At 43.0% G+C, this 144,179-nt stretch overlaps 6 protein-coding genes and 2 pseudogenes across 12 annotated transcripts; 2 read left to right on the top strand and 6 right to left on the bottom strand.

The window, feature by feature from the left end:
- Positions 1 to 9,450: 9,450 nt before the first annotated feature.
- Positions 9,451 to 13,080, bottom strand: cx43 (connexin 43). The gene is given in 2 exon segments (NM_001124563.1): positions 9,451 to 10,670; positions 13,016 to 13,080. A coding segment is annotated over 1 exon segment (1,152 nt). The 5' UTR covers positions 10,658 to 10,670; positions 13,016 to 13,080; the 3' UTR covers positions 9,451 to 9,505.
- Positions 13,081 to 13,289: 209 nt separating this feature from the next.
- Positions 13,290 to 15,476, bottom strand: LOC110522201 (annotated as a pseudogene).
- Positions 15,477 to 18,749: 3,273 nt separating this feature from the next.
- On the top strand, positions 18,750 to 20,502 carry LOC110520973 (annotated as a pseudogene).
- Positions 20,503 to 24,805: 4,303 nt separating this feature from the next.
- Positions 24,806 to 27,758, bottom strand: LOC110522204 (gap junction Cx32.2 protein-like). The gene is made up of 2 exons (XM_021600402.2): positions 27,576 to 27,758; positions 24,806 to 26,051 (listed from the first exon to the last, which is right to left on the bottom strand). The coding sequence occupies exon 2, from the start codon at positions 26,036 to 26,038 to the stop codon at positions 25,295 to 25,297; it is 744 nt and encodes a 247-aa protein (XP_021456077.2). The 5' UTR covers positions 26,039 to 26,051; positions 27,576 to 27,758; the 3' UTR covers positions 24,806 to 25,294.
- Positions 27,759 to 28,644: 886 nt separating this feature from the next.
- gja13.2 (gap junction protein alpha 13.2) lies at positions 28,645 to 30,815 on the bottom strand. Its single transcript, XM_021600400.2, has 2 exons — positions 30,701 to 30,815; positions 28,645 to 30,114 (listed from the first exon to the last, which is right to left on the bottom strand). Exon 2 carries the CDS (start codon positions 30,089 to 30,091, stop codon positions 29,216 to 29,218), a length of 876 nt encoding a protein of 291 aa, XP_021456075.1. The 5' UTR covers positions 30,092 to 30,114; positions 30,701 to 30,815; the 3' UTR covers positions 28,645 to 29,215.
- A 257-nt stretch (positions 30,816 to 31,072) lies between these two features.
- On the bottom strand, positions 31,073 to 33,219 carry gja11 (gap junction protein, alpha 11). Its single transcript, XM_021600399.2, has 2 exons — positions 33,151 to 33,219; positions 31,073 to 32,317 (listed from the first exon to the last, which is right to left on the bottom strand). The coding sequence occupies exon 2, from the start codon at positions 32,294 to 32,296 to the stop codon at positions 31,400 to 31,402; it is 897 nt and encodes a 298-aa protein (XP_021456074.1). The 5' UTR covers positions 32,297 to 32,317; positions 33,151 to 33,219; the 3' UTR covers positions 31,073 to 31,399.
- A 584-nt stretch (positions 33,220 to 33,803) lies between these two features.
- On the bottom strand, positions 33,804 to 35,947 carry hsdl1 (hydroxysteroid dehydrogenase like 1). Its single transcript, XM_021600407.2, has 4 exons — positions 35,465 to 35,947; positions 34,916 to 35,361; positions 34,559 to 34,768; positions 33,804 to 34,434 (listed from the first exon to the last, which is right to left on the bottom strand). Exons 1-4 carry the CDS (start codon positions 35,682 to 35,684, stop codon positions 34,363 to 34,365), a joined length of 948 nt encoding a protein of 315 aa, XP_021456082.1. The 5' UTR covers positions 35,685 to 35,947; the 3' UTR covers positions 33,804 to 34,362.
- Positions 35,948 to 36,139: 192 nt separating this feature from the next.
- tbc1d32 (TBC1 domain family, member 32) lies at positions 36,140 to 78,701 on the top strand. Of its 7 annotated transcripts, none has more exons than XR_005051474.1 (35): positions 36,140 to 36,231; positions 36,641 to 36,843; positions 36,946 to 37,107; positions 37,322 to 37,499; positions 37,952 to 38,023; positions 38,148 to 38,273; positions 38,777 to 38,855; positions 38,958 to 39,061; positions 39,154 to 39,215; positions 39,301 to 39,451; positions 39,555 to 39,614; positions 39,960 to 40,062; positions 46,409 to 46,546; positions 46,707 to 46,796; positions 47,640 to 47,782; positions 48,281 to 48,408; positions 48,642 to 48,843; positions 53,925 to 54,004; positions 54,168 to 54,306; positions 57,997 to 58,084; positions 58,166 to 58,284; positions 59,119 to 59,238; positions 59,875 to 59,963; positions 62,799 to 62,921; positions 63,232 to 63,340; positions 63,831 to 63,924; positions 64,264 to 64,389; positions 65,389 to 65,472; positions 71,039 to 71,108; positions 71,504 to 71,619; positions 72,144 to 72,298; positions 73,340 to 73,480; positions 75,836 to 76,024; positions 77,679 to 77,859; positions 78,449 to 78,701. XR_005051474.1 is itself a non-coding variant. In XM_021600403.2 (33 exons), exons 1-33 carry the CDS (start codon positions 36,689 to 36,691, stop codon positions 77,796 to 77,798), a joined length of 3,915 nt encoding a protein of 1,304 aa, XP_021456078.1. In that variant the 5' UTR covers positions 36,190 to 36,688; the 3' UTR covers positions 77,799 to 78,701. The 7 variants fall into 7 exon arrangements, 1 of the variants encoding a protein (XP_021456078.1); XR_005051476.1 differs by having other exon boundaries at positions 36,186 to 36,231; positions 36,664 to 36,843; XR_005051477.1 differs by having other exon boundaries at positions 36,201 to 36,311; positions 36,664 to 36,843.
- The last annotated feature ends 65,478 nt before the right edge of the window (positions 78,702 to 144,179 follow it).

The raw sequence follows: 144,179 nt of genomic DNA on the forward strand, positions 1-144,179 counted from the left end.
CATTGACATGCACGACTCAGGCCTTTAGTCTACACAGACCGGTGCCCTAGAACCAATCAGAGCCGGATATGCAAATAGACCATTGCCATATATGGATTTGTGCCATTCACTTTGAACTGGACTGTTTTACAGCATGACCTGTTGTGATTAGATGCATTTGTTTTGAGATCAAAGGTAGAACTACATGTAGCCGCATGTGCACATTTGTTCATATCCTTTGCTAGTTAGTGAGTTATTAGCCCAGTTATAGCGAATTTGTAGTCAGCAATGTGGGAGTGATTGCTCTACAAAACCACAAAATGTACATTTCTAGCCATCTTTTTAAAGCGAGTCAGGTAAAGATGATTTTTTTCTTAAAAGGGCAGTGGTGTATTTTGAGACAGGTTTGAATAAGCTAAGTAGCAAATAGGCAGAGGGTAGCATAATTTGTCAGATTTTCTGTAATAATGGTATGGGAATAATAATGAATTGTATTTTGTAAAGTGGTTTCTTGCATCAAACAACACAACAACATGTTCAGTCACCTCATTGTCGGAAGGACAAGTGGATAAACAGGTTAATGTCAAGACCTGCATGTTTAAAAAAAAAAATCTCAAGTAATTAGACTTACATTGAACACCACATATGGTAGGCCTACATTATGATCAAATAGCCACAGTAGCCTTCTTGGCCACAGTTAAAACACAAAATAAAAAATGCACAGAAGTTTGCGCTCAGCAGACCTGATATGTTCTCAGTGCCCGAAAGTTTTTAGGTGAACATTACAGGTCGGTAGCCTTTGGTAAGATGGAGTGGGGAGAGGTGGGTCTCTCTGTTAAAAAAAAAAGCTGGTGCGCGATCTATAATGTTAAGTCTCAAGTTTTTGCTTGCCTGAGTTAGAATACCTCATGATACGATGCAGACCATACTATTTACCAAGAGAGTTTTCCTCTATATTTTCCATAGCTGTCTATCACAAACTGATGTTGGCACTAAGACTGCACTTAATGAGCTGCATAGGGCCATAAGCAAACAGGAACAAGCACGTCCAGAGGCGGCGCTTTTCGTGATCAATAATTCATACAAGGCTTGCTCTCACCCTTCCTGACGGGCCACCCCCAGGTGGTAAGGGTAGGCAACAACACATCTGCCACACTGACCCTCAACACTTTGTCCCCTCCTGTACTCCCTGTTCACCCACGACTGCGTGGCCGTGCACGACTCCAACACCATCGTTAAGTTTGCCGATAACACAACGGTGGTAGACCTGATCACCGACGACGATGTGACAGACTAAAGACAAGATGTCAGTGACCAGGCAGCGTGGTGCCAGGACAACACCCTCTCCCTCACGTCAGCAAGAGAAAGCTGATCGTGGACTACAGGAACAGGATGGCGGAGCATGCCCCATCCACATCAACAGGGCTGCAGTGGAATGGGTACAGAGCTTTAAGTTCTTCGGGTTCTACATCACTAAGGAATGAACATGGTCCACACACACCAACACAGTTGTGAAGGCACAACAATGTTGCTTCCCCCTCAGGAGGCTGAACAGATTTGGCATGGGCCCTCAGATCCTCAAAATGTTCTACAGCTGCACCATTGAGAGCATCCTGTCTGGCTGCATCACCACTTGGTATGGCAACTGCTTGGCCTCCGACCGCAAGGCGCTACAGAGGGTAGTGCGAACGGCCCAGTACATCACTGGAGCCGAGCTTCTTGCCATCCTGGACCTCTATACCAGGCGGTGTCAGAGGAAGGCCTTAAAAACTGTCAAAGACAACAAGCCACCCAAGTTATAGACTGTTCTCTCAGCTACCGCACTGCGAGCGGTACCGATGCACTAAGTCTGTAACCAACAGGACCCTGACCAGCTTCTACACCCAAGCCATAAGACTGCTAAACAGTTAACCAAATAGCTACCTGGACCATCTGCATTGATCCTTTTTGCACACTTTTGTGTAAGGACAGACGCTAGGAGATGAGAAGCAAGTACAGGGACTGAACATTTCATAAACAGGACATGAAACAGAACACGGACAGTGTCTGGACAGGGGAAACAAAACAACATTGATGCAGACACGGGAAGAAACTGAGGAAGTGACAGATATAGGGGAGGCAATCAATAAAATAATAGAGTCCAGGTGAGTCCCATGAAGCGCTGATGCGATGGTGACAAGTATGCGTAATGATGGGCCTCCTGGCGCCCTCGAGCGCCAGGGAGGGGGAGCGGGAGCAGGCGTGACACTTTTGACTTATCACATAAGCTGCTGTTACTGTTTATTATCTATCCTGTTGTCTAGTAATTTTACCCCTACTTATATGTACATGTCTATCTCAATTACCTTGTACCCCTGCACATCGACTTGGTACTGGTACCCTGTGTATATAACTCAGTTATCGTTACTCATTGTGTATTTATTTCTCATGTTATTACTTTTCTTTACTTCTCTATGCATTGTTTGGAAGGGCCTGTAAGCATTTCACGGATAGTCCACACTTCTTGGTAAAGCATGTGACAAATAAAATTAGATTGGATTTGATTTTGATTTGATTCCAGCTACCTGAGAGACCCTGTTTTTGTGCTCAGTGCTTCTTCTCTGCATCTCTCTCTGTCTTAGGCTCAAGTTGTGTGGGACAAGGAAGCTCATTAACCATATACCTCATATGCTGCTCACAGACTTCAAAAGCAAAAATGTCTGGGACACAGCTTAGCTTTCTGCAATCTGTGGTTTATGTGCCTTGAAATAAAGGCATAATAAAAATATGAATGTGTTGTTCTCTCTCTGTGTGTGTGTGTGTGTGTGTGTGTGTGTGTGTGTGTGTGTGTGTGTGTGTGTGTGTGTGTGTGTGTGTGCGTGCGTGTGTGTGTGCGTGTGAAATGTTAATAAAAAAAGAATGCATTAAGTTTAATGAAGTGATGTCTTATGGCTGATATTGTGGTAAGAACCCCTAAGAATGCTTTTAGCTTTCAGTGTCTGGTAACTTTTCAACAATTATTCAACTCTTCTATTTAAGTCAGTTCATTAAAAAATGAACTAATACAAAACACATAGTTCAGATACAGAACTGTTTAACTTTTTGTGTCCTTTTCCGTGGGAGGAAACCCTGGGGGCACATGCTCCTATGCTCTGGGACACCACATTTCAGCACATACATCCTGCTATGGCTCCGCTTATGGTGGACACTTCCAGGGCAGATCCCCAATAGAATGGGCATGGTGTTGTGTGCTTGTCTAACTGACAGTAAAAGTGCATTAGCACAAACCTACTTTGACTCAGTGCATTTCCTCGTGTTCATTAGACATGTTTGGAGCAGCTTTCCCGTGTTTAATAAAACCACAGTGCTCTGTTTGGGGGCCTCCGTCCGGCAGAGGAAAGATTTGAAGAAAATGTATTGGGTATAAATCCAATTTGTAACCACAAAGAAAGCTGAGACCATTTGAGATCTGCTACTCTTGCCATTTAGAATTGGAAGCATCCTATTGTTTTCCTTTCCTTATGCTTATATAAACAGTTAGGAGTTTGTAGACAGCTCAGGAAACATCACTCACGGTGGATCTACCAATTAAAGAAGATCTGCGATTACAGTACACAGGTAGCACATACAGTGACTATGATATCTCCCACATTTTCTCACATACATGTGGATTGGTTGGGTTTTATCCAGCCTGGGTTTATGCTCTCCGTGCTCGGTTTGAGTCTGATGAAAGACCTGCTTGAAGGGATGAAACATGATGTTCTGTTTCACCTATAATCCCTGCAACTGCCAGCCAGCAGCAGGTGGGATGTTTCCACGCTGTGATTTTGAAAGAACTGCATGTCGAAGTTTGTTAGCTGACCCAATAATGGTGACTGTAAAGTAAATAGGGTCAAGTCTGTGTTGTGTCCACAGCTTTGTCCTAACAAGAGATGGGAAACTGAGGGCATGTAAAAAAACAAAATACAAACATAGGTCAGTTAAAAAATGAATGTTATACTGTCTAGTCAGGTCCATAATTATTGGCACCCCGTTTTCTCTACTCCAGAACCCTCTCCTTTGCCTTTTTCGAAAATGTTTTATGAGATTGGATAACGCGTTGCAAGGGATCTTAAAACCATAACCCTACAGTATCAGTCCCGAGACCCCAGCAAATATGGTATTTTCATTTATCTGACTTTCATTTATCTGCATGTCCAGCTCTTCTCTTTAGCCTCACAATGAAGTGTTTTACCATTTTATTTTCAGGACAACCAGGGCTACAAGTAGAATATAAAACAACTTGACATAAACAATAAAATAATGTCTGCCAAAGCAAAAACCTGATAAAAAAAATGAGTTTCTATGTATGCTGTAAGTACAGAAATGGTTTGATCAGTGGGTAAATTAATATACAACTAGTCAATGACAACTGTGTGGAGTTTGGAGTTTGTGACAACAACTATGTGAGATTAATACAGTATTATAGGGATTTCCCATGACGATCTTCGATGTAGAAGAATCATTTATCTTCTAACGACTCTTGTGTAGCTTGGAAACAGAGGGAAACATACAGTACGTGTATTCGTGGGATTCTCAGCTTTTCATAGATAGCTTTTAATAGTTTGTAGCTCAAACCATTCAAACTCTACAGATGATTTCGTAAAAAGACCCTGACACAGGCCCCTTTGGGATACGTCCTTATCTCGCAAACACCGCTTTAGTTATGCCCCCATTAATCACACAGACTAATGCAGAGGCAACCAGGTTTTTGGCCAAAAAAAATGTCCTAGCACTGGGTAGAGTTCATGATGCCCTTGACCTTAACAAGGGCCCCAGGACCAGTGGAAGCAAAATATCCCCATAACGTCAAACATTCATCACCGTATTTTACCGTAGGTATGGGGTACTTTTCTACATATGCTTCTGGTTTTTACCGCCTCTGGTGTGCGTGGCCAAAGAGCTCTATTTTCATGTCGTCTGATCATAGCACAGGTTCCGATCTAAGTGGTGGGTTTGGCGTAGAAAAACAGAAGCATATGCAGAAAAGTACCTCATACCCAGGGTAAAAAATGGTGGTGGATCTTTGATGTTATGGGAATATTTTGCTTGCAATATGCAACATAGCTCAGTATTTGTATTATATATTTCATACAGGTTGCCAATAAATATAGACCTGGCTATATCTACCATATACAGTACAGTAGATAGTTTATCTCACTTTTGATGTGTTGTGCTACCCATTCATCTGTAGTTTTGCAAGCTGTCTTTCCTTTAGAGGACAAGGGAATGGCTAATCTGTCAAAGATGCCTAATAAAACTCATTTCCACCCTACTGACATGATAAAAGGAACAAATAACTTTTAAAAGCTTACTTTGTGACGTGAAATATCACGTGAGGTCTACACCAGGCACCAGCTGTTTCTACTAGCTTTACTACAAGTATGTATTGGTAGCACCGCCCTGGCCTTGTGGTCTGAACGGTTGAACAGGCGGTGGAAATGTAACTCAGACATTGAGGTTTACAGTAGTCTGTGAAGAAAATAAAGCTTAAAGCGCTGTAAAGCTGTTCTCATTTGAATCCTTGTTGTCTAAAAAGAAGCAATGAAACATACATAAACACAGTCAAATTTTGTGCAGTTACAATCCCAGGACTTTATTTGACATTTATCAAGTGTGCATGTGGTTAGCATCTGCACCAGAGAGTCAGAAGTTGTAGTACTATAGTGTTCCATCACCTTCTGAATGCTTTCAAATGTGCTAGGACTACTGTTTGAAATGTGAAAATGTGCTAGGACTACTGTTTGAAATGTGAAAATGTGCTAGGACTACTGTTTGAAATGTGAAAATGTGCTAGGACTACTGTTTGAAATGTGAAAATGTGCTAGGACTACTGTTTGAAATGTGAAAATGTGCTAGGACTACTGTTTGAAATGTGAAAATGTGCTAGGACTACTGTTTGAAATGTGAAAATGTGCTAGGACTACTGTTTGAAATGTGAAAATGTGCTAGGACTACTGTTTGAAATGTGAAAATGTGCTAGGACTACTGTTTGAAATGCTTTCAAATGTGCTAGGACTACTGTTTGAAATGTGAAAATGTGCTAGGACTACTGTTTGAAATGTGAAAATGTGCTAGGACTACTGTTTGAAATGTGAAAATGTGCTAGGACTACTGTTTGAAATGTGAAAATGTGCTAGGACTACTGTTTGAAATGTGAAAATGTGCTAGGACTACTGTTTGAAATGTGAAAATGTGCTAGGACTACTGTTTGAAATGCTTTCAAATGTGCTAGGACTACTGTTTGAAATGTGAAAATGTGCTAGGACTACTGTTTGAAATGCTTTCAAATGTGCTAGGACTACTGTTTGAAATGTGAAAATGTGCTAGGACTACTGTTTGAAATGTGAAAATGTGCTAGGACTACTGTTTGAAATGCTTTCAAATGTGCTAGGACTACTGTTTGAAATGTGAAAATGTGCTAGGACTACTGTTTGAAATGCTTTCAAATGTGCTAGGACTACTGTTTGAAATGTGAAAATGTGCTAGGACTACTGTTTGAAATGTGAAAATGTGCTAGGACTACTGTTTGAAATGTGAAAATGTGCTAGGACTACTGTTTGAAATGCTTTCAAATGTGCTAGGACTACTGTTTGAAATGTGAAAATGTGCTAGGACTACTGTTTGAAATGTGAAAATGTGCTAGGACTACTGTTTGAAATGTGAAAATGTGCTAGGACTACTGTTTGAAATGTGAAAATGTGCTAGGACTACTGTTTGAAATGTGAAAATGTGCTAGGACTACTGTTTGAAATGTGAAAATGTGCTAGGACTACTGTTTGGGAATGTGAAAATGTGCTAGGACTACTGTTTGAAATGTGAAAATGTGCTAGGACTACTGTTTGAAATGTGAAAATGTGCTAGGACTACTGTTTGAAATGTGAAAATGTGCTAGGACTACTGTTTGAAATGTGAAAATGTGCTAGGACTACTGTTTGAAATGTGAAAATGTGCTAGGACTACTGTTTGAAATGTGAAAATGTGCTAGGACTACTGTTTGGGAATGTGAAAATGTGCTAGGACTACTGTTTGAAATGTGAAAATGTGCTAGGACTACTGTTTGAAATGTGAAAATGCTGTGATTTAGTTTTGCTCATTTTGTTTTACGTTTGAACTATTTCTGCCATTTAGTACTCAACAGTAATGTATTTGCTTTTAAACAGAGAATACAGATGGTTGAAACACATTTAAGATAACTTTATCTTAATTGAGTAAACTGCTGCTCTGTTACTTTTCAAACTCTGGCAACAGTTCTTAATTGGTATCTACTGTTATGTAAATACGTTATGTAATAAATATTTTTATTTTAAATGGTGTGTTTCAACTGTTTTTGTGTCTTACAGTGACATCTTGTTTAAAAGTCCTGATAAAAAGTCATTGTTAAATTAAAAATGTAGATTAATTAGCATTGGATCAAAGTCGAGCTTTTCTATTCGGCTCCAGCCACATGTGGTCTACAGACTGGATCCAAACATGTGGTTTTATTTAGCTTTGTGGAAAGGTTAAATAGGAAACTTGGATAACAGAAAAAAGTGCTGAGTCTTTGCATATTGTGAAGTTTTCAAAGTCTCCAAGGCATTTTCACAACATATACTATATAGTACTTATCATTCTCTTAATATCGAGCAGGGGATCATATATGATTATTTGGGGGGGGGGGGGGGGGGGGGTGTTGTTACCTATGATAGAAGAAAGGCTACTGTTGTCTCAACACATGACAAATGTATCTTTTAACCATGATATCTATTTAATACCTATTTTTAAGGCACTTAGGTTCTGGTGGCCCAATGAGTCTGGACTATAGACATAGACTGAATCAAGAAGAGGAAAGGCAGAATGAGGTTCATATGATGACAGACTTGTAAAGAAAGAAAAAATCTTTATTGGTTAAAATTGCCTTTCACAGATATAATTAATGAGTTTTTTGTTTCTTGCTCTCATGCACTTACACACTGTACAACAGTGGATTTCCATGGAATGACATTATCTGACCCCATTATTAAACAATTGTACACCGAAGTGTGTCTTGTATTCTGAATGGAGGCCCTTTGCTTTAGCCTTTTGAGATCATTGAAACCAGCGGTCACAAAAACAAGCCCTGTCCGAATGTATGTACTGTAGTGATTTCTGCCTGGTGTAGTAACATGAATTAGTAATTTACATATCAGAAAACACTTGCCCCTTTTTTTTCCCTCATATTACACTGTAGTCAATATCTCAGTGCAAACACCATCGTAGCTGAATAACCCATGAAACTCTCTGTTGACGTACCGAAATACCATGATGCAGAATTGGGAGAGAAGAAAAAAACACAGAAAACATGAAAATGTCCAATTGAAATCCCATCTACAAGTGTTTGGTAGTTGAGGAGCTACATTGGCATATACCTTTTAATATATTTGACTAAATATTAGTCTAGCTCTATAAGCAGTCTTCTAAAAACTCACATTGGTGAAACAGTTAGCTTGAATTACAGTACTAAAAATCTATCTCTCAAGCAGCAATGATTACATTGAGTTAAAAAAAAGGTAAAAGACAAATAATCATTCTACTGCCCTCCTCTACCATCCTACAGGAAAGAAAAGAAAAAGCAGACGTACACTTTAAAATGAGAACAAAAATAAAGGCTTTCTTTCAAAGATGCTTCGAGACCCAAATGTAGCAATACGAAACTGTTGCTCTGTATTTCTCTTACAACAACTTGAGTCCACAGTCTGAAAGCAACCTCTTACCCACAAAACCCAAAACAACAAGTATCAAATAAAACAACCGACACCACATAAATTCAAAGTTTATCAGGAAATGACAGTCCACGATAATAAAAGCAACCTCTTATTTGTTGAGAAAATTGTATTCTATTAATCATTTTTTATTATTATCAATAAATATGCAGGTGGGTGTAGTGACTTTAAATCATTTATATGGATATGACCTTGGATAGTAGTACATTTTTATCTAGTGGTGGATGTACTGTTACTAATAAATAAATATTAATTCATGAAACTGAGCATCCTTCTTACAATCCTGTTTCACAAGACCGACTTGGAAGTCATACAGAAGACGAGTGTGACGGAGACATACAAGCCAAATGTTTTCAAACTACTTGCAAAGCATGGAAAAAGACACATTGCTATTATACTGAAGTGCAATCTTTCTAAATGGAATGTAACTGTGTGAGGCCATATAATGAAACCTACAGGTAAAAACGTGATAACTAATACATCGCAAAGGCATATTCTTCTAAAGTGAAACGTGGGCACAGTTATCGGAACAGGGTCACATGCCCACTAGATGTTTTTGTTGTTAAAGCTCGTTAGCTCCACTAGTTTCAAAGTCATCAATAAATGTATAGTACCTCCAACAGTGTAAGTATTTTAACGTCTCTTTATTGACTCTCTAGTTAGGACAGTGAATGGGCTATGCCCCGCCCTGCCCTGCCCCGCCCCGCCCCCCTTGTACTCTCTGTTCTCTGGCACCAAGGCCACCGACAGGGGGGGCTGGGGAGGGGCTAGACATCTAGATCGTCTGGCCTTGGCCGACTGCTCATGCGACTGCTGGCTCGACTGCAGGGCCTGGGGTCCATCAGGGCCAATGGCTGCAGCTCGTGCCCTGGGGTCAGTTTCTTACTCTCCTGGGTGTCGTCAGGGAAGTCAAAGGCCTGTGCATGGGAGTTGGAGATGGTGCTGCCATTATGGCCCAGGCGGTTCTGCTCCGTGCTGTAGTTGGCCCAGTTTTGCTCGTTGGCTTGCTTGTTGTAGTTGCGAACAGAGTTGGTTCTCTCCCCAGTGGCCAGCTTGTACCCCGGGGGTGACATGGGTGACAAGGGGGCAGTGGGAGAGGAACAGCCATTATAGTAGGCATACTTAGTGGTGGACAGATCCTTGGGAGTGGGGCTTAATGTCCCAGTGCCAGGGTAGTGGACGGGCGGTTGTTTCCCCTTCACGCGGTCTTTGATCCTCTTGAACGTCACGTAGAAGAGCTCAATGACATTCAGAACCAGGGAGACCAGAGAGACCACCAGCATGAAGATGATGAAGACGGTTTTCTCAGTGGGTCTGGAGAGGAAACAGTCTACTCTGTGGGGGCAGGGGGACCTCTCACAGGTGTAGACAGCGGCCAAGCTGAAGCCGTAAATGTACCACTGTATGACCAGGAAGCCCACCTCAAAGATGGACTTAAAGAAAATGCTGACGATGTAGGTTCTCAAGAGGGCTCCCTTCATCTTAACCTTCCCATGCTCCTCCAGCCCATGCTTGAGCTTTTTTAACTCAATCTTCTTCAGAGGTACGTCCACATCGCCTCCGTCGTTCTGGATGGTTTTTAGCCCTTCCTCTTTGCGGTTAATCTTCTGCTCTATTCGCAACAGGTAGAACACATGGGCAAGGTAGAGAAGAGTCGGCGTCGAGACAAAGATAATCTGTAGCACCCAGAACCGTACATGTGATATAGGAAAGGATTTGTCGTAACACACATTCTCACAACCAGGTTGCTGGGTGTTGCACTTGAAGGCGGACTGCTCGTCCCCCCAGGCAGACTCCACAGCGGTTCCCAGCACCAGGATCCTGAAGATGAAGAGGACAGAGAGCCACACCTTCCCTCCAGCCGTGGAGTAAGCCTGAACCTTGTCCAGTAGCCTCCCCAAAGCACTCCAGTCACCCATGATGGAGTTTTAGCTGCAATTAGACAGAAAAGAATGAATATACTGTAAGTGTTCAAACATATTCCTATATACAGTAAACATGGTTATATAGCACTATATCTCAAGTTACATTTGTGAATCGGATCAAATCAAATTGTGTTTGTCACATGCTCCGAATACAGTGAAATGCTTACTTACAAGCCCTTAACCAGTTTTAAGAAAATACCTAAAAAAAAATTAAACGTTTTTAAAAAAGTAAGAGATAAGAAAAACAAAGAATTAAAAAGCAGCAGTAAATAACAACAGCGGGGCTATATACAGGGGGTACCGGTACAGAGTCAATGTGTCAAATAAATCTCAATGTTTGAGGAAAATGTGTAACAACTAGGAGTCTTGTGATGGCTGTAGTGACGCACAGAACAAATCCAATTACCGGAAAAGACCTGAACAAGACCAATGTCAACGACCACCTTTCACTATGCTTAATGAATCATCAATCCAGAAAGCCAATTTAAAGGCTATTGTCTTCCTATTGGAAGTAATGAGAGGAGAATCACATTGTGTGGTCCTGCCAGTGTTGATGGAACTTCTTAAAATACTGAGTAAGTGAACAGTGTAATCGTAGATGATAGGGCCCAGATTGGTGAAACACAAGCGCAGACATTTGTTTCCCCTTCATCCGCAGGGTATGAAAACATGCGCCGGGGACCTGTTTCTCAGCAAACCATCGTTTGTTAACAACTGTAATAAACATGAAACAACGTAGAAATAAGAGACGCCGACCAAATGAAAATATGTCAAATAGCGTGTATGTCAGCATTTGTCCATGTTAAATTGTGCCGTACTGTGTAATCTAAGGATTGCTATGCAAATACCCCCCAGTCTCAAAGAAATGTATGGCACATGTTCCGCACATAACACATGCATTTACTAGTCAGCGGAGAAAAGAACTACACGATCTTCATAATAGATGTGTCATTTTTATCCTCATTAACTATCATCCTCAGTAGATATCATTCCCAAAATCTGGTAGAAACTCTACCTGTGCAGCCTATGAAGGAAGTGGACAGTGTACTAAGGCATGATACTGTAGCTCTCTGCTCTCAGTGCAAGCCTAAGACTGGGGACCAACAGCTCTCCTGCTGGAGAGTGTTTGGAACACGCTCTCTCTGAGCCTCGGAGTCTAGAGCACAAGGCCCCAGTTCATTGTATGCATATTAGTGACCTGCCTAGCTTGGCTATAAAGACCCAATTCTTAATGATACTAATGACACTGCACGTCAGATGGGAATCAAGTTCGTAAACGTGAGTGAGTACCATCCGAATAAAGATTCTGAAAGATGTCAGTAAACAAATGAAGTCCCTGGAAGGACTGCACAATAAACAACCATGGATGAGGAGAAGCCATCTGTTGAAGGGTGTACCAACAGCATGGCTTCACTTAGCTAATACTGTACTGCATACTGTGCAAGATGCCTACAGTATAGTGGAAAATAACCAAGGACTGCTTCTTACTCAACAATGATGGTACCATGATAAAAATAAAAATAAACATTAAAAAAATGTTTCACTGAGTCGTTTATAGGCCTATTTAATATCACAGTACCATTTGGAAACTTGAATAATAATAAAAAACAGGTCCATGTAGACATTGCTGGTCTACAGTAAGAACCCCACTGATGCCATCATCCCCCTGAGATCTCTGATCTTGAATTTATGTTATTACGGCAATGTAACGAGAAGTTGGGCGCATAAAGAAATGTGTAAGGTTGTAAGCACATCAGCTCAACTTCAAGATTCCCTTAGATTGGAACTGTGCTCTCGAGATGCAAGGAAGACCTTTAAAGATCTGAGTTGCCCAACTTGATCACACTTCACGAGGATATTCTATAAGGCCAAGGGGAAAATATCAATGAAGCATGTCAATATGCTTGGTTACGATGTAGCTGGTTTTAAAACAAATCAATCCCCAGTTTACAGTTTATAAGCTGTTCAGTTAAAGTCCTCTATAAAGCTTGTAAAAAAATAATAATAATTCCATGCTGCTTTGAGTAACTTGCCTCGGGTTACTCGTTTATCTTAAAAGCACTAAACAGACGAAATTGGTAAAAATAAAACAGCAAAAGAAACAGATGGATCATTTAAACTTTTCATTGTTAAACACAGAAACAATTAAATGTTTTATAAAGGATATATTATGGACCATACTATAGCAGATAGCCTATAGAAATACAATGCGTCTGAATTGGCACAGTGTGTCTGGATTCTGAGCGCAAATGAGTTTCTCCGCATAACTTCTGACAGTGACAAAAATATATATAGATACGAATTTTTACCTCTTCGTGTCAATAATAGCAGTTGATATAGCGCAAAGCTTACCTGGAAAGTTACTGAGAAGTCAGAAGAGAGCCCTTAGGGACTTTCTCCGTCACTTCTTGAAAACAGTCACCGCTATCTTGAAATCCAAGTTTGGGACCACGGAGAATCTGAGACTGACTTGTCAAACTTTCCTTGCTTATAACAGTCCACATACGGGCTGGGGGAGAGAGAAAAAAAATAAACGATGGAGAGAAAAGTTTGGAGTCAGTCACCTGACCCCTACGTCAAGACTTAGACATCCCTACGCTCGGTTTCTGTACTTTTCTTCTACCGAAATGTAATTGTGCAATAGAAAAATGAACCTTTTTTTTTTTTAACAAAGATAAATAGCACCTTTTTCAGACCAGTATGAGTTTACCAAGATCAAGTCTACAGCCTATACTAAAGCGTTCTATATTAGGTCCTGTGGGCAAACCTGTAAACGAGTAGCCTAGTTGTGGAATAGGCTATGTTTTAATGGGTTAAAATAATTCATATTAATCGCATGTAGATCAAAACATGTTTGATAATCTTGTTTTTCATAATTTCTTATGCCATGCTATGTTGTTGTCCTAGGTCTCCCTTTATGTAGTGTTGTGTTGTCTCTCTTACGTTTTGTCCTATATTTATATTTAATGTATTTCTAATCCCAGCCCCCCCATTCTGGCAGGAGGCCTTTTGCCTTTTGGTAGGCCTTAATTGTAAATAATAATTTGTTCTTAACTGACTTGCCTTGTTAAATAAAGGTTCAATAAAAAAATGACGGACCAAAAGTGTCATGAAAGGTAATTTGTGTTGCGTGTGCTTATGTACAAAGACCTAGACCTATAGATAAGACTATAACATATAGCCTATACTGCAGATCAGCAGTGCTGTTCACGTCATCTCAATCACCAAGTTTATGCTGCCATCTAGTGTATGCTCTGGGAATGAGTGGCTGTGTGGTGTTTTTCTCATTTCCGTTTACAGCATACATAGCTTGCCAAACATTTGTCATCACACTGTCAGCATAGAAATGAACTGCAATATGAACAAACACATACTCAATTCACTGGAATGTAACTTTACACTTTTCATATTTCTTGTAGGCCACTCATTACAGTATGCCACTTCACAGAGCAGAATACCATCAAGTGAATCTATTGGAAGCCTAACAACTGTTTTTCTCTTCCTCCAACAGTTCAGCTTCGCTCTGGACTCTGTGTAGTAATGAGTGAGTGCTCTTTATGTCCATCCATGTTACCGTGCCATGCTGATTCAGGATTGTAGAGGGTGGCTGTGTTCTCAGATGAGTTGATATGCAGTGGGCACTGTTTCTTGGCTCCACATTTTACTCTGGTGAAAATCAAATAAAACACCTCGACCACATTCAAAAGCAGAGACACACTGGCCACAACAAGCATGAATATTATGAAAATGGTCTTCTCTGTAGGACGGGACATGAAGCATTCAGCACCCAGTTTGGAACAGGGCTCTTGTTGACATTGGAAGAAGGATTTCATTTCAAACCCGTATTAGTACTGTCCCACAATAAAAGCGAGCTCTAACGCTATCTTAAAGAGCAATTGGGTCATGTAGCTACGCAGCAGTATTCCCTTGATTTAGATTTTCCCCCTGTCATCTGTGTATTTGGGCTTCTTCAATGTGCCATTATCTTCTTGGCTGTGCAGTATGGCTCTCAGCTTGTTCTCCTGGCTGATGACATGCATGGCATGGCCCAGGTACAGAAGAGTTGGAGTGGAGATGAAGATGATCTGCATGACACAGAAACGGATGTGTAATATGGGGAAGATCCAGTCATAGCAGACATTTTTACAACCAGGTTCTTCGTTGTTGCAGTAGAAATCAGACTGTTCGTCGCCCCACACACTGTCGGCTCCAGCACCCAGAACCAGGATCCTGAAGCTAAACAGGACACTTATCCATATCTTCCCAATCACTGTTGAGTGGGACTGCACCTTGTCCAGTAATTTAAAAGATATGACCAGTCCCCCATTGTGGCTTATTAGTATCTATGGAATAAGAAAAGGAGTAGTCTAATTACATTTTATTCAGGAATCCCTTCATAGAGAAATAGTGAAATCCTACTAAGATTATACTTCGACTTTGATAGTAGACTAGTGAGCTGTCAACCCGACTGGAGAAGTACATTAGTTTCATAGGACTATTTTAAAATTAAGTTAAAATAATTTCTAATCAAAATCTATGATAGTTGACTGTATATTTCTATTGATATCTACATTTACATGAGATACTGTATTATCCTCAGTTTGTACAAAACTGATTTACTCACCAGTTTTGTTGCTCAGGTCAGAAATACATTTTCATCAACAAGCCGGAGGCGAGGAATAATGTTTGTGGCCATGGATTAGGATATTGAAAGACTGAAAGGGTAGGCCATTCTTATAAACCTGATGGGTTTGGTCAGCCTGACTCACAGTCACACTGCATGCTTGTTGTCACACTTTGTCACGACTTCCGCCGAAGTCGGTCCCTCTCCTTGTCGACGTCACCGGTCTTCTAGCCATCGCCAATCTACCTTTCATTTTCATTTTGTTTTGTCTTGTTTTCCCACACACCTGGTATTCATTCCCTCAGTACATGTTGTGTATTTAACCCTCTGTTCCCGTAATGTCTGTGTGTGTAATTGTTTATTGTCAGGTTGGCACTCTTCCGGCTGGTTTGCGCCAGGTTCTATTTTAAACCCGTGCTTTTGACAGCCTGTACTTTGTACCTTGTTATTTTTGTACTTAGTGCTGCCTCACCAGTTCTGAGGGCATTTGTTTTTGTGACGCGGTTACGTTCTATTGATATATTGCCTCAGTAAAGTGTCTTGTACACTCATCTCTGCTCTCCTGTGCCTGACTTCTAATGCACCAGCTACACCCACACTGTGACAGAATTACACACCCTTAAGATGGAGTCAGCAGGAGCAGGTGCCTCTGGTATAGGGGTCGAGGAGCACGTCCTGAGCACACAGCGATTATTCACCGCCTCGGCGCCGCCATGGACCACGTCGTCCAGACGATGGACCACTGGGAGAGACAGAGAGTCCCTCCAGCGCCCTCCCCAGCATCACCGGGGTCTCCACTACTCACCCCTTCCACACCCCGGTCCAGTGGGATTCGTCTCGCACTTCCCAGGGAATATGGACGGAACGGCTGCACGCTGCCAGGGTTTCCTGTTACAGCTGGACCTTTACCTGGCAACCATCCACCCGGATCCTTCGGGCCATGAGAAGGTGTCCGCCCTCATCTCATGCCTCTCGGGGAAGGCCCTGGAGTGGGCCAATGCCGTGTGGGGAGAAGGAGATATGGCGTTGGACTATTTCGAGGATTTCACCCGCCGCTTCGACCATCCGCCCGAGGGTGAACGTCTTTTTCATCTGAGGCAGGGGACGAGGAGCGCCCAGGAGTTCGCTATGGACTTTCGAATCCTGGCCTATGGCGCGGGATGGAACGACAGGTCCCTGATCGACCACTATCGCTGCAGTTTGCTCGGGGAGGTGTTTAGGGGTTTCCGTTGGTGCTACTACAGTGGAAAGTCCAGACCAGGTCTCCAGACCGCATTCCCCCCGAATATGCCGATTTGGCTCTCGCCTTCTCCAAAAAGAAGGCGACTCAATTACCAGCCCATCGACGGGGGTATTGTGCAATAAATCTCCTGGTAGACGCTGCACTTCCCAGGAGTCACGTGTATCCCCTGTCACAGGCGGAGACGGTGGTTATGGAAACATATGTCTCCGAATCCCTGCGTCAGGGGTACATTCGGGCCCCCACTTCACCAGCCTCTTCGAGTTTTGTTTTTGTGAAGAAGAAGGAGGGAGGTCTGCGCCCGTGTATTGACTATCGAGGCCTAAATCAGATCACGGTGAGGTACAGTTATCTGCTACCTCTTATCGCCACAGTGATTGTGTCAATGCACGGGGCGCGCTTCTTCACCAAACTAGATCTCAGGAGCGCTTACAACCTGGTGCATATCTGGGAGTGAGACGAGTGGAAGAAGGCGTTCAGTACCACCTCATGGCATTATGAGTACCTCGTCATGCTGTACGGGTTGATGAATGCTCCATCAGTCTTCCAAGCCTTTGTAGACGAGATTATCAGGGACCTGCACGGGCAGGGTGTAGTGGTGTATATCGATGACATTCTGATATACTCCGCTACACGCGCCTAGCATGTGTCCCTGGTACGCAGGGTGCTGGGTCGACTGTTGGAGCATGACCTGTATGTCAAGGCTGAGAAATGCCTGTTCTTCCAACAGTCTGTCTCCTTCCTCGGGTACCGCATTTCCACCTCAGAGGTGGAAATGGTCACCTGAGGGCTCTGTTTACCTCGGCTCCCGTGCTGGCCCATCCGGATCCCTCTTTGGCATTCATGGTGGAGGTGGACGAGTCCGAGGCTGTGCTCTCTCAGCGCTCGGGTACACCATCGAAGCGCCGCCCCTGTGCCTTCTTCTCGAGCAAGCTCAGCCCGGCGGAGCGAAACTATGACGTGGGGGACCGGAAGCTGTTGGCTGTTGTCAAGGCTTTGAAGGTGTGGAGACATTGACTTGAGGGGGCTAAACACCTTTTTCTCATCTGGACTGACCACTGCAATCTGGAGTACATCCGGGCAGCGAGGAGACAGAACCCTCGCCAGGCAATGTGGGCCATGTTTTTCACCGTTTTGTTTTCACCCTTTCTTACAGACCAGGTTCCCAGAACGTGAAGGCAGACGCACTGTCCCGGTTGTATGACACAGAGGAGCGGCCCATGGATCCCACCCCCATAATCCCGACCTCCTCCTGCCTGGTGGCGCAGGTAGTGTGGGAGCTGGACACGGACATTGAGCAGGCGCTAAGTGCAGAGTCCACTCCTGGGCATCTGTACGTTCCGTCCACTGTCTGTGACTGGCTGATCTATTGGGCCCACACGTCACCCTCCTCTGGTCATCCAGGCATCGGTCGGACGGTGCGCTGTCTGAGTGGGAAGTACTGGTGGCCCACTTTGGCTAAGGACGTGAGGGTTTCTGTTTCCTCCTGCTCGGTGTGCGCCCAGTGTAAGGATCCTAGTTACCTGCCCAAGCTACACCCCTTATCCGTTCCACAACGGCCTTGGTCGCACCGGTCGGTGGATTTCCTTACAGATCTTCCTCCCTCACAGGGTAACACCACGATCCTTCAGTGCCAGATCAGACCATCACCGAAGTGAGGCCCCGGTTTTGCACTGGGGGACTGGGTCTGGCTCTCGACCTGAAACCTGCCCCTCCGCCTGCCCTGCTGGAAGCTGGGTCCGCGGTTTGTGTGGCCATTTAAAGTCCTGAGGAGACTGAACGTGACGCGGTTGTGTTCTATTAATATATTGCCTCAGTAAAGTGTCTTGTCCACTCATCTCTGCTCTCCTTCGCCTGACTTCCAACGCACCAGCTACACCCACACCTTGACACACTTTTACACCAATCAGACTTCACTTACGGATTTGACCCATGCAACAATGGACACCTTGAAAAGTGGATGATGCTCCACCCTCACCTCATGTTAACTTCAGCACAAAGAAGAACTAAACATGTGAGATCCAAACACACTCTGTGGAGTCATTCAACCCTCTCTGACTGTGCTGTCTGCAGAAAGTTAATGATTCTTACCGGATGTTTGTCTTATCTGAATGTTTGTGTCAGTACTTGAAATGATTGTACACAGCTGAGATCCTCCATGAGCAAACGCATCTGTTGATGTTAGGCATCTTTGAAAAGTACAGTTGCCTACTCTCTACAGTAGGTAAGAACCAAATACCATGGATCGTGTGAAAACCATGAATCCGCCCTGGCCTTTTGGATTTACAGACATTTGATTACTTCACAGGGATGAGACATTGGGTGTTGACTGACCAATGATGACATATTTAGTTGAAAAGGCAGTTCTGAGGAAGAGCATGAGTTCCGCCTTCCTTGGTTTAAACATTTGTAAAGAGGAATGAAAGTCGTGCAGGGTGTCAGTGAGTATGGGGGTGGACGGTGTTGACATCATAATGATACAAACAGATGTCAAACTGTAAGAGGAGAGAATCCAATTCATCTAGAGAGTTCAGTAGACAATAACTGGTGTGAGGAGACGGTGCTCACCTCTGAGGTGAGAAAGCTGCTTTGGTTTAGCAGTTGTATTCAGCGGGTACTGTATCCTTTAGTTTACATAGAACTTCGGCTGACTACTTTATCTACATTTGTAATAACACAATTATTATCACGTTTTCATGTGTTTTTTTATCTTCCCTTTGACCATTTAGCCAAACTTCAATCATGGAGGACTGGTCCTTTCTTGCCTCCCTGTTGGACAAAGTACAATCCCACTCTACGGTTCTCGGGAAGGTTTGACTGACTGTCCTGTTTGTGTTTAGACTGCTGGTACGGGTGGCAGGGATCGACAAAGTATGGGGAAATGAACAATCCTATATGGTCTGCAAAACACTTTCATCGGGCTGTAAGAGTTTGTGCTAAGACTGGGCATTCCCCATCTCCCACATCTGCTTCTGGGTCCTTCAGATCGTCTTCATCTCCAGCACCACTCGGGTTTACCTGGCTCATGTCAGACACGTCATCCGCATGGAGAACAAACTAAGATACCAACAATCAAAAGGAAATAAATGAAGTGTGAAGTCACCACGAATTACACTAACGACAAGGGGAAAGTTCACATACGTAAAGGGGGCCTTGCTCGTCAGTAACATGTCCCATGTGTTTTTTTAAGATTCTATTTGAGGTTGGATTCATAGTGGGTCAGTGTTCCCTGTATGGCTTCGTGTTGCCCAGTAAGATTAAATACAGTGGATACCCATGTAAGGGAGACCGTGTAGAGTGCTTCATGTCACGGCCCACTGAGAACGCTGTCTTTATCATCTTCCTGCAGGTGATGGCTTGTGTCTCTTTGCCCCTCAATGTGGTCGAGATGTTCCAGCTGATTGGGTCAAAGGTTAGGCAGGGGCGTATGACAAACACAGTTTGATAAAGATGCATTTTGCCAGATGTCCGGTTGAATCACTGTCTGTCTTCGTAATTTGTATAGACATCCATGCTGATGAAAGCCATGCAGTGTAGACCTCACAACTATAACAGTGATCTCTGACTCTGTTGTGTAACACTGATTGAATGTGTTGCATAGATTTTTGTGTTACATTTGTGTTACACCCTTTTATGCGTATGCAGGCAACACTGGGATGTTGTAATGAATAATGAGAAATTGCTGAGTTGTGACTTAAATATCTCATATGTCTAGGAATGTTAGAGGAGATTAGATGCATAGGCTACCGACATCTGGGTTAACAGCGGCAGGTAGCCTAGTGGTTAATAGCGTTGGGCAAGTAACTGAAAGGTCACTGGTTTGAATCCCTTAGTCGACTAGGTGAAAAATCTGCCTATGTGCATTTGAGCAAGGCACTTAACCCTAAATGCTCCTTTAATTTGCTTTGGATAAGACCGTCTGCTAAATTATTAAAATGTGACTGAATTCATTTTTTGTTGTTGTGCGTTTCTTGATTGTTCTGTGAATCATATAATAGTGCTGTGCATTTGCTAAAAAAATGTGCCTTTTCAACAAATACATCTGCCAATTTCTCTGGACCCATGTGTGGCAGTGCGCAAGGGGAGGGGTTACAGGTACCCTCGCGGGTACTAAGATGATGCAGCATGCCAAACTTGAGCCTGCATGCAACAGAGAGGTATGGTTCTCGGAGGGAGTGAGCAGCAGGTTTGTTGAGAGGAGGTCGAGAAAGTGTGCATTCAGAGCCCAATCTACCGATCAAGTAAATGTTAACATGGGCTAATTGACTGACTCTCAGGGAGTGACATATAACAATGGGAAAACTGTTGATGCACTACCAAGTTTAGACATTGCACCGGTGTTCTACTGTTTCAACTCTCAACAGCAAGTTGAGACCGCGATTGATTTTTGCTGGAGGGGGATTGCAGAGATCCAGACATCGGTGTCCTCATATGTAGCTACGGCCCTGGCAGCAACTGAGGCCACAGCAAAGGTAAAAGTGATCTACCGTACAAAATCAAATGTTGGAAGATCTTTAGTGGGCGACCCTCTAGCAATGTAATAACTCATGAGTGGGTCGAGGATGTAAAAGGTGTTTGCGTTATATCACAGCTACCCAGTCGGGGGATTTCTTTTGATTTGTTTTATTTGGAAGGGTGACAGGTAGCCTAGTGGTTAGAGTATTGGGCCAGTAACTGAAAGGTTGCTGGATTAAATCCCTGAGGTGACAAGGTAAAAATATTATCGTTCTGCCCATGAACAAGGCTGTTAACCCACTGTTCCCCGGTAGGCAGTCTTTGTGAAATAAGAATTTGTTCTTAACTGGCTTGCCTAGTTAAATAAACAAGAGATAAAATACAGACCTTCTAGTGTTTGTTCTAACCCAGAGAGTAGGTTGGAGGTTAGCTGGCTGTGATCTCAAGACCTTTGAAGATGAGTATAATACACTCAGAAATGTATTTCCTGAAAATGTCAAAGATAAAGCATTATGTAGACTTAAAGAAAATGATTAGACCAAGTCCTAACCCATCTTCCCTAGATGTACAGCCCTTCACTGGGTTGATAAGGGAACTTCTCAGGGAAAATCTAAATCACATCATGAGGTGCAGGATCCAGTTGATTGTGAAACCACATTGGTTATGAATCAGACAGACCCAATACTAGTACAGCTACTTGAAGCTGTTCAAACTCATCATAAAACACTTGTGGATGACGTGGCTAAACAACCAATTTGTTTAAAATGTTAATGTTCTAGCCACATAGCCAGGTGTTGTAACCAGAATGTGAACCCCAACCTAGCAAGGGGGCAGGAGCCAAACCATGCCAGCTCGGCCGAGGGCCGCGTGTCGATTGTGGAAAACCGACACGGTTTAAGATACAAACTGTTTGATTGATACAGGTTCCACGGGGTTCATTATCACAGAAAGTTTCTTTAAAGAAACCTACACCTTGAAGCTGATAGTGTAGGTCTGCTGTCAGATTGTAGTTGGCTTGTGCTGAGGCAGAAAAGGGTCTAGACATTCCTTATGTAGTCAACCTAGAGTTGGATGTAGTGTAGCCGCACTGCTTCTTGACACACTGCTCACTTAACCCGGAAGCCAGCTGCGCCAACGTGTCGGAAGAAACACTATACAACTGGCGACCGTGTCAGCATACATGTGCCTGGCCCGCCACAAGGAGTTGCTAGAGCGCAATGGGACAAGGACATCCCAGGCGGCCAACCCCTCCCCTAAACCGGACAAACCTGGGCCAATTGTACTCCGCATTATGGGTCTCCCGGTCGCGGCCGGCTGCAACATCGAACCCGGGTCTGTAGTGACGCCTCAAACACTGCAATACAATGCCTTAGACTGCTACCCATTTCGGGAGGCTGAAACAGGGAATTCTGTCATGCCTGCTCCCACTCTTCCCCCCCCCCCCGGACGCACGAGGGCGCCGGGCTCCCCGGTATTACGCACTCCTGCCACCATCATTACGCACACCTGCTTCCCTCGTCACGAGCATCAGCGATTTATTGGATTCACCTGGACTCAATCACCTGTTTATTACCTCCCCTATATTTGTCAGTTCCCCAGCTCTGTTCCCCTCTGCTGCATTGATTGCCGTCTGTCTTTGTATATCCGTGTGCTGATGCTGTTCCTGTCTTGATCCATGTCTGCTCCTAATTAAATGTTGACTCCCCGTACCTGCTTCTCGACTCCAGCGTTGGTCCTTATAGAATTCTAGTGGTCAAGGACTCCATGGACCCAGATACCAGGGAGAGAAAAGGGGAGGTTCCAGGACTAGTGGGAATGAATGTAATTCAAAATGATTATATTATCAGCATTCTCAAGCAGCATCATGGTCCAAAGTACTGCCAGATACCAGTGTGAAGCCACATTTAGGCAGGCCTTAGAGGTATGTTGAGCCTAGGACAAACAGGACAACAAGTTTGTAAATCTTCTCTCCCCTGCACACCTTTTAATCCCACTATGAAGTTGGTCTCAGCCACTGGCTGCCAGGTTGGGCTGAGCCCAGGGGCACCAGTACTATTAGAACCTTTGACACTAGAGGAAGGTGACTTACCAGCGGGTATCTTAATCACCAGTGCCTTTATAGTTTAAGAAACAGGCCAGTTAATAATGGCAGTTATGGATGTGGGGGTAGAGAATGTGTATCTGGAACCAGGTATGCATTTAGCTTCCACCCAGTCAGCAGAGGTGGTGTTTAGCAGTTCAGAAACAGAGGTTATGTTTACAGATATTCCTGATGAGAGTAGGTCTACTGTATTCATAGATTATCAGGGAGACTTGCAGTCCGTATTCCTCACCTATAGTCATTGTTATGAGGAAGGGTGGCTCAATAAAGATGTGGATGGATTACAGGAGAATGAATGCTACAACGAGATGAGATGCTTACCCACTCCCAAGAATTGAACAATCCTGGATGCACTGAGTGGCACCTGCTGGTTCCCCACGCTGGAGCTGGTGAGTGGCTTCAACCATGTGGAGGTGGCAGAGAAAGACAAACACAAAACTGCTTTTTTCCCCGGATGCCTGCGACACGGGACTAGGGGCCCAGGTACACGATAGAGAGGAGCAAAAAATTAAATAACAAACTTAAAAAAACATCAACAATATGACCATACATATTTGTGTGCGTCACATTAAGCGACTGAGCTTGAGCGGGAGGTTTGTTGAGAGGCAGCCTCATGTACAGGCCGGCGGGTTTATTTAAAGTGTGCATTCAGAGCCTCAGATCCTATCACGGTTTTAATTTATTCCCAGTATTTATTGACATCTATTCCTGTATCATGGTATGACCCAGTAGCTTATTTGCATCATAGTCTTATATCCTAGTAGCACCCTCAAGTTCAACACTATGTGCCCTGTCTTTGTATCGCTCATTCTTTTTGTTAACAATTATGAATTATTGTGTAATTCAGAGTTTGAGTAGATTTACCCATGCAGCACGTCAGGTGTAAAAGATTCATCTGGAGTTCATTGTGCTTTATGCAGCTAGCTCTCACAGTCTCACGTTAGAATTAAAAGTTCGTCCATGTTTCTCAAATGTAAAATATTGAAGTTGTTGAAAATGTAACATTTCTAAGTGTTTAATGTTAAGGTTAGGCATTAACGCCGAATGGTTAAGGTAAGTGTTAAGGTTTGGGATAGGCTTAAAACAAAAATCTCAAAAACATCTTTCTATCGCTGGCTTTCAACTTGCAACCTTTGGAATCAGAAGCAGATGTGTACACCGATCCACCATCCCCAATGCCCTTGCAAATCCGAAATCTACTTGAAGGTAACAGCGCTCACTGTTGCCCCTAGTGGCCAGTTTCCACATCATCTCCCGACTCTCAAGCAAACTTTCACTGAATAGTACAGACAGTAGATGATTCACTTGTATTTCAAATCTAACAGATGAGGTACTTATACTGGCGTCTTATAAAATTAAACCATAATTGACTTGTAATATACTGTACATTCCTGCAGATATACATATAGCGTGTAGTCTACAGCCTCATTGCACACACATTTGCTACAGTCCATTATCACCATGAAGATTTTGTTGCACCTCTTGACCGAAGAAGACTATGCTATATTTACAGCTTACATTTTGGTCTGAGTCAATCAAATCAGTGATACAGTATACACATCATAGTCTAGTTTTGCTGCACAATTTACTTTTTTATGTGCTGTACATACAGTATATTGTCAGGAGAAAATATTATGGTATAAAACATCACACCAGACACCTGTTTATAGTTATTTAAATGTTTTCCTCACCTTATAACATAAAATACACTCTAGGCAAAGCTCACATTTTTTGAATTTTATTTACAACCACATAAAATAAATACAAAAATCAAACTGACATATTTACAAATATTGAAAGTCACAAATATTTTCTGGATTTTGTTTTGGTCACTTCGGTCAGTGTGGTTTCAATAACCCAAACAATGTATGATGAATCACATTATATTAAGATGATCACATGATCACAAAAAGCCAATTCAGGACCATCTCACTGAGGAGCGACAAGACTGCTGAAAATTAGGTTGCGTTGCATTTGATTTCCTTCTAGTGCACACCATGAACAAATACAACATGTTGGCTTGGTTTACCAGAGGACAATAAATCAAGCTCAAAGTTTCAGTCCTGTTACACCTACTGCATCATATTAACCCATACTTATAGAATCAAGCCAAGCCTAACAATATTTTTTAGACACTGCATTATTTTAGGACGGAACAGTTTCAGTGTCATCCTTTCTCTGCCACTGAGTAGCTGAGTGGTGATCAATCAATCAGGCAGTACTGCCCCCATCCAGATAGCTGTGCATTGCGATGGCTGGGACTTCTTGGGCTCGTCTTCTTGAGCCAGAGCCACACTTAGAGCATATCAGATAAAATATCTCCACCACATTCAGCAGCAGAGATACACAAGCCACCACCAGCATGAAGATGATGAAGATGGTCTTCTCTGTTGGTCGTGACATGAAGCATTCTACAGTGAACGGACAGGGAGCTCTGCTGCATTCAATTTTGGGGTCCAGAATAAACCCATACAAGTAATACTGACCCACTATAAACGCTATCTCAAGCAGAATCCTGAAGAATATATTGACTGTGTAACTAGCCAGCAATTCACCTTTGATTTTGACATGACCCTTCTCATCAGAATACTTAGGCATTTTCCCCATCTCATTGCCTGCCTGACTCAGCCATTGCCTCAGTTTGTTCTCCTTGTGGATGACGTGCATGACATGTCCCAGGTACACCAACGTTGGGGTGGAGACGAAGATGATCTGAAGGACCCAGAAGCGGATGTGGGAGATGGGGAAGGCATGGTCGTAGCACACGTTCTTACAACCAGGCTGTTTGGTATTGCAAATCATATTGGACTGCTCATCGCCCCACACCTTCTCCGCCCCTGCTCCGAGGACCATGATCCTGAAGATAAACAGGACGGTCATCCAAACCTTTCCAATGACCGTGAAGTGCGACTGCACCTTGTCCAGCAGCGACGACAGGAATCCCCACTCTCCCATTTTTTTGCTCTGGCTAGAAAGACGTAGGAAAAAAACATAAATGTATACGTTTGGGAAAACAAAGCGAAAGGTTCAGTTACACTATTGGCGACATTCTGACAAATGATTGGAAATCTATGATGAGAATGAATGAAAAAAAATACCAGAGAAGATGAACAGAGAGCAGACTGTGTTACGGAGAGAAGAACACCAGCGCTTTATGGGATGGTAAGGCTATTTCTTTGAGTAAAGTAAGCTATAAAACACATGGCCTAAATGGAGAGATTCCACTGTCTGTTATCAAGAGATTAAGTATATCAGTCAAAATCTGATGTATAATATTTTAGCATCAGACATTATAATTCAGTTTTTCAATAGGAAAATATATAACTTTTTTTATTTTTTATATGTGCAGTGCATTACAGTCAGACCCAACATTATTGGTATCCTTGATAAATGCACACTCTATAAAATAAATAATACAAATGCTAAGCTACAGTATATTGTAATATTATTTTATACTAATAGAATTGCTCAGAGATTTTGTTAAACAAGTTAAAAAATCTAATGTTAAAAAATCTAATAAAAGATACTGGTCAAAATGACTGGCAACCCTGTTTTCAATAGCTTTCAATACCTCACCTTGCGAGGATGATGGCACTAAACATGTCCTGGTACTTGGTAAAGGGCCCAAGGACCAGTGAGAGGCAAAATAGCCCCATAACATCAAAGATCCACCACCAACATATTTGATGTTATGGGGCTATTTCACTTCCACTGGTCCTGGGGCCATTGTTAATAAGGTCATACGCATCATGAACTTTACCCAGTACCAGGACATTTTAGACCTGGTTGCCTCTGCAAGGAGGCTAAAAGGGACAAAAAGTGCATCTTCCAGCAAGACAATAACCCCAAGCAAACATCAAAATCCACAAAGAAATGGTTCCTTGACAACAAAATCATCTCAGCCTCCGGACTTGAACCCCGTTGAAAACCTGTGGTTTGAATTGAAGAGGGGATCCCAAAAGCACAGACGAAGGATATCAAGGATCTGGATTCTGTATGGAGGAATGGTCTAAGATACCTCCCAATGTGATCTCTAATCTAAATCTCTAAACTACTGTATATCTCTTTCTCTGAGCAATTGTCATAGAATAAAATAATTTCTATATTTGTTTGAGAATTACAATATAGCTCAGTATTTCATACTCCCTTTTCTTGCTCATCTTTATCAAGGGTGCCAATAATGATGGGCCCGACTGTACATTCTGTTTTGAGTATAATTTTTTTTTTTTACAAATTATTTCGATTTATTTGTATGATATGCCCAAAGTATGTAAGTGTAAAATGTCCCAAATACCACAAAATCATTATTTCAATAAAAACTCAAACTTTTGTTTCTAGGTTAATTAAAGATATGTTTAAGCCTAGGTTATCCCTCTTACAATGGTTCAAGCGTATCCAGAAATCATTTTGCTTTTGGTGATATTAGATTAGCATTCTTATGTGTTTTCATGTAAAGGGAAAACAACAAAATAGTTCATAAAATATGTCTTACCTTTATACAGACACCTGGGCAGAACACAATATCCACCAGTTGTAAGTGGCAAATGTTCAAACGCTATGTACTGCTACTAGTTTACCTTGAACTTCAGTTCTGTCGAATTACACAATTGTCTTGTCGTGCGAGCTGACACGTTGTGCTTGGAAATGATACATCTTCTGTTTAGAATTATGTGTTCCTGGGAATGACTGTACAAGTTAATAAATGGCAAAACAATGATAAGGTACATTTTAATGTTGAGTCATTTTGTATTTCCAAATGAGCCAGTAATAACCATGAAATTGCATTGTAATCTAAGCCATAGCCTTTGCTAATGATTCTCATTGACAATGTGGGTGGTCCAGGTCTAGGTAGGCAAAGGGTAATATAAGTTCATGAAATCTTAAATCAATATTTTGGGGGAGGAGGGGGTTTTCTTTGGATAGTTTTCAGAGTATACCGTATGAAATTGTATTTGTGTTGTTGACAATGCTCTCTCAGAATATGTGCCATGATTGACATTAATAGAGTTCTGGCAAAAATAAGGATACTTATTTTATTATACTATAGCTATAAGCCCCTTTATTGTGAGGGTTGGAGGATGTGCCATTCTTCATTTTCAAGTTGTGCCTATAGCAATATTTTCATATGCAGTCTTGCACTCCTAGAACATTTATCTGGATTGGTATTTTGGCAAAGTTCTGGTATGATAACAAGCCACTTTATTTTGAGGGTTGGGAGACATACAGATGTAGGATCTTAATTTGAGCCAGTTTACTACAGCAGGAAAATAATCCTGCAGCAACAGGAAATGTGAATTATTAGGTGGATTATAATTAATGGATTTTTTTGTAGGGGTTGATAAACCTTAAATACACTACAGCAAGAAAATAGTGATCAAATTAAATCTTGTTCTTCAGTGATGTTCATTTAAAAGCAATATTTCCATAAATGCTGTCCTAAGAGACTCAACTATTCATGTGTATTATTGTAACATGTTTCAGTGATTGTTTGATGAGTTTTCAGTCTCTAAGGTTCATGCAACCACCATTAATACAAACATTTAAAACATTATTTTTTTTACAATATATTTTATTTATTCCTTCAAAAAAAATAAACACTGCATATCTAGATTGTATTTTAGTTGTTAACATTCATCAGGCAATATACAAATAATTTCAAGACCCCAGGTGGTAGGGATTTTGGCAATGAGGCCCTTTATCAACTTCTCCATGCTAGCAGATACCCATAGACTTCCAGTCATTGTGCTAACGCTAGTTAGCATGGGCTCACTAAACCTCTAACTTCCTTCATACTGGACATGGAGACATAGAAATAGTATCCACAAATTCATCTGTCTGGGGAAATAGATTTACAAAATCCCAAAGCTTCCTACAACAGAAAATGTTACATAGAACATACCATTGGGATATAATAACTGAATTGCACTTCTATTCAAGGTGTATTGCATTGAACAGTAAACATTCACAATTGAACAGTAAACATTCAACATCAATACATAAAATACACTAACTACTAGTGCACTGTGTTTAAATCAATAAACATAAGAAAGCAAAACAGGTAGTGTATTCATTCAGATTTTCAACAATACAAAAGATCAAGATACAATCATGGCTAATTAACTTTCAAGTGTCTTAGTGGTCACCTAGCAACCTTTTCTCTTGTGTGGCTCCGTCCAGACTACCCCCTAAACTCTGCCCACTCTCAAACCCCAGGTTCATCTTGTTCTGTCTCAGTGGGTCCATCTCAGTATCCACGCGACCAGACCACCCAGAGGAGTGGAGGGTGGCGGGGTTCGCTGCTGACGTAGTGTGATGAGTGCGCCCCTTGGAGCCGCCACATCTCACTCTTGTGTAAAGCAGATAGAACACCTCAATCACATTCAGAGCCAGAGACACACAGGCCACCACCAGCATGAAGATGATGAAGATGGTCTTCTCTGTGGGACGAGACATGTAGCATTCTACAGTATAGGGACAGGGAGATTTGGAGCAAGGGAACATGGGAACCATGACAAACCCATACAGGTAGTACTGGCCAACAATAAAAGCGATCTCTAGAATGATCTTAAAGAATAGCTGGGTCATGTAACTGCCCAACAAATCTCCCCTAATTCTGACCTTCCCTGCTTCATCTGTGTATTTGGGCTTCTTCAACGTGCCATTATCTTCTTGGCTGTGCAGTATGACTCTCAGCTTGTTCTCCTGGCTGATGACATGCATGGCATGGCCCAGGTACAGAAGAGTTGGAGTGGAGATGAAGATGATCTGCATGACCCAGAAACGGATGTGTGATATGGGGAAGATCCAGTCGTAGCAGACATTTTCACAACCAGGTTGTTGCGTATTGCATATGAAACCAGATTGTTCATCGCCCCACACGCTCTCCGCTCCAGCACCCAGAACCATGATTCTGAACAGGAACAGGACACTCATCCATATCTTTCCAATGACCGTTGAGTGGGACTGCACCTTGTCCAGTAACGTGGAAAGAAAACCCCAGTCTCCCATGTTTGCTGATGTTCAATGGCTTTCTGAAGAGGAGAAGAAAATAACCAGTTAATTAATTTGACAGGAGAAGGCCCATCTTATTAATGAGTCAGGTTGTCAATGTTTTCCACTTCTCTTGTTATCCTTAATCATTCATTTGATTTTTGGGGCATGCACACAATGGCATCAAGACCAAGTTCCTAAAACTGATATCCCTCTATCATTATATATATATATATATATATTACAACATTGTATGTAATAACCCTTCTGTATTGAAAGATAACCCTCATTCAAAAACAAACTTAAAATGTAAGCTGTTAGTCACATAATGAAAAGCAACAAAAACGCACATGACAGGCTAGATCATAGTTCATGTCTAGTATGTATTGATTATGAGGAAAAGTTGATGTATGCCTTATTTACTATTAATAATATGTTCAGATTTTATGATATTGCATGGTAATCAGTACACCCCAAACACCTTACGTACTGAACAGTCTACCACTATCATAACTTAAATAAAAATGAATTAGATCCAAAAGAATTACAGAACAAACTACTACTTGTTTTTCTTAAAAATGACTCAAAGGATAGGAAAATGTGAAGTGAAAAAAGTTGCCACCCTACCTGGTCCTGACTCTATGGAGAATATACCTCTTAGACCAACTGATCACTAACATGAGTTGAACCTTGAGTTTTGGAGGATGGTGGTAAGGATTGCGTCAGGTTCCCTGTCACGTTGTCATAATCATCTAATTCAATTTTAAAAGTTAACCTGTAAAGGACTAACAGGAAGAGCCATATATGATGACTGACAGAAAGATACACACCCACAACAATAAGAAGCATGCACTCAACAGACTTAACAGGAACACATCTAAAGAAATTATATTGTATTGTAATGAATTGATAACACAGAGCCCGGAGTTGTTCCTAAAATAGGCATCATGGTGTCCGAAACATTCAAACCAAACACAATACGAGCCAGAATAATTTCCTTATAAAATAATAATTTATTAAATCAAGATTACAGTGTTATGTGAATGACATCTACATATACATGCAATGTCACAACCAATAATACAAATCCCAAAGAAATATTTAGAAAATTAAGAAATGCATCTAATATAAAGAAACATATTTATATTAGACAATATATTCCCCGTGGTACAAGCTCAAACATGAATCCTTTATCACATAAAAACACGATGAATATGTTACTTAATGTTTAGGAGAAATATATATGGCTGTAGACTGGCATGCAAATCATTGAGTCAACATTACAAGCAGGTTTTGTGAAAAAGAATGTGTACAAAAGCTGACACCTTAGATGTGGACTTCCCCCATGTTAGCAGTGTTTTCCTCAGAAGCCACACTTTTCGTCACCCCACTGCCCAGCTTCCTCCCCTGCAGCTCCAACTCCAGATTGACCCAGTTCTGGATCATCTGGTCTTTGTTCTCAAAGGCCTTCCTCTCCAGGACAGGGGTGACCGGGGTCACCGTGTAGTCCTGCCGCCTGTCCAGACACTCTTTGACCGATTTGACAAACAGGTAAAAGAGCTCAATGAGGTTGAGGAGTAGAGACACACAGGCTACCACCAGCATAAACCAGATGAAGACGGTTTTCTCTGTGGGTCTGGACAGGAAGCAGTCCACCTTGTGAGGGCAGGGGAAGCGAGCACAGATAAAGCGGGCCTGGAGGGTGAAGCCATACAGGTAGTACTGTCCCACGATGAACCCCACTTCTAGAAGGATCTTCACCAGTACGTGCAGTACGTAACTGCGTAACAGACGGCCACGCAGGTTAATCTTTCCATTGTCGTTGCTGTACTTGGGGACTTTGTAGCCCTTCTTCAGGAAGTTATTGGCCTGCTCATCCTGTGCTTGCTTCTTCATCTTCTCCCGGACTTTCTTCTCTACGTGGATGATGTGGAGGACATGGCCCAGATACACCAGGGTTGGGGTGGAAACGGAGATGATCTGAAGTACCCAGAAACGGACGTGTGAGATGGGGAAGGCGTGGTCATAACAGACGTTCTCACATCCCGGCTGGTCTGTGTTACAGACGAAGTCTGACTGCTCGTCCCCCCACACCTTCTCTGCCCCGGACCCAAGGACCAGGATCCTGAAGACAAACAGGACCGTTAGCCAGATCTTCCCTATGACCGTGGAGTGGGACTGCACTTTGTCCAGCAGCCGGCCCAGCAAGTCCCATTCACCCATTTCGATCAGTTAGACAGTTTGCTGTGGAAAAACATATAATTGATTTATCACATGGTGGATTACTGTTATGACTACAACTGTCAAATGTTTTAAGCAATGTTTTAGAGAATGAATAGATCTCATAACAGCATGAAGTAAACTGTACTAATTAAAATGTATCAATGATTTGTCAATCAAGGTCCTTCTTTATCGGTTAATTTGAACCATTGAGTACATTGATAAGTGAAGGCCCATGAGGCCCAGATATCAGGAGCCATTACAATAACAGACCTTTGCAATCTGGTGGGAACCAAGGACCTGACCTTGTTAAACCCCCAAACATTGATTGCTTTATTCAGGAGGCACAAGACGTTACAATTATTTCCTGCCTTTCCATTACAGTTTCCTGTGCCACAATTTAATTCAGGGTCATTTACTGAACGCATACTCAAAATTGAATCTTTGCCGATCAACATTTTCTGAGGAAAAACCTCTCACTGCAGATAGTTTTTCATCAAAAATGTACACGTAGTCTAAGTATTGTTAAACAGGTATGTTCACATGTTATAAATACTATAATTATAGGCTATGTCATTACTTTTTAGTCATGGTCAGCAAATCTCATCAACCCTTACAAAATATCCCTTTAATGTAAATTTCAATTGATTAACCTCACTATCTATGCATTATGACTGTCTAGTATAGTATTACCAATCAGAGGCAATGCACTTAACTATTTTAAGAGACCTTTGCATTTTCGTAATAAAAGAAGAGACCATTACATCTCACTTTCTAATGTCATGAATGCGATTTGCACAAACCTGGTATTTGATTGTGTAATAATCGTAAGTCAATTGCTTGCTTTTTCAACTTACCAACGGACAAGACTTGCAGAAAGTTTGGAGCTCTCAGTCTCTCAGGTGGGTGATGTCAGAGTGAAGCCGAGAATCCTCTCAACCTTCCCCTCTTATGGAGGCACCATCCAAACCACAACAAAGACTACATATCCCACCTCTTAGTCATGACACCATTCAATGACCTGTGGTAGTGTTGTTGCCCAAGGTGAAACCATAAAATGATCGTTTAGGTTCATATGATATCTACTGTGTGGCTATACCAAACATAGAGGCAGGGTATGCCAATATCCGAGAAATTAAGCTTTAAAAGAAAACTAAAGTGAGACAGTGCCAACCTGCAACAAGATTGAATTGACTACATATCAAATATTGATTTTCATACACAATATGTATTTTGTGTGTCTAATAATTAGACATTTTGCCATTTCTTTGTCAGTTGTTACTTTCTAATTCTTCCATCAATTGTTTTGTTTTTAACATCAGACTTTGCTTCACATGTCCTTGTGAGGATTACAGACAATGACTGATCACATTTTTTCTAAATAATATTTCATATGTCAAGATGGTTGATCTTTCTAAATAGAAATGATTTACAAAACTATCTTTGTTGTTAAAAACGTAGATATGTTATGTTCAAAAATGAAACCCTGATCAAGTACATCAACAAATAGTTATCTAGTAAGGACCATCTTTATTGAGATACATTTTTTTATTATGCTATGCATAATACATATGCATATTCACCAAGCATCGACTACATGAAAAGTCATTCACGAGCACACAAGTTGTTTCTGCAATCATATCACCAATAATTATAATCACAGCACATCACTAAACAAAAAAGAACCCATTTCAAAATCTATTCTCAAGTATACTGTCAGTTGTACCAAAACAACTCTTTACATAGGAATGCCAGTTAAACACCTCAGTGATCACAGTTGGTCAAATAAACCTCAAATCACTGCAAAAAAATATCTCCATCACCTCCCATATCTGTGCATTTCACGGACGTCATCAACATAATTTGGGCACTACACTCCTGGAGATATTTTAGTATTATTATAAACTATGAATAAATATCATTTTGTTATGCAATTCAAGATACAACCATTACACAAACTAATTCACTCACTAGTGTAATATCATCTGTATGATGACTGTATGACTACCAGCAAGGCATAACTTTGTTGTCATGAGTTCAGTGGCTGGAGTTCCGTTTCTGGAGAACTTTCAGCATGAGCTTGTGAGCATACGTGACCCCAAGACCCAAATCCATTCGGGCATTGACTGCACAAGTCGAAACTGGAAAAGAGAACACCAACAAGAGAGTCATGGTTAGTCTATAGTTTAAAATGGACTATGGCTACTAAATGTCTATCCCTCAACTCTACCAAGACCCATTTTAAATCAGCAGTGATCTGTGTACCTGCAGTGTATGAGGCCAATAGCCTGTGGTCCTGTGTGAGATGCCCAGGGTGGAGATGGCATGACGGGCATACACGTCTGACTGCGGTATTAGCCACCCGCCTGCTGATGCTCCATGGGGCGCCACTTGGAAAGGTACCAGACTTTGCACAAAGACTCCCTGACGACCATATTCATGGTGCAAAGCACGGGAAAAGTTGTCAAGGTAAGCCTGAGAAAAAAAAAGAGAAGAATCACAGCCATTTCAGTACAACAAAACAGTAGGCCACAACGCATTTAAAAACATGAACGTTATTAGGACCACACACACACACACACACACACCTAATAGGGTGTATGTGTGTGTGTAGAATCTGACCGTAGACGCAGAGAGAGCAGCTTTGCTTGGAGAGGGTCTATAACATGCCCCAGAAGAGATGTTCACTACTGCTCCACGTCTCCTCTCTACCATGCCAGGTAGAACCAGGCGCGTCATCAGTGTGGTGGCAGCAATATTTCTGTTGATTACGTCCCATAACAGGTCTTCAGACAGGCCAGTAAAGTTTGGCGAGTTGCGAAGGGAGTCATCCACACAGTTAACTAGAAAGCCTATGTCTTTGTCCTGCAATGCATCTTTGACAGGCTTGCAAGCTGCATGGCCCTGACTGAAGTCTGCCACAAGCACCATTGTATCCACTCGGTGAGTCTCAGATATGGCCTTGGCTGTGTCACTGACACTGGCACCCTCTTGGCTTATCAGGATGATGCAGATGCCCTGCCTGGCAAGCTCCTCTGCATAGGCTTTCCCTATGGCCTCTGAAGCACCTGCAATACATGGGCATAGAAGACATGATGAGAACCACAACATAAAAACCCTTTATGTGAACTGTGGAATTATTCTCTGTCTATTCTATTGCATTTACCTTACCATAAATGACAGCCCATTCACCAAAACGGCGGCCAAGGCGCGTGCTTGGCATCAGTCGAGGAAGGAAATGCACCCTGACAAAGCTGTAGCAGTCCCGCACGAGGATGACAGCTTTGCTGGCTGTATACAGAGCACCCACAACGGCTAGGGTTTCCACACATGAATTGCATGACCGAGCAATTTCTTTGTACAAAAGCTCAAAACTGTCAACAGCAGCCATAGCAGTCACGGGTTGGTATTTAGCTAGCTAAACTAAAAAAAAAACTACAGACAATGGTTTCCAATCCTAGCCAATCTGTACTACTTATGTACGTCAATAAGCCAGTTAACGTTTTTCTGATTATATACTTGACTTGATACTTAGGACAATTTTGTCTCGTATTATGCCATCTAGGTAAATAGCAGTTCTGACAGGTGCAATCTTGAGCTAGTTTGGCTTTTGACAGACGCTCCTTTCCCGGAAGGGATTGTAAACACGGGGACCATGTGACACCTAACACAGGAACGGGATTTAAAGGCACAGTAACACGCATAACGTCTGAAACCCTTTTACAAGTAGTAGCTGTAATTTGCATATCATCATTGTCAATATTAACTTCATAAAAATTCAAACATCCTTAAACATCCTCCACCATTTGTGTTTGTTTGCAACCCTTTTCTCAGCATCATCTTTGCCTGTGACCATCTGCTTTGAATATCCCACAATGCACGAGTGTGAGCTAGCTACCTGTTTCCATAGAAACAGTGGTCGAGCCAAGCTGCAGCAGGTTCGAAATGTTTACAAACTATTCAACTAGCTAACGTTAGCTAGCTATAATGACTAAATACGCTGTACCATATGTAGCTAGTAAGTCTTACACCGTTTATTACAATGTGATACATTTGCAATGGTTTGGGGAAATGTTGAACGAAGTTAGGTCATGCAAAGGACTTTATCTCATTTCCTTCGTAGCTAGCAAGCTAACGTTAGCTACCGTCGTTAGCAAACTATGTTAGCGCCCTAATTGCAGAAATGTCAACAAACACACCATCAACTAGCTACATAGCAATACAATGCGTGTACAGGTTTTTAATACAATTACATCGCTTGTCTAACTAGCTAGTTATCGCATTGAAGAAGCGCTATAGTAGCTAGCTAGATAACAAAGTTGGCACATTCTAATCTGAATTCTGCAGATAACGTTACAGTATTTCTGCAGAGAAGAGTGAATCCACATCAAGACCATGTCTCAGTTCTCAGCTGAGGCTGAGGCTGAACTTCAGTCTCTGTTGAGGCAACTTCTAAAAAGCATCAAAGACAGAATCTCTGGTGCACCATCCATTGAATGTGCAGAGGAAATCTTACTTCATCTGGAGGAGACAGACAAGAACTTCCATAAGTATTCAGAAATAAATTGCTTTCTCGATTGTTCCCATCAAATCTGTAGTAATTTGTGTCCATTTTCATATCATTCTTGTTTATTATTGGTCTCTTTTTTTAGTTATGAATTTGTTAAGTACCTGCGGCAGTATGTGGAAAGCTCTCTGGGAGCAGTCATCGAGGAGGAGACAGAGAGCTGTGCCCGAGGAGAGGGATATGCTGTTGGGTCTGTTCAGGACACCTTGGTCCATGCTGTTACAAGGAAGACTAGAGAATCTGGAGAGTATGTATGGTGTCTCTTTCCAGTGTCCATTAAGCATTCCCATTGAATCGGAGATGACTAACATGACTCGCCACTTATTTCACCGAATATTCCACTGCTTACAGGGGAAGTCTGTATGTGCTTGTATGCTTCACAACGAATACAATCTTGAAGCAGGAGTGTAGACTAGATATGGCATTGCATTCACCCATCACATTTACTTTCTCATGTGTAGATACAAGCAAATGATGCAGACATTGAAGAACACGATGATGGTAGTCGTTGAATCCTTGATTAATAAATTTGAAGAGGACCAACTGAGAAAGGAGGAGATGCACAGGGAGAGCCAACATCAGCAGTCAAACAGCCATTACACAGACAACTGCTCCGACAGTGATTCATCCTTCAATCAGGTAATAGCATGTAAAATAAATAGCCTACAAGTCACTTTTGATGCCCTAATTGAATTTGGTCTGCAACTTTGTGGTCTGCTACTCAGCATTGCTATATAAACGCATGATTTGTTTTCGTTTGTGCTGGCAGAGTTCATATTGATTTATAGGGGGTTTAATCTAGGCCTGGACAAAGTGAGGATCCACCCAACTATCCACTGAATGGCTTTTTATACACTATCAGAACAGTATCATTATACCTTATTAACATATTTATTTTGGTTTGGATATGTAATACTATTAAATGTGTAAATCATTACGTTATAGGCTACATTTGTTTGTGTTGCCTCTGAGTTGCGTTTGTAATCAGTGTAATTTATGCTGTCTAATTTTAGTTTACCAAGCTCAAAAAAGGGAATGTACAGTAATTACACATTAACTACAGTTGCAAATGCTTCCATGTTTCCATACAGAGTTATGCATTTATCAAACAAGAACAGCTGCAAGTTCTTGCTGAAAAGCTTGACCCTAGTAGGCCTAAAGAGGTAAAAGGATTTCAATATGATTTCTATCCTGTATAATTTGCTAGGTTATTACTAGCGGCAGAGATTTAATTGATTGGAGCCAATGTTGTGTGGTCCCTGAGAGTGAAAGTGATGTGTTGTGCAGGTGCGTTGGGAGGCCCTGCAGGCTCTGTGCTGTGCCCCGCCCTCGGATGTGCTAAGCTGTGAGAGTTGGAGTGGCCTGCGCAGGAACCTCTCTGCTGCCTTGGCTGACCCAGACCCTGACCTCAGTGTAAGTCACTGAATAATGCTCACAGAAAGGTTGGCTCCTATGAGTGGAGATAACATGTTCTCAGAGAGATGCCTTTCTTGTTACATTTTGAAAATCATATTAAAGAGCCAACAAAGGAGAATGAATACTGTCATCCTTGTTTTGCTTATACAAGGAAAAGAGCTGGCCAGCTTAGTTTGGCAACTGATGATTTCTAATATATTAACTCAAAGTAAAGTAAGCCTATAGTATATAGGTACACATTGTCGGTATTTCTTGTAGGCATACTTAGAGTAGACATTTGAAACCTCAGATGAATACAAGGTCCATAAATAGAAAAGGATACTCTGATATGGGAATTCACCCCCTAGGGAACTTGTGGTCAACTTTAGTTGTTTTCAGTCTGATGAACATTTGTCACAGTGAAATTGCAACAATTCACATTTGTATGAGTCCTATTTCCCGAAGGTTGTCTGTTTCTCTCCTCAGATTACTCAGTATTATTTTGTTTACTCTCTACTCAGGATAAGGTCCTGCGCTTTTTTGCAAAAACATTCTCCTGTTCGCCACTGAATGTAACAAGGGAGATCTACACCAGTTTAGGTAATTCATTTGTTTTTCCCGTATATGTTTCTGAAATGTAATGTTTAAAAAAAAAATCAAAGTCTGATGTGGATAATACATATTTTGCCTTCTGATAAATAGCCAAAAGTCTGGAGTCTGACTTCCTGTACCATAAATTGAGCCTCCCTACTGGATCAGCGGGGATTGATGTAAACAGACAGGACATTACCCGTCTCCTAAAACAAGTATGCACCCTCTCTAATGGGATACTTGCATGGCAGTTATACCTATATGAAAATGATGTAATTATTACACTTTTTTTTGTTTTTTTTGCCAGATGCGATTAATGAATGATTTTCAGAAGGAAGTAACAACCTTTTGGATTCGGCACCCAGAGAAGTGAGATGTTTGTTCTATTTTATGAAGTGATCCAAATTAATAGTTTAATCTAGAATTAGATTTAGTATCTTCTTTCTGTCACTAGGTACATGGAGGAGATAATAGAGAGTACTTTCTCCCTCCTGTCCATAAACCCTGAACACGGGTTAGAGCCACAAGGGTCAGAGAAAGCCTTGAAGCCCATGCACCTCATTGCCTTACTGGATATCAAAGCCACCTGGTTTAAGAAGTGGATGGTGAGCACAATATTAACCTTCTCTAAACACCACAAAAAAAGTATAAGTAGTCAAACCAATTGTCAGTGCTGAGTGAATATGATGTCATTCCTGTCTCTTCCAGCATGGTTACTACAGCAGGACCGTGGTCTTTAGGCTCCTGGAGAGGAAGTACAAGTCTCTGGTGAGTGAGTGATGACTCATCTTTATGGTTCTGTGACAGTGAGGGTGGTGGTAACGCGATTGATGACGAGCTGATGATTGTCCTCCTTCGTGATGATACATTTGTTTCCAGTTTTATTAAGATTAAAGTCTAGATTGCCTTTATAGCTATTGTCTTGCAGTATACAGTTGATGAATGTTGAAGACATTAAACTTTCTATATATCTAGTTATATTCTATTCGCAGGTAGAGTGCTGGAAAATGTATTACCCTCAAACAAATGATTTACTTTACAGGTCTTCAGTTGTATTTTTTCAGTGTTTTCAACATTCCTTTGATGATTGTAATGAGCGCTGTTCTATCCCAGATTGTGGCAGCTCTTCAGCAGTGCATTCATTATTATGACTCCTGTGACCCAGTCAGAGATGAGACGGCTGAGGTCATCCACTCTATGGAGCACCAGCACATCGGTAAATTAAACTTTCATCTACACTGGTATTTCTCCATTCTATTCAAATTATATTGTAACCAAGATCTACTGTAGCACAACACCAATAACCAACATGTAGACCTATTTTGTACACTGCTCAAAACAAATGAAGGGAACACTAAAATAACACATCCTAGATCTGAATGAATGAAATATTCTTATTAAATACTTTTTTTCTTTACATAGTTGAATGTGCTGACAACAAAATCACACAAAAACGATCAATGGAAATCAAATTTATCAACCCATGGAGGTCTGGATTTGGAGTCACACTCAAAATTAAAGTGGAAAACCACACTACAGGCTGATCCAACTTTGATGTAATGTCCTTAAAACAAGTCAAAATGAGGCTCAGTAGTGTGTGTGGCCTCCACGTGACTGTATGACCTCCCTAAAACGCCTGAGCATGCTACTGATGAGGTGACGGATGGTCTCCTGAGGGATCTCCTCCCAGACCTGGACTAAAGCATCCGCCAACTCCTGGACAGTCTGTGGTGCAACGTGGCGTTGGTGGATGGAGCGAGACATGATGTTCCAGATGTGCTCAATTGGATTCAGGTCTGGGGAACGGGCGGGCCAGTCCATAGCATCAATGCCTTCCTCTTGCAGGAACTGCTGACACACTCCAGCCACAGGAGGTCTAGCATTGTCTTGCATTAGGAGGAACCCAGGGCCAACCGCACCAGCATATGGTCTCACAAGGGGTCTGAGGATCTCATCTCGGTACCTAATGGCAGTCAGTCTACCTCTGGCGAGCACATGGAGGGCTGTGCGGCTCCCCAAAGAAATGCCACCCCACACCATGACTGACCCACTGTCAAACCGGTCATGTTGGAGGATGTTGCAGGCAGCAGAACGTTCTCCACGGTGTCTCCAGACTGTCACGTCTGCCACATGTGCTCAGTGTGAACCTGCTTTCATCTGTGAAGAGCACAGGGCGCCAGTGGCGAATTTGCCAATCTTGGTGTTCTCTGGCAAATGAAAAACGTCCTGCACGGTGTTGGGCTGTAAGCACAGCCCCCACCTGTGGACGTCGGGCCCTCATACCACTCTCAGTCTGTTTCTGACCGTTTGAGCAGACACATGCACATTTGTGGCCTGCTGGAGGTCATTTTGCAGGGCTCTGGCAGTGCTCCTCCTGCTCCTCCTTGCACAAAGGCGGAGGTAGCGGTCCTGCTGCTGGGTTGTTGCGCTCCTACGGCCTCCTCCACGTCTCCTGATGTACTGGCCTGTCTCCTGGTAGCGCCTCCATGCTCTGGACACTACGCTGACAGACACAGCAAAACTTCTTGCCATAGCTCGCATTGATGTGCCATCCTGGATGACCTGCACTACCTGAGTCACTTGTGTGGGTTGTAGACTCCATCTCATGCTACCACTAGAGTGAAAGCACCGCCAGCATTCAAAAGTGACCAAAACATCAGCCAGGAAGCATAGGAACTGAGAAGTGGTCTGTGGTCCCCACCTGCAGAACCACTCCTTTATTGGGGGTGTCTTGCTAATTGCCTATAATTTCCACCTGTTGTCTATTCCATTTGCACAACAGCATGTGAAATTTATTGTCAATCAGTGTTGCTTCCTAAGTGGACAGTTTGATTTCACAGAAGTGTGATTGACTTGGAGTTACATTGTGTTGTTTAAGTGTTCCCTTTATTTTTTTGAGCAGTGTATTTGGTTGTTGGAGAACATTTCTAATTATTACACAGGACATTTTAATCATTAGAGGCTAATAGCTTTTTCTTTGGCTTTTCACCTGCTGTACATCCCTTGAGAACTCAATGCAGGCGCCAGGCCCTCCCTCCCAGCTCGCCTCCACCTCTCCCTATTCACCTGGTTCACACGCCTCCTTATCCCACTGAGTGTGGGGTGTTTAGATACTGAATAAGTCAAGTTTTGTTGAGGCGGCCCGTATCTGCAGTTATCAGACACCCGGTGGTTTGTTTTCCTCTGTCTGTGGTCTTACAGTCTGTCCTCCTCCTCTCCAGGCCCGATGGCTCTGCTGCTATCTATCTATCGCCAGGGCCGAGGAGGGCTCCCATGCTTTGAAAGAGATTACCACTGTGTATACTGTGTAGTCTGGGGAAGAGCAGAAGAGCTGCATAGTGAAATACTGTTAGGGATGGTGGGGATGGAGGAAATCACTGACTGGCCAAGCTCAGGGAGTAGAATAGCAAAATGTCTATAACAGCAGCCAGAGTATATTCAAGTCTGGTCTTTTGAGTCTTGAGAAGCCCAGATTATGTATGACCATGTGATATGTATTCATCATTTGGTCCATGATACAAAGAATGACTTGTGTGAACTGGAGCTCACCTGTAATGAATATGTAGGGAGTCAGGAAGCAGGTGTATAAAGAGAGTTTAATAATAAGACAAGGCAGGTGAACAAACCAGGAGTAGTGTACTGAACGTGAAAACAAACCAATTCTGCCTGATGACTGAGGATACTGAAAGCTAAATAAAGGGAAGGTAATCAAGGTGATGATGACGTCCAGGTGTGGGTAATGATGGGGAGCAGGTGGGGGTAATGATCGGGAGCAAGTGTGGGTAAAGATGGATAGCGGGTGTGGGTAATGGTGGGGAGCGGGTGTGGGTAATGGTGGGGAGCGGGTGTGGGTAATGATGGGGAGCGGGTGTGGGTAATGATGGGGAGCGGGTGTGGGTAGTGATGCGGAGCGGGTGTGGGTAATGGTGGAGAGCGGGTGTGGGTAATGATGGGGAGCGGGTGTGGGTAATGATGGGGAGTGGGTGTGGGTAGTGATGGGGAGCGGGTGTGGGTAATGATGGGGAGCCGGTGTGGGTAATGATTTGGAGCGGGTGTGGGTAATGATGGGGAGCGGGTGTGGGTAATGATGGGGAGCGGGTGTGGGTAATGATGGGGAGCGGGTGTGGGTAATGATGGGGAGCGGGTGTGGGTAATGATGGGGAGCGGGTGTGGGTAATGATGGAGAGCGGGTGTGGGTAATGATGGGGAGCGGGTATGGGTAATGATGGAGAGCGGGTGTGGGTAATGATGGGGAGCGGGTGTGGGTAATGATGGGGAGCGGGTGTGGGTAATGATGGGGAGCGGGTGTGGGTAATGATGGAGAGCGGGTGTGAGTAATGATCGGGAGCGGGTGTGGGTAATGATGGGGAGCGGGTGTGGGTAATGTTGGATAGCGGGTGTGGGTAAAAGATGGGGAGCGGTGTGGGTAATGATGGAGAGCGGGTGTGGGTAATGATGGGGAGCGGGTGTGGGTAATGATGGATAGCGGGTGTGGGTAATGATGGAGAGCGGGTGTGGGTAATGATGGGGAGCGGGTGTGGGTAATGATGGGGAGCGGGTGTGAGTAATGATGGGGAGCGGGTGTGGGTAATGATGGGGAGCGGGTGTGGGTAATGTTGGAGAGCGGATGTGGGTAATGATGGGGAGCGGGTGTGGGTAATGATGGGGAGCGGGTGTGGGTAATGATGGGGAGCGGGTGTGGGTAATGATGGAGAGCGGGTGTGGGTAATGATGGGGAGTGGGTATGGGTAATGATGGAGAGCGGGTGTGGGTAATGATGGGGAGCGGGTGTGGGTAATGATGGGGAGCGGGTGTTGGTAACGATGGAGAGCGGGTGTGGGTAATGATGGGGAGCGGGTGTGGGTAATGATGGAGAGCGGGTGTGGGTAATGATGGAGAGCGGGTGTGGGTAATGATGGAGAGCGGGTGTGGGTAATGATGGAGAGCGGGTGTGGGTAATGATGGGGGGCGGGTGTGGGTAATGATGGAGAGCGGGTGTGGGTAATGATGGGGAGCGGGTGTGGGTAATGATGGAGAGCGGGTGTGGGTAATGATGGAGAGCGGGTGTGGGTAATGATGGAGAGCGGGTGTGGGTAATAATGGAGAGCGGGTGTGGGTAATGATGGAGAGCGGGTGTGGGTAATGATGGAGAGCGGGTGTGGGTAATGATGGGGAGCGGGTGTGGGTAATGATGGAGAGCGGGTGTGGGTAATGATGGAGAGCGGGTGTGGGTAATGATGGAGAGCCGGTGTGGGTAATGATTTGGAGCGGGTGTGGGTAATGATGGGGAGCGGGTGTGGGTAATGATGGGGAGCGGGTGTGGGTAATGATGGGGAGCGGGTGTGGGTAATGATGGGGAGCGGGTGTGGGTAATGATGGGGAGCGGGTGTGGGTAATGATGGGGAGCGGGTGTGGGTAATGGTGGAGAGCGGGTGTGGGTAATGATGGGGAGCGGGTGTGGGTAATGATGGGGAGTGGGTGTGGGTAGTGATGGGGAGCGGGTGTGGGTAATGATGGGGAGCCGGTGTGGGTAATGATTTGGAGCGGGTGTGGGTAATGATGGGGAGCGGGTGTGGGTAATGATGGGGAGCGGGTGTGGGTAATGATGGGGAGCGGGTGTGGGTAATGATGGGGAGCGGGTGTGGGTAATGATGGAGAGCGGGTGTGGGTAATGATGGGGAGCGGGTATGGGTAATGATGGAGAGCGGGTGTGGGTAATGATGGGGAGCGGGTGTGGGTAATGTTGGGGAGCGGGTGTGGGTAATGATGGGGAGCGGGTGTGGGTAATGATGGAGAGCGGGTGTGAGTAATGATCGGGAGCGGGTGTGGGTAATGATGGGGAGCGGGTGTGGGTAATGTTGGATAGCGGGTGTGGGTAAAAGATGGGGAGCGGTGTGGGTAATGATGGAGAGCGGGTGTGGGTAATGATGGGGAGCGGGTGTGGGTAATGATGGATAGCGGGTGTGGGTAATGATGGAGAGCGGGTGTGGGTAATGATGGGGAGCGGGTGTGGGTAATGATGGGGAGCGGGTGTGAGTAATGATGGGGAGCGGGTGTGGGTAATGATGGGGAGCGGGTGTGGGTAATGTTGGAGAGCGGATGTGGGTAATGATGGGGAGCGGGTGTGGGTAATGATGGGGAGCGGGTGTGGGTAATGATGGGGAGCGGGTGTGGGTAATGATGGAGAGCGGGTGTGGGTAATGATGGGGAGTGGGTATGGGTAATGATGGAGAGCGGGTGTGGGTAATGATGGGGAGCGGGTGTGGGTAATGATGGGGAGAGGGTGTTGGTAACGATGGAGAGCGGGTGTGGGTAATGATGGGGAGCGGGTGTGGGTAATGATGGAGAGCGGGTGTGGGTAATGATGGAGAGCGGGTGTGGGTAATGATGGAGAGCGGGTGTGGGTAATGATGGAGAGCGGGTGTGGGTAATGATGGGGGGCGGGTGTGGGTAATGATGGAGGGCGGGTGTGGGTAATGATGGGGAGCGGGTGTGGGTAATGATGGAGAGCGGGTGTGGGTAATGATGGAGAGCGGGTGTGGGTAATGATGGAGAGCGGGTGTGGGTAATAATGGGGAGCGGGTGTGGGTAATGATGGGGAGCGGGTGTGGGTAATGATGGAGAGCGGGTGTGGGTAATGATGGAGAGCGGGTGTGGACAATGATGGGGAGCGGGTGTGGGTAATGATGGAGAGCGGGTGTGGGTAATGATGGAGAGCGGGTGTGGGTAATGATGGAGAGCGGGTGTGGGTAATGATGGGGAGCGGGTGTGGGTAATGATGGGGAGCGGGTGTGGGTAATGATGGTTGCCAGGACCGGTGATTAGTAGACCGGCGACGTCAAGCCCTGGACATGGGGAGCGGGTGTAGGCGGGACAACACCATGATTGTGCTAAACAACTAATTGTAAGCAATGTAGGAGGTAATTAGGTAAGGAAGACTGGGGTTGTAGAAGTGCAGAAATGATTTAAGCATCCCTTAGGCTTTTTGAAAAAAACTTTTCCTAAGCCTGTATTCTATTTCAGACTAGCTTCTCTCTCCTTTCCCAATGCTATATCCACTGAGACCTAAGAATGGCCCACTATTTCTCTCCCATACGCTGTTTCTCCTGAATACAGTGCCGTTGATATTTCCTACAGCCTCATATATAGAATGGAAGGCCTAATAAAAAAGATGCCTAATGTCTCTCTCCCTTATAGTTCTCCTTAAAACAGAGCGTGCCTCGTGTTGTCTTCTGTGGGGCAGCTCTGCCGTAGAGTGAGGCTGCGTTCTTGACCTTGCATTGGATGAACACAGATAAACTGACCCCGTTGTCAGTGATTGTGCAAAAGGCTTTTTTTGTCCCTTGTTTGAACCTGTATTATCAGTACTGTTTTTTTGTTTCAGCATATGCTAAAATATAGGTTGGTGAAGAAATTGTATTATGTTTCATATCAAATTACATCAGCATGCTATTTGTTACATGTCGTGAATGGAGTTTCACCTGAATAAATGTTAAAGGGGTTTAGACAGCATGTTATCTCTTTTGTTCCCACTGTTGAAGCATAATCTTGTTTCTGTCCAGGCACTGCTCAAAGGACTCTCTACACTACCAAGGAGCTGGAATATATGTATTTCGTTCACTCATTATGTGTGCTTGGAAGGCTTCTCATGTACACTAATGGGAGAAAGCTCTTTCCCGTCACAGTGTGGAAACGCAAAGGTATGAACATAAGTGAATACTTTTTTTTAAACTGGAAAAAAAAGCGTAGTTTGACAGTTTTTTCACAGAAGTTGCTTTGACCCCCATCCTGGAGGAAGAGCTGTTGCATTACTCTCGGTTGCCACCCTAACTGTCTGATACATGTGTCATTTTCTTACAGATCCAGTCAGTCTGACAGACTTGCTTGTCATTCTGATTAGCATCATGTACCAACACCCCAAGCCTCCTCACAGTGACTCATCACATGCAGGTGTGGTTCACGTTGCCTCTCCCATCCCTTGGCTCACTATCCAGCCTTCTTTTACACATGCTTCCCACCCTCTCATTAAGATGATGACTCAACTATGCAAGAAGGTGTAACAACAGATGAGTTGTTCCACGAAATGAGTGCCTTTTGCATCCCTTTGATATTTCAAGTAGAAATATTGCATTTAAAAGCAAGTTATATTAATGGACATGCCCTTTAATATAGACCACATGGAGAATTCAATACATCAGATTTTTATAATGACTGAAGTCTGGCTAAAGTCCCAAAATGCAGCATTTTGATATGTCCCCCGATGCACCCTTTGTGACTTCTAGGAATACTTTTTTTCCCCCACCTTCATCGGCCCTAGTTCTTTTGCTGCTTTGACAAAGTAATTTCCAAGTAGTATTATTTATTTTGTCGTTCACGTCTGTCTGTCCCTCATTTTAAGGGCAACCCTGTTGACAGGCACAACTCAATATTAGGAAGGTGTCCTTAATGTTTTGTATACTCATTGTATATTATCTGTTGGTGACACCAACACCCATTTTATTGCTCCTTCACTTTCATGAGCAACACTACAATACCTTTACCCCAGTTAAATGATCAATAGTAATGTACCTTCCCTGTCAAACAGCATGTCCTTTGCCAGTGCTCCACAGCTAAAGCCACAAACTATAGCTTAAAATTAACATATCTTTCATGGTCTTTGTTCAAATAATGATTACTGATACTTAGGAATTTTCGTTGCTGTGTCGTAAAATCTTAAACTGAGCTGTCCCGTATGGTTGTGTGGGTGGGTGTATGTGCATGTCTGCATGTGTGTCGTTGCAATTGTGTTTCTAGACACTCTCTCTCCCACCACTCTTGTAATGGAGTTGCTGAGGACCCTGGGTGACCGCACAGAGTGTGCAGTGGAGTGCCTTTACCAAACCCCTGTCATAGAGACACTTCTGGCACCCATCATCACCCTGCTCAAAGGAGAACAGGTCAGTATAAAGCAGATCAGCATAAAGCAGGTCAGTCTAAAACAGGTCAGCAAAAGCAGATCAGCATAAAGCAGGTCAGTAAAAACAGATCAGCATAAAGCAGGTCAGTATAAAACAGGTCAGCGTAAAGCAGGTCAGCATAAAGCAGGTCACCATAAAGCATCTGTTACATTTTAGGTTACTTGGTACAGTATCACTAAATAACTACAGTAAAATAATACAATCTCTCAGCTCTAATGGTTATAAACCTGCATTTATTCAATATATGTAATGCAGTGTAAGCTGGGGTAAATCCAAGTGTTTATTTATACAATATTTCAGTTCTATATACAAATGAATGAACCAACATCCCCAGCATGATGTTTATTAGTATTGTAGAAATGTGTTGATGGTATGTGGAAAGTTAGTTGCATTTGCACTGTATGAGTTGTCTGTGTTATTTTGCATTAATTCTGCAATGTGCCCAAAGCCATTTCAATTAAGTGTTTTGTGTCACAGGCTAAATTAAACTCCCCAGAAACTTCATTGATTCATATAGCAGACACTCTCGCAAGAATTGCCACCACTGAGCGAGGATTATCACTTTTCTTATATGAAAGAAATCTAGTTTCTGGTGAGGGGGAAGGGTAAGTAAAAAACGTATTTTATACACAGGGTACTTATTCATTGTTTATTATTATGAATATTGCACTTTCAGCATCTTAAGTGTACTAAAAAAGTATGACAATTTTTCTCGTGTACTTACAGAGCACAACAATTTATGTTGGATTGTTAATCCTTATACATCAAACATTTGAATGGTATACCAGTATGAGTGACGGCTCATGTAATCGATCAGGGTGTTTTATTTGTGGTCTAGTATTTCAGCTGCCCATGTAATCGTTCAGTTCACCCAGAGGCTCCTGGCTAAAGAGCTGCCATTGTTACGGAATGCAGAGACATCCTATGGCGTGAGCGGGGCCTTTATCTTCGTGTGTCGGCAGATGTACAACACATGTGAAGGACTGCAGGTGCTCAGGCCCTATGGCCTGCATGAGTGCATCGCTGCAGCTTGGAAAAAGGTATGTTTTTACTCTACTGAAAAGGAAGCAATTTTCCATCATACTAATCAATTCTAAATGTATTGGTCGCGTACACAGTTTAGCAGATGTTATAGTTGGTGCAGCGAAATGCTTATGTTACTAGCTCCTAACAATGCAGTAAAATGTCAAACAGGTACACAAATAATCAATTAAAAATAGAAAGAACAAGAAATCAAGAAATAATGGAACAAATCCAATTAACAACCCAAATAGCACTTTAACAGTAATCCTGATGCAATCTATACGTATCTATCTGTACTCCAGCACTTTGGATTTGAAATGATACAATGACTATGAGGTTAAAGTGCAGACTGTCAGCTTTAGTTACTGCACTTTTTGTACATACAGTGGTTCTTCTTTTAAAAGTTGCTGCGTACTGCAGCACAGCTTGCGGGGTGCCGCAGAATTCTATGGCACGTTATTTAAATGTCAGCCGTTGTTGCCAGAATGATGCAATTTACCACAATCTGCCACCATCTACCACAAATGGTCACGGCATAAGCTCAAAACTTTTAAAGGGAGAACCACTGTAGTAGTCCCACCGTTTTAGGGGACCAAAAGTATTGGGACAAAAGTACTTCCACTGAGATGTAACATCACTGAGACTCAACTTGTGTTGAGCCATTAAACACTGAGTGTACAAAACATTAAGGACACCTGCTCTTTCCATGCCATAGACTGACCAGGTGAATTCAGGTGAAAGATATGATCACTTATTGATGTCACCTGTTAAATCCACTTCAATCAGTGTAGATGAAGGGGAGAAGGCAGGTTAAAGAAGGATTTTTAAGCCTTGAGACAATTGAGACATGGATTGTGTATATGTGTCATTCAGAGGGTGAATTGTCAAGACTAAATATTTAAGTGCCTTAGAATGGGTTATGGTAGTAGGTGCCTGGCGCACACATTTGAGTTAGTCAAGAACTGCCACGCTGCTGGGTTTTTCACACTCAAAAGTGTCCCGTGTGTTTCACGAATGGTCCACCACCCGAAAGACATCCAGCCAACTTGACACAACAGTGGGAAGCATTGTAGTCAACATGGGCCAGCATCCCTGTGGAACGCTTTCGACAGCTTGTAGAGTCCATGACCCCGACGAATTGAGGCTGTTTTGAGTGCAACTCAATATTAGGAAGTTGTTCCTAATGTTTTGTACACTCAGTGTATACTATATATATATATATATAAGGTTACATAAGCAAGATCTTTAATTTATCCTAAGACACTCCCAGTGTATCAGCAGTTTTACTAGTTTGATTACTCATTTGCCAGCAAGCAGGTATGATATGCTGTTTGCTTTTATGAGCCATTGTCTACGCCTTTATCAATAGGAATTCTAAGTAATCCTTATCCCACATTCAGATACCAACAAACTCCACCCTCCTAAAATGTTCTCATAAACATAACATGTGAAATACAGTATTAACTATTGTACTTGGTGGGGGGGGGGGGGGGGGGGGAAGACATCAGAAAAATACTATTTTACCTGTTTAGTCAAATGTCAGAAAGTTAAAGTTCCTGCAGCCCTATAAAATGTTTGGAGTCATTAAATGACCAAGAATGCTGGAGGTTACCGAAAACCATACTTTACGATGGACAAGCTGTATTTTGTTGATCTGTAAACCTCCAGCATCCGTGGTGTCTTAAAAATCGAACAAAATTGTATTTGTCACATGCCCCGAATACAACAGGTGTAGGCTTGACCATGAAATGCTTTCTTACGAGCCCTTCCAATGATGCAGAGATTTATAATAAAAAGAAAAATAGTAATACAAGAGGAATAAAATACACAAGAATGGAGCAATATACAGGGCAATTACCAGATCAATGTGCAGAGAGATGTATGAGGTACAGTGCCTTGCGAAAGTATTCGGCCCCCTTGAACTTTGCGACCTTTTGCCACATTTCAGGCTTCAAACATAAAGATATAAAACTGTATTTTTTTGTGAAGAATCAACAACAAGTGGGACACAATCATGAAGTGGAACGACATTTATTGGATATTTCAAACTTTTTTAACAAATCAAAAACTGAAAAATTGGGCGTGCAAAATTATTCAGCCCCCTTAAGTTAATACTTTGTAGCGCCACCTTTTGCTGCGATTACAGCTGTAAGTCGCTTGGGTTATATCTTTATCAGTTTTGCACATCGAGAGACTGACATTTTTTCCCATTCCTCCTTGCAAAACAGCTCGAGCTCAGTGAGGTTGGATGGAGAGCATTTGTGAACAGCAGTTTTCAGTTCTTTCCACAGATTCTCGATTGGATTCAGGTCTGGACTTTGACTTGGCCATTCTAACACCTGGATATGTTTATTTTTGAACCATTCCATTGTAGATTTTGCTTTATGTTTTGGATCATTGTCTTGTTGGAAGACAAATCTCCGTCCCAGTCTCAGGTCTTTTGCAGACTCCATCAGGTTTTCTTCCAGAATGGTCCTGTATTTGGCTCCATCCATCTTCCCATCAATTTTAACCATCTTCCCTGTCCCTGCTGAAGAAAAGCAGGCCCAAACCATGATGCTGCCACCACCATGTTTGACAGTGGGGATGGTGTCTTCAGCTGTGTTGCTTTTACGCCAAACATAACGTTTTGCATTGTTGCCAAAAAGTTCAATTTTGGTTTCATCTGACCAGAGCACCTTCTTCCACATGTTTGGTGTGTCTCCCAGGTGGCTTGTGGCAAACTTTAAACAACACTTTTTATGGATATCTTTAAGAAATGGCTTTCTTCTTGCCACTCTTCCATAAAGGTCAGATTTGTGCAATATACGACTGATTGTTGTCCTATGGACAGAGTCTCCCACCTCAGCTGTAGATCTCTGCAGTTCATCCAGAGTGATCATGGGCCTCTTGGCTGCATCTCTGATCAGTCTTGAGCTGAAAATTTAGAGGGACGACCAGGTCTTGGTAGATTTGCAGTGGTCTAATACTCCTTCCATTTCAATATTATCGCTTGCACAGTGCTCCTTAGGATGTTTAAAGCTTGGGAAATATTTTTGTATCCAAATCCGGCTTTAAACTTCTTCACAACAGTATCTCGGACCTGCCTGGTGTGTTCCTTGTTCTTCATGATGCTCTCTGCGCTTTTAACGGACCTCTGAGACTATCACAGTGCAGGTGCATTCATACGGAGACTTGATTACACACAGGTAGATTGTATTTATCATCATTAGTCATTTAGGTCAACATTGGATCATTCAGAGATCCTCACTGAACTTCTGGTGAGAGTTTGCTGCACTGAAAGTAAAGGGGCTGAATAATTTTGCACGCCCAATTTTTCAGTTTTGGATTTGTTAAAAAAGTTTGAAATATCCAATAAATGTTGTTCCACTTCATGATTGTGTCCCACTTGTTGTTGATTCTTCACAAAAAAATACAGTTTTATATCTTTATGTTTGAAGCCTGAAATGTGGCAAAAGGTCGCAAAGTTCAAGGGAGCCGAATACTTTCGCAAGGCACTGTAGATACTGTACTTTATCTATATGAAGGCAGGGTAAAGAGACTAGGCATCAGGATAGATAATAATAAGAGTAAACTAAAGAACAGAGTAGCGTCAGTATATGATGAGAGTAAAAGTGTGTGTGAATGTGTGTATATGTTATGTTCATATGCGTGTGTGTATGTGTGTCGAAGGTAAGCGTGTGTGTGTGCGTATGTAGTGTATGTGTGTGGGTTTTCTGTGTGTGTGTGTGTGTCAGTGAGTGTATCTGTGTGTGTGTGTGTGTGTGTGTGTAGTCTTGTGAGTGCGCATAGAGTCAGTGCAAGAGAGGGTCAGTGCATATAGTCCAGGTAACCATTAGGTAACTATTTAGTTGTCTTATGGCTTGGGGGTAGAAATGGTCTCGGAGCCTGTTGGTCCGAGAGCTGATACTCCAGTACCGTTTGCCGGACGGTAGCTGAGTGAACAGTCTGTGGCTGGAGACTTCAGCAATTTTTATGGCCTTCCTCTGACACGTCCTGAATGGCAGCTGTCCGCACCACCCTCTGTAGCGCTTTGCAGTCGAGGGTGGTGCATTTGCCACACCAAGCGGTGATGCAACCAGTCAAGATGCTCTCCATGGTGCGACTTGTTGAGGCCCATGACATATCTGACCCCTCCCTGTAGGCTGTCTCATCGTCGTCGGTGATCAGGCCTACCACCGGAGTGTCGTCAGCATACTTGATGATGGTGTTGGAGTCGTGGGTGGCTACACAGTCGAGGGTGAACATGGAGTACAGGAGGGGACTAAGCAAACACCCTTGAGGGTCCCCCGTGTTGAGGGTCAGTGTGGCGGAGGTGTTGTTGCCTACCCTCACCACCGAACAGTTACAGAGGGTGGTGTTCAGTCCCAGGGTCCACAGCTTGGTGATGGACAATGATGTTGAACGCTGAGCTGTAGTTTATGAACAGCATTTTCAAATAGTTATTTCCCCTTTTGTCCAGGTTGGGAGAGGACAGTGTGAAGTGCAACTGAGATTGTGTCATCTGTGGATCTGCTGGGCGGTATGCTAATTGGAGTGGGTCCAGGGTATCTGGGATGATGGTGTGATGTGTCTCATGACCAGCCTTTCAAAGCACTTCATAATGACAGCTGGCAGGTTACCTTGGAATTCTTGGGAACAGAGACAATGGTGGTCAGCTTGAAACATGTTGGGATTACACACTTGCCAGCTGGTCTGTGCATGCTTTGAGAACGCGTCCTGGTGTTCCGTCTGGCGGCCTTGCGAGTGTTAAACAATTCTCAATTAGAGCTTGTCAACTACCCTCACAAACCCCAGAACAAAACTTTGCCTTCACAATAGCACCTCCACAAACCAAATTTCATGAAAGTTTAAACAAAACCATATTGTCTAAGGCCATTGTTTTGTGATGGGTGTTGCATATCAGGCAGGCAGCTACAGGAGACAGAGAACTTTCTACACTGCTAATAATGGATCCCTGTGAGCCCTGTGCCTCTATGGAGGAAGGTATAAAGAGCCTCTAACATGACTGCTGAACTCCTCATTGTTGAAGTTCAGTGTACGGGTTCAGGGGAGAAAAACAAAGGCTCAAGCTGAAGGTTTCTTTTCTCTCTCACAGACAAGCTCCCTGTCAGAAAGAGTTCCCACCCCGGTTCCCGGAGCCATCCCCGGCACATCCTCTCAGGAGCTGCAGAATGTGTAAGTTTCTTTGTGTCTCCCCCTGCAGGCAAACAGCATCTATTATAATTATGTTGTGATTTTATTTTCAGTCACCCCTCTAGCATGTTGTTAGGAAGGATAAATAAGATGGAAAATAATGAGTCTTCCCATCAATCATTCCTTCTGCTGTCTGTTCACACAGAGTGGTTTGGGAGGAGACTTTGCTGGACAACCTGCTGAACTTCGCTGCCACACCGAAAGGCCTGCTGCTCCTCCAGCAGACTGGAGCCATCAATGAGTGTGTCACCTACATGTTCTCCAGGTTTACCAAGAAACTACAGGTATGGAGAGAAAACACCATGGTAGGGATGAATAGGCTAAATCGAGTCCACTACCCTACTTAGTATTTATATACAGTATACAGTTGAAGTCGGAAGTTTACATACACCTTAGCCAAATATATTTAAACTCAGTTTTACACAATTCCTGACATTTAATCCTAGTAAAAATTCCCTGTGTTAGGTCAGTTATGATGACCACTTTATTTTAAGATTGTGAAATGTCAGAATAAGAGTAGGGAAAATTATTTATTTAAGCTTTTATTTCCACATTCACAGTGGGTCAGAAGTATACATACACTCAATTAGTATTTGGTAGTATTGCCTTTAAATTGTTTAACTTGGGTCAAACATTTCAGGTAGCCTTCCACAAACTTCCCACAATAAGTTGGGTAATTTTCCTGCCTCATGATGTTATATTTTGTGAAGTGAACCAGTCCCTCCTGCAGCAATGCACCCCCACAACATGATGCTGCCACCCCCGTGCTTCACGGTTGGGATGGTGTTCTTCGGCTTGCAAGCTTTCCCTTTTTCCTCCAAACATAACGATGGTCATTATGGCCAAACAGTTCTATTTTGTTTCATCAAACCAGAGGACATTTCTCCAAAAAGTACGATCTTTGTTCTCATGTGCAGTTGCAAACCGTAGTTTGGCTTTTTTTATGGCAGTTTTGGAGCAGTGGCTTCTTCCTTGCTGAGTGACCTTTCAGGTTATGTCGATATAGGACTCGTTTTACTGTGGATATAGATACTTTTGTACCTGTTTCCTCCCACATCTTCACAAGGTCTTTTGCTGTTGTTCTGGGATTGATTTGCACTTTTCGCACCGAATTACGTTCATCTCTAGGAGACAGAACGCGTCTCCTTCCTGAGCGGTATGACGGCTGCGTGGTCCCATGGAGTTTATACTTGCGTACTATTGTTTGTACAGATGAACGTGGTACCTTCAGGCGTTTGGAAATTACTCCCAAGGATGATTTCATTAGATTTTTCCATGTCAAGCAAAGAGGCTCTAAGTTTGAAGGTAGGCCTTGAAATACATCCACTGGTACTCCTCCAATTGACTCAAATGATGTCAATTAGCCTATCAGAAGCTTATAGAGCCATGACATAATTTTCTGGAATTTTCCAAGCTGTTTAAAGGCACAGTCAACTTAGTGTGTTCTGACCCACTGGAATTATGATACAGTGAATTTTAAGTGAAATAATCTGTCTGTAAACAATTGTTGGAAAAATGACTTGTGTCATGCACAAAGTAGATGTCCTAACCGACTTGCCAAAACTGGTTTGTTAACAAGAAATTTGTGGAGTGGTTGAAAAACGAGTTTTAATGACTCCAACCTAAGTGTATGTAAACTTCTGATTTCAACTGTACATACAGTGCCTTGCGAAAGTATTCGGCCCCCTTGAACTTTGCGACCTTTTGCCACATTTCAGGCTTCAAACATATAGATATAAAACTGTATTTTTTTGTGAAGAATCAACAACAAGTGGGACACAATCATGAAGTGGAACGACATTTATTGGATGTTTCAAACTTTTTTAACAAATCAAAAACTGAAAAATTGGGCGTGCTAAATTATTCAGCCCCCTTAAGTTAATACTTTGTAGCGCCACCTTTTGCTGCGATTACAGCTGTAAGTCGCTTGGGGTATGTCTCTATCAGTTTTGCACATCGAGAGACTGAATTTTTTTCCCATTCCTCCTTGCAAAACAGCTTGAGCTCAGTGAGGTTGGATGGAGAGCATTTGTGAACAGCAGTTTTCAGTTCTTTCCACAGATTCTCGATTGGATTCAGGTCTGGACTTTGACTTTGCCATTCTAACACCTGGATATGTTTATTTTTGAACCATTCCATTGTAGATTTTGCTTTATGTTTTGGATCATTGTCTTGTTGGAAGACAAATCTCCGTCCCAGTCTCAGGTCTTTTGCAGACTCCATCAGGTTTTCTTCCAGAATGGTCCTGTGTTTGGCTCCATCCAACTTCCCATCAATTTTAACCATCTTCCCTGTCCCTGCTGAAGAAAAGCAGGCCCAAACCATGATGCTGCCACTACCATGTTTGACAGTGGGGATGGTGTGTTCAGCTGTGTTGCTTTTACGCCAAACATAACGTTTTGCATTGTTGCCAAAAAGTTACATTTTGGTTTCATCTGACCAGAGCACCTTCTTCCACATGTTTGGTGTGTCTCCCAGGTGGCTTGTGGCAAACTTTAAACAACACTTTTTATGGATATCTTTAAGAAATGGCTTTCTTGCCACTCTTCCAAAAAGGCCAGATTTGTGCAATATACGACTGATTGTTGTCCTATGGACAGAGTCTCCCACCTCAGCTGTAGATCTCTGCAGTTCATCCAGAGTGATCATGGGCCTCTTGGCTGCATCTCTGATCAGTCTTCTCCTTGTATGAGCTGAAAGTTTAGAGGGACGGCCAGGTCTTGGTAGATTTGCAGTGGTCTGATACTCCTTCCATTTCAATATTATCGCTTGCACAGTGCTCCTTGGGATGTTTAAATCTTTTTGTATCCAAATCCGGCTTTAAACTTCTTTACAACAGTATCTCGGACCTGCCTGGTGTGTTCCTTGTTCTTCATGATGCTCTCTGCGCTTTTAACGGACCTCTGAGACTATCACAGTGCAGGTGCATTTATACGGAGACTTGATTACACACAGGTGGAATGTATTTATCATCATTAGTCATTTAGGTCAACATTGGATCATTCAGAGATCCTCACTGAACTTCTGGAGAGAGTTTGCTGCACTGAAAGTAAAGGGGCTGAATAATTTTGCACGCCCAATTTTTCAGTTTTTGATTTGTTAAAAAAGTTTGAAATATCCAATAAATGTCGTTCCACTTCATGATTGTGTCCCACTTGTTGTTGATTCTTCACAAAAAAATACAGTTTTATATCTTTATGTTTGAAGCCTGAAATGTGGCAAAAGGTCGCAAAGTTCAAGGGGGCCGAATACTTTCGCAATGCACTGTATGCTGGTACCGCTACACTGAATTTGAAGTATTAATGTCTTTTTATGTAGCCTTACTGCCCAATGTATACATCATGTACTGCAAACCTGGGCACAATTCCCTTCTGACTTAATTGACTAGAATTGTTAACATGCACTTCTTAATTACCTTCCTTGTTTTGCGTACATTTTGCTCCAGATTGTAATTAAGCTAATCTATTTTTAATTTGCGCCATTGTTTTGTAATTAGTTAAGAATCTTTACACATGAAATCACTTTGTATTTACATTTATACATGTTTTAAATCTTGCATTTCAGATTTTAGTCCTATCTGTAGTTAATAATGCTCATTACTTTGATTCATCCACAATATTGGTGAAAATGTGCTTGGTATCTGAGGCTTAAATTCTGTAGGTCTTTCTTGCGTTTTCCACTTGTTGTTTTACTTTCATCTTTATTTTCGATCAATTGTTTGAGCTAGTGATTTACATCAAATCAATTAACAGAAATACGGTGTATTTATACATCTGAGTGCCATTTCGATAACCCAGAGGATAGAGCCATGCCTCTGGCCTAACTAATGTGTTCCCATTTTCAGAATAAACTAATATTCTTCACACAAAGACATGCACACACAAACACTTTTTTGATTATGCAAGATAGTAAATAGCTTTTGGCTAATAGCAATCATGGGCTATTCTCAAATCTGTGAAAACGCTTTCCTCCAGGTCAGCCGATGTGAGAAGTTTGGCTATGGTGTGATGGTAACACAGGTAGCAGCAACAGCCCCCGGTGTGGTGGCTTTACACAGTTCTGGTACAGTAATACTACTAGTAAAACAGAGCATATTGTTATATAGTGTTAACACATGAGTTACCCCTCAGTATGTCCTGGCAGGTTTTGTGCAGGCCTTAGTGGTGGAGATATGGTCGGTCCTGGAGTGTGGGAGAGAGGATGTCAGGGTCGTTCACCCCAAGTCCACCCCCATGGACCCCATTGACAGGAGCTGTCTGAAGGTAAATGATTTTGCTCAGATCTTTACAGTGCCGTGTGCTTCAACGTCCATGGTTTCCTCATGCAGCCTCCTGAGGATAATCAGCAGGACAACTCAGCCTTGGTATTCACAGTCAGCCTTTCTTGGCCATCAGGTCAGAGAGAGGACTTACTACAGAGAGTGCTCATGAACAGGATGGATGGTTTATTTTAGTGAGCAGTGCTCTGATTGACATTGGTGTTATGACTGTGGGCCCTGTTCTGTTAGCTATTCATGGTGGGTGGGTCAAAGGTTGAGTGGTAGGTCTATACCATATTCAGACAGGATGGGAGCCAGAATGACAAGAAAGACAATTATGTTTTTGTTTTGCTGCCATTTATCCCCTAAATTAAATAACGGGATCCAACAGATAATAGCCTAACTCTTGTTTTCGGATGTTTTATTTCAATATGGTCTTTTATATTCACCAATCTACAGGAAGTAATCTACTCAGGTATTCACAGTTGGTGTTCATCAGTTTGAGATGATCTAGCAATATGTCAGTCCTCTGATACACCTCCGCAATACACACTGTCTGGAGCACATGTGAATGTAATTGTCACCCCTTTGATCCTTTTTTATTGAAATGCAGTATAGATCTTTAGACTTATAACGTTCCAACGTTCCATTTTCAGCAAAAAAAAAAGCTATTTGAATAAATAGAATGTAGGAAAGAAACAACAAAAATTGCTGCACCCCAACCTTGTCATAAACCCAAACTCATTTCATCTTGACTTTAGCTTTTCGGAACAACCAAATGACTGTATGACTGTTTGATGTATGACTGTTTTGACCCCACCCCTTCCCTTCCCCCCAGTCGTTCCTGTCCTTGGTCAACCTGCTGTCCTCCCCCCATGCCATGTGGGAGCTCCTGGGACAGCAGCCTCTGCCCAACAAGGCTGAGTACAACCTAAGGGAGATGCCCACATCCATTACAGTCAGTCCCGACCCTCACACCCTACCAGGAGAATGCTGGACTTGACATACACTTGTATCTGTTTCCTATGTTGGATATGGTTTTAACATCAGTTTGTTCGGATTATGCTATGCTATTATGCCATAGATAAAATGTATTGCTTCAGATATTTGAAAATGTGAAATATAAGATTATGCAGACAATGTCAAAGATAAGGTAGTACCAAAAGGTGAATAAATGAAGATTGTTCACTCGGGCCATTTACCATTGGAAAACAATGGTCAGTTCCGGTCTGCTTAACGGGGTGGTTCTCTCATAGACACCAATGCAGTAGCAGCTGGGTCTGGTTTGCTTAGTTTATTCAATGTAATGTAACCAGAAAAAAATGAGGGAGTGGGGTGTGTCGCTTCCTCTTCTGTCTCTGGTAGAATTTTTTAATGTGGTTGCAGTTCCAGGTTTTGCCATAGGAGGCCACACTTACATAGGTTGTGTGCAAACGCAGCTATTGTAACATAGCACATGTGTACTTCTACAGACATAGCCCAATCAATAACTACTGTACACGACCAGGATGTAGGTAGAAATGTAATTATCAACCTTTCACATCATCACAATCTTTTCAGCATTTTCACTCTGTGTTGTACCTCTTTGCCACAGGATTTGATTGATAGGCTGATTGCTGTGAACTCAGATGTGAAAATTCATTCACTGTTCAACTACGAGCAATCTCACACGTTTGGCCTGAGGTAAGATCAATACTGTTCTCCGATCTTTCTTTCAGAATGAATGGGTGGTGGGAGCACAAAGGCACAGCAGTGCATGCATTGTGTGGTTTATCATCTGATTGGCCTGATTAGCCTGATCAATATGAGATTGACTCTTTGCTTTATGCTATTTTCATGCGACATCGACTGTCTGAATAATTCCACTGTATAAAAAGAGCTTTTCTCAGAATTGACTCGTATGTTTTCTTAGTTGAATTAAGGCTGTGTTACTGAGTCACTATTTTAGACACAGAGAAAGCAAATTAATATAACACTAAATCATTTGCTACAGATTAGACCCTACGACTGTTAAAGCTACCACAAAGGATATTCCTATTTTTGATAAGTCATTTTTTTCATTCTAAACATGATTTGATGTGAGTGTTTTGTTTTGTTTATATCGCTCACATATTTTGTGAACTCTTTTTGTGAACTCTTCGCAACCTAGTGATGTATATGGATTGGAAAGGGCAATGTATTCCACATTGACTTCAAACAAACACCAGGCTGCCTCAGTGTTAACACGGCTGGCTGGTTCTTTCACTTTTACACACTTCTAGTGGTTATAGACTTGTCACTGGATGACCTCTGCCTCACTCTCTGTCTCTCTGAGGAGAGGTCATCATTACTGAGCCACTGTCCCTCCTCACGTCCTCATTTCACCCAACAACTGTCACAGCCGCCTGTGTGTCACTGGACTGGCTGGCAGGATATCACAGGGAGGACCTGTCAGAGCGACATGTACGGTGTCCATAGGACAGTCTAGACATGTCTAGTCTCTGACAGCACAGCACAGTGTAGATGTAGCAGCTGCTATGTGTTTATGGGTGAGTAAACCAGTTTTCTAGTGGAGGAAGAGTGGATAAATAATGCACAGCACTGTGAGTACAGACCACCTGATAACCATTTCTCAATGCTGAGGGGCTGTATTTATTCTCTGGCATGGACGTAGCTCTTGGAAATGAGGAAAGTATTTTTTGTTCCACTTCCAAGCTGCCTTACTCAGGCTTGACTGGGTGTTAGCTCATCCACTGTTTTTTAGGGTTTCTCCACGCTAATTGTTCTTGGAACTGAACATAACATCCTCATCTTGAAAAGAACTGTAGATATAGGTTAGATGTTGACCTGCATGCTAAACAATGAAGGATGACTTGGGAAACGGACAGCCTTCAGAACTCACCAAAGCCATTCTGTCTTCCAATGGACGTCCAACTGAATGACTGAAGGTGCCCATCACACTGAGGGCATGATGACAGTTGACAGCAGCACAGAAATGAATCATCTTGCTTTGACAGAATGCTCTATCACAGCCGCAACTCACACCTCTCCTTGCTTAACCAGATCACATCCCTGTGTACCTCATCTCAAAGGGCTGTCTCTAGATTGTTCTCTTACAAACACCTTATTGTTTTTTAACACATTGCCCCTGAATTTTTCACTACTTTAGACTTATTTTCTCTCTGCTGTTTTGAATGTTCTGTATTTTTCTGCCGGAGGGACACACACTGGTTTTGAAGTCAAAGTGAATCCTTAGCGATGGCCGCCCCAGTCAGAAGGAGGGCAAGTCAGTGTTGGTGTTTCAGGGAGCGTGGCGGAAACTGCAGATGAAAGAGCCTGAGCTGCATTCTCTTAGGTGGGCCCCACTCAGCTCCACCAAATATGCAAAATGGATCAATTAGGAGACTCTTGTTTTTGAAGAGGATGGCTTCCTGTTGACAAAACGCTGTGGCTGTGTAATTTGCTTGAACGGTTTTATTCAGTGTTCATTTCACAAGTGTCTCAGTAACACGTTGGCTCCCATTTTTCATGCTTAAAATAATGATCATGAATTGCCCTCACGCTGCACTCCTTATCAGAGCCTGTAATGATATGAACAAAGATGGAGCTCCTTACTCCCTGAATGCAGAACAAGCATTTATAATGTTTACTGCCTCCTGGCTGGCTTCTACACAATCTTTCACTTGTAGTTAATGATTTGACTGGTGGGATTATTTCTGCTCAAGGACTGGATATTTTTTTCCTGTTTACAAGAACTTGCATTCCTGCAGTTTGGTGTCTGTGTTGAAAGAATTATATATAGAATTGCTCTGAGGGTCCCAAGATGGTTTTGGTCTTGAGTTAAAGAGCAGGCTGCAGTGGAAGAACCATTTTGGTTGAGTGCAGCTTCAGTACAGTATGTTGTGTTTGCTGCCCAAATTCTGTTCAGTAGGATTGTGTCACTGTCACTGTAAAGGGACCAGGCTGATATGAACTGACTGCTAGGTAGGAAATCCCTTCATTATAGCCATTAGAGAGGGACATCTCTGTCACTTAACAATATAACCCAAGGTTGTCATATTTTACTGCTCACTTCCACCTGCCTGTTTTATTTCCCAGCTATGTTCTCCAAAAATACACAATGTCTCCGTCACATCGCTCCTGCATCCGCTTTCATGATTTATTACTCTCACAACTGCTGCATTAATGTTGAAATCTATTTCCACAACTCAGTTAGGGATTCTTTCTCCCTATTATGCAAAGCCCTCTGGCTTGGTCCTCTGCGGAGTCTGTTAATATACAAGGCAATAAGGCAGGCTAGCAGAAACAAATGATAGATTTCATAAGACCTGGGAAAAAGACAACATGATGTCCATTGTAGGTGTGTAAGCAGTAGGCAGCTAGACCCAATGAGTTGTCAGAGCAAGCACCCAATGGGTTGTCAGAGCAACATTTGGTTGTGGCTGAGTCATTTTAAAACTATTACGTCTGTACGATCTGTAATTCTATGTCCTTGAGAAGTAAAAATGTGTTTATCTATGTATTTTGGTGTACTTTCAGATTACTTAGTGTGATGTGCTGCAACCTAGACTCCCTCCTTCTTCTGGAGTCACAGTACAACATTTCCGACATGTTGCTGCAATGTCAGAAGGACAACATCACCGATCCATCGTCCGGTGAAGGGTATTTGAAAAGGGTTTTGTTTTCCTGTGCCTCATAGTGGTATGGCAGGCTTTGGTTCCACCGTTAGAGGTTAATCACAACAAAATAAGAAATGGATCATTTGCCTTGTCATGGAAATAAAGCGTAAACAAAAGGCAATTTCCAAAAGGTTGTTTTGAATACCTCCTTAATGGATATTGCAACTGTTCATGAATTGAAATGCTCCATATTGTCCTGTCACAAAAAAAATATATATCTGCATGCACGCTAGTTTTATTTCTGAAGTGGAGATTTCTCCTCCCATCTTTCCTTCACCCCTCTCCTCTCTCAGAGATTTCATCATTGATGGTCTATCTGTGGAGAGGAACCACATCCTGGTGCGTATGAGTGTGATTGGAGGACCATCGGAGAGGAGACTTCCCCTTAGGGTCCTCCAGAAGGTCAGTGCCCTTCTACTCACACCCCTTGGCCTTACATCAAGTCGAGGAAGTCCTGATGACTGAAGGAATGGTTTTCCAGAACTGTGTGTTACACTTAAGTGCTATCATCTGCATACAAAAGGTTCATCATGGTAACCTGTTCCAGGGATGCTGTGATCTTCCGTGACCTGGAAAGACATGCTTTCAATAGCACCATGTCTTCAATGAATGTAAATAGCACAGACAAGATAATAAGGATTAGCAAACAAAACTCCATTAACACAGTACACTGAATCTGAAAAGTAAACCATGGTTCATATGTGATTTATATTCAAAATCTTTACATGTGGAATAGCTCAGATTTCACTTATTACATAGCATCTACAGACAATCAGTAATACACCATATTTGTATTAGGCGTGTCAATAATATGAGACACGTAAGCTTGTAGGAGTTTGTAAACAGAGAGATCACATACATTTTAACATAATGATTATTTATATTTTTTTAGGGCACTGACCCTTATCCATGGCCGATGTTTTCATCATACCCTCTGCCCAAGTATTATATACTGAATCTTCCAAAGACAACCCGGTGTAAACAGGGTAAGAATTACATACTGCATCTTCCAAAGACAACCCGGGGTAAACAGGGTAAGCATTACATACTGAATCTTCCAAAGATAACCTGGGGTAAACAGGGTAAATATTACATTATACATTGTCAGGGATTGTGAAAAACTGAGTTTAAATGTATTTGGCTAAGGTGTATGTAAACTTCCGACTTCAACTGTATGTCAGTGTTGTTTAAAAGGTCAGGGTCAAGAAAGAAAATATATCTCTGATTGCATAATGGAGGCAAAAGTCTCTCCTGGAAGTTAATAAGAATGTGAATAAATGCATTTGGTAGTCGGAGTGAGCAATGTCTTTTTGTTTTGTCTGTAGACTGTGAGATAAGTGCCTTCCTGGCCTCCACCAAGAACACGGAGAGGGATGGGAGCTGGATGGATACCTGTAGGAGACAGTACTGCAAAGTCATGACCACCAAGTCCAACATTGTCTCAGGGAACGGTGGGTGATATACAATGATGTTATGTGTAGGGCAATACGTTTTTCTAGACAACATGGTCTAACCAGGAACACCTCTGGGCCCGAGATACGATACAGAGATATTCCTGGTCAGGTCACATGGTCAGAAGGGAAAAAACCCAGACCTAGACTTCTGACCCTGAATAGTTTATCAATAAAAACCCTGAATCAATATTTCTTGCCATTACATGATATGCTACAATCAATACGTTACACACTGTATTTGAGAACGATAGTTCAGTTGGGTTATAACTCATGTGTTTTATATTCAAACCACAGACGGAGGACAAGGAATGTTAACATTTGATAGTCCGTTAAGTTCCCATGAATAAATGGACGATCAGTTTGTCAGTGGATGATCAATTTGTCAGTGGATGAAATGATAGACCCATATTGAGTGTCCTGACAACTAGATAATGAAGAACCAATAGCTCTCTGCATATAACTGCAAGTGTATCAATGACCAATTTGTTAAGATTACTATCTTTCCCATATAAGATTTTCATTCACTGTACTTGTAATTGACCATACTTGTCATGTGTCAACTGTTGCGGTCTTTGAGGGTGTTCGTGTCATTCATTGGTTGCTAATCATCGAAACCGTCATGATTCATTGTGTGTTCAATTGCTTCCTCTGAATGTCAATCTAAAGTAGTTACATTTTGAATTATTTCTTGTGAAGGGATCACGGAGTGCAGAGTAAGAGACTTCATGATTTCTTATTTAATTCAGAGACAAAGAAGCGCCCAGGACGAGGGCCTTTGATGTAGCTTAAATTATAAAAATTGTCTACATAGAGCTTCCTCTCTTCATATATTAGATAAACAAGATGCTTGATTACCTTCCTATTTTCCCGGCTGTGTGTACAGTAAAAGCAGCTCAATTTGTACTTGCGTGATGTATCATTGAAGAGAGATGGCTTTTTCAAAGGCATCTGTGATGTTCCTAAATCCCACTATGTGTTTCCTGTATCCGCCCCCAGTCCTGGCTGATCTACTGGAGAAGGCTGTGTCGTACCTTTCTGCTTTGCCATCAGAATGTTTCTTCCCACCTGCGGACTACATAGGTGAGTGTGGCATTGTGAGTGAGTGATTCATCTTGCATTTTTGTGGAATTTGCCTTGAAGCTTTCCCAGTGGTGACACATTTATCAATCAAAAGTAAAGAGCAAATGATAAAATGCTGCTATCGGTGTCACATTCGCAGTTTTGTTATCTATAATTAACTGTTTTAATTAGTGATGAGTCCCTCATCTACAGTTGTAGTCGGAAGTTTACATACACTTAGGTTGGAGTCATTAAAACTCGTTTTTCAACCACTCCACAAATGTCATGTTAACAAACTATGGTTTTGCCAAGTCATTTTTACAACAATTGTTTACAGACAGATTATTTCACTTTTCACTAATTCACTGTATTCCAGTGGGTTAGAAGGATGATAGGCTAATTGATAGGCTAATTGACATAATTTGAGTCAATTGGAGGTGTACCTGTGGATGTATTTCAAGGCCTACCTTCAAACTCAGTGCTTCTTTGCTTGACATCATGGGAAAATCAAAAGAAATCAGCCAAGACCTCAGAAAAACAAATGTAGACCTCCACAATTCTGGTTCATCCTTGGGAGCAATTTCCAAATGCCTGAAGGTACCACGTTCATCTGTACAAACAATAGTACGCAAGTATAAACACCATGGGACCACGCAGCCGTCATACCGCTCAGGAAGGAGACGCGTTCTGTCTCCTAGAGATGAATGTACTTTGATGCAAAAAGTGCAAATCAATCCCAGAACAACAGCAAAGGACCTTGTGAAGATGTGGGAGGAAACAGGTACAAATGTATCTATATCCACAGTAAAACGAGTCCTATATCGACATAACCTGAAAGGCCTCTCAGCACTGCTCCAAAACTGCCATAAAAAAAGCCAGACTACGGTTTGCAACTGCACATGGGGACAAAGATCGTACTTTTTGGAGAAATGTCCTCTGGTCTGATGAAACAAAAATAGAACTGTTTGGCCATAATATGTTTGGAGGAAAAACGGGGATGCTTGCAAGCCAAAGAACACCATCCCAACCGTGAAGCACGGGGGTGGCAGCATCATGTTGTGGGGGTGCTTTGCTGCAGGAGGGACTGGTGCACTTCAGAAAATAGATGGCATAATGAGGTAGGAAAATTATGTGGATATATTGAAGCAACATCTCAAGACATTAGCCAGGAAGTTAAAGCTTGGTCGCCAATGGGTCTTCCAAAGGGACAATGACCCCAAGCATACTTCCAAAGTTCTGGCAAAATGGCTTAAGGACAACAAAGTCAAGGTATTGGAGTGGCCATCACAAAGTCCTGACCTCAATCCCATAGAACATTTGTGGGAAGAACTGGAAAGGTGTGTGCGAGCAAGGAGGCCTACAAACCTGACTCAGTTACACCAGCTCTGTCAGGAGGAATGGGCCAAAATTCACCAAACTTATTGTAGGAAGCTTTTGGAAGACTACCCGATATGTTTGACCCAAGTTAATCAATTTAAAGTGTATGTAAAAAAAAAAGTTAATCAATTGAGTGTATGTACACTTCTGACCCACTGGGAATGTGATGAAATAAATAAAAGCTGAAATGAATCACTCTCTACTATTATTCTGACATTTCACATTCTTAAAATAAAGTGGTGATCCTAACTGACCTAAAACAGGGAATTCTTACTAGGATTAAATGTCAGGAATTGTGAAAAACTGAATTTAAATGTAGTTGGCTAAGGTGTTTGTAAACTTCCGACTTCAAATGTATGTGGATATCTAATGTCAGGACAAATCAGCATCCATCCGCCACTCATATAGAATGGAACATTTTAAATCCAACTCAAATATTGTTTTTTTAGTTTTTCACTCTCCATCTCCCCCTAGTGATATAATCATTTCCCATGTATTATTTATCTCATGCAATGTGCTCCATCATGACATCTGGCTCTTTGTCCAGAAATCCAAAGGCAGGTTATTTACTGTTCAGTGAGCACATTCTCTCCATCTCATCACTAGTTATTTAACTAACTTTCCCTTGAAGCTCAAAGGAACCTCAGTGCTTTGGTGTTCTTTTAGCCTCATTATGCTATCAACACACATTTTCAGGGTCCAATGAGACCTCACTGCCCATTATCTATTAATGGGAGCTAGCTAATAACTTTAGACCAGTCAGTGATGGTCTGTCATTTCTAAAGCTTTGGTGCTGATTTGAAATTTTTTTTTTCATGTTTTCTTGGAGCTTAGTTTTAGTGTTTCCTCAAACCTAGGCTAACATGCCTTTATCACTGTTTGAGACCCCTTCCCTTATATATGTTCCGTTATGTGTTCCTGTAGAATTCTGTTAATAAATGTCTAATAGTATATGGTTGACTTGGTAACATGCAGAGGTGCGTCAGTGTTTCTCATTGAGCCCTCTGGGTTTTAGTCCTGATCAATACCATGAATGTGGCAGGGCTTGCAAACTATCACAGATTACAAAGGGAAACCCAGCTGAGAGTTGCCCTGTGATGTGAGCCTACCAGATAAGCTAAATTCCTTCTATGCTCGCTTCAAGGCAAGAAACACTGAACCATGCTGTCCCCTGACGACTGTATGATCACACTCTCCGTAGCCGATGTGAGAGAATTTTAAGTGCTTTCAACAGGTTAACATTCACAAGGCCGCAGGCCCAGAGGGATTACCAGGGCGAGTACTCAAAGCATGCGCACCTCTGTCTTCACTGACATTTTCAACATCTCTCTGACCCCGTCTGTAATATCTACATCAGGACTGCCCAACCCCATACCTGGAGATCTACCGTCCTGTGGGTTTTCAGTCCAACCCTAAATTAACACACCAGATTCTAATTAGCTGCTCAACATGACCTTAACTAGCTGAATCAGATATGCTAAATTAGGGTTGGACTGAAAACCTACAGGACAGTAGATCTCCAGGAAGAGGGTTGGACTGAAAACCTACAGGACAGTAGATCTCCAGGAAGAGGGTTGGACTGAAAACCTACAGGACAGTAGATCTCCAGGAAGAGGGTTGGACTGAAAACCTACAGGACAGTAGATCTCCAGGAAGAGGGTTGGGCAGCCCTGACCTACATGTTTCAAGCAAACCACCATAGTCCCTGTGCCTAAGAATGCCAAGGTAACCTGTCTAAATGACTACCACCTCATAGCACTCACATCTGTAGCCATTAAACGCTTTGAAAGGCTGGTCATGGCTCACATCAACACCACCATTGCAGACCCGCTCCAATTCGCATACTGCCCCAACAGATCCACAGATGACACAATCTCTATTGCACTCCACACTGCCATTTCCCACCTGTTTTAAAAGAACACCTATGTGAGAATGCTGTTCATTGACTACAGCTCAGTGTTCAACACCATAGTGCCCTCCAAGCTCATCACTAAGCTCAGGAACCTAGGACTGAACACCTCCCTCTGCAACTGGATCCTGGACTTCCTGACGGGCCGCCACCAGATGGTTAGGGTAGGCAACAACATATCTGCCACGCTGACCCTCAACACAGGGGTCCCCAATGGGTGCATGCTCAGTTCCCTCCTGTAATCCCTGTTCACCCAGGACTGCGTGGCCGCACACGACTCCAACACCATCATTAAGTTTGCCGACAACGCGACGGTGGTAGGCTTGATCACTGATGACAATGAGACAGCCTATAGGGAGGAGGTCAGAGACTTGGCAGTGTAGTGCCAGGACAACAACCTCTCCCTCAACGTCAGCAAGATAAAGGAGCTTATCGTGGACTACAGGAAACGGAGTGCCGATACGCCCCCATTCACGTCGACGGGGCTGTAGTAGAGTGGGTCGAGAAGTTCCTCAGTGTCCACTTCACTAAGGACCTATTATGGTCCAAACTCACCAACACAATCGTGAAGAGTGCACAACATCACCCCTCCCCCTGAAAAGATTTGGCATGGGCCCACAGATCCTCAGAAAGTTCTACAGCTGCACCACTGAGAGCATCTTGACTGGCTGCATTACCGCTTGGTATGGCAACTGCTCGGCATCTGACCGCAAGGGGCTACAGAGGGTAGTGAGTACGGCCCAGTACCTCACTGGGGCCAAACTCCCTGCTATTCAGGAAATTTATACCAGGCAGTGTCAGAGGAAGGCCCTAAAAATACTCAAGCCACCCAAGTCATAGACTCTTCTCTCTGCTACCACATGGCAAGCGGTACCAGAGCTCCAAGTCTGTGACCAAAAGGCACCTGAACAGCTCCTAAGACTGATGAACAATTAATCAAATGGCTACCAGGACTATTTACATTGACCCTTTATTATCATTTATTTATCTTAGTTATTTTGCACTGACTCCATTGCACTGGCTGTATGCACACTCACTAAACTCTACCCACACACTCACACTACATACGCTCACACACACAAAACACACACACACACATGCATATTGGTGCCATACACACACACTCACAGATAGACACTTTCACACACTCTGCTGCTACTCTGTTTATGATATATCCTGATTGCCCTGTCACTTTTACCCCTACCCACATGTACATACTGTATTACCTTAACTACCTCGTACCCCTGCACATTGACTCGGTACTGGTACTCCTTGTGTACAGCCTCGTTATTGTTTTTATTGCGTTACTATTTCCTTTTTTATTTAGCAAATATGTGTCTTACTTTTTAACTCTACACTGTAAAGTAAGCATTTCACTGTAAAGTCTACTCCTGTTGTATTTGGCGCATGTGACAAATTACATTTGATTTTGATTTGAAGTGTTCTTTCTCCGCTTCGCTTGCTTAACTCAAACACACACTGGAGTCTCTTTGTGCGAGACATGCTCATTAGAGCTGAGCTGTAACTCTTGGGCTGTACTGTAGCTCACAAAGGAGGGTGAATCGTAGAAAAAGTCTAAAGAAACTTGAAAAGTCAAGAAAACCATTTCTCCCTCACACTCTCCATCTCCCCCTCAGACACACATGCACACACACACACTCCAATGCCCTGTTTTCCCCTTTTGTCCTTTCCTCCGTGAAGTTATTCCTTTCACCAAATGGTCCATCAGGGGAGCAGTTGTCATAGCCTGTGCGGTTTAGCTCTCTTCCCCTCTCCTGTCATGGCTTGTGATTGACATTAACAACAGGCTCGCAGATTTGCTCATGTCGAGGGGCTGCCATTATCTGGTGGAGAATAATTTACTGGAGTTCCTTCACCTCACTCCCAGGCCTTTCTCAGGGGCTCATCTATCAAGAAGAAACAATGGCAGACGGGAGAGAGAAGCCATTCATCTCCATTAGATAGTCATTTCAATCAGGGAGTGGCACTGATATTAATAAAGAGGGAAGAGTAGTTTCCACAGAGCTGCAGGTTTACTTCACACTCATCAAGGCCATTTTCTCAATTAAAGCATGCGTTGGTTTCTATGATGAATACAGAACGCTCGTCTGATCATCTCTGCAATGTATCACTTGATGCGAGATTAGGGTTTGAGTCATTTCGCCAAATGAGCGAGCATTGTCAAAGGCACAGTCGCTTTGCTTTGCCACAGTCATTGAATTGACATTTTTATTGATGGCTGGGGAGCGCTAGTGAGTAAACCCCTGGTAATTTCCAGTTCCTTTATTGCCTGTTTTATAGCGTCGGGGAGCGGCATAAAGACTGGCAGCCTGTCGTCTGTGGACCAGCTGGGGATTCGGGCCTCTCTCAGGTAACGCCATCTGCATCCTCAAAGTCTGAACCTCCCAGCTTTGTTCCAATCTCCCCAGTAGGCACCAGCCATTTTCTCAGAGAGGGCAGGTACTCAACGGCCAATAAAGATAACAAAAAAACGATTATTACAGAATGATGTGGTGATCAGCACTATTGCAGACATTCTAGAACAATAGGTCAACGTTCTATGAACTCAAATGAGATATTGCATACTCTTTGGGCAATATGCTAATGAGAGATGAGCGTTAAGACAAGGCTAATTTAGGCTAATTATATCCTTCTATTAACCCTAATTGTTCTGATTGAACACCACATCATTTGTTAAATAGATGAGTCAAAGTGTGATCTACAGTAAGATCCTGAATGTTTGAATTTGTGTCTGTTTGTTTGTAGGTATGGGAGACATCTGAACTTACTGAGGGATAACTCTGAGCAGGACCTCTGTCTTTTGATGAAGCATTGCCAAGAGCTCCTATCTCAACAGAGAGCGAAATTCACGTCGGAGCTTTGTATCCTTATCAGCTATGTTGACAACCATACGAATCTCAATGGGACTGACTAAGCATCCGCTGACTATTCCAGAGTCAGTAAAGTGATATCTATTGTTTTCTCTCAGAAGGAAGAAAATATATTTTACACCTGCTTTTTTTAAGGACGCAACATGAACCCTCAAGAGGCTTTCAGAAACTTACATTTTTGTCAATTGAATGATACTTGAAGTTCTGCTGAGATTCCTCTCTTTATTCCCTGATAAGAGCCTCTCATATGACTATGCTCTGTTTTAAATTCAGATTCATACGTCTATGTTTATCATCATCATCGTCCACTCCCCTACAGTATGTGTCTGTCAATCACATTGAGGAGGCCCACTGCATCCAGCCTCGGGCCCCTCAATCTTTAACCCCTCTCCTGCCTGCTGAGACTGACCTGTGGTGCTCTAGGTGTGGTTTTTATAGTGGCCCTGGTGATGTCCAGTCAGACAGGCCCAGATGTTGCACTCTGTCAGAGCCTCTCCATAACTCCCCCCCACCAGACACTCTGCAGGGAGCCTACCCCGGTCATGACTGGTTCGCCTCCACCGTGTTCCTCATCATGGCTGGAGACATGGAGAGAGCACTCCGCCTCCTCCTCCACCTCTCCACCCTGCTCACATCAGCCTTCCTCTGGCCCGCCAGGCTCCACGGATCGGTGAGTCCAGCAGCCCACCCCTCGTTCTTCCAGGAAGGGACTGAATACTAAGTTGCCTCCAGTCTGACAGATAGAGCGTAGCTCTTTTCTCTCCCTGCTCTCTCCCTTTGTTTCTCCCTGCCTTCTATTTTCAGGCAGCTCTGGAAGTAGTCAAGGAAGAGGACGGTTAAAAGTATGTAAGGAGATAAACACGTCTTTCATTTGGTGGGAGCGTGTAATGAATCCTGCTGCAAAATTGGATTCTTATGAAATACTGTCATTTGTATGGCCATACATTGGAAAGATGCATTTTAGAGTTGCATTTTAATGCTAAATATTCTCACCCAATTTATGCACCACAAGCCAAATCATACGCGTTTGAGTTATGTTATCGTTTGTATCTGTGTAGACTAGGGATTCTTAATACTGTGTGTTTTCTTGATGGAAATGGTGGATATGATAAGATTATGCTGGAATAGTCATTATCAATGTCCCCACTTACATTTGGAAACAGCCATCTCTGGCTGCTGATGACGTTGAATACTCAGCCGTTAATAGTGCTTCAGCAGTAAGAATATGTCTCGGAAATGGTGGAAGCGTTTGTACAACTGATTACAAATCTTCATGGCTCTGCCATCCGAACAGCAGTGCATGCAAATCAGGATGTATGCAGACAGATGGGAGTAAGCACACCATGTCGCAGATGAGGGAGAATTACTAAACAGTGGCGACACAATCCTCTGTAAATTTTATGCGGCCGATGCTGTCAATACCTAGAAGAACAGAGGGACAAGTGATTAAGTGATAGTAGCAAATTCACACAGTGTACCCAGTGAAACACATACATACACGCACGCACGCACACTGCGTTCTCCGAAAGCATTGGGCTCTGACAATTCTGTTTGGAGGAAATTAAGGAGTGAAAATCAGACCAATCCGCTGTCTGCTGTTTGTGTGGCATTTGGCGTTCACATTTGGCAAGTTTAGCTATTAACCTACAGAGCTTGGCTTTTGTAGTTAGTTACTATGCGTTGTAAATCTGAACTTCTCTTCGCCTTTTAGGTTCACCTGCCCATGGAGATTGCTCAGTCTAGCATCCATCCGGTCTACTCATGCACAGCACACTATGTCGAGATGCTGCTGAAGACTGAAGTGCCTCTAGTTTTCTCTGCCTTCAGGATGTCTGGTTTTACCCCCTCCCAGGTATAATATCACCCTCCGTCCTTTCACTCGTCCAAATGTTTCACTCGTCAGGGTGCTATTATAATGAAATGGACACCCTAAGGGACTATTTTGACCATGTTTATGACCATTAAAATGGGATAGAAAATGAGTTTTCATGAACCGGCATAATACGTTTTCCTCAAGGTGACAGTAGTACTTATTCTCCATATAAAAGTTCAGAACTGAGGCTGCGGAATCCCTCTGTTGTTCGGCTTGCCACAGTTGATTCCCTTGACGTCAACTTTCATCCTCAAACAAAGAGTTCACCTTGAAAAATCTTCCTTTTGATCTCATCTCCTTTTGGCTCAGTGTTTCAGGCGGACTGTCATCTCAGACGTAATGTGTGTCAACAGGGACTATAAGCCAAAGAGTCTCTCACAATAAAAAAAAAGTTTATAATATAGCTTTTAAGTCAAAGTCATTGGGTGCAAACTATTGAATGCACTTCCTCCCAGTTTCCCAATCACAGCTCTATATATAAATCCAGTATATTCTTTGCCATAAATGAAAATATACCCTAATAAGTTGAGTTTTGAAAACATGACAAATCAGGAATCACGTCATGAATCTGACCATCGGATGAAGGTCAGATTCATTCCTCCATCAGGAAGGGCAAGATATTATTGTGCTCCTGGGTGCCTCGTTAAAATTCCAGCTGCAGCTACGCCACATCCTTTGAAGTTGCTCGGAAAGATATTCAGAGAATGTAAACATACAGAGTAAATTGCAGTGTGGAGTTGGTGGGCAGAGGTGGAGGGCCTAGCAGAACAGGCTGGGACTTGAGTTAGCTCTGTCTGACTGAATAGTTCAAGTTGAATTCACTTCTTTCCCTTCAAAATACTGTAATTGAAAATAACTTGAGAAGACAATGCATTCTCAACATGCTCTTAGAGGCCCAGTTAGAAAGAACTGTAAAGGGTGTCCAGTGTACTGGTAATTCTGACAGGAAAACCAATTAGGATTTGTCATTGTTTTTATTGGTGCATTATATGAGCTTGATAGTAATCCATTATGCATTGAAAATAAACTCAAAAAACAAAACGTCCTCTCACTGTCAATTGCGTTTATTTTCAGCAAACTTAACGTGTGTAAATATTTGTATGAACATAAGATTCAACAACTAAGACATAAACTGAACAAGTTCCACAGACATGTGACTAACAGAAATTGAATAATGTGTCCTTGAACAAAGGGGGGGTCAAAATCAAAGTAACAGCCAGTATCTGGTGTGACCACCAGCTGCACCAGATTTGCCAGTTCTTGCTGTGAGATGTTACCCCAGTCTTCCACCAAGGCACCTGCAAGTTCCTGGACATTTTTGGGGGGATTGGCCCTATCCCTCACCCTCCGATCCAACAGGTCCCAGACGTGCTCAATGGGATTGAGATCCGGGCTCTTCGCTGGCCATGGCAGAACACTGACATTCCTGTCTTGCAGGAAATCCCGCACAGAACGAGCAGTATGGCTGGTGGCATTGTCATGCTGGAGGGTCATGTCAGGATGAGCCAGCAGGAAGAGTACCACATGATGGAGGAGGATGTCTTCCCTGTAACCCACAGTGTTGAGATTGCCTGCAATGACAACAAGCTCAGTCCGATGATGCTGTGACACACCGCCCCAGACCATGACGGAACCTCCATCGCTGTCTTAAGCGTCTCCCAGTACGGACATTGCAATTTATTGCCCTGGCCACATCTGCACTCCTCATGCCTCCTTTCAGCATGCCTAAGGCACGTTCACACAGATGAGCAGGGACCCTGGGCATCTTTCTTTTGGTGTTTTTCAGAGTCAGTAGAAAGGCCTCTTTAGTGTCCTAAGTTTTCATAACTTTGACCTTAATTGCCTACCGTCTGTAAGATGTTAGTGTCTTAACGACCGTTCCACAGGTACATGTTCATTAATGGTTTATGGTTCATTGAACAAGCATGGGAAACAGTGTTTAAACCCTTTACAATGAAGACCTGTGATATTATTTGGATTTTTACAAGTTATCTTTGAAAGACAGGGTCCTGAAAAAGGGAGGTTTCTTTTAAAAAACTTTTTTTTACCTCTTGTCCTCTGTGTGCTGCAGTATCCTAGGTAGAGTGTTAAGTCAGTTTATTATGGTCAGTCAGACTGTCCAGTTATTTTTCATGTAACCCCAGTTATTAAAGCACATGGTAGACTTACAACCACTCTGCATGCTCCACAAAGCTATTGCCTCAAAGCCTTAATACTCTTTTCATTAGATTTTTTAAAAAGCATAGCCCTTTATTTTCATCACTTCAACCATCTAATTTTATGGTTTACATTCTTTATATAATTGATTTAATGTGTGGGCGGATGTTTTTCCAGATGTGTGTGCAGTGGCTAGGCCAGTGTTTCTGGAACTACCTGGACTGGTCTGAGATCTGCCACTACGTGTCCACCTGTGTGGTGATGGGGCCGGACTACCAGGTGTACATGTGTGTGGCTGTGCTGAAACACCTGCAGCAGGACATCCTGCAGCACACACAGACCCAGGACCTGCAGGTCTTCCTCAAGGTGAGTCTGTTTGTCTACCTGGGGTTAGTGAATCGGGTCTTCAGCAGATAACAGCAGAGTCCACGCTCCATCAACAGCCTCTGACAGTAGTTTGAATAAAAGATCATGTTATGGCTGTATCTGGAGATATGAATGTGGTGAATTGTAGCATGCATTTTTGTAGCAAATACAGCTTGACAGAAACACACTTACGCAGTCGCTTCACTGTCCTCGGTTCAACTTGGAAAGTTTGAAACATGCCATCTTGTATATGCTCATTGAGGTTCACACTTTGAGTAATAGGAGAAGGGTTTAAGCCGGACTTCGGATGGGTTTGTTGGGTTTTCACGTATCTACACCTTCTGAGTCTATATTTCATGTCAATAAAACATTGAAATGGAAATGACTTGTTACAATTGTTCTTGATGTCAGTCTGCAGCTTGATGCGGTGGAAGACACGAAGTGAAAAAGCATCGTCAGTGACTCAGATGTTACATGGAAAAACTGAAAATAAAGCCTTTCTTTGTGAAAATTCTAAAGAAGATGCCTGTCGTTACACAATGCTGCCATAGGTTTTATCACCCAAAGAACTGCTCTGAAACATTTTCTAAAGTGCCTTCCAACATGTCCACTTCTTCCCCTACTTACTTCTCTCTCACAGTAACAAGATCAAGGCTGCGGTACAGTTGGTATACCTTCTTGCTGTATGAATTCTTATCTGTTCACTATTTCCACATGTTTGACGGTGTTTACAGCTCTTTTCTGGGTGACAAGTGATAAAGGGAAATTGCTTTGGTCATTTTGATGGATTTTCATACAAAGATTGGCGTCTACAGAGAAAAAAACAGGATGTAGGATGTTCTTCAGGCTAATCTCACATTTATCATGACGGCACTCTCATGTTTTGACAGGGTGATTAAGTGAATGTACTCCTGAACATACTGCAAATAACAGGTCTATCTTATGTCTGGCAATGTACTCAGACACAAAGACCTCGTACCTGTACCTCTCTACATCATTTAAAGCATGAATTTAAGAATGTGAAATTAGCTTTGCACTTGTTTGATCAGGGTTGTTCATGAAAAAGTAAAATGTGCTTTTTGATCTTGATTGAAGGTTAGGGTTAGGCGTTCAGATTAGGCTTAGCAGTATGGTTAAGGTTCGGTTTAAATCAGATTTTAAGATTTTGTGACTGTGCTAGCTAGTGACCACTCTGCATAGTTGCCTCCAGGTCAAGATTCATGACAATAAATGCCAACCTGCCCTTTGGGTGCTGTGTTCTGTAGGTAGCAAACAATACACTTGCACTGCACACCGAGTGTTTTTCATTTTCATTGTCTGTGAACTTGAGAATCACCATAAAGGATGTGTCACTCTGAGTAATTATAATACCTTAAAGTAAATTGCCAACAGTACAAATGACCAAATTAAATGTTATCTTATTTTCCCTAGCATTTTGGCCTTGATCCAATTGGGGTTGTTAAGTTAGGTCATACCACATACTGGCTGCACTATTACAGGTTGTTAAGTCCACGTTGTTGTTGGTTGTATATTGCTATGCCACCCTCCTTACCACACACACATACACACACACGCACACACAGCCCATTAAGCTCTGGACTAGGAGCCTAACCAGAGTTGTTGTGTTCTCTTCTCTCCCCTTGATTCCCATCAGGAGGAACCCATCCAAGGCTTCAGAGTGAGTAATTACCTTGAGTACATGGAGGGTCTGGAGCGCAGTTACAGAACAATGGTACTGACAGACATGAACAATATCTCCCAGAGAGTCAGCTAGCAGTGCTAAGACACGCAATAGTCTCCACTCACCAGGCTGCACTGGGACTGGTTATAACAAGGTAAAGGATTCTCAAGACGGGTTTAACATTTGATATTGTGTATGCTCTCTGTAAATGTTTGTATTTTTTAACCTCTAAGATCTGATATTTCTCGCCGTATTTAAAGATGTACAGTGGCATATAATGTATGTATGCCATGTTATTTAACGGATTGAGAATGTTATGAAATACATGGTAATTAACTTCTTGCTTGACGTACTTTCTTGTCTATTTACATCTTCATGGATCTTCTTGAAATGTTCTGATCATTCTCTATATTAATCCAACCTTAAGGGCATAATGATATTTACCTGTAAACCTACTGACCTCTCCTATCCGATACAGCCCCTACTAATACCTCCACTAGACAATATGATGACTGTTTGTTCACACCTTTTAATTCCACTTCTACTCGTCAATGCATTACAGATCATAAGCTCCTAACCGTAATGGGAGGTGTATGGTCTGTGTACGTGCTACAAGTGTCGCTTACCAAGTGTATCTATGTTGTGGGTCCAATCTCCTCATTGAGAGGCTTGATAGTGACCGTGGAGAGGCAGCGTGTTGTTGTCACAAGTCTTAGTAAACAGCCCATCTCTCTCTCTTTCAGCTGAACCATCTGATACGAACGCCTCTGAATAATAAATGAGATCGTTAAAGCCTTTGGTTGCTCCAACACGACTGTTAAATATTATATACTGTTTACCATCTACGTAGGGCAGAGGTCGATAGAAGAGATAGAAATCAGTGCCACAAAATGTTTACCCGATAAGCACTTGAAGTGAGGTTTTAAAATGAGTTTGACTTTTATTTCTTTATCTTTGATCTCCATGTGTTAAATAAAATTGAACATTCAGTCTAGGTTTGATTGTCTGTCAGTGTCCTTTGTCCCCTGTTGGTGCGTCCCATAATTCCGTTGTGCTAAATCAATTAGTTTCAGTGTAATGAGCTGTTTATTTAAATGATGTGAAAAATCTCATCGGCCAACACTGCTGCATCTGCTGGAGATGGCGCTTAGATTACCTTTTAGAAATGACAACAGCAACCTTTACGGTAATGATGACTCTAATAGTTCATCTCAATGATAGACTTTAAATTACAGGAACTCATTTGAATTGGCTAATTAGTTATCATTACACTGATTGTGGTAATTAAGGCACACCCTCAGCTGCTGTGCGACACTACCATGCCAAACCTTTTCTTAGCAGATTCACGATTTTATTATTTATTTATTTATTTTGTACTTGTATTTCAAATGGTTGCTAATGCCTATGTTGGTGCGGTATACTGTTCACCTTGCATGTGTGTGGAGCCGGTTGGTTTGGGAATAACAACTCAACACCGCACACCATTACATCAGACATATTGATGGGCAACCAACTCACAGAATAGTATAGGTCATTGGATGCCATCTTAACTTAGTATTTTACAACCACGTCTTTGCTGACTATAACAATTTACAATTGTTTATTGATCCAAAAGTGCATTAAACAGCGGTAGAAACTCCATAACTTGAGTTTCCATTCCATTGCTGCCTCCCCTTTAATTTGAAATGGGCTGGTGTTTATTAAAATGCAAGAGGTAGACTCTCGTAGTCCCTCTGCCTAAACCCTGCTTACGTCAACCCCTAGATTGACAGTTTGTCCCGTCTGAGAGAGAACAGAACGACGGAGAGAAAATAATACATTCCGTTCTCTTCGTTGGATAGAGGTGGAAGAAGGAATTGGATGGAAAGGACAAGATAATAGGGAGACCAATCAGGAAACTTGAAACAACTCTTGAAGAAAGATTCTTTGTCATGGGCACAGGTTCTGAATTGATAGATATTCACGAGGCAACATTTTGCTTGGTCTTTTAAGATTGTAATGGCATTGCTGTCCCCAACATAGTGGCTAAGTGGTTGGCTATATATGCCCTATCCATTTCTCCACATCTAATCTAATGCCTCCATGATCTAACATTTCATAATTGTATTAGTCCACAGTCACACTTCGACTTCATCACTGTTGATCCACATCATTGTTTGTTGCCGTTTGAAAAGCAGTTGTAGGCGTTTGTACAGAGATTTGTATAGAGCCCATGAGAGAGTAGAATGGTAGAATGAGAACCAAAGGCAACGAGTGAACTGTAAATGATAACCCGGCCAAACAAACTCCCTCTAAGTGTCTATCAGTTGTAATCACTGCATTGGCCACACTCCCAAAGTGTTTATTCCACTCACTGGTCCCAGGTCAGTGGAGGAGGACTGAACTAGAAAGGTGCAGAGGCACGACTGTGGCACCTGGCTGGCAAAGGAATCAGCTTTGCATGTTTTCATTCTGTGTCATCCAAGCCGTTGCACTCTGACCCTTTGGGAGACCTTGTGAAGGAGAACTGTAAATTGACCTGTAGATTGCTTGGAGACTCCTCGCTTTAGAGAGGAGAGGTGAGTGGATCGATAGCGCATTAATCACCCTGGTCAACTTGCTCTTATTACTCCCCTTTCACACAAATAACACTCTGCCACAGCACCCTCATATTCTTTACCTCTTTGCAAAAGATTCCAGATTCCACACCTCCTTGTTCGGCTGTCTGTTGTATCTGTCAGGGTTTGGTGACACAGGCAGAAGTGTAGTAATGAAGAGCTTCCAACAAGACATGTTTGGTGGTGTACAACTGAGGTGAGTGATAAAGGTTAACACTCATTTAACACTCGTTTAATTAGTCAAAACTCTGGTCTCTTTTGCTTTCTATTTATACAAAATATATGTTTTTTAACTTCTGCTTTTGCAGTTGAAGGACATCTTTCCAAAGAACACACAACATGCACTGGTCCATGTGTCCTGTTAGAATACTGAAAGTAAAAATAAATGAGAAATGGCAAAGAAACCCAGACCTGAACTGCAATACAGAGAGGAACACACACTGATAACAGCGCGCACACTCTCATGCACACACACATAAACACACACACACACACACTCACCCGCAAACATTAGGTTTCCAACCAACACTCAAGTATCCATCCAAAACAATGAAACAGGAAATCAAGCTGCAACCCAGTCATAATTAATAGGCTGGCACTTGCAGAATAAGAGATGCTAGAGAGCCCGGGTTGTACCAGTGTCACTCGGATACATCCGTTAAATGAAGGAGCAGTACCTGACTAACAGGCACTGTGTAACGCGCGTGAAGGGCAATAAGTCAGAGCAGCTCCTCACCATACATCACAGCAACATGATAGCAGGGACACTTCCTCACGTCTCAGACACCCGCGGAGAAAGGTCACTAGCTGGAGACATCATTAGAAGGGCCTGACCGCTAGGCAAATAATGGATAGATCCTCTCATTCTGACTCAAGTGCTCTCATCACCTCAGCCCTCGTAATGGTCAACATAATTTAGTCGTGTTGCGTTCGTCTCAGCTGTGCTTCATTGGGATTCACATGTTGCGCAGGCTGTAATGAATGACAGATGATTATGGCTAACCAATAACAGTCATGTTTTTAGACCATGCTCCGTACTAGCAACAAAGCTAGTACCGAGCATAGTGGTTTTTTTATTTTTTATTTCACCTTAATTTAAACAGGTAGGCTAGTTGAGAACAAGTTCTCCTTTACAACTGCGACCTGGCCAAGATAAAGCACAGCAGTTCGACACATACAACAACACAGAGTTACACATGGAATAAACAAACATACAGTCAATAATACAGTAGGAAAAAGGTATATATACAGTGTGTGCAAATGAGGTAAGATAAGGGAGGTAAGGCAATCAAATAGGCCATAGTGGCGAGGTAATTACGATATAGCAATTAAACACTGGAGTGAAAGATGTGCGGAGATGAATGTGCAAGTAGAGATACTGGGGTGCAAAGGAGCAAAATAAATACAGTATGGGGATGAGCTACAGTGCCTTGCGAAAGTATTCGGCCCCCTTGAACTTTGCGACCTTTTGCCACATTTCAGGCTTCAAACATAAAGATATAAAACTGTATTTTTTTGTGAAGAATCAACAACAAGTGGGACACAATCATGAAGTGGAACGACATTTATTGGATATTTCAAACTTTTTTAACAAATCATAAACTGAAAAATTGGGCGTGCAAAATTATTCAGCCCCTTTACTTTCAGTGCAGCAAACTCTCTCCAGAAGTTCAGTGAGGATCTCTGAATGATCCAATGTTGACCTAAATGACTAATGATGATAAATACAATCCACCTGTGTGTAATCAAGTCTCCGTATAAATGCACCTGCACTGTGATAGTCTCAGAGGTCCGTCAAAAGCGCAGAGAGCATCATGAAGAACAAGGAACACACCAGGCAGGTCCGAGATACTGTTGTGAAGAAGTTTAAAGCCGGATTTGGATACAAAAAGATTTCCCAAGCTTTAAACATCCCAAGGAGCACTGTGCAAGCAATAATATTGAAATGGAAGGAGTATCAGACCACTGCAAATCTACCAAGACCTGGCCGTCCCTCTAAACTTTCAGCTCATACAAGGAGAAGACTGATCAGAGATGCAGCCAAGAGGCCCATGATCACTCTGGATGAACTGCAGAGATCTACAGCTGAGGTGGGAGACTCTGTCCATAGGACAACAATCAGTCGAATATTGCAGAAATCTGGCCTTTATGGAAGAGTGGCAAGAAGAAAGCCATTTCTTAAAAATATCCATAAAAAGTGTAGTTTAAAGTTTGCCACAAGCCACCTGGGAGACACACCAAACATGTGGAAGAAGGTGCTCTGGTCAGATGAAACCAAAATTGAACTTTTTGGCAACAATGCAAGACGTTATGTTTGGCGTAAAAGCAACACAGCTGAACACACCATCCCCACTGTCAAACATGGTGGTGGCAGCATCATGGTTTGGGCCTGCTTTTCTTCAGCAGGGACAGGGAAGATGGTTAAAATTGATGGGAAGATGGATGGAGCCAAATACAGGACCATTCTGGAAGAAAACCTGATGGAGTCTGCAAAAGACCTGAGACTGGGACGGAGATTTGTCTTCCAACAAGACAATGATCCAAAACATAAAGCAAAATCTACAATGGAATGGTTAAAAAATAAACATATCTAGGTGTTAGAATGGCCAAGTCAAAGTCCAGACCTGAATCCAATCGAGAATCTGTGGAAAGAACTGAAAACTGCTGTTCACAAATGCTCTCCATCCAACCTCACTGAGCTCAAGCTGTTTTGCAAGGAGGAATGGGAAAAAATGCCAGTCTCTCGATGTGCAATACCCCAAGCGACTTACAGTTGTAATCGCAGCAAAAGGTGGCGCTACAAAGTATTAACTTAAGGGGGCTGAATAATTTTGCACGCCCAATTTTTCAGTTTTTGATTTGTTAAAAAAGTTTGAAATATCCAATAAATGTCGTTCCACTTCATGATTGTGTCCCACTTGTTGTTGATTCTTCACAAAAAAATACAGTTTTATATCTTTATGTTTGAAGCCTGAAATGTGTCAAAAGGTCGCAAAGTTCAAGGGGGCTGAATACTTTCGCAAGGCACTGTATTTACAGATGGGCTATGTACAGGTGCAATGATCTGTGAGCTGCTCTGACAGCTGGTGCTTGAAGTTAGTGAGGGAGATCAGAGTCTCCAGTTTCAGCGATTTTTGCAGTTCGTTCCAGTCATTGGCAGCAGAGAACTGGAAGGAAAGGCGGCCAAAGGAGGAATTGGCTTTGGGGGTGACCAGTGAAATATACCTGCTGGAGCTCGTGCTGCGGGTGGGTGCTGCTATGGTGACCAGTGAACTGAGATAAGGCGGGGCTTTACCTAGACTTGTAGATGACCTGGAGCCAGTGGGTTTGGCGATGAGTATGAAGCGAGGGCCAGCCAACGAGAGCGTACAGGTCGCAGTGGTGGGTAGTATATTGGGCTTTGGTGACGAAATGGATGGCACTGTGATAGACTGCATCCAATTTGTTGAGTAGAGTGTTATTTTGTAAATGACATCACCGAAGTCGAGGATTGGTAGAATAGTCAGTTTTACGAGGGTATGTTTGGCAGCATGAGGGAAGGATGCTTTGTTGCGAAATAGGAAGCCAATTCTAGATTTAATTTTGGAATGGAGATGCTTAATGTGGGTATGGAAGGAGAGTTTACAGTCTAACCAGATGCCCAGGTATTTGTAATTGTCCACATATTCTAGGTCAGAACCGTCCAGAGTAGTGATGCTGGACGGGCGGGCAGGTGTGGGCAGCGATCGGTTGAAGAGCATGCATTTAGTTTTGCTTGCATTTAAGAGCAGTTGGAGGCCACGGAAGGAGAGTTGTATGGCATTGAAGCTCGTCTGGAGGTTAGTTAGCACAGTGTCCAAAGAAAGGCCAGGGAAAACAGAATGGTGTAGTCTGCATAGAGGTGGATCAGAGAATCACCAGCAGCAAGAGCAACATCATTGATGTATACAGAGAAGAGAGTAGGCCCGAGAATTGAACCCTGTGGCACCCCCATAGAGACTGCCAGAGGTCCGGACAACAGGCCCTCCAATTTGACACACTGAACTCTATCAGAGAAGTAGTTGGTGAACCAGGCGAGTTAGTCATTTGAGAAACCAAGGCTGCTGAGTCTGCCGATAAGAATGTGGTGATTGACAGAGTCGAAAGCCTTGGCCAGGTCAATGAATACGGCTGCACAGTATTGTCTCTTATCGATGGCAGTTATGATATCGTTTAGGACCTTGAGCGTGGCTGAGGTGCACCCATTACCAGCTCGGAAGCCAGATTGCATAGCGGAAAAGGTACGGTGGGATTCGAAATGGTCGGTGATCTGTTTGTTAACTTGGCTTTCGAAGACCTTAGAAAGGCAAGGTATGATAGATATAGGTCTGTAGCAGTTTGGGTCTAGAGTGTCACCCCCTTTGAAGAGTGGACCGCGGCAGCTTTCCAATCTTTGGGGATCTTAGATGATATGAAAGAGAGGTTGAACAGGCTAGTAATAGGGGTTGCAGCAATTTCGGCAGATCATTCCAGAAAGAGAGGGTCCAGATTGGGGGGTCCGGCTGATTTGTAGAGAGGGTCAGGCCGATTTGTATGGATCCAGACTTTGCAGCTCTTTCAGAACATCAGCTATCTGGATATGGGTGAAGGAGAAATGGGGAGGCTTGGGCGAGTTGCTGTGGGGGGTGCAGGGCAGTTGACCGGGGTAGGGGTAGCCAGGTGGAAAGCATGGCCAGCCGTAGAAAAATGATTATTGAAATTCTCAATTATCGTGGATTTATTGGTGGTGACAGTGTTTCCTAGCCTCAGTGCAGTGGGCAGCTGGGAGGAGGTGCTCTTATTCTCCATGGACTTTACAGTGTCCCAGAACGTTTTGGAGTTTGTGCTACAGGATGCAAATTTCTGTTTGAAAAAGCTAGCCTTAGCTTTCCTAACTGCTTGTGCATATTGGTTTTTAACTTCCCTGAAAAGTTGCATAACACGGGGGCTATTTGATGCTAATTCAGTACCCCACAGGATATTTTTGTGCTGGTCAAGGGCAGACAGGTCTGGAGTGAACCAAGGGCTATATCTGTTCCTGGTTCTACATTTTTTGAATGGGGCATGCTTATTTAAGATGGTGAGGGAGGCACTTTTAAAGAATAACAGGAAGTGTTTTAGGGAGCGTTTGACAGTTTGATGAGGGGTAGTCATTTGACCGCAGACCCATTACGGATGCAGGCAATGAGGCAGTGATCGCTGAGATCTTGGTTGAAGACAGCAGAGGTGTATTTTGAGGGCAAGTTGGTTAGGATGATATCTATGAGGGTGACCGTGTTTACGGATTTGGGGTTGTACCTGGTAGGTTCATTGCTAATTTGTGTGAGATTGAGGGCATCGAGTTTAGATTGTAGGATGGCCAGGGTGTTAATCATGTTCCAGTTTAGGTCACCTAGCAGCATGAGCTCTGAAGATAGATGGGAGGCAATCAATTAACATATGGTGTCCAAGACGCAGGCGGGGGCAGAGGGTGGTCTATAGCAAGCGGCAACGGTGAGAGACTTGTTTCTGGAAGGGTGGATTTTTAGAAGTAGAAGCTCAAATTGTTTGGGCACAGACCTGGATAGTATGACAGAACTCTGCAGGCTATCTCTGCAGTAGATTGCCACTCTGCCCACTTTGGCAGTTATATCTTGTCGTAAAATGCTATAGTTAGGGATGGAAATTTCAGGGTTTTTGGTGGTCTTCCTAAGCTAGGATCCAGACTTGGCTAGGACATCCGGGTTGGCAGAGTGTGCTAAGGCAGTGAATTAAACAAACTTGGGGAGGAGGCTTCTAATGTTAATATGCATGAAACCAAGGCTTTTACGATTACAGAAGTCAACAAATGAGAGCGCCTGGGGAATGGGAGTGGAGCTAGTCACTGCTGGACCTGGATTAACCTCTACATCACCAGAGGAACAGAGGAGGAGTAGGATAAGGGTATGGCTAAAGGCTATAAGAACTGGTCGTCTAGTACGTTCGGAACAGAGAGTAAAAGGAGCAGGTTTCTGGGCACGATAGAATAGATTCAAGGCATAATGTACAGACAAAGGTATGGTAGGATGTGAATACAGTGGAGGTAAACCTAGGCAAATAGTGACGATGAGAGAGATATTGACTCTAGAAACATAATTTAAACCAGGTGATGTAACCGCATGTGTGGTAGGTGGAACTGAAGGGTTAGCTAAGGCATATTGAGCAGGGCTAGAGGCTCTACAGTGAAATAAGACAATAATCACCAACCAGAACAGCAATGGACAAGGCATATTGACATTAGGGAGAGGCATGCGTAGCTGACTGATCATAGGGGTCCAGTGAGTAGTTACAGTTTTTTTCGATTGCTAAACGACAGTGGACACAACTGGAGTCACGTGCAAAACTCTAACTACAGTCTGCACAGCAGCAGTTCATGTGGACCAAACTCTAGTTCGTTTTTCATTGCTTGAACACAGTTTTCAAAACTCTACACACTTATCCCATGACTTTAACCACAACCTGCACAACACTGTGGATTTCCAGCGCTTTGTTCAAATGCTAACACACTGCTGTCAAAACTGTGAACCACACATTCAAAACGGAATAGATTTCAGCCTTGTGCCTTTCAAACACTGCTGATTGCAATTTCAGCTGAAAGGCTAAGCAGGTGTCTTGTTTTAGACTTGTTAGTGAACACACACACATATTACAGTATATATAGGTAGAGCTCAGAAAGACTCATTTTGGAAATGGAACAAGGAAGATGGGTTCTTGGAGGGAGAAGGGTGGCAGGGAGAGGGCGGATGCGTGGAGGAAGACAAAGAAGACAAAGAGCTGTTATTTCAGATGAAATAAGGGCTACACTTATAGACCATGTCGTGAACCATGGTCTCTCATTGAGAGAGGCAGGGTTGAGGGTGCAACCCAATCTGCAAAGATCCACAGTGGCATCTGTAATGCGAATTTTCCATCATGCAAACAGGTGAGAGTTACATCCTTACAGTAAATGAAAACATTACAGGAATCTATTTTGTATTGCAATTATAGAATATTTACACAGATATATATTACAGTAAGTTTGACTGTAAAATATATTTTTACAACAGGACCCAAAGGCTGCCCCCAATAGGGGGAAGAGGAAAAATATTTTCAGATGCGCAGGAAAATGCTATTGTTGACATGGTTGTTGTCAACAATGCAATAAAACTGTGGGAGATTCAAGATAGAGTGCTGGCTGATAATGATATATTTGAAAATGTTAATTCTGTCAGCACAACAACTATTGCTCGAGTCCTAAAGAAACAACAAGTTACAATGAAACAGTTATACACTGTACCATTCGAGAGAAACAGTGAACGGGTAAAAGAGCAAAGATACCAATATGTCCAGGTAAGACGTCTGAGGTTACGTACACAGCTATACAAAATATTTACAGTAAAAAAAAACACTAGCATTTCTACAGTAAAACTGTGCACTTACTGTTTTTCAGAGAGTAATGGAGGTGGAAGCACTGGAAAGACCACATTAATTTGTATTTATCGATGAAGCTGGATTTAACCTTGCCAAAACACGGCGCAGAAGAAGGAATGTTATAGGTCAAAGGGCCACTGTGGAGGTTCCAGGCCAAAGGGGGGGAAATATCACCATGTGTGCTGCAATGGCCAATGATGGTTTGCTTCTCAACACACCACTCATTGGCCCATACAACACAGAAAGGCTTATAGCTTTCCTAGAACAGCTCTATGCTCAGCTAGTGCCAGCAGAACAGGGGGAGCCAGTAAGAAACCCCCAAGTTTTTGTCATAGTTTGCGATAACGTTGCTTTTCACCACTCTGCAGCTGTCACAGATTGGTTTGCAGCACATCCCAGATTTATGGTTTTGTACCTGCCTGCATATTCACCCTTCCTCAACCCAATAGAGGAGTTTTTCTCTGCCTGGAGGTGGAAAGTGTTTGGTCACCACCCACATGACCAAATGTCTCTTTTGGAAGCCATGCGTGCCGGATGTGAGGACACGAGTCCAGAGGACTGCCAGGGATGGATAAGGCACTCCAGAAGGTTCTTCCCCAGGTGCATGGCAAGAGAAAACATTAGATGTGATGTTGAAGAAAACCTGTGGCCTGATGCTAGAAAGAGGCAGGATTAGCCCCTCAATTATTTGTTCGAATTACAGTATGTACTTTTAGTTTCTACCTTTTTTTTCTCATTACTGTAATTCCGTAAATTACTACAGACTATTGAAGCAAACTGCTAATTTTCATTTACCTTAAAGAATTGTTATGTTCTAAAAATGTTAATAAATCATGTGAAAGAATGTCACTCTTTTCTTTGAAGAAAATATTACTTTGTATGAAGTCACTGAAATTGTTCAAACTGTAAAGATGAAAAGTTTGTATTTTCTGTATTGGTGTTTGATGCTAGTGTTTTTACTCTCAGTGTGTTCTGAGTGACAGTGTGTGTTATCTCAGTGAGGGTTGTGCATAGTGTTTGGCTGCACTGAGCGTGTTTTGAGCCATGTGTTAAGAGTTGTGTTGCTTGGAATGAGTTTTGCAGGTGATGTGAACTGTTTAGCTCAGGTGACTGTTGGTAGTGCAGACTGTAGTTAGAGTTTTGCACATGTGACTCCAGTTGTGCCCACTGTCGTTTAGCAATCGAAAAAAACTGTAAGCTGGCTGGAGAACGGCAATTCAGACAGCTAGCGGGCCAGGGCTAGCAAGCTAGCGGTAGGGCCTTTGAAGGACGTCGTGACGGAAGAAGTTTGTTGTAGCATCCTCGTGTGGTTCCGTCGGCAGACCAGCCGTAATGGATTAGTAAGGTTCCGTGTAGTAAAGCTGCCCAGTCCAATTGGCAAAATAGGTATAGTGGCCCAAGAAATTGGCCGATGGACCTATTCAGCTAACAGTCCGAAATGCTCTAGACAGCTAGTGGGCCGTGGCTAGCAGGCTAGCAGATTCAGGGGACGTTGCGACGGAGGGTCCTGTTGGAAAAAGAACTCTCGAGCAGATTACATCGGTAGTCCAGTCATGATGGATTAGTGTAGGCCTTACAGGTAGTTAATATCTTTAACTCTTCACAATGCATGCGTTTAACTCTCTGTCGTAGTATTATGCACCTGCGGCTCAAGCGTTTTGAGTTCAAATGCTGTCCATGGGCATCAGTGTGCAGACGAGGGCTATTTCTGACAGCTTGTATTGGTGTGAGGAAATGTCACGCTAGTGTCAGAGTGTTCATAGCTGCGTTAGCTGCTCTGTACTGTTGAATGTCACAACTCCAGAGACATTGTTTGGAGCAGAGCACGGCCGGTCAACAGCTGATGCTAAACTTTACCGTAACAATGGCTCCCTTTAAAGGTCAGAGCTGAATGTCACTCATTGTTTACAGGGGTTTAGTAGTGTACGTAGAGAAAGAAACCTGTCGGTCTGAAAGTGACATTATTTGTTGAGTGTACCACTCTAACGTGCTTAAAACCTATTTTATCCAGGGTTGGCGATGCCAGTGATAAGGTGCTTTATTTATTGACATGAATACAGTTTGTGTATACTGTGCATAGTGATACCCTTATAAAGGTGTCCATACAAAATCAATGTGATTACAGAGACACTTTTTCTTACTGCTCACCATGATTTATTACAGTGACATAAGGCAATAAAAATAATCACTGGCCTGCTTTGCTGGGGATGTGACAAACAACATTGGGTGAAAGATAGATGAGACCGGTGAATTGGGATGCAACTGTTCTCTATTGTATAGCCTTGACTGGGCAGATCAAACAAGCTGAACTTAGTGCTCTTCATGCATCAATACAGGCCCCTCCAGGGGAAGGAGAGACAAGAGTCCAGGGACAGTTCCAGTCAAATATGAATCATAATGTCACAGAGTATGAGTGCACTCTGCAAGCTCCCAGTCATGGAAAAGTGGTCCACTCTGCAAGTCATGCAAAGAGATTAGATTGATAATGACAAGGCTTTGCAGACTCACTAAAAGTCTGAATCTAGCTCTTAGCCAGGCAATCTATAAAGCTAAACAAAAGCTAATAATAATGTATTAATATGAATAGCTACGATGACTAACCGAGGGCGTTTTCCCATGGCGTCTTGTCGGCTGTCTTGATATTCCCCTTTGGATATCAGCAGCGGATCAGTTTGGCAGTTTGAGAGAGAGTGGGATAAAAGTGCAACAGTAAATGAGTTTGGCCTGGTGAGGTGCAGGAGTTCTCCCTGTACAGAGGAGATGAAAGGTCAGTAAGCGAGATGGGCTGAGTAATCAGATCGGATGGGCCGGTGAGCTCAGCCATGCAATAAACATGACCTCTGTCATCTATATTTTTTTCACCAGCGACGGACGGCCAACAGCATCTCATCTGCTGATTACAAAAAAAGAGATAACAAAATCAGATCACACTGCACCTGTAAAAGCAAGTCCTGGAATCACCCCCTAGCACCATACTGCAGGCAATGCATTTGAACTAATATTTAAATACAATAATATGACATAACAAAAAAAGTCCAATGCTGTTGTGTGCAGAGGTGTCCCAGTCAGGATGGAGTGAGGTGAGGGAAGAAATAGAGAAGAGGAGATGGAGAGATTGATTATTCAGTGGGGACGCTGACATGCATGGTAAATGCAGCCTGTCCCTTTCCTCCTATTACCATTTGAAATATTCCTCCAGTTTCATTAACCCTGGAAAGTTCACATTCGTCATGCTGCTATTGATCCCACTGGCATGACCAGCAGAGGAGAGGAGAGGAGAGGAGAAGGGGAGGGGTGGCCCTCACATCGAGAGCTACCGTCAAGCTACATTATCTGGATGGATTCATTAGCAGTAGGTAGACTTGTGAACCATCTGTTGTCATGGTCAAAGTCTGTCCTTGTGCCAATCAATAACCTTAACCATATTCGTATCATGCTAAATCAATGTTTTGTATACAGTTTCTACTTATGTATTTACCAAAAATAGTTGTGTCAGGGATTATGCAATTAGTGTAGCTTCACTTCTTGAATGGCAGAGAAATGAGCATTAGAGCCACTGATGTCTGTGAGGGCAGTACAAAAATAGGAGACGCTCATTTACATACAAATACATTGACATTAATTTGATGGCAGCTGCACTAGCCCTGAAATCCCTGCAAAGTTCAGCATGGGGCACAGATTATACCAGCTCTAATTAATGATGTGGCCCTGGAGCCTCGGCAACCAGTGATCAGAGTGGCAATGAGCTCACATATCAATCGACAGAGCACGCACACACACACACACCCTGTATGCACACACACACAGTATGCCCTCATTACCCTCATATACATTTGGATGAGTGCTCATTACTGAGGGCAAATCAAACAAACGTATCAACTATTTTACAGATCCTACCACCTGAGCTTTTTGTAGATTACGAATTTTCACAACCATAGCCACTACCATTAGAATATGATTCCCACCTTCCAGACATACTATATCACAGTAAATAGATACTGGAGACGGATATAATAAAAAGTTGCCTAGGCTTTCAAGAGGGCTTGTCACCAAACTATGGATTGATTGCAACACATTTGCCTCCCAGACAAAGGGAGCGCCTTAACAAGCATCCTGTCGAGAACTTTGCAGTTCATCTGATTTAAATTACACATTCCATCATCCAAAATTTGCATCTGCACAATATCAGTAATTAAAGAGAGAGCTAGCGAGGCAAGTCGGTAATCATTTCGGCCTTTCTCACACTGAATGAGACTCACAGTCGGAGAGGGAGGAATTATCATTTCCATCCCAGCCTCCTTTCAGCACATTCATAGACCTACAGTGTTGCTCTTTAGAATATACAAGAGCAGAGGTTATGCCCAAGCACACCTAGCTAGTGAATTACCCTGAGTCGTGGTAGATGTCTGTTTATGGTTAAACATGAATCATGTTGTTAGCAGTAGCCAAGGATACCGTGTCTATTTATCTCATTGACCTTTTCATTAACCCAATCGTCTTCTTGAACTGTCATTAGCTAGGTTCCCATCCATTTGGGGACAGATTTGAATGCAAATACTCATCAAATCGGCATAAAAACATGTTCAACTTTACCGACGGTTGTCACAAAAGCTGTTGTGCTTGATAAAAATGTGCTCACTCTGCTCGCTAGACAACTGTTTGTTGATAAAGTGGACCGTTTATATGATGAGATGTGGATAAGAGCAAGAATGTTTGATTTGATAACTGGCAGCCAAGCACCGATCATCATGTCACCAGCATTTACACAAAAAAAATTGCCTACCCTCGCTATTTAGCCTGTTGGAAATGAGCATGATCACAAAGCAACTGTTCGGTCCTCTGACGTTCATCATAACATGTTTAATCTGCCTTGAAACTCTTCATGCCTTTCCTCCTCGTGGAGGTAGGCCTACAACTTAACACATCATTGCGTGACTCCACATTTGTTGTTGTTGTTGATGTTATGGTCATTTTAGCAATATCTGCCAATAAAGGCGTTTCCACGGCAATTTCTCTCATAGTACATTTTGCCGTGTCGAACGAACAAATTGTCTGTCGACATCTATGAATATGAACCGACATTTCCGGTTCCCATCACCACTGTGGTGACTTTCTTTTTATGTGTCAGGTAATTCATCCGCATGAAAAGGTTGGATGGAAATCTTCCTAATGGCACTTCAGAAAGCCGTGAATTGAAATGTATAAAAAGCGGACAGGCACAGATGGTCTCCATGGTGGCTGGGCACACAGTGCAATGCTCATGATGACATGATCATCGTCCTGAGAAAGGGACCGTGGTTTATGTCTGTGGTTGATGGGGACAGTTAAGGAGGTGATTGTTTTTCTTACACACCCACAAATTGATCTGCCTTGGCTCCATCACGTGGTGTCATTATCAACACCTCAGATGATATTCTCTCTCTCTCTCTCTCCTGTCTCTCTATCTTTCTCCTTTGGAGGTTCTGTAGGAGAGAGATCACCTCATCACCTGCTCTGACAGTGGTCCTTGTCTTCATAGATGAAGAGGGGGCTTGGGTAGTCATGCCTGTCCATTCGGTTTAAATGGGTGGTTTGTTCGGGGCTGACGGGCGCATTTATATCACCTTGGAGGCTCTGATTTAGCCTACTGTGCCCAGGGTCTTCCTGCTCAGCAGTAAAACAGTCATATCTGATGAGCAGGCCCAGTATTGGACTTGGGTGGAAGGGTTCTTTAACACCTGTTTTTATATCTGAACAATGGTTGTCATTTGAAAGGGTGTCATTTGATAGGGTTAGAGCAGGAGTCAAATGCATTTTGTTTCCGACATAGCTGTTGTGAGTGACACTGTTTGGAACGTTTTGCCCTTTCCAAGTGATGGTGTATCTGGGCGGAATAGAATATACTGTATATTCCTAGTGACAGTTATGGGGGCACAGTGTCCCCTATTTCCTGGTTATTGTGGCAGAGTAGAATACCTCCATTACTGCCATATTTCTGGTTGACAGTAATGGACCAATACAAGTGCCTGAGACCAGAGTCCAGTGACAGGCAAAAGACAAGGTCCCAGCCAGCCCAGGCTAAAATAGTCAGTGGAGGACCTCGGGCCCCTAGCAGCCCCACTCTGTCTCCTCTGACGTAGCCTAATACGATTTGAGTCTGGTACTTTGAGAGGGGAGGTGTGTGTGCGCGTTTGAGGCATTTGCACTGGCGTAATTCCGACAGCTTTTCTGCGATGCAGACGGCCCCGCTTGAACTTGTCACTTCAGCGTTCTAAAATACAGAGCAATAATCACAAACACACGAGCTATTTCAGTATCCACAGGAAGCATAACACCTGCCATTATTTCCATCGGTGCGAGACATTTTGCTCAGTCTTCTCTGAAATGCAAAAATGGAAGCTCAGAGCAGTGGTCTGTGTATTCAAATGAATAGGTTGTGGATTTGTCAGCTAAGGATGGCAGTGTAGACATCAAAATGCCGCTTTGCTCAAACACAAAAGGGCCTTCATATTAGGCACTGTGTATGGTGTGGCATGAAAAGGTGCCTATTCTCACAGATTGAAATTGCAAGGCATAAATTATAGATAATAAGGGGATTTTTGAAAATGTACCAGTAGAACAATTAGTCATCATGTCTAGACATGGCTTATGCTTTGTTTTTCAGCTGTTAAACAGAATTGGAGACAAAAAAATGTAATAATGAGAGGCCGGGTGTTGGCTATTCAACCTTCCTGTCTTGAGCAGTTAAGTATTCTTCTGTTCTCTTGTTGCGCGCCAGGTAAAGCAGAAAACATAAGGAGGGGATTTGTGGGCTCAATTGGATTCATCATTCATAGAAATGTCATGTCAAATTATCAGATGGAAGCAATCACTGCCTCGTTATTAACACCTTCACAAAATACTTCAGTCAGTGAGTGGATTTGCCTAATGAGTCCCAACGTGGTGGACTTCTAACCCCTTTAAAAATATTGCCTAGGGGTTAAGAGCGTTGGGCCAGTAACCAAAAGGTTGCTGGTTCGAATCCCTGAGCCGACTAGATGAAAACTCTGTCGATGTGCACTTGAGCAAGGCACTTAACCTTAATTGCTCCTGTAAATCGCTCTGGATAAAAACGTCTGATAAATGATTTTAAAAAATTACTAATAATAATCATAATTAACAGGGGCTGAGCTTGAGCGTGCTTGTGAAACAAGGAAGGATCTCAAAAGGGCCCCGGGGCTGGGTCTTTTTACAAAAACGCCTGTGGAGTCTGAATGGTTTGAGCTACAAACCATTTAAAAAAAACTGAGACATGTTTTGCTCTATGATGCTCACAAGCCACACGAGTTTTTAGAAGGTAAGGGGCTCTTCTACATAGATCATAGATCATGTCTATAGTACTGTAATAAGCTCACATAGTTGCTGTCACAAACTATCAACTCCACACAGTTGTCACTGACTAGTTGAATATTAATTTCTCACTGAGCAACCTATTTCTGTACTTTTCTCTACATTTTTACAGCTTTGGCTGACCTTTATTTCTGGACATTTGTCAATAAAACTCATGAATGCAACTGTTTATGTCAAATTCATTTGTGTTCTACTTGTAGCCCTGGTTGTCTTGAAAATAAAATAAATATAAGGGCAGGTCATGCAGATAAATGAAAGTCAGATAAATGAAAAGCTGATTTTTTTTTGCTGTGGTCTCGGGAGTGATAGGGTTAATTCACTGATCAGCGATGTAAAAGGTTAACATTTCATCAAGAATTAACAGAGAAGTGTGACAGTAAACTAGCTGTCGGTTACTGTTGTTCAGTTCTCCTCTCCCCTCTTGTTCCTATTCCCATGTCACTCACACATAGCCAGTGTTCCCGCCAACCATATTCAGCATGAAAACTGACACTCCATTTATTATACAACGGTCATATTTGACTGATAAATGATAGCGGTTCTAAATGAATCAGAACTTTCCAGCGACAAGAGGCCATTTGAAAAACGTATTTCAGTTTTGTTTTTGCTGTTGTCTCTTTCATTTCTCTATGTCAGAGGGGTAGAATGATGGTGGAAGGTTGTTGAAACAATACACTCCCAGGAGGGGATATCTGTCCTGTTTTAATGGATTCCTTCAAACAGTCCGATCGGCCGGTGCCCGCTGCTCGTTCAGCTCAGGAACGCGTGCAACATATATCCACTGCTCACTCAACAGGATGAAATTGTGGCACCTCCGAACGCCATGCCATAGAAAATATCAACAACAGACACCAGAGGGGTTGCTGCCTTCACTGCTTGCTAGAACCGCTGTGATTGTTTGTTTTTTTAAAGCATTTTCACTCAAAAGACAAAGATTAGGACTAGAGGAGAGGAAGCAGACAGCATCACTGAAGTGATAACGACGTGTTTAATAACCGGCGGTTAAACAGCAGGATTGTGACTTGCAATTAAGTGCTAGAGTCTGTCAAATAATGCTGCTCATAAAGGAGAAGGGGAGGACATTTTTAGAAATCCTACCTTCAGAAACTTTGAGAAGCCTGGTTTTTGGAGAACATTGTTTTGTAATAAAGAGATCTTTCTACTCACACAGTAGAGAACCGTCTTAGTCAATACTTTCACAATAAAGTTCTAGATTATCAGTGGAGTCCACATTTGCTGGTGTGACAAGTTTATCCAAGCATTACTGAAAGTCCTTACAACAGTTTTTGTAGGCTCTTGAATTGCCTCTTGAAGCATACAGCTTTTACAGTATGTCTATACTGAACTAGTATGAAAATGTATTTTAAAAAGACTATGCTAGATAAATCAGGGAATTACCACTAATACTGCAATATTTTGCAATACTCATGTCTGGTGTGACGTCACAATCCAAAAGTAGTAAACACTGGAGAGTAACTACTAAGGAATACAGTAGTTTGTGGTGAGGCCATAGCAACATGCTTATCATGAAGAAACCTCAGTGAGCACAAAGCCTAGGGAGTGTTTGAGAGCAGAATTGAGATGAGACAGAGGAGCTTCTTGGCCTGAACGCATCACAAAGCATACACACTCTGAGACCTCCATCTCAAACATGTAAATCTCAGTGAGCTACATCCTCCAGGGACGGAGAGAGAGAGGGAGAGAGGGGGGAGCAAAGAGGGAGAGAGTTTCACGGAAGTCAGCCTCTCTGACTCTTTGCTCTCCATGGGGAAAGCCCATCAAATCAAATCAAATGTATTTATATAGCCCTTCGTACATCAGCTGATATCTGAAAGTGCTGTACAGAAACCCAGCCTAAAACACCAAACAGCAAGCAATGCAGGTGTAGCAATACGGTGGCTAGGAAAAACTCCCCAGAAAGGCCATAACCTAGGAAGAAACCTACAGAGGAACCAGGCTATGAGGGGTGGCCAGTCCTCTTCTGGCTGTGCCGGGTGGAGATTATAACAGAACATGGCCAAGATGTTCAAATGTTCATAAATGACCAGCATCGTCAAATAATAATAATCACAGTAGTTGTCGAGGGTGCAGCAAGTCAGGAGTAAATGTCAGTTGGCTTTTCATAGCCAAACATTAAAAGTATCTCTACCACTCCTGCTGTCTCTAGAGAGTTGAAAACAGCAGGTCTGGGAAAGGTAGCACTTCCAGTGAACAGGTCAGGATTCCATAGCCGCAGGCAGAACAGTTGAAACTGGAGCAGCAGCACGGCCAGGTGGACTGGGGACAGCAAGGAGTCATCATGCCAGGTAGTCCTGAGGCATGGTCCTAGGGCTCAGGTCCTCCGAGAGAGAGAAAGAAAGAGAGAAAGAGAGAATTAGAGAGAGCATACTTAAATTCACACAGGACACCGGATAAGACAGGAGAAGTACTCCAGATATAACAAACTGACCCTAGCCCCCCGACACATAAACTACTGCAGCATAAATACTGGAGGGTGAGACAGGAGGGGTCAGGAGACACTGTGGCCCCATCCGATGATACCCCCGGACAGGGCCAAACAGGAAGGATATAACCCCACCCACTTTGCCAAAGCACAGCCCCCACACCACTAGAGGGATATCTTCAACCACCAACTTACCATCCTGAGACAAGGCCGAGTACAGCCCACAAAGATCTCCGCCACGGCACAACCCAAGGGGAGGGGGGCGCCAACCCAGACAGGGAGATCACATCAGTGACTCAACCCACTCAAGTGACGCACCCCTCCTAGGGACGGCATGAAAGAGCACCAGTAAGCCAGTGACTCAGACCCTGTAATAGTAATAGTACCCCTGCATAGTATAAAACAGGTATGCAATAAAAAAATCCTGTAAAATACATATAGCTAGCTACATACGGTATGTCAATCTTTATCTATACTTCATGCTGACCCCAATCTAACCAACTTGCTCAAAGACACCGACCCACATTTTTTTATCTGCACACAGAAATGGATTTCTTGTAACAGACTCTCTAGAAAGTAAGAGAATTCTCCCGGGATCTCTAAGACGACCAATACTTGGGAAACAACTTCAAAGGAGGATTTTTCCCAATAGCTGCTTATGTAGGCATCAAAGGGACTGTATTAAAAACATGCGCCGGAACTTTAACGACGACTAAGTAGTTTTTAAACCTCCCGCTTTGGGCTGGATGTGTCAATGTGTAGTTCATACATGCATAATCTATGAGCTTTTACCTCAATTAGCCACGAATTAGCCACGAAATCCCCTAGTTTAAAAGTGACAGTTTTCTGGAAGGTGTGCAGCGCCATTTTCCCTACATTTTCCCCACATTGCTAGCCCCCTAGCAATTTCAACCAATGAGCTTGAGCCCCTCGCCATTTGAGTGACAGCTAGCAAGATGCACACACAGCGGAGCGAGAGAGAGAGAGAGAGCAATGAAGTGGTGCCCATATCTGCATATATGTGACGTAGTACACCATTTTCAGGGATCCCTTTTGGCTCGTGAGCCACTACTTTCAGACCTACTGGCTAAAAAGTATACAAAAGTACCGGAGATAAAAAAAATATATATAATAATAATAATCATTGCAGCCCAACAGGCTATAATGTCAAGATTTATATATGCAGTTGTGGGAATTGTTGAAATAAAATATAGATTATGAATGCCTTATGATACAGATGTGTATGGGTAAGATTGTTGTCAACATTATATTGTCAATGAATGTAATATCCCAATGCCTTTATAACAATGGGTTTGTGATGTCCTGCAATGATTTTGATTTTATAGTCATGCACTGGTAGTGCCAAAGCGTATTCATTCTAGGTACTTTGTGTGACCTTGAGTCATTAATCCTCACGTCCAGTAAATTCATGTAACGCAGTATTAATTGCTCTACAGCCTATTTGATTGTTTTTGCATCCCCTGTGTATTCCCCCACATCTCAGTGGATTTAAAAAATGTATTTATGTTCTGTGCTGTCGTTCATTGACAAGTTTATGTTTTCCAAGCTCCATCAATTCATCTGAAAATGTAAAAAAAATGGGTTACTGTGCTTGTCAATAAAAAATGATATATCAAAAGATTCCCAACTCATTTGAATTCATATTCCGGTAGCAAGTAAGTGAAATAACCATGACACTCATCACCTGCAACAAAACATGCAAGGAATGTCAAATAGTGCATCTCATAGATCCAGTCCTGTATTGTTCTGCAGTCAGAGGATGCAGGGCACAGTATCTATTAGTGAAGATGTGGCCGTCTGTTCCCCCTTCCCTGCGTTCCCTTGGATCATTTTCACAACGGTGTGTCTGATTTAAGGAGAGCTCTCCCAAGGAAGAGTAGGAAGAGACAAACGTCAGGCCAGATTAAGGCAAAACCACAGCCATAGAAGAAGAGCCTCATCCACTCCAACACTACACTCCTGAGTGCACTTACTCACCCTCATCCAGTCACTTACTCAGTTTCAAAACTCTCTGAGACAATAGAGACCTTACTGTCAGTGACAGCGAAATGGACTACAGCTAAGAATGAAAAGGCCCAAGACCCACTGCAGTCTGCCCAGTTTGCTCACTCCTACAAGCGTCAGATCCAAGATCTTTGTAGATTATGGACTTTTGGAAGCAGTGAACACAAATACTGTACAGACTATAGGAATTTTTCTTTGGTCATTGGAGAAAATACGAAAGAGATGAAGAACATAGCATAAAACATGGATAGGGAGTTTCACCCAGCAACAGGGTTCTACCTATGATCTCTACCACACTGATCCAGAGTAACCCTGCTGTGATCCCCAGAGATTATACCAGCACCCTAAGAGTGGGAGGTTCTGATCCCAGATCAGTGGAGAAGGGCGCCCTGTTGGAGCAGATACATTATGTGATCCCTTTGAAAGTCCTCCCAGGGGTACGCAGTCTAATCTGTTTTTACCCTTTGAAGCATCTGCTCACAAATGAAATATTAATCCAAGATGGTTGAAGTAATTTCAATATATTCTCAAGTGCAACACCGGATGTGATCTGTTGCCAAGAGCAACAGCGTATTCATATTTCTTGTAAACATGAACTGATTGTCGAGGGAAACGCATACAAAATAAGCTGTCAACTTCTTGATTATTCATCTTTATTGAGATGGAAAATGGTGATGATTTCTATTATATTTCCATCTCAGCACAGTGAGCGGCTCTCAACTTCAGTCAATCATTCTGGAAAATATATGCCACAATAAAACTGTGTTATATAGTCAGTAGGGGACAAAACAGTTACGAAAGACAGAATAATGGTCAGAGTTTGAAAGGTTTCTCAAATATATGCACTCAAGGAAAAAAGTGGAACCCTCTATCTACAGTGAGCTCGAAAAGTATTGGGACAGTGACACATTTTCTGTTGTTTTGGCTCTGTATTCCAGCACTTTGGATTAGAAATGATACAATGACTATGAAGTGAAAATGCAGACTATTAGCTATAACTTGAAGGTATTTTAATCTGTATCTTGGGAACCGTTTTGAAATTACAACACTTTTTGTAAATAGTACCCCCATTTTAGGGGACCAAAAGTATTGGGAAAATTCACTTATAGTACCAGTCAAAAGTTTGGACACACCTACTCATTCAAGGGTTTTTCTTCATTTTTACTATTTTCTACATTGTAGAATAATAGTGAAGACATCAAAACAATTAAATAAAACATTTAGAATCATGTAGTAACCAAAAAAACTGTTAAACAAATCAAAATATATTTTACATTCTTCAAAGTAGCCACCCTTTGCCTTGATGACAGCTTTACACAATCTTGACAGTCTCTCAACTAGCTTCATGATGTAGTCACCTGGAATGCATTTCAATTAACATGTGTGCCTTATTAAATGTTTATTTGTGGAATTTATTTCCTTCTTAATGTGTTTGAGCCAATCAGTTGTGTTGTGACAAGGTAGTGGTGGTATACAGACGATAGCCCTATTTGGTAAAATACCAAGTCTACATTAGGGCAAGAACAGCTCAAATAAGCAGAGAAATACCAGTCCATCATTACTTTAAGACATGAAAGTCAGTCAATGCGGAAAATTTCAAGAACTTTGAAGGTATCTTCAAGTGCAGTCGCAAAGACCATCAAGCGCTTTGATGAAACTGGCTCTTATGAGGACCGCCACAAGAGAGGAAGACGCAGAGTTATCTTTGCTACAGAGGATAAGTTTGTTCGAGTTCCCAGCCTCAGAAATTGCAGCCCAAATAAATGCTTCACAGTGTTCAAGTAACAGACACATCTCAACATCAACTGTTCAGAGGAGACTGAGTAAATCAGGACTTCATGGTTGAATTGCTGCAAAGAAACCACTACTAAATGACACCATAATTGGGCCAAGAAATACGAGCAATGGACATTAGACCGGTGGAAATCTGTCCTATGGTCTGATGAGTCAAAATTTGAGATTTTTGGTTCCAACCGCCGTGTCTTTGTAAGGCGCAGAGTAGGTGAACTGATGATCTCCGCATGTGTGGTTCCCACCGTAAATTATGAAGGAAGTGGTGTGATGGTGTGGGGGTAATTTGCTGGTGACACTATCTGTGATTTATTTAGAATTTTTTTATTATTTTTTTATTTCACCTTTATTTAACCAGGTAGGCTAGTTGAGAACAAGTTCTCATTTGCAACTGCGACCTGGCCAAGATAAGGCATAGCAGTGTGAACAGACAACACAGAGTTACACATGGAGTAAACAATTAACAAGTCAATAACACAGTAGAAAAAAGGGGAGTCTATATATACATTGTGTGCAAAAGGCATGAGAAGGTAGGCAAATAATTACAATTATGCAGATTAACACTGGAGTGATAAATGATCAGATGGTTATGTACAGGTAGAGATATTGGTGTGCAAAAGAGCAGAAAAATAAATAAATAAAAACAGTATGGGGATGAGGTAGGTGAAAATGGGTGGGCTATTTACCAATAGACTATGTACAGCTGCAGCGATCGGTTAGCTGCTTAGATAGCAGATGTTTGAAGTTGGTGAGGGAGATAAAAGTCTCCAACTTCAGCGATTTTTGCAATTCGTTCCAGTCACAGGCAGCAGAGAACTGGAATGAAAGGCGGCCAAATGAGGTGTTGGCTTTAGGGATGATCAGTGAGATACACCTGCTGGAGCGCGTGCTACGGATGGGTGTTGCCATCGTAACCAGTGAACTGAGATAAGGCGGAGCTTTACCTAGCATGGACTTGTAGATGACCTGGAGCCAGTGGGTCTGGCGACGAATATGTAGCGAGGGCCAGCCGACTAGAGCATACAAGTCGCAGTGGTGGGTGGTATAAGGTGCTTTAGTGACAAAACGGATGGCACTGTGATAAACTGCATCCAGTTTGCTGAGTAGAGTGTTGGAAGCAATTTTGTAGATGACATCGCCGAAGTCGAGGATCGGTAGGATAGTCAGTTTTACTAGGGTAAGTTTGGCGGCGTGAGTGAAGGAGGCTTTGTTGCGGAATAGAAAGCCGACTCTTGATTTGATTTTCGATTGGAGATGTTTGATATGGGTCTGGAAGGAGAGTTTAGAGTCTAGCCAGACACCTAGGTACTTATAGATGTCCACATATTCAAGGTCGGAACCATCCAGGGTGGTGATGCTGGTCAGGCGTGCGGGTGCAGGCAGCGAACGGTTGAAAAGCATGCATTTGGTTTTACTAGCGTTTAAGAGCAGTTGGAGGCCACGGAAGGAGTGCTGTATGGCATTGAAGCTCGTTTGGAGGTTAGATAGCACAGTGTCCAAGGACGGGCCGGAAGTATATAGAATGGTGTCGTCTGCGTAGAGGTGGATCAGGGAATCGCCCGCAGCATGAGAAACATCATTGATATATACAGAGAAAAGAGTCGGCCCGAGAATTGAACCCTGTGGCACCCCCATAGAGACTGCCAGAGGACCGGACAGCATGCCCTCCGATTTGACACACTGAACTCTGTCTGCAAAGTAATTGGTGAACCAGGCAAGGCAGTCATCCGAAAAACCGAGGCTACTGAGTCTGCCGATAAGAATACGGTGATTGACAGAGTCGAAAGCCTTGGCAAGGTCTATGAAGACGGCTGCACAGTACTGTCTTTTATCGATGGCGGTTATGATATCGTTTAGTACCTTGAGCGTGGCTGAGGTACACCCGTGACCGGCTCGGAAACCAGATTGCACAGCGGAGAAGGTACGGTGGGATTCAAGATGGTCAGTGACCTGTTTGTTGACTTGGCTTTCGAAGACCTTAGATAGGCAGGGCAGGATGGATATAGGTCTGTAACAGTTTGGGTCCAGGGTGTCGCCCCCTTTGAAGAGGGGGATGACTGCGGCAGCTTTCCAATCCTTGGGGATCTCAGACGATATGAAAGAGAGGTTGAACAGGCTGGTAATAGGGGTTGCGACAATGGCGGCGGATAGTTTCAGGAATAGAGGGTCCAGATTGTCAAGCCCAGCTGATTTGTACGGGTCCAGGTTTTGCAGCTCTTTCAGAACATCTGCTATCTGGATTTGGGTAAAGGAGAACCTGGAGAGGCTTGGGCGAGTAGCTGCGGGGGGGGGGGGGGGCTGTTGGCCGAGGTTGGAGTAGCCAGGCGGAAGGCATGGCCAGCCGTTGAGAAATGCTTGTTGAAGTTTTCGATAATCATGGATTTATCGGTGGTGACCGTGTTACCTAGCCTCAGTGCAGTGGGCAGCTGGGAGGAGGTGCTCTTGTTCTCCATGGACTTCACAGTGTCCCAGAACTTTTTGGAGTTGGAGCTACAGGATGCAAACTTCTGCCTGAAGAAGTTGGCTTTAGCTTTCCTGACTGACTGTGTGTATTGGTTCCTGACTTCCCTGAACAGTTGCATATCGCGGGGACTATTCGATGTTAGTGCAGTCCGCCACAGGATATTTTTGTGCTGGTCGAGGGCAGTCAGGTCTGGAGTGAACCAGGGGCTATATCTGTTCTTAGTTCTGCATTTTTTTAACGGAGCATGCTTATCTAAAATGGTGAGGAAGTTACTTTTAAAGAAAGACCAGGCATCCTCAACTGACGGGATGAGGTCAATGTCCTTCCAGGATATCCGGGCCAGGTCGATTAGAAAGGCCTGCTCACAGAAGTGTTTTAGGGAGCGTTTGACAGTGATGAGGGGTGGTCGTTTGACTGCGGCTCCATAGCGGATACAGGCAATGAGGCAGTGATCGCTGAGATCCTGGTTGTAGACAGCGGAGGTGTATTTGGAGGGCCAGTTGGTCAGGATGACGTCAATGAGGGTGCCCTTGTTTACAGAGTTAGGGTTGTACCTGGTGGGTTCCTTGATGATTTGAGTGAGATTGAGGGCATCTAGCTTAGATTGTAGGACTGCCGGGGTGTTAAGCATATCCCAGTTTAGGTCACCTAACAGAACAAACTCTGAAGCTAGATGGGGGGCGATCAATTCACAAATGGTGTCCAGGGCACAGCTGGGAGCTGAGGGGGTCGGTAGCAGGCGGCAACAGTGAGAGACTTATTTCTGGAGAGAGTAATTTTCAAAATTAGTAGTTCGAACTGTTTGGGTATGGACCTGGAAAGTATGACATTACTTTGCAGGCTCTCTCTGCAGTAGACTGCAACTCCTCCCCCTTTGGCAGTTCTATCTTGACGGAAGATGTTATAGTTGGGTATGGAAATCTCAGAATTTTTGGTGGCCTTCCTGAGCCAGGATTCAGACACGGCAAGGACATCAGGGTTAGCAGAATTTAAGGCACACTTAACCAGCATGGCTACCACAACATTCTGCAGCGATACGCCATCCAAACTGGTTTGTGCTTAGTGGGACTATTATTTGTTTTTCAACAGGACAATGACCCAACACACCTCCAGGCTGTGTAAGGGCTATTTGACCAAGAAGGAGAGTGATGGAGTGCTGCTTCAGATAACCTGGCCTCCACAATCACCCTACCTCAACCCAATTCAGATGGTTTGGGATGAGTTGGACCACAGAATGAAGAAAAAGCAGCCAACAGGTGCTCATTTGGGAAGTCCTTCAAGCCTGTTGGAAAAGCATTCCAGGTGAAGCTAGTTGAGAGAATGCCAAGAGTGTGCAAAGCTGTCATCAAGGCAATGGGTGGCTACTTAGATGTTTTTAAACACTTTTTTGGTTACTACATGATTCCATATGTGTTATTTCATAGTTTTGATGTCTTCACTATTATTCTACAATGTAGAAAATTGGAAAAATAAAGAAAAACCCTTGAATGAGTTGTGTCAAAACTTTTGACCGGTACTGTATATGTAAAGTAATTAAAAGTGTAGTATTCGATCCCATATTCCTAGCAACTAATGAATAGATCGAGCTTGTGATTACAAACTTGTTGGATGCATTTTCTGTTTGTTTTGGTTGTGTTTCATGTTATTTTGTGCCCAATAGAAATGTATGGTAAATAATGTATTCTGTCATTTTGAAGTCACTTTTATTGTAAATAAGAAAATATACACCATATGACCATACGTATGTAAACACCTGTTCATCGAACATCTCTTCCAAAATCATGTGCATTAATATGGAGTTGGTCCTCCCTTTACTGCTATAACAGCCTGGGAAGGCTTTCCACTAGATGTAGGAACATTGCTGCTGGGACTTGATTCCATCAGCCAAAGGGGCATTAGTGAGGTCGGGCACTGATGTTGGGCAATTAGGCCTGGCTGCTCGCAGTCGGCGTTCCAATTTATACCAAAGGTATTTATTTGATGGGGTTGAGGTCAGGGCTCTGTGCAGGCCAGTCAAATTCTTCCACACCGATCTTGACAAACCATTTCTGTATGGACCTCGCTTATTGCACAGGGGCATTGCCATGCTGAAACTGGAAAGGGCTTTCCCCAAACTGTTGCCACATAGTTGGAAGCACAGAATTGTCTAGAATGTCATTGTATGCTGAAGCGTTAAGATTTCCCTTCACTGGAACTAAGGAGCCTTGCCCGAACCATGAAAAAACAACCAGACCATTATTCCTCCTCCACTAAAATTTACAGTTGGCACCATCCATTTGGGCAGGTAGCTTACTCCTGGCATCTGCCAAACACAGATTCGTCCATCGGACTGCTAGATGGTGATGCATCTGTCCTTGTGCTCCTAGACCTTAGTGCTGCTTTTGATACCATCGATCGCCACATTATTTTGGAGAGATTGGAAACCCAAATTGGTCTAAACGGACAAGTTCTGGCCTGGTATAGGTCTTATCTGTCGGAAAGATATCAGTTTGTCTCTGTGGATGTTTTGTCTTCTGACAAATCAACTGTAAATTTCGGTGTTCCTCAAGGTTCCCTTTTAGGACCACTATTGTTTTCACTATATATTTTACCTCTAAGTGATGTCATTCGGAAACATAATGTTAACTTTCACTTCTATACAGACGATACACAGCTGTACATTTCGATGAAACATGGTGACGCCCAAAATTGCCCTCCCTGGAAGCCTGTGTTTCAGACATAAGGAAGTGGATGGCAGCAAATGTTTTACATGTAAACTCAGACAAACAGAGATGCTTGTTCTAGGTCACAAGAAACAAAGAGATCTGCTGTTGGATACGACAATTCATCTTGATGGTTGTACAGTCATCATAAAACTGTAAAGGTCCTTGTGTTACTCTGAACCATAGGTCCTCTCTTTTGACGAACATATCAAGAATACTTCAAGGACAGCTTTTTTCCCATCTTCGTAACATTGCAAAATTCAAAAACTTTCTGTCCAAAAATGACGCAGAAAAATGTATCCATGCTTTTGTCACTTCTAGATTAGACTTCTGCAATGCCCTACTTTCCGGTTACCCAGATAAAGCACTAAATAAACTTCAGTTAGTGTTAAACACAGCTGCTAGAATCTTGACTATAACCAAAAAATGTGATCATATTACTCCAGTGCTAGCCTCTACACTGGCTTTCTGTTAAGGTCTCCTATAGAGGTACATTTTTATGGAATGGCCTGCCTATCCATGTCAGAGACGCAGACTCGATCTCGACCTTTAAGTCTTTATTGAAGACTCATCTCTTCAGTAGGTCCTATGGTTGAGTCTAGTCTGGCCCAGGGGTGTGAAGGTGAACGGAAAGGCCCTGGAGCGACGAACCGCCCATGCTGTCTCTGCCTGGCCGGTTCCCCTCTCTCCACTGGGATTCTCTGCCTCTAACCCTATTACGAGGGCTGAGTCACTGGCTTACTGATGCTCTTCCATGCCGTCCCTAGGAGGGGTGCGTCACTTGAGTGGGTTGAGTTACTGACGTGATCTACCTGTCCGGGTTGGCACCCCCCTCGGGTTCGTGCTGTGGGGGAGATCTTCATGGGCTACGTATACTCGGCCTTGTCTCAGGGTAGTAGGTTGGTGGTTGAAGATATCCCTCTAGTGGTGTGGGGGCTGTGCTTTGGCAAAGTGGGTGGGGTTATATCCTGCCTGTTTGTCCCTGTCCAGGGGTATTGTCGGACAGGGCCACAGTGTCTCCCAACTCCTCCTGTCTCAGCCTCCAGTATTTTTGCTGCAATCGTTTATGTGTCGGGGGGCTAGGGACAGTCTGTTATATCTGGAGTGTTTATCCTGTCTTATCCTGTCTAGTCCTGTGTGATTTTAAGTATGCTTCCTCTAATTCTCTCGCTCTCTTTATCTCTCTTTCTCCTCTCTCTCTTTCTCTCTCTCTCTCTTTTCTCGGAGGGCCTGAGCCCTAGGACCATGCCTCAGGACTACCTGGCCTGATGACTCCTTGCTGTCCCCAGTCCACCTGGTCATGCTGCTGCTCCAGTTTCAACTGTTCTGCCTATGGAACCCTGACCATTTCACTGGACGTGCTACCTTGTCCCGGACCTGTTGTTTTGGACTCTCAATGCTTGGCATTGTGCATGGTGATCTTAGGCTTGTGGAAATCTATTTCATGAAGCTCCCAACGAAAAGTTATTGTGCTGACGTTGCTTCCAGAGGCAGTTTGGGCCTCGATAGTGAGTGGTGCAACCAAGGACAGACGGTATTTATGATGTTGTTGCTCTTAGACGATTCCACTTCACAATAACAACACTTACAGTTGACCGGGGCAGCTCTAGCAGGGCAGAAATTTGACGAACTGACTTGTTAGAAAGGTGGTATTCCATGACAGTGCCACGTTGAAAGTCACTGAGCTCTTCAGTACGGGCCATTCCACTGCCAATGGTTGTCTATGGAGATTGCATGGCTTTGTGCTCAATTTTATACACCTGTCAGCAACGGGTGTGGCTGAAATAGCCGAATCCACTAATTTGAAATGGTGTCCACATACTTTTGTATATATAGTGTATGGTTCTAAACACTTCTACATTAATGTGGAGGCTACCATGATTACGGATAAAACTGAATGAAGCGTGAATAATGATGAGTGAGAAATTTAAAGGCATAAATATCATACCACCCCAAAAATCCTAACCTCCCCTGTTATTTTAATGGTGAGAGGTTAGCATGTCTCGGGGGTATGATATTTGTGCATCTAACTTTCTCAGTAGTCATTATTCATTATTCATTCAGGATTATCCGTAATCATGGTAGCATCCACGTGAATGTAGAAGTGTTTAGAAACATATTCTATTCTAATTTAAGATAAAAGTGACTCCAAAATGACACCATTATTTACCATTCATTTCTAATGGACACAAAATAATCTGAAACACAACCTAAACAAACAGCAAATGCATCCAATAAGTTTGTAAAGTCACAAGCTTGATGTAACTTTTTACTACGTTAATAGACGTATAAATTAATTTGTCCCAATACTTTTGCTCCACTAAAATGGGGAGACTATGTACAAAAAGTGCTATAATTTTTAAACGGTTCACCCGATATGGATGAAAATACCCTCAAAGCTGACCGTCTGCACTTTAACCTCATAGTCATTGTATCATTTCAAATCCAAAGTGCTGGAGTACAGAGCCAGAACAACACCAAACGTGTCACTGTCCCAATACTTGCGGAACTCACTGTATTTCATTTCTGAAACATTCAGGTTAAAAAGCATCCACAAAGCAGTCTGTACACTTTGTTCCCACCATTCCAGTACCTGACGTGGGGATAGTTCTGTATGTGCTGCTGTAAAGAGCATCCGCACAACAGATGCACCAATCTAATTTGGTGAGGACTATTCCTTTTCACAGCTTTACTCTTTACTGTTTAAGATGCTGCCGTCCCCTCTAGTCACCCTTTCTATTTTAACTACAGACATATTCATTTGGACGAGCTGCTTTACATTTTCAATGCGGAACACTGTATTTTTCTTTCTGATTTCATCTTTCCCATCCAATTTTACAGTGTCAATAACCCCCAGCCATTTAAGCCTAAGGCAGTGGTTGGAAGAATATCCTTGAACATCCATATGATGCATCAGCCTTTTCAAATTTAATGAGAGCAGGAGAGAGCTGAGTGACAGTATCTGCAGGTGGGCAGGGAAACATGAACTGGTGCTGAGAGCCTCTTTTAACACCCTGGTTGTGTGAAGTAGAAAACACCTTCTCTGGTGTGTCTTACAAGTGGGGATATCATGTAAATATCAGAGAAGCTACTGTCTTTGATATCTACTCATTCCAGTAAGTAAGTGCTAGCCAGCTTCATTATTAGTTCTGTGTGTCTCCCTATGGGAGTGATCTTGTAGTGGGTTTATATAGCATCTCCATCTGAATCACACAACACGGGGCTGATGGGACATGAAGGTGTAGTAGATGGATTTATAACTCCAGGCTGTGGCACACAACTCGGAAAAGCAGTTCACATGCATGTAGGAATAAAATACATGAATTCACTTTTATCTGCAGGCTGAAGTACATCTTTAACATGCCTCCACTGAATAACCTTGTTGGGAAGGAAACAACTCACAGCTCCCACTAAGCAGTACTATCAACCATATATCTTCTCACCTGGTGGCATAGGTGGTGCGTGCATTTTGGGAAGCTTACCGATCAGTGATTTTCATATGCACATTTTTGTGGAACGTTTTCATTTTAATCATTTGTTTCTCAAAATCATTATCAGGTGGTTAATTATATAAATCAGAATTGAAATTGTAAAAATTATAAAAATCTAAAAGTTCAAATTAACTCATGCGAGAGCAACAGCCTGTGCCATATGGACACATTGATACAACGTGAGCCATTGTCGGCGAAATAAATTAGCTTATGGAACTCAGAGATTGCCTATAGTCCAATGCAGCATGCCTATAACTTCCATTGTCAACTAAGTCAAAAAGCCGACAAAAATAAAAACATTCGAAAATATCCTGATGAAAAAACATCCTCTATAAATCACATTGACTACGCATGGCAGTTGGTTCAGATTCTTCCAATCGCATTCAACTCTCTATTCCGCCTGTCTGCCTCCCTTTCTGTCTGTGTTGACTTGAGCTATCGCCGGTGAATGTGCAACATTGTATCAAATCAATCAACAAGGTCCTGCCCGAAGCTGTTGCTAGTGAACTTGCAACTTAAAAGTGAGTCAGTCCCGAAGCTGTCGCTAGCGAACTTGCAACATTGTATCAATTCTATTCTGGGCCCTCAGAGTTTTCCATGCCAGTGAACTAGGGACAGACACAGCTGTATATGTAAGGGAATGTGCAAGAATTGGTGGGAGACAGCTGAGAGCGTTCCGGAGAGACACACATACTGTACATGTTTGCCACACACCTCTCTCCTTCTTCTCGTCTCAACATTTTTTATTATACTCAAGACACATTATCTTCAAGCATTTTTCAGATGCTTTTCACTGACAGCCGCAACTCAATAATCAGCTAAGCCTATTGGCGTGCTCCCTGCCCAAGTTGTGGCCTTCCCAGCTGGAGACTACATGTGCTTGAGATTTGAAACAGTCCACAGCTATTTTTAAAAGAAGCAAATGATCCTCTGTGGCTAAGTCATGCTCTCTGGTGTAGTATTTAGAATACTATTTTATTTATTTCTGTATAGACTGGGGTAATTATATAATTTTGGCAAATGTATGTATTTCAATTTACTTTAGGGGAAGCGTAGTTTAGCCTATTGGAAGCGCCGCCTATGCCTGGTGGTAGCAAAAAGTGAGTGATGCAACTCATTATTTGCATAGGAGAAGGAGGAGATGGGGCAGTAGTGTTTTTTAAAAATGATTTATTCTGTTTATTTCCCTCTATAATAGCTCTACTAGGGTAGAATACATTTATTTCTGATTCAGGTGTGTTAAATTAGTCTTAGATTTTTTTTAACAACCTCCCCACAGTGATATTTAAACATAAACCCTTATTTGTTAAGTCCCTTGTTTATATGCAGTATTTGAGATCCCTCACACCCCTCCTAAACGGAGCAAATAACAAATCTTCAGAAACATTAAAACCCCAACTAAATACTAACATTTTCCCAATATTGTTTTGATGTGAAAGATACTTTAGGTTTGTCTTAGTTGTTATAGATGGGGATTGATTTCTTTCTGTCTGAGTCTACTGCTAATTGGACAGCCAGTATGTGTGTTTTAACGTGGCTGAAGAGATTGACAGGTAGCCATACAGCCCTGTTGTGCATCATGATCACAGAGTCATTGTGGTGTCAGGCTGCATCTGAATGAACTGAGCTGCTGCTTGTTAAATGGGCTCCACTTCATTTAATTACCAATTTTTCAAGGTAATTACATGCACCTCCGGGAAAAACTCTTCCACAGCAGCGGTCAATCATGATTTTTTTTATTACTTTTAACATAATATCCATATAAATGATGCAATCTCTATGAAACATGTTCATACTTCAATTTGCTAAAATCAACTTCAGCAAATCATACGGCACAGCATGCTTTCAAAACCTGTCTGTTGCCTGCAGCAGAATTATGTGAGGAGCATACACATCGCTGTCGTCAGGAGAAAGAACAGGTCCATGTCAGCCAGATAGTTCTCCTTCATTACTGGTGCTAGCCCTTAGAGAGATAACCCAGCTCATTGGGTATTCGTGTCCAGTCTGCTGCTCCCACTTAACTCAGACCCACTTCTTGTGCATTGAACCTGCATCCCCGGTCACTAATTACTTACAGTAAACATGGGCCTCAATCCTGGCATACATGGGGGAGAGGGGGTCAATACCCTGGCATACATGGGGGAGAGCGGGTCAATACCCTGGCATACATGGGGGAGAGGGGGTCAATACCCTGGCATACATGGGGGAGAGGGGGTCAATACCCTGGCATACATGGGGGAGAGGGGGTCAATACCCTGGCATACATGGGGGAGAGGGGGTCAATACCCTGGCATACATGGGGGAGAGGGGGTCAATACCCTGGCATACATGGGGGAGAGGGGGTCAATACCCTGGCATACATGGGGGAGAGGGGGTCAATACCCTGGCATACATGGGGAGAGGGGGTCAATACCCTGGCATACATGGGGGAGAGGGGGTCAATACCCTGGCATACATGGGGGAGAGGGGGTCAATACCCTGGCATGCATGGGGGAGAGGGGGTCAATACCCTGGCATACATGGGGGAGAGGGGGTCAATACCCTGGCATACATGGGGGAGAGGGGGTCAATACCCTGGCATACATGGGGGTGAAGGGGTCAATACCCTGGCATACATGGGGGAGAGGGGGTCAATACCCTGGCATACATGGGGGAGAGGGGGTCAATACCCTGGCATACATGGGGGAGAGGGGGTCAATACCCTGGCATACATGGGGGAGAGGGGGTCAATACCCTGGCATACATGGGGGAGAGGTGGTCATTTTTGACACTGCATTACGGTTTTACAAGTCTGTATCCTTTCAAAGCAAATGAGGTGTGTGGTTTTTTTTTCAAATAATATTTATCACAAAAGCTGACCAGAACAATAGAATACCACTACACACTCCTGGAGAGCTATTGTAATGGCCGTGTACAAACAGGATAGGGCTGATGATTAAAGAACGACATTCCACGTTACTTGATTAAAGTACATTTGAATCAACAGTTGTGTAAAAAGTAAATGCACAAATTTAACATCACTGTAAGAGTCACATTTTATTTCAAAGGCAACAGAGTGAAAGACATTGTTTACTGCAGGGATTTGAAGACTTGTATATTTGAAAATATAGTAAGAAAAACATGGTAATTTGTCATCGACGTGTGTATAGGTGGCAGGGAAGTCCGGCGCAGGAGAATCGAACTTGGTATAATGGAGTAGTTTAATAACTTAAAAACACAGCTCCAAAACTATGATACATAATCAAAAACAAAGTAGGTACGAGGACCCGTCGCGCACCAATACAAACTACACGATCATGACCGAACAATCTCTGACAAGGACATGAGGGGAAACAGAGGGTTAAATGCACAACAGGTGATGCATGGGATTGGAACCAGGTGTGTAGGAAGACAAGACAAAACCAATGGAAAATGAAAAATGGATCAATGATGGCTAGAAGACCGGTGACGTTGACTGCCGAGCACCGCCCGAACAAGGAGAGGCCTCGACTTCGATAGAAGTCGTGACATAATTGTTACAAGTATAACCTACTCTATTAGCCCTGAGATACATTTCAAATGTGGCAGACCTTGTAGTACTGCATCTGAATGACACAGAATGTATCGTATTAAATGTGTGTATCTCTGGATACATGTAACATATACCAAAGCTTCTGGGATTGAAATGCATATTCAGTGATCTGTGTGAAAAAAAATCACTGATTCTGTCATTCAGGCACATTATTTATAGCGATTCTACAGAAATAAATCAGAGAGGGAAAGCAAATCTTTCAGTTCTTGAGTTTATGTATTCCATTTTCCTCATTATATCATCAATTAATAATTCAGCGTTTGACGTGGTGAGACTGATGAGTTCAACCCACTGATGGAGTCATTGCAATAATCAGCCATGCACTGGGGATGTGCAGTTATCTGAAATAATTTTATGATTGAATGGTTTTCATTTAGGCTCCATGTCGCTGTGTGCACTGGTGTCTGCTACCTTCTATCAGTAAGTCCAGGGAATCTGTCACGCTTCCTCTGAGCCGGATGTAAGCCATGGGCCATATCCGAGCAGCGTCTCATCCGGGTGGGCCTGTCTAAGATCTCTCTCCCCACCAGGCTGCATCATTTGAGAAAGGCTCAGCAAAGCAGCATGGCCACAGGTAGATTTGCAAGGGATTCGGGATCTGCTTAGCGTTCCCAGACATGCTTGATATACACACTGTGCAGTGTCTGAAAGAATCTGAGGGCTAAAAGCTGTCAGTCATATGCCCACTGTGTTATTTTCATTGTTGCATCCGTTTACTGTTGACAAATAAAGGAATATCCACCGTAAGGCTTGCCTGACGACTCAAACGGAATTCTTCCGCTGCTTTATTGTTCGCTACATACTTCAGTCTGAGATTGCCATCATTGAAGTCGTTTGAGTAAATGTCAAAATGAGGGGTGTTGTACAGAACAAAGTCATCAGCGATTGGATCATCTCTAACCAATCAGAGTATCAAAGCCAATGACACATTTTCTAACCGCCGCTTTATCCACGTGTGTTCTGGATCTAGCTCAACCCATCAATTTCTGGGACCAATCAGAAAGGCTAGAATATTTTCCTGTTCTAGAAATCGTCTAAGAGGTACTCAGATCCAGACTCAGAAACTAACATCCTTGGGCGTGGCGCAGCGTTTGGCCGGTGTTTGGGTAGCCAGGCAACTGTAAGGCAACATCATCTCCAAGGTAACTGCTGAAAGGCTTCATAATTTCTAACATAATTCTCTGCTCTCTTCTGAAATGTGACTGTGGTGAAATATGTCCCACCGGGCACAGACATCAATTCCATGTCTATTCCACGTTGGTTCAATTTAATTTAATTGAAATGACGTGAAAACAAGGTCGATTCATACAGTGTGTGCCCAGTGGAGTAGCCTGTTATAGTAGAAGTAATGTAAAATGACAGAGTGAGGACATGAGCATTACAGATATGATGATCAGGATATTTTAAGTTCTGAAATCAGCAGGTGAAAGACCGGTATCAGAGCCCCAGTTCTATACAGCTCCCATGTGCCAGTGATTATAAGGTGGCTGTGTTACAGCATCCCTCAGGGTACCACTGGTGTCCAGAGACAGTAGAGGAAGTCACACTCCGACTGTTCCATTTGCAAGCCCCTTTCAGATCTGAGAATTCCCATCATGTAGCTATTCATCAGTACATGGCTGCCAGAAGGGCTGAACGGTAGAGAGGGGGGATCCATTTTTATTCTCCTGAGGAAAGGAGAGCACATGCTGATATATGTCTCAGCCCCCCCCCCCCCCCCCTCCCCCCGCTCTCATCACATAGATAAATATTTTTCAGGTTCATGACTCATAAGAGGTTACTTATGTGGGAGCAGCGTGGATCTGTCTGCCCTGGTTACATAGTTAACCAGGATAAACATTGACACTGACAATAGAGGTCACGGAGAATCTAGCTGTATGTGCCGCACTCAGAATTTCAAACAGGGTGTGCTCACTTCTGTTGTTGTACACTGTATGTCTCCGACAAATCCATGTGCTATAGTGGTTGACTCGCCCTTTCCCTTTGTTCAGTAAGTATTTAAGTAGCTAGCCTATTCCCCAAAACAGCCAGCGACTGAAACTGGTGACACTTTTCAAATGTGTCCTGATATGCAGTATATTCAGATACTAATATACACTGAATGTACAAAACATTAAGAACACCTGCCTAATATTGAGATGCACCCCCCTTTGCCCTCGGAACAGCCTTAATTCATCAGGCCATGGACTCTACATGTTTCGAAAGTATCCCACAGGGATGCTGGCCCATGTTGACTCCAATGCTTCCCACAGTTGTGTCAAGTTGGCTGTGTCTCCTTTGGTGGACCATTCTTGATACACACGGGAAACTGTTGAGCGTGAAAAGCCGAGCAGCGTTGCAGTTCTTGTCACAAACCGGTGCACCTTGCACCTACAAACCGGTGCACCTTGCACCTACTACCATTCCCCGTTAAAAGGCACTTAAATATGTTGCCTTGCCAATTCACCCTCTGAATGGCACACACACACCATATCCATGTCTCAATTGTCTCAAGGTTTACAAATCCTTCGTCAACCTGTCTCCTCTCCTTCATCTACACTGATTGAAGTGGATATAACAGGTGACATCAATAAGGGATCATATCTTTCACCTGGATTCACCTGGTCAGTCTGTGTCATGGAAAGAGTAGTGGTTCATAACACTCAGTGTATGTACAAAATGAATGTGTAATGCAATCAAAGGCCAATTTTCATTTCTGATTGATTGAAAGGGTACTTCCAGGACAACTGTAGTTAGTCTAGTATCCCTAGTAGTTAGTCTAATATCCCTAGTAGTTAGTCTGGTATCCATAGTAGTTAGTCTAGTATCCACAGTAGTTAGTCTAGTATTCCTAGTAGTTAGTCTAGTATCCCTAGTAGTTAGTCTGGTATCCATAGTAGTTAGTCTAGTATCCCCAGTAGTTAGTCTAGTATCCCTAGTAGTTAGTCTAGTATCCCTAGTAGTTAGTCTAATATCCCTAGTAGTTAGTCTGGTATCCATAGTAGTTAGTCTAGTATCCACAGTAGTTAGTCTAGTATTCCTAGTAGTTAGTCTAGTATCCCCAGTTGTCAGTCTAGTATCCCTAGTAGTTAGTCTAGTATCCCTAGTAGTTAGTCTAGTATCCCTAGTAGTTAGTCTGGTATCCATAGTAGTTAGTCTAGTATCCCCAGTAGTTAGTCTAGTATCCCCAGTAGTTAGTCTAGTATCCCCAGTAGTCAGTCTAGTATCCCTAGTAGTTAGTCTAGTATCCCTAGTAGTTAGTCTAGTATCCCTAGTAGTCAGTCTAGTATCCCTAGTAGTCAGTCTAGTATCCCTAGTAGTTAGTCTAGTATTCCTAGTAGTCAGTCTAGTATCCCTAGTAGTCAGTCTAGTATCCCTAGTATTCAGTCTAGTATCCCTAGTAGTCAGTCTAGTATCCCTAGTAGTTAGTCTAGTATCCCCAGTAGTCAGTCTAGTATCCCTAGTAGTTAGTCTAGTATTCCTAGTAGTTAGTCTAGTATCCCCAGTAGTCAGTCTAGTATCCCTAGTAGTTAGTCTAGTATCCCTAGTAGTTAGTCTAGTATCCCTAGTAGTCAGTCTAGTATCCCTAGTAGTCAGTCTAGTATCCCTAGTAGTTAGTCTAGTATTCCTAGTAGTCAGTCTAGTATCCCTAGTAGTCAGTCTAGTATCCCTAGTAGTCAGTCTAGTATCCCTAGTAGTCAGTCTAGTATCCCTAGTAGTTAGTCTAGTATCCCCAGTAGTCAGTCTAGTATCCCTAGTAGTTAGTCTAGTATCCCTAGTAGTTAGTCTAGTATCCCTAGTAGTTAGTCTGGTATCCATAGTAGTTAGTCTAGTATCCCCAGTAGTCAGTCTAGTATCCCCAGTAGTCAGTCTAGTATCCCTAGTAGTTAGTCTAAAATCCCAAGTAGTCAGTCTAGTATCCCCAGGAGTCAGTCTAGTATCCCTAGTAGTCTGTCTAGTATCCCTGGTAGTGAGTCTAGTATCCCTAGTAGTTAGTCTAGTATCCCTAGTAGTTAGTCTAGTATCCCTAGTAGTCAGTCTAATATCCCTAGTAGTTAGTCTAGTATCCCTAGTAGTTAGTCTAGTATCCCCAGTAGTCAGTCTAGTATCCCTAGTAGTCAGTCTAGTATCCCTAGTAGTCAGTCTAGTATCCCTAGTAGTTAGTCTAGTATCCCTAGTAGTTAGTCTAGTATCCCTAGTAGTTAGTCTAGTACTCTACGGGACAGCATCTCTTGCTCTCAAGATGAAAGTAGTGACTAATTGTATTAATGCGTCTACATTCAAAGGAGAAATCAGCCCGTACACCCTCTCCTACTTCATCAAGTTGTATTTTCCTTTCTCATTAGTTGGGGAGAACTCAAGGAGGAGTCGCAGTGTGCATCTCCATAAAATCCCATTGCCATTAATACTCTCAATCTGCGTGGAGCTGCTGCGTGAAATCACAGTCGTGGGGGGTGGATTAGTTACAGTACCCCTCAATGAAAGAGAGAGAGAGAGAGGAGACCGGTTTGTCAATCAGGATGTGTTGTTCAGCTAGCTAGCTAGCCACTCTGCAACCCATCATGAAAGTTAACCTGCACAGCAACCCATCCCGGTATACATGTTGGAGATAGAATAACGACAGACTGGCAATCATCACTCGTGGCTAGACGTTTGATTATGTATCGATGTTTACATCTGAAATCTATAGTTTTGTATAGTCCAAAATTATAGACTAATTAAAATCCATAGTTTAGACAAAATGTATAAAGGTTGTCCTGTCATCATGTCTTGCATTCAGTATTACAGGCCAACATTTATTTTCATTCTCCACAAATAATAAGTATGTTCAAAAAATTATATTGGAGACTGCTGATAAATTGTAGCAGTTTTGCTGTTGGTTGTACTTGTTTGTTTGTACCAGCTCTGAATGCTGAAGTCACAGACTTTACTTGCCATTACGATTTGTTGTTAATTAGAAGTGAGAGGTGATGAAAATGAGGGAAAACAAGCTGTCTCCTGAGGAGAAGTGATTACATATTTAATGACAGTATCGTTGATGTTGGAGAGAGAATGATTGGCAAGCCTGTCGATACAAATATTTAAGGACTTTCCTGAGATACCTTTAGTGGCTTTATTCAAGCCATTGCCGTTACATAATCTTGTCATTAAGTTGTATTCATTGTCATTGACCATTATATTTCTACTCTCTCCTCCTAGCATTCCACCCTACATACCCCTGTGTTACGTCTGTTTGTGAAGGATAAATGTACAGTAAGTACCGAACAAGTTTGACTTATTCATGAGTATAGCTCAAAACAAACTTTACTTAATCCCCTTCAATAGCTAGGGTAATCAACATCAGAACGCTGAGTTTCCATAGTCACACATGACCACAGCAAGTCCTAGCACATCTAATATGATGTATGAGGCGCTAGCCAACCAGCTTGCATAAAGTGATTAATTATAAATGGGATGGAGGAGCATATTTTCCATGCAGTAAACCAAAACAGGGAACGGTTTGATGCACCAGGCAGAAGTCATTAGTATGCTCACTAATCTCTGAAACACTGGTTTTCCTTGCAGCTACAAAAAAGCTAAAAGCTCAAAAGGCGCGGGGAGTCAGACTTCAGCTCAGTACCAACGCTGAGGCAACGTGGGAAAAGACACTCAGCAAGGAGAGAAGAAGAAGTAGAAGCAGAACTTCAGTGCAGCCAGCCAAGTGAGAACAGACACTGTCGTCCTCATAAATTGAGGTCAACCTCCTGCGAATCACTCAGTGAACATACTTAATGCAAAATCCCAATGTGCCCGTGTGCAAAATTAGCCGGGAAAAGTGTTTCACGTGCTTGTAATCATCACAATAGGAATGCATCTCCTGGTGATTTATCCTCAAGGTTCCTGATTTTGTGTGCTGTAAATCAGACTGTGCTTCTGGCTACTGCTGCTTGCCAGCTTTACAGCCTACAGCCTGCGATAAGGAGACATATTTATTGAATGTTTGCCTGCTTCTTTGGGGCATTTACGGGCAATTCCGTGCTACAACATCGAAATTCGAACCAGGCTAGGATTATTGTTTTGTTACTGGCAAGGGCTGTGTAACAAGCGTTTTATATCGTACAGACACTGTGAAACAGTCAGACTCCTTCACAGTGATGTGCGTTACTCTCAACAGGTGCTTGGCACAACTCTAGCTAGACCTTGAGCCACAAGTTTTACAAACTTGAAATAGACTCCTTTAGTTTTTTAGATAAGCCAAATGTATTGAGCCTCGTGTTAAATCAGAGTTGTTTTCACTCTCTCTACTTCATAACTTATTTTCTTTCATTGGGTGATGACTGACGAGGGAAGGCAGGCAGTGCTCAGAGCGGTGAAATAATTGTCAACCGTATGAGCCAACGCCGGGCGTAGGGCGGGGGATGCGGTGTCATGGGAGTCGCTACACGGATCAGTCAGAAGTAATTACTGCAGGCAGCCACAACACTGAGGAGAAACGCTACAGGGTCCACAGGTCCCCAACACCCCACTCACTTCCTCATTAGCACGACACCTCCCAACCCAATCTCACAAAACACTACCACACTCACTACCACAAACTAAGTGCCATCCGTTCCTGAACAATTCAACCCACTCTCACACCAGAACCTCTCCAGTCCAATCCATAGTCCATTAATCCACGGCTAATACAGCTACTGGCCACAGAAAGTCTGATGTTCATTAGAGAGAGGAATAATTGGTCTGGGGTGTTTGTAAAGGTGTTGCTATCTCCCCTGATTCATTTTGAGTATTAGGTATTTTCCTGTGGTGGAAAAAGTACCCAATTGTCATACTTGAGTAAAAGTAAATATACCTTAATAGAAAATGACTCAAGTAAAAGTGGAAGTAGCCCAGTACAATTCTACTTGAGTAAATTGTATAAAAAAAATATTTGATTGGAATATACTTAAGTATCAAATGTAATTGCTAAAATATACTTAAGTATCGAAGTAGAAGTTCAAGTATACATCATTTAAAATTCCTCATATTAAGCAAACCAAACATAACCATTTTTCCTGTTTTTTTTTATTTACGGATAGCAAGGGGCATGCTTCATCAGTCAGACATAATGTACAAATGAAACGTGTGTTTAGTGAGTCCGCCAGATCAGAGACAGTAGGGATGACCAGAGATGCTCTCTTGATAAGTGTGTGAATTTGACCATTTCCTGTCCTGCTAAGCATTCAAAATCTAACGAGTACTTTTGGGTGTCAGGAAAAATGTATGGAGTAAAAAGTACATCCTTTTCTTCGGGGAATGTAGTGAAGTAAAAATGGTCCAAAATATAAATAGTAAAGTGAAGTACAGATACCAAAAAAAACAATTTAAGTAGTACTTTAAAGTCTTTTTACTTAAGTACTTTACACCACTGGTATTTTCACTGGTCTCATACTCGAGCCTTGATTAAGAGATCTTGTCAAGTAGACCCGCTGGTCAGCAAATGAATCAACATTAACATGAATAAGTCAGAGAATTGTCTGACAACTCTTTTCTGCTTTCCCCTGTAGAATATTGAGGAAGTACTGTACCGTATTGAGCAAATCATTTTTGCAGCACTGCTTTGATGGACTCTACCTTTATTGAAGTTATGGGCACCGTAAGCTGTTTTCTGAGCTCTAAAATCACATAAACGTGTATCTCACCGTGATTAATTGACTTAATCTGCTCAGATCCTTAGCAATGCTTCGATCAATATGAGGCTGATGATATGCATGTGAACACTCCACCAGTCTCATTCTCCTGCCACCGGTGCATGTCCCTATTAAGACATAATAAACCTTTTATTTCCAGCCCGTGCTCAGGGCTGAAGTAGGGGCTTGACAGAGATCATGTGAAAAGGTTGCACTTCAGGGATGAATGAAGGATGACTGAAGCAATAAGGCCCGGGGGGAGGGGTTGTGGAAAATTGGCCATATATCCACAACCCCCTGGGGTGCCTTATTGCTATTATAAACTGGTTTTCCAACGTAATTAGACGAGTAAAAATACATGTTTTGTCATACCCATGATATACCAGGTGGTATTGAACCACCCGGTTTATAACACTTGATTGGTACCTTTTGAAAGTTTGATCCAATCAAAACAATACACATGATCACACTGAAGTGGCTTTATGTACTGAAGGGCTGAATACTGCAGCATGGATGTGGGAGGAAAACGAAGGAGGAATATCTGCTCTGAGTGTACAACATGGGATGCCTTATTCAGAAGACACAGATACACACGTTTGCCATGCAGTAAATTCATCTACCATGAGATGTTTCATACCTTCATGCAGTGCAATTGATCATAAACGAGTTGACCATACATAGGGCTACGTATAAAATATCCGATACGGACACTTTTAAGTGAGATTAAAAATAGCACACGCCAGGTGCCTATTTCATACACTCCGCTCACCACAAAGGTGTAGAGGACATCGATGTAAATAATACATGGAACATGGTGTTGAACCTAGACCTAAATGTCCTAGTGTAGGTCTTTGTTAATAGTTGTAGCGATCATCTTGGATGAATTTCCAAGACAGGGGGACAGGGATATTGTGGATGAGCATTAAAGGTCATGCTAAGATCATTTAGATAGGACTGCTAGATGAAAAACCAGCAATGACATGATATAGCTTAGAGAAATGTGTTTTCTCCCCTCAGGATACACACACACACGCACACGCACAGCATTGGCTGACAAACTGCAGCATTTTTGAAGCTGGGTACAGAGTGTGTTCCTCCCTGACAGGCCTGCATCATTCTCCCAGTGTGGCTCCTCCGTGTCTCCCTGAGGTCCTACTGATGTGGAGGAACAGCATGTTGCTGACAGAACCCAGATGAATTCCTGGAACCTCAGCTTTAAATAGGCCCCTGTATTAAAAAAAAAACTCACAGCCATTCTCCATGGGCTCCTTCATCACTCCATTCTGCTTAGAGCTATGGGAGAGGCACTAAGCTTTACACGTGATTAAGATCCTATATACCCTGGCCACTGATGGTGGACATCTAGAGGTACACAGTAATGTTCTAGAAAACCAATTTTGATTTCTTTGTTGCAGCCAGCACAGCACACAAGAGCTCTTTCCTTCTTGTTTTCCATTGCAAAGTCGTGGCTCGTAGCTGCAGGGTGTTATGGAGTTAGTGTCTCTGTGGCCAGATGTATTGATCGGCCTGAAGTTTGGATGGAGCCAGAGGGTCCATTGAGCAGACAAATAACTGTCTATGCCTGAGAATCAGACTTCCTCTCTCCAAGCACACAGACTAATAACATCAAACCCTTTTTGTCTGCCTGCCTTGCCTGCCTATCTCACAGAGTAGCTTGGAACCGGCCGGCCAAAACCTCCTTTGTCTCAACAACTTGCTTGGAAAAGGCTGCTTTTACAAATGCTACACAAAAACGACATTGTTCTATAATTACAGCAGAAGATAAAGCATTCCCGGTAAATGTCATTCAGCCTTGGCCAAAAAAAACAGACAAAGCCTTTGCAGTACTCAGCGGAAACAGTCAAAAGACAGAGAAAGATACTGTAGGACTGGAAAGTAGTTCAATTAATCATACCGCTTTGAAATTAACAGATTAATCTCACTGTGTTATCAATTTGGTGGTATTGGTTACAATAGATTTGCTGACATTAGAGAAAGGATGTGCATCATCCCCCCCATGCCTCTGGGATGTAATGCACAAATGATTGAGAATGCTGTTTTACCATGAACAATTTGTGGATTGTTCTCCATGCGTGACTTCAGTCATAGCTGTGCCCACTGAGAATACACATTTCAGTTAAATGCACTGATGGTGCATTCGGAAAGTGCATTCGATCCCCTTCCCTTTTCCATATTTTGTTACGTTACAGCATTACCTAAAATGGATTACATTTTTTTAAAACACACAATACCCCATAATGACGAAGTGAAAACAGGCTTTTAGAAATGTTGGCAAATGTGTTAAAAATAAAAAACAGAAATACCTTATTTACATATTTATTCAGACCCTTTGCTATGAGACTCGAAATTGAGCTCAGGTGCATCCTGTTCCCATTGATCATCCTTGAGATGTTTCTACAACTTGATTAGAGTCCACCTGTGGTAAATTAAATTGATTGAACATGATTTGGAAAGGCACACACCTGTCTATATAAGGCCCCACATTTGACAGTGCATATCAAAGCAAAAACCAAGCCATGAGGTCGAAGTAATTGTCCGTAGAGCACTGAGACAGGACTGTGTCGAAGCACAGATCTGGGGAAGGCTACCAAAATATTTCTGCAGCATTGAAGGTCCCCAAGAACATAGTGGCCTCAATCATTCTTAAATGGAAGAAGTTTGGAACCACCAAGAGCTGGCCGCCCGGCCAAACTGAGCAATCGGGGGAGAAGGGCCTTGGTTAGTGAGTTGACCAAGAACCCAATGATCACTCTGACAGAGTTACTCTGTGGCGATGGGATAAGCTTCCAGAAGGACAACCATCTTTGCAGCATTCCACCAATCAGGCTTTTATGGTAGAGTGGCCAGACTGAAGCCACTCCTCAGTAAAAGGCACATGACAGCCTGCTTGGAGTTTGCCAAAAGGCACCTAAAGGACTCTCAGACCATGAGAAACAAGATTCTCTGGTCCTTTGGCCTGAATGCCAGCGTCACGTCTGGAGGAAACTAGGCACCATCCCTACGGTGAAGCATGGTGGTGGCAGGATCATGCTGTGGGGGTGGTTTTCAGCTGCAGGGACTGGGAGACTTGTCAGGCTTGAGGGAAAGATGAACAGAGCAAAGTAAAGAGAGATCTTTGATGAAAACCTGCTCCAGAGCACTCAGGACATCAGACTGGGGCGAAGGTTCACCTTCCAAAAGGACAATGACCCTAAGCACACAGCCAAGACAATGCAGGAGTAGCTGAATGTCCTTGAGTGGCCCAGCCAGAGCCCGGACATGAACCCTATCGAACATCTCTGGAGAGACCTGAAAATAGCTGTGCAGCGACACTCCCAATCCAACCTTACAGAGCTTGAGAGGATCTGCAGAGAAGAATGGGAGAAACTCCACAAATACAGGTGTGCCAAGCTTGTAGCGTCATACCCAAGAAGACTCGACTGTAATCGCTGAATACTTATGTAAATTACATTTTTTAAGTACTTTTTTTTTTTTTACCTGTGTGTAGTTGATGAGGGGGAAAAACAATGTAATACATTTTAGAATAAGGCTGTAACTTAACAAAATGTGGAAAAAGTCAAGGGGCCTGAATACTTTCCGGTACATAATCAAGCAGAGAGAACAGTCTATGACTAGGGTGGCTGGAATCTGACCATTTTCAGGGCCTTCCTATGACACCGCCTGGTATAGAGGTCCTGGATGGCAGGAAGCTTGGCCCCAGTGATGTACTGGACCGTACGCACTACCCTCTGTAGTGCCTTGTGGTCGGAGGCCGAGCAGTTGCCATACCAGGCTGTGATGCAACCAGTCAGGATGCTCTCGATGGTGCAGCTGTAGAACCTTTTGAGGATCTGAGGACACATGCCAAATATTTTCAGTCTCCTGAGAGGGAACAGGTTTTGTCGTGCCCACTTCACAACTGTTATGGTGTGCTTGGACCATGTTAGTTTGTTGGTGATTTGGACACCAAGGAACTAAATCTGCTCCACTGCATTTCCGTCAATGAGAGTGGGGGCGTCCTCTTTTTCCTGTAGTCCACAATCATCTCCTTTGTCTTGATCACGTTGAGGGAGAGGTTGTTGTCCAGGCACCACACGGCCAGGTCTCTGACCTCCTCCCTATAGTCTATCTCGTTGTTGTTGGTGATCAGGCCTACCACTGTTGCGTCATCTGAAAATGTAATGATGGTGGTGGTGCCTGGCCGTGCAGTCATGAGTGAACAGGGAGTACAGGAGGGGGCTGAGCACGTACCCCTGAGGGGCCCCTGTGTTGAGGATCAGCGTGGCAGATGTGTTATTACCTACCTTTACCACCTGGGGGCAGCCCATCGGGAAGTCCAGGATCCAGTTGCAGAGGGAGGTGTTTAGTCCCAGGGTCCTTAGCTTATTGATGAGCTTGTGGTGTTGAACGCTGAGCTGATTATAGCTGTGACCCTTTCTGGGTAAGTCTCTAAGACCTTTGCTCTCCTGGATTGAACAATATTTCCAAATTATAATTATTTAAATTATTCAAGCTCTGTCAAGTTGGTTTTTGATCATTGCTAGACAACTATTTTAAATTCTTGCCATATATTTTCAAGCTGATTTTAGTCAAAACTATGCTACTATGCTTCAATGTCATCTTGGTAAGCAACTCCAGTGTATATTTGGCCTTGTGTTTTAGGGTATTGTCCTGCTGAAAGGTGAAAGGTCTCCCAGTGTCTGTTGGAAAGCAGACTGGTACTCAGTAATGTGTTGTTTTGGATTTGCCCGAAACATAATAATTTATATTCAGGATATACAGTTAATTTCTTTGTTACATCTTTTGCAGTTTTACTTTAGTGCCTTATTGCAAACAGGATGCATGTTTTGGAATTTTCTGTTCATTTGTCCTTCTTTTCAATCTGACAATTAGGTTAGTATTGTGGAGTAACTACAATGTTGTTGATCCGTCCTCAGTTTTCTCCTATCACAACCATTAAACTCTGTAACTGTTTTGAAGTCCATATTAGCCTCATGGTGAAATTCCTGAGCAGTTTCCTTCCTCTCCAGCAACTGAGTCAGGAAGGACGCCTGTATCTTTGTAGTGACTGGGTGTATTGATACACCATCCAAAGTGTCATTAATAACTTTGCCATGCTCAAAGGGATATTCAATGTTTGCTTTTTTTTTATACCGATCTACAAATAGGTGCCCTTCTTTGTGAGGCATTAGAAAACCTCTCTGGTCTTTGTGGTTGAATATGTGTTTGAAATTCACTGCTCAACTGAGGGACCTTACAGATAATTGTATGTGTGGGGTACAGAGATGAGGTAGTCATTTAAAAATCATGTTAAACACTATTATTGCATGCAATTTATTATGTGACTTGTTAACCAAATTTGTAACTACTGAATTTATTTAGATTTGCCATGACAAAGGGGTTGAATACTTATTGACTCGAGACATTTCAGATTTTCATTTTTTATTAATTTGTAATTCCACTTTGACATTATGGGGCATTGTGTGAAGACTAGTCACACAAAATCGACATTTTATCCATTTAAAATTCAGACTGTAACACAACAAAATGTGGAAAAAGTCTAGGGTAATCATATAAAGCTTGCACGTTCAGGATAGCATGCATAGGTCATCGCAGGTCTGTGGACATCTTCACAATTGCTGTAATAATCTGCGCAGAATCTCGAAACGGCATTGATCACCATGTCCTTTTAATGTAATTTTAACTGCAATCTAGGCCATTTGGTTCTGCTATTAGATGAAGCACAGCAATAACACATTCATCTGTTGTATAAATAAACAAAATATCTGACATTTTATTCCCATTTGAACTTTAGTATGCTTTTAAATGGTTGAAAGCACAATGATGGATATTAAACTAAACTCAACAAAAATCTGACATTGTTTTTCCATTTGGTTGGAATTTGGTTGTGCTTTTACATGATTTAAACTTTTGGCTGTCTTTTTGAGTGTGTGAACATAGGTTGTGATCTCATTGATCAACAACTCAACCAAATATTACCCAATTATCCACGCCGAAATGACCTGGTGTGCCCAGTGGGTATGTACACTTGGTAAAAAAATCAATTGAAAGTTCACATTGTTCAACTCAAAGTCGGCCTATTAAAGAGCAAGAGGAAGTCAGTTCCCACTATTTACCAGCCGGAGCAGGCAACTAGATGCCAAGTCAAATATTTCAGTGTTGACTAATCACAGTAATTCCTAAGTACTCATCATGCCAAGGCATCCTTCACAGTCCTTGTTCAAGAGGTTCTTAACAGGGTAATCTACACAACCACGTTGTCCTGATCTATTTTGAGTAAACAGTAATCTCGTCTCCCAGTGACTATCCCGCAGGTGACTGTTTTTGCAGTCACCTTTGCACCCATAACCTGGGGCCACTAAATGAGGTGAGAGGTTTGGCGAATGGCGTGCAATTTGTGTGAATGGTGCAAACATCTTAGAGTGCTTTATCGGAGTGCTGGAGTCACTGAAGCGTTCTTCTGCATCCTCTCAGCCTCCTCTCTCGTTGTCGGACAGATACAATCTCGGCATAACAAAAGCTGTCCATGTGCTAAGGATGAAAGCATTCTGAACAGGCCCAAATGAAACATAATGGTAAGTCCATTGGTGAGTCAGTCACAGTGTTTTGGAGATCTGGGAAGCTCTTTGCTGTCTTCTCTGGTGCACTTACCGTTTCGAAAGCCATATCCTAATTGGAGAGGTTTGCCTTTATGTAAAGTGCAATTTCCTGTGCACTTCCCCTGTCCTCTCACAAATACAGATTCTCCCAAATGTGCGTGCATTAGCATGTAGAGCGAAGATACTCCCATGGTATACTATGTGGGGTGAGATAGGGGGTCATGTGAGTGATGGAGGGGGTCATCATTTCTTTTAAACCCCCTGACATTAAGCCTTCTTTTACAGCATGACTTAATCACAGTCACTCAGTTCCCTGCATTCCCCAGAGATGGCTCCTGTATTATAATTGGGATATTTTCCTTCTTCCATCCCATTTTTGGGGAAATAAAACTTTGGGAGCGGGGCTGTCTGTGTTATTGGCAACGCAGACGGTTTGTGCATCAGCTCACAGAAGCCAGCTGTCAGACCCAGAAAGGGATGAACTGTTCATGCTAAGTTGCTCAGCTCTTGTGCGATGAATTTGCAAATGAAGTAAATAATGAATTCCATTAGGATTTTGTAAATAGCTTTTCAACAGCAGAGTGTGTTCGTTGATGCACATTCTCAGCTTCTAATTCAAATCTGCGATTACGGAGTGGAAACGGGCAAAAGCTGGAACGTTTAGACCTATTTGGTATCGAAAACGGTTTTAATAGAACTGGGGTTGCTCTGGGATAGAGTTGCAAGCTCTGCTTAAATCCAGTCACACTTAACTGGCTCTGGCAGAGAACCCCCTTATAAGAGAACCATGCATTTCAATTGAGCTGCTTTACGTACTCCTAATTGGCCAAAAGGCTCACTCTGCCCCCTCTCTCATACACATTCATGGTGGATACTTTTTGGGGGATAAACAAAAGGAAGTTTTCAGGTCTTTCAAAGGTTATGGGACAGTGCAGAGCACACATACTCATTATTAGTCAAACACTTACTGTGTTGACATCTCTCGGAAACCTGCAGTCTCATCATTTCTTGTATCTCTGTTCCACTGCATTTTGGTGCCTCTCTGTAGCAGCAAAAATGCTGCATCATCTCAGCCATAGCAATTATGGCTCACTCAGCATAGGTCTCAGTGGGGCTCCAAACCTGTATGGCAGAGAAGAGGATTAGGTTTTCATATAAATTTATAACAGCATCTCCGCTGAGGATCCTAGAGGCCAGCGGTGAAGCAAATGAACATTGTTTTCTATCTCTGCTAAGCGGTGCATTACTAAACACACCATTGGAGCCCCCAGCACTTATCCTAATTGAGGGAGCCATGTTAATAATGTTTCTATCTATTACAGGGCTGAGCAGATAAGGCCTTTTATATCCTCTTGTATGGGAGACACTGGAATGACATCGGTGTCAATACTCAAAGGACAAAAAATGGTTTGGAGGAAGGGGTTGTAACATGTAGATTCACCTTTCATTCAGTCTTATGTATCTTTATCTTTCAACGTCTGTCTCCTCACTGAATGAAGAGTGATTTCGAAATCCGTCAGCTGGAAACCGAAATATACCTTCCCTTGTGCAGATCTCTGGAGGAGAATATTTCATAAAGTACTCATTTTTGAAAGGTATTCATTAGATCTCGATTTATACTCTGTTGTGGCTGCCAGTTTTCTACCCAAAGTCCTCTAAGTATAAGTGCATGGTATAAATCTTGTGATTTAACATACCCTCTTTCCAGTTCAGAGAGTTGTTTGGGGTTATGACTCCACTCTGTTACAGAATTCCTCTCACTCTGAGGTGTACGTTTCTAAACGTTATATACAGTATAGTATGGCCCTTTTAGATATTGAAACTTCAAGAAATTGTCATCAATAATCACATAGTCAGCTTATTCTACTGTGAACAGGACTGAAACACAAAATCAGCCTGGGCTATGGCAAAAATATTACATTACAAACATGATCCCTCATACTTGATTTTTATTTCTACTTAAACTCAAATGTGTTGAACTGAGATATACCGTATTTCAGATATTTTTTTTGTAAAAAAAACAGGTCTCTTCCCTCCAATTTTCCACAGAAACGGTCTCTTCACATACGAACAGAGAGACGTCGGTCGGCTTCAGAAGCCATCAGCGTGTGAATTACAGTGGTCGTGATTGAGGCAGGAAGAGAAGATGCCGGCTGAAATGAAATTTAAAATGGAGACACGTTCCCATCTTCAGATCTAAATCAGAGGTGGAGATTGGAAGCAGAGTGCTTCCTCTACATTAGCTGTCAGGCTGACCTTGGCCACTCTGGCTTTACACTCAGGATATGATATTTTTTTCATTGAGATTTACTCCCCAGCTCTCGCATGCTCATTTACAGCCTCTGCAATGTGCAGGTGTTTGCTTCTTGTTTGATTGACACCTCCTGGGCCAACATATATGATTGGTGGGAGATTGATGTATGTGCTTGAGAGCAGTGGTGCACATGTATTAATTTATGAATAAATCAGTCAATCAAGCCTTTAGCTTTCAAAGTTCAACAATTTATCAAACCACACCTGGCATAGATGACAATGCTTAGTTTCTGTTATTACTCAGAGCCATAGCGAATAACATGCTAGTGTTTCTGACAACATGTTTATTTTTCTGTTTTCTATTATTTTCCATCTGTCTTTGGGGAGAGCTAAGGGAGAAGAGAAGAGAAGAGAGGGGTGAAACTAAGACAAGCCCTAATTTGGTAGTTTCGAAGAGATGCAAATTACAATGGAGAGCAGTTATTTCATTTTCTAGCCTTTGAGCAGTGTTTGTTTCCAGAGGGAAATTAGCAGTCTCTTTATTGAATTCAGATACACAGACACGGCAAGGCCACAGCTCTTCTTTGCTATATTAATCAACATTTACAATTGAGTTGCATAAAAAATAAAATTGAAATAAACTATTTCCAAGGCCTAATCCAACATAAGGTTCACTATGGTCAGACTGTGGTATTGGTTCACCTTCATCTATGGGGAACTGATACCCTCTCACCTAGAAGGGGAGGGGAGGAGGAAATATCATTATTAAACTATATAATGAAAAATAGGTCTGAGATGTTGAACTAGTCACTATGGAAATATTATAATGAATATTCCTGTTTATAAGAATTAGTTCCTAAATCATACAATGCAGTTCAGCCATCCAAAAACTTTCCATAGATTTCTCTCCTCATGAGCTCATAAATTGATGCTCTTTGGCCCCCTGTGTGTGGCCAGGACAACTATAAATCAGTAAAAGGCATAAGTGATGAAAGTCAATGACATTTGGATGGGAGGGAAAATTTGGGCTTTGGTGAGATAATTATTGAAATCTGTTAAAAGCATTAAAAGGTCTCTAGCAGCTAATAACAGCCTATCAGGTCCTGTAACATGGCTGTTATTAGTCCTCTCCCTCCCCCTCTCTACCAGAATCCATCAACAGCACAACTGGAGCTATGAAATACCATGGTGACAGTAACCCAAATGGCAACACTGTAGCTCTTGACCCTTACTGCAGTAAAGAAATCCAATTTTACATTCGGAGTCACAAATAAGTGGATTGTCTCTCAAAGTCATACATAAAATCATTTGAACTCTTTCTCCTCTCTCTTTCTCAGTGGCAATTTTAACATGTAAATCTTGGTGGAGCATGCCGGCAAACCCACTATATAACACAACACTAAATAATGTCATGTTGTCTTGTCTCTGTCCTTTCCCTTCACCCTGTCTCCCTCTGCTGGTCGTTGTTATGTTACCTTTTCTCCCCCTCTTTTCCCCAGCTGTGCCTTGTCTCCTCCTAATTACCCATTCACCCCGTTCCCCACCTGTTCCCTTTTTCCCTCTGATTAGGTCCCTATATCTCTCTCTGTTTCTGCTCCTGTCCTTGTCGGATTCTTGTTTGTTTGTTTGTGTGTCTCATGCCTGAACCAGACTATCATCGTGTGTGCTGCAACCTTGTCCTGTCCTGTCGGAATCTACCTGTCCATCTGAGCCCACGTATGTTCGTCATTAAAGTACTCTGTTTGTTAATTCGCTTTTGGGTCCTCATTCACGCACCATAACAGAAGAATCCGACCTAGAATGGACCCAGCGACTTCGGATCCTCTCCACTCAGCCGTCGAGATCCAGGGAGCGATGCTAGGCAGACACGAGCAGGAATTGTCTGCTGCTCGACATGCCGTTGAGACCCTGGCCACCCAAGTCTCCAACCTCACAGAACAGGTTCACCATCTCCGCCTCGATCCACCGGCCACTTCCAGGGCTTTCGAATCTCCGGAGCCCAGAATCAATAACCCGCCGTGTTACTCTGGGGAGCCCACTGAATGCCGCTCGTTCCTCACCCAGTGTGATATTGTGTTTTCTCTCCAGCCCAACACTTACGCCAGGAGCACTGCTCGTGTCGCCTACGTCATATCTCTCCTTACTGGACGGGCTCGTGAGTGGGGCACGGCAATCTGGGAGGCAAGGGCTGAGTGTACTAACCAGTATCAGGACTTTAAGGAGGAGATGATACGGGTTTTTGATCGATCTGTTTTTGGGGAGGAGGCTTCCAGGGCCCTGTCTTCCCTATGTCAAGGCAATCGATCCATAACAGACTACTCTATTGAGTTTCGCACTCTTGCTGCCTCCAGTGGCTGGAACGAGCCGGCTTTGCTCGCTCGTCTTCTGGAGGGTCTCCGCGCAGAGGTAAAGGATGAGATTCTCTCCCGGGAGGTTCCTTCCAGCGTGGATTCCTTGATTGAACTCGCTATTCGCATTGAGCGACGGGTTGATCTTCGTCACCGAGCTCGTGGAAAGGAGCTCGCGTTCTCCGTTGCCCCCCTCTCCGCATCACTACCATCTTCCTCTGCCGGCTCGGGAGCTGAGCCTATGCAGCTGGGAGGTATCCGCATCTCGACTAAGGAGAGGGAACGGAGAATCACCAACCGCCTCTGTCTCTATTGCGGTTCTGCTGGTCATTTTGTCACTTCATGTCCAGTAAAAGCCAGAGCTCATCAGTAAGCGGAGGGCTACTGGTGAGCGCTACTACTCCTGTCTCTCCTTCAAGATCCTGCACTACCTTGTCGGTCCATCTACGCTGGACCGGTTCGTCAGCTTCCTGCAGTGCCTTAATAGACTCTGGGGCGGAGGGCTGTTTTATGGACGAGACCTGGGCTCGGGAACATGACATTCCTCTCAGACAGTTAAGGGAGTCCACGGCCTTGTTCGCCCTGGATGGTAGTCCTCTCCCCAGGATTCAGCGTGAGACGCTACCTTTAACCCTCACTGTTTCTGGTAATCATAGCGAAACCATTTCTTTTTTGATTTTTCGTTCACCTTTTACACCTGTTGTTTTGGGCCATCCCTGGCTAGTTTGTCATAATCCTTCCATTAATTGGTCTAGTAATTCTATCCTCTCCTGGAACGTCTCTTGTCATGTGAAATGTTTAATGTCTGCTATCCCTCCTGTTTCCTCTGTCTCTTCTTCACAGGAGGAGCCTGGTGATTTGACAGGGGTGCCGGAGGAATATCACGATCTGCGCACGGTGTTCAGTCGGTCCAGGGCCACCTCTCTTCCTCCACACCGGTCGTATGATTGTAGTATTGATCTCCTTCCGGGAACCACTCCCCCCCGGGGTAGACTATACTCTCTGTCGGCTCCCGAACGTAAGGCTCTCGAGGATTATTTGTCTGTAGCTCTTGACGCCGGTACCATAGTCCCCTCCTCCTCTCCCGCCGGAGCGGGGTTTTTTTTTGTCAAGAAGAAGGACGGGTCTCTGCGCCCCTGCATAGATTATCGAGGGCTGAATGACATAACAGTTAAGAATCGTTATCCGCTTCCTCTTATGTCTTCAGCCTTCGAGATCCTGCAGGGAGCCAGGTTTTTCACTAAGTTGGACCTTCGTAACGCTTACCATCTCGTGCGCATCAGGGAGGGGGACGAGTGGAAGACGGCGTTTAACACTCCGTTAGGGCACTTTGAATACCGGGTTCTTCCTTTCGGCCTCGCTAACGCTCCAGCTGTCTTTCAGGCATTAGTCAATGATGTCCTGAGAGACATGCTGAACATCTTTGTTTTCGTTTACCTTGACGATATCCTGATTTTTTCACCGTCACTCCAGATTCATCTTCAGCACGTTCGACGTGTCCTCCAGCGCCTTTTAGAGAATTGTCTTTTTGTGAAGGCTGAGAAGTGCACTTTTCATGCCTCCTCCGTCACATTTCTCGGTTCTGTTATTTCCGCTGAAGGCATTAAGATGGATCCCGCTAAGGTCCAAGCTGTCATTGATTGGCCCGCTCCTAAGTCACGCGTCGAGCTGCAGCGCTTTCTCGGCTTCGCGAACTTCTATCGTCGTTTCATCCGTAATTTCGGTCAGGTGGCAGCTCCTCTCACAGCCCTTACTTCTGTCAAGACGTGCTTTAAGTGGTCCGTTTCCGCCCAGGGAGCTTTTGATCTCCTCAAGAATCGTTTTACATCCGCTCCTATCCTTGTTACACCTGACGTCTCTAGACAGTTCGTTGTCGAGGTTGACGCGTCGGAGGTGGGCGTGGGAGCCATTCTTTCTCAGCGCTCCCTTTCTGACGACAAGGTCCACCCATGCGCGTATTTTTCTCATCGCCTGTCCCCGTCGGAACGTAACTATGATGTGGGAAACCGCGAACTGCTCGCCATCCGGTTAGCCCTAGGCGAATGGCGACAGTGGTTGGAGGGGGCGACCGTTCCTTTTGTCGTTTGGACTGACCATAGGAACCTTGAGTACATCCGTTCTGCCAAACGACTTAATGCGCGTCAGGCGCGTTGGGCGCTGTTTTTCGCTCGTTTCGAGTTCGTGATTTCTTATCGTCCGGGCTCTAAGAACACCAAGCCTGATGCTTTATCTCGTCTCTTCAGTTCTTCAGTAGCCTCCACTGACCCCGAGGGGATTCTCCCTGAGGGGCGTGTTGTCGGGTTGACTGTCTGGGGAATTGAGAGGCAGGTAAAGCAAGCGCTCACTCACACTCCGTCGCCGCGCGCTTGTCCTAGGAACCTTCTTTTCGTTCCCGTTCCTACTCGTCTGGCCGTTCTTCAGTGGGCTCACTCTGCCAAGTTAGCCGGCCACCCTGGCGTTCGGGGTACGCTTGCTTCCATTCGCCAGCGTTTTTGGTGGCCCACCCGGGAGCATGACACGCGTCGTTTCGTGGCTGCTTGTTCGGTCTGCGCGCAGACTAAGTCCGGTAACTCCCCTCCTGCCGGCCGTCTCAGGCCGCTTCCCATTCCCTCTCGACCGTGGTCTCACATCGCCTTAGATTTTGTCACCGGACTGCCTTCGTCAGCGGGGAAGACTGTTATTCTTACGGTTGTCGACAGGTTCTCTAAGGCGGCTCATTTTATTCCCCTTGCTAAGCTTCCTTCTGCTAAAGAGACGGCACAAATCATCATCGAGAATGTTTTCAGAATTCATGGCCTTCCGTCAGACGTCGTTTCGGACAGAGGTCCGCAATTCACGTCTCAATTTTGGAGGGAGTTTTGCCGTTTGATTGGGGCTTCCGTCAGTCTCTCTTCCGGCTTTCACCCCCAGTCTAACGGTCAAGCAGAACGGGCCAATCAGACTATTGGTCGCATCTTACGCAGTCTTTCTTTTCGCAACCCTGCGTCTTGGTCAGAACAGCTCCCCTGGGCAGAATACGCCCACAACTCGCTTCCTTCGTCTGCGACAGGGCTATCTCCTTTTCAGAGTAGCCTCGGGTACCAGCCTCCGCTGTTCTCATCTCAGTTCGCCGAGTCCAGCGTCCCCTCCGCTCAGGCTTTTGTCCAACGTTGCGAGCGCACCTGGAAGAGGGTCAGGTCTGCACTTTGCCGTTATAGGGCGCAGACTGTGAGAGCTGCTAATAAGCGTAGAACTAAGAGTCCTAGATATTGTCGCGGTCAGAGAGTTTGGCTCTCCACTCAGAACCTTCCCCTTAAGACCGCTTCTCGCAAGTTGACCCCGCGGTTCATTGGTCCGTTCCGTATTTCTCAAATCATTAACCCTGTCGCAGTGCGACTTCTTCTGCCGCGATATCTTCGTCGCGTCCACCCGGTCTTCCATGTCTCCTGTGTCAAGCCCGTTCTTCGCGCCCCCGCTTGTCTTCCCCCCCCCCCCATCCTTGTCGAGGGCGCACCCATCTACAGGGTCCGTAGGATTTTGGACATGCGTCCTCGGGGCCGTGGTCATCAGTACCTAGTAGATTGGGAGGGGTACGGTCCTGAGGAGAGGAGTTGGGTTCCCTCTCGGGACGTGCTGGACCGTGCGCTGATCGATGATTTCCTCCGTTGCCGCCAGGCTTCCTCCTCGAGTGCGCCAGGAGGCGCTCGGTGAGTGGGGGGGTACTGTCATGTTGTCTTGTCTCTGTCCTTTCCCTTCACCCTGTCTCCCTCTGCTGGTCGTTGTTATGTTACCTTTTCTCCCCCTCTTTTCCCCAGCTGTGCCTTGTCTCCTCCTAATTACCCATTCACCCCGTTCCCCACCTGTTCCCTTTTTCCCTCTGATTAGGTCCCTATATCTCTCTCTGTTTCTGCTCCTGTCCTTGTCGGATTCTTGTTTGTTTGTTTGTGTGTCTCATGCCTGAACCAGACTATCATCGTGTGTGCTGCAACCTTGTCCTGTCCTGTCGGAATCTACCTGTCCATCTGAGCCCACGTATGTTCGTCATTAAAGTACTCTGTTTGTTAATTCGCTTTTGGGTCCTCATTCACGCACCATAACAAATAATACATTAATTGCACTATAACGGTGACAAACGTTGCCCACACACTGTTTGTGCCCACATAACGCTGTCCCAACAGCAGTCCCAACACCTTACCACGGCTACACCTGGCTACACCTGGCAGCGAAACAGTTAATGCAGCCTCATTTACTACCTTTTAAAACAAACATAGCTGAAATGACTGACTTGCTTAAACAAAATGTGGTTTCTACTGACATTTGAGGTGTACAAACTATGGCACAAGGGGAATGAGAGGATAAGAGGCAATATATCATTTTGATGAAGACATTAATGAGCGAGCTAGGATGGACAAAGTGAATAACTATTTGTTCAGGCGAACTGTTGCCTATTTTAACCATTTGAACCAGCAGCCGAGAGAGCAAATCAAGTGCACTATTGGCCTACCGCTGGCCAATTGGATTGCTCAGATGACCATGTAGCAGGCATAAAAATGATACTGTGAGATTACAAGACGTTTAAAACCATGACTAGAGAGACTTTTTTTTAACCTTAATTTAACTATGCATGTCAGTTATGAACATATCCTTATTTTACAATGGCGGTCTACCAGGGAACAGTGGGTTAACTGCAGAATGACAGATTTTTACCTTGTCAGCTCGGGATTTAGATCCAGCAACCTTTCGGTTACTGGCCCAACACTCTAACCACTAGGCTACCAGCCGCCCCACTTTCAACGAATGCAGTGAAGAGATGCTGTTTTTATGAGTGGGTTCATGTTTAAGTTCTTACTTTGGACTGTCAACACTTTGTATTCAACGCTTTTGTAAGCCATAAAATGCACGTTCTTCCTATTTCCAATCAGTGCTACAACAAGCACTGCAGCAGTAATGAACAGAGTAGGAAATTGCATCTATAGGCTTGGCAGTGACGACCCATCCCACCTGTTTTGAGCCCCACTTGTTCAGCGAAAAAACATTTCAGTTTTTTGTTGTCTGTTTTGCATGTTATTTTGACATTAATACGTGTCACATATTAGTTTGCAAACAATGTAAAAAAATAAATAATAATTTAATAAAGCTGCATCTCAAATATGGTGTCTTTGCTTTCTTGAGTAAGGCAACTCCAAAATGCAGCTCAGTGCTTTCAGTGGTGGTTGGACAGCGATTGGAAAATATGGAGAGTAGTGATTGGCAATGTTCTCTAGTTGCGCCGTGATTAGCTCAATGTTCGGTCACTCATGGGGACACCAGGTCACCGCCAATCTAAGGGTAGAGATTCAAGCCCCTTGGGTGCTGCAATAGAGTTACAATAGAAGTTCCCATCCAAAAAGGCTCAACGTCATTGGCCAAAGATAGAATTATGTCAAATCACCTTGTATCAACTGTAGTTTTGATTGAACTGAACATGTCAACATCATACTTTCAAAACCTTAGATAGCAAGCTAGCAGTCATCATCATGAATCAAGTCAACAAAAACTGTTTGGCCATAATGACTATCATAACGATGAAAAAGGGGGAGGCTTGCAAGCCGAAGAACACCATCCCAACCGTGAAGCACGGGGGTGGCAGCATCATGTTGTGGGGGTGCTTTGCTGCAGGAGGGACTTGTGCATTTCACAAAATAGATGGCATCATGAGGGAGGAAAGTTATGTGGATATATTGAAGCAACATCTCAAGACATTAGTCAGGAAGTTAAAGCTTGCTCGCAAATGGGTATTCCAAATGGACAATGACTTCAAGCATACTTCCAAAGATGTGGCAAAATGACTTAAGGACAACAAAGTCAAGGTATTGGAGTGGCCATCACAAAGCCCTGACTTCAATCCTATAGAACATTTGTGGGCAGAACTGAAAAGACGTGTGCGAGCAAGGAGGCCTATAAACCTGACTCAGTTACACCAGCTCTGTCAGGAGGAATGGGCCAAAACTCACCCATATTATTGTAGGAAGCTTGTGGAAGACTACCCGAAACGTTTGACCCAAGTTAAACAATTTAAAGGCAATGCTACCAAATACTAATTGAGTATATGTAAACTTCTGATCCACTGGGAATGTGATGAAATAAATAAAAAGCTGAAATAAATCATTCTCTCTACTATTATTCTGACATTTCACATTCTTAAAATAATGTGGTGATCCTAACTGACCTAAGACAGGGAATTTTTACTAAGATGAATAAAAAGTAAAGTAAATAAAAATAAAAAGCAAATTATTTAAATGTATGATCACTCAGCTGTTCTTCACAAGTAATATAACAATGGATATATTACCTTTTTTTTTCTTCAAAAGTCTCATAGAATGTAGGCCGCCACTGAACACCACACATTGGCTGCTACTGTAGGCTAAATGATAGAACAGCTATTTCTATGTTAAAAAATATTATAGGATGCATTTTCTCCATTGGCTTTGATGGTAGGCCGCTCTGGTAGGCCTATATTATGATCAAATAGCCACAGTAGCTTACATGTCCACTGTTAAAACTGTAACTTAAAGCGGGTACAGCCTAAGTGTTCACAGTGAACACATGCTGGAAGTTGCAGAGAAGTTTCCCTCAGCAGACCTGAAATGTGACCCGATTCAGGAAACTAGGCGTATGTCGCCCGACTTCAGAGGAGAGCCTTTTGAACGTACATTTAAAAAAAAAATCTAAATGTGTTTTTTGGCAGAAATGCCTTCTCGAACTTGTGAACTTTCTTGTGCCTTAATATCAAACCTATATGTCATGTGTAAATACGATTCCAATTGTTAAATTACGAGCCTAGTTCGTTTAGCCACAGAAAAAGCTGGCAAGCCTTCCCGCTAGCCATGATTGGCTGAGATAATGAGTGGGCTGGACATGCCGAGAGATGAGTTTGGATTGCTCGGTGTTGGATCTTGTGTCTATAAAATGAGCTGCTCGTAATGCTTAAATAAACACTTTTTTTTAAAAGATATTATGTTAGCCAGAACTACAAATATGTTGCTACTGCTCTCAATAACATTGCTGCCCTGAATTTATCAGGCGCTTCGACAAAGGTCAGTGGGAAAAAGTTGTGATGAACTACTTTCTGGATGACGATCGACGTGCCATGCAATGCTAACTTTCTCATTTCATAACACGTTTTGAAATCAGTGGAACACAATGGGCCAAACAAGCTGTGCAAACTAAACGGAAACAACACAGGATGTCTTATAAAAGAGGTTGCAGTCGGCCATGAAGCTTTCATCCATGTATACAGGTAAGAACCTAGCACCAGATGCAGATATTATACGTTTCTAATTTTGCCCAAAAGTTGTTTCCATTGCAAGCTAAAGCATGCTGTTAGCTAGCCAGCTAGACTTCGATGACTGGCTTGCTAACTAACAAAACTGAAATTCAAATTTTAATACATAAGACCGTATCCAGGTCATGAGTCACAAATTTGCTCAGTGCTGGATTTTTTTTAGGGAACATTGCATGTGATCATATGCAAATGTAAGGGTTGAAATTATGATGTTTTAGTCAAACAATATACAGTGGGGCAAAACAGTATTTAGTCAGCCACCAATTGTGCAAGTTCTCCCACTTAAAAAGATGAGAGGCCTGTAATTTTCATCATAGGTACACTTCAACTATGACAGACAAAATGAGAGAGACAAAGGATTTTTAATGAAGTTATTTGCAAATTATGGTGGAAAATAAGTATTTGGTCACCTACAAACAAGCAAGATTTCTGGCTCTCACAGACCTGTAACTTCTTCTTTAAGAGGCTCCTCTGTCCTCCACTCGTTACCTATATTAATGGCACCTGTTTGAACTTGTTGTCAGTATAAAAGACACCTGTCCACAACCTCAAACAGTCACACTCCAAACTCCACTATGGCCAAGACCAAAGAGCTGTCAAAGGACACCAGAAACCAAATTGTAGACCTGCACCAGGCTGGGAAGACTGAATCTGCAATAGGTAAGCAGCTTGGTTTGAAGAAATCAACAGTGGGAGCAATTATTAGGAAACGGAAGACATACAAGACCACTGATAATATCCCTCAATCTGGGGCTCCACGCAAGATCTCACCCCGTGGGGTCAAAATGATCACAAGAACAGTGAGCAAAAATCCCAGGACCACACGGGGGGACCTAGTGAATGACCTGCAGAGAGCTGGGACCAAAGTAATAAAGCCTACCATCAGCAAGGGCATTGAAGATGAAACGTGGCTGGGTCTTTCAGCATGACAATGATCCCAAACACACCGCCCGGGCAACAAAGGAGTGGCTTCGTAAGAAGCATTTCAAGGTCCTGGAGTGGCCTAGTCAGCCTCCAGATCTCAACCCCATAGAAAATCTTTGGAGGGAGTTGAAAGTCCGTGTTGCCCAGCAACAGCCCCAAAACATCACTGCTCTAGAGGAGATCTGCATGGAGGAATGGGCCAAAATACCAGCAACAGTGTGAAAACCTTGTGAAGACTTACAGAAAACGTTTGACCTCTGTCATTGCCAACAAAGGGTATATAACAAAGTATTGAGAGAAACTTTTGTTATTGACCAAATACTTATTTTCCACCATAATTTGCAAATAAATTCATTAAAAATCTGGATTTTTTTTCCTCATTTTGTTTGTCATAGTTGAAGTGTACCTATGATGAAAATTACAGGTCTCTCTCATCTTTTTAAGTGGGAGAACTTGCACAATTGGTGGCTGACTAAATACTTTTTTGCCCCACTGTATCTGTGTGGGCTTCTTGCTCTTAATTTTTATCAAGACCCAGGATACGACCCAGATGCAGACACAGGAGGTGGATAGTACAGTTCTCAGATCATTTATTACAAACACGTGGCAAGCAAAGGGCAGGTCGAGGACAGGCAGAGGTTTGTGATCAGATCAGTCAGGCAGGTACAGGACGGTAGAAAGGGACAGGGTCAGGGCAGGCATATGTTCGTAAACAGGTCAGTCAGGCAGGTACAGGATGGCAGGCAGGCTCGGGGTCAGGGTAGGCAGAATGGTCAGAACTGTGAAAACACTAGGAAACAGGAAGACGGGAAAGCATGCTGGTAAGACCTGACAAGACGAACTGGCAACAGACAAACAGAGAACACAGGTATAAATACACAGGGGATAATGGGGCAGATGGGCGACACCTGGAAGGGGGTGGTCTGCCACTTCAACCAACATTATTTAATATAAAATGTGTCTTACAGAGAATGAATTGTGCTGATCGTAATCACAGTCTAAGTGTGGTACAGTAGTTGTCTAGGAATATACCACACAAGCTTACAGTGAATGAGGATGATATGGCATGACCTGGTGAATTTGAGACATTTTAGATGAAGATAAAGTACATGACAGGAGGAAAAGCATTGCTTTTAATATTGACTGAGTTGTGTTTTATTTGATCCTCATTCTGTCACGTCTTGATCTTTTTCATCTGTCCTTGTGCTTGTCTCCACCCCATCCAGGTGTCGCCCATCTTCCCCACTTGTCCTCTGGGTATTTATACCTGTGATTTCTGTCTGTCTGTGCCAGTTTGTCTTGTTTGTTCAAGCTAACCAGCGGATTGTGTCAGCGCTTGCTTTTTCCAGTTGCTCTTTTCTTATCCTTCTGGTTTTTGACCCTTGCCTGTCCTGAACCTGTACCGGCCCGCCTGACCACTCTGCCTGAGCCTGCCTGCCGTCCTGTACCTTTGCTCGACCTCTGTCTGACCTGACCCTGAGCCTGCCGTCCTGTACTTTGGCCTCTACTCTGGATTATCGACCCCTGTCTGCCTTGACCTGTCGTTTGCCTGCCCCTGTTACATGAAACATTGTTACTTCACACAGTCTGCACTTGGGTCTTATCTTGATTCCTGATACATTCAGGAAGAAGATTAAATAAAAAAAGATTGATGTCAAGAAAAACATATCATTAATAGTTTGAAGCAAATACTGTAGTAAACATAACACCACAAGCCTAAAGCTAAATAATCAAATTCATAGCCACCCCAGACTCCTCATAACTCTTTAATTTGTATACTAGGGTAGGGTAGGAAGGGATGTCACAAACCACTTAGCTCATTTAAGCAGAACAATAGATAAATAGCTTCCTCTTCACACAAGACTAACGTCAAAGAGAAAGGAGAAGATTAAAACTGATTAAAATGATGAGGTTCACCTAAAGTGCTTTGGTTCAACAGAGAAGAGCATGACATTATATGATAACCATAGTCTGGGGACTTATCTTTGCTAAAACATTTTTTTTTTTTAAAGTCCTATTGTTTCCTAACAGGTAGGGGAAGTTGTGCTGAGGGGAAGTGGATGAAGAGTGTCTATCCATCCTTAGCAGAGATGAGAAGAGTGCCTGGAGCGAGATTCACACCGGGGATATGAAGTGTACAGTATATGTCTGTCTCACTGGGTTGTGTTTGTTAGAAGCAACTTCTCATGTTCCCTAAAGCAGCATACAGGAGAAGTTATGTATTTAATGAAGACCTCAATCATTTCTGGCACATATAAAACCTCACTATGATGATGTGCCTGTCCTGTTGGAATTCAAATACTTCCTCAGTGTGGTTACAACTGCTGAGGAGATGGCAAAACGTGTTAATAGTCACATGTAAATTTCCCTCAGGGCATTTAAATTGACTTTCTGAAATTAGTTCCATGATGTCCTTATAATCTAGCATTTTGCAGGCAGAGGCCTAACCAAATGTAATTTGCCATCTGCTTCGTAATAGGTTTCATCTTTCAATATAAATGTTAATAACCCCTTCTGTAGACTGAAACTGTAATGCTGGAATTCACAGAAGATTATTGAATGTCTGCTTCTGTAGAAGCAAGTGAAATAAAAATATTTGTTCATTGACACACCTGTACTAGAGCTCGCCAGTCCTAAAAAATGTAATTAAAACCTCTGGTTCGTTCAGCCATTCCTACGGGGGAAATTAATGTGGTTTTGGGATAAATGCCGAAAATAAGGTCTGAGGTTAACACAGGCTTATGAGGTGTTATACTTTTTGTTCCACGAGAAAATATCAGTCAGTTAACATGACCTTTATGAATTAGGAAGCTTTTATCTGCTTTATGTGCTTATTTTGATTACATAATTGCTTAAAAATCCACAAAAAGTGATGTTAGCTGATCTCAGACCTTATTTTCCGGATTTCCCCCAAAAACTTTTTTAAAAAACCACACATTTCCACATAGGCTTTGGCCAACAAGCCATGGCAGAGTTAGCCTCAGTTAGGGCCTACAAAAATACCCCTAAACCATTGCTCTCTACTGTGTCTGATTTAAAGCTAAGAAACTGTTCAGAAAATTATTTTGGCACCATTCCAATACTCTGCCATTTTATGAGCTTTCTTCATTCTAGCACATAGCTCTCTCTCTAACTGATTCCATGTATATTCTCTCGCCTAACCACAGTGACAGGTAGTCAGTGTCATCACCATCCTGTCTCTCCCTGCCTGCCTCCCAGTAAAAATGCAAGCTATCTCCCTTCTCATTCCCCATTCGTCAAAGTCACTAACTTGCCTTATAATAGCTGAGTAAAAGGCCATATTACAGTAGGCCTGCGACAAAGCAATGGATTAATTCCCTCTGATCCAAATGCTGTCAGACCATTAAAAATGTATGCAATTTTGCATTATCTCCTGTGCTCCGAATGTTTGAATTAAGGAAAAACAATAGTGAATTAATCAATGCCTAATTATGTACAATTCAGCATGTCTGCACCATTTCCCCCGCCTCGCCCCCAAATGAAGATAAGGCATGTCTCTTATT

Source organism: Oncorhynchus mykiss, chromosome 4, assembly GCF_013265735.2.
Source record: "Oncorhynchus mykiss isolate Arlee chromosome 4, USDA_OmykA_1.1, whole genome shotgun sequence".
In the NCBI taxonomy this organism is placed as follows: domain Eukaryota; kingdom Metazoa; phylum Chordata; class Actinopteri; order Salmoniformes; family Salmonidae; genus Oncorhynchus; species Oncorhynchus mykiss.

Excerpts from the sequence above, each read along its gene's own strand:
- LOC110522204 (XM_021600402.2), bottom strand. The coding sequence starts at position 26,038 with ATGGGAGAGTGGGGATTCCTGTCGTCGCTGCTGGACAAGGTGCAGTCG.
- gja13.2 (XM_021600400.2), bottom strand. The coding sequence starts at position 30,091 with ATGGGAGACTGGGGTTTTCTTTCCACGTTACTGGACAAGGTGCAGTCC.
- tbc1d32 (XM_021600403.2), top strand. The coding sequence starts at position 36,689 with ATGTCTCAGTTCTCAGCTGAGGCTGAGGCTGAACTTCAGTCTCTGTTG. Across the intron at positions 37,500-37,951 it reads GTGATTCATCCTTCAATCAG|AGTTATGCATTTATCAAACA; the intron begins GTAATAGCATGT and ends GTTTCCATACAG. Across the intron at positions 76,025-77,678 it reads ACCTGCAGGTCTTCCTCAAG|GAGGAACCCATCCAAGGCTT; the intron begins GTGAGTCTGTTT and ends GATTCCCATCAG.
- hsdl1 (XM_021600407.2), bottom strand. The coding sequence starts at position 35,684 with ATGGCTGCTGTTGACAGTTTTGAGCTTTTGTACAAAGAAATTGCTCGG. Across the intron at positions 35,362-35,464 it reads TGAATGGGCTGTCATTTATG|GTGCTTCAGAGGCCATAGGG; the intron begins GTAAGGTAAATG and ends CATGTATTGCAG. Across the intron at positions 34,769-34,915 it reads CTGCTCTCTCTGCGTCTACG|GCTTACCTTGACAACTTTTC; the intron begins GTCAGATTCTAC and ends TTTTTTTCTCAG.
- gja11 (XM_021600399.2), bottom strand. The coding sequence starts at position 32,296 with ATGGGTGAATGGGACTTGCTGGGCCGGCTGCTGGACAAAGTGCAGTCC.